This window comes from Triturus cristatus, chromosome 7, assembly GCF_964204655.1.
Source record: "Triturus cristatus chromosome 7, aTriCri1.1, whole genome shotgun sequence".
In the NCBI taxonomy this organism is placed as follows: Eukaryota; Metazoa; Chordata; class Amphibia; order Caudata; family Salamandridae; genus Triturus; species Triturus cristatus.
In genome coordinates, this window is record NC_140590.1 from 1,162,502,018 (window position 1) to 1,162,646,196 (window position 144,179).

Consider the following 144,179-nt stretch of genomic DNA (forward strand, 5'->3'; position numbering starts at 1 on the left):
TGTTTCTGAGGACGGGAGTAACAGAAGTACCTTCTCCCCTGGTTTAAATTCTCTCACCCGGCTATTCCTATCATAATACCGTTTTTGAGAGGCCTGGGCCCTTTCTAGATTGTCATGTACAAGTCCCCAAATCTTAGTGATGGTTCCTTTTAAATCGGGTGCATATTTGATTATAGGCTGTCTCTCTTCCTCCTCACTTTCCCATTGCTCTGCTGCCATGTCTAATAGGGTCCGTGGTTTTCTCCCAAACAATATCTCAAACGGGGAAAATCCTGTGGATTTCTGCTCATGTGTTCTTATAGCAAAGAGGATCAAAGGCAGTTTCTGATCCCAGTCCCTCCCGGTTTCGGAGATGACCTTGCAAACCATGTGCTTTATGGTTTTGTTATAACGCTCCACAAGGCCATCCATTTGGGGATGATAGACGGAAGTACGGAGTTGTCGAATGCCCAAGATCTTACAGACCTGGACCATGGTACGGGACATAAAAGGGATTCCTTGGTCAGTAAGGATTTCTGATGGGAAACCTACTCGTGAGAAGAAGGACACCATGGCTCGGGCAATAACCGGGGTGGTCATTGTAGACAAGGGAAATGCCTCCGGGTATCTACTTGCATAGTCCACGAAGACTAATATATACTTATGTCCTCTGGTCGAGGGAGGAAGGGGACCTACTAAGTTCATGCCGACCCTTTTGAAGGGAACGTCTATTATGGGCTAGGCTTATAGGGGGGCTTTTTTAATTCCCTCGGGGTTCGTATATTAACACCTTACACAAGCGGCACAATGCCGTGCCACATCCCGGTATACTCCTGGCCAATAAAATCTATTCAAAAGGTACTGTAGGGTGTTTTCCTTTCCGTAAAGCCCACCCCCTGTTTGGTTATGGGCTAAGTGTGAGACATGTTTGCGGAAGGAAAAGGGTACTAGAAGCTGTGTTTTGGAGTGTGTCCCCCCTTTTTCCGACCTATATAGCAATCCCCTTTTTACAAAGAAGTAGGGTCCTACCTGATCTGGTTCTGACTCTTGCGCTTGTTCCCAGGCACGCTTATGGGTGTTGTCATCTCTCTGGGCTGACCTGAAGCTAACTGGGGCTGGTTCAACGGGACCTGTGTTGGAAAGAGAAAGCATGGCAGGACTTCGATAGATGTTGTTTGTTTTCTCTTCTCCTTTCATTGCTACTCTTTCTATCCTTTCCTACTTCCCCGTTCGGTTCACTGTCGGAAAAAGGGGCCTCCCTTAACCAACACGTATCCTTTTGTTTTATCTCCTCTAGATACTGCCCGAACCTGGGATGGTCAGTGCCTATAATCACGGCTTCAGGTAGGGAGGGTATAACTCCCACTCTTTGTATTTGTGGGTCGTTTGATATGTCCATAAGGACTTCTGCTATCGGATACATTTTAGTGTCCCCATGTACGCAAGTTACACGAACATGTTCGTTCTCCTTGACCTGGGATCGTGGTATCAGAGTTTGGTCTACTACCGTCACATGACATCCTGTATCCAAGAGAGCTGTCTGTTTCTTTCCGTTTAAAAGGATGTCCTTTTTATATTGCAGGGAGCCTTTTCCTGTTACCATTATCCGCCCTCTAGAATAACCCACGTCCATGGGTTCAGCTGGTGAGGCCCTATGGGGACACTGTCGGGCAATATGGCCCCATTCGCCGCAGTGATAGCATTGGGGTCCCTGTCCGCTGGGACCAGGAGTAGGTTGGAAGGATTTGGAAGCGATACGGGGAGTTATCTGACTCTTTGTCTCCACTCGGGGTGTGCTTTTGGGGGGAAGAAAGGGGCTCCGTGTTGTATCAGCCTTAAACCCAGGCGATCTATGGAAAGCACAGGCAAGTTCCACTGCCGTGCTAGATGTCAAATTAGGGTGTTGTTTCACCCATGAGCGCGTGGTCGCGGGTAAGGCATCCAGGTACTGTTCCAACACTACCTGTTCTGTGACTTCTTCCATTGTCGAAAGTTGAGGAGTTAACCAACGGAGTCCTAGGTCTTTAACTCTATAGTACAGGGCACGCGGGTTATCGCCAGTGGCCCATTTTTCTCTACGGAATTTGCTCCTATAATATTCCTGGTCGCTTCCTAACCTCTCCAATATAGTTGTTTTCACCTCATACGGGGTTGTGCCCGCAGGGTTGGCTGCCTGATAGGCCGTTTGGAGTTCTCCCGATAGAAGGGGAGCAATAAATTGACTCCATCTCTTTTGTGGCCATGCAGCTGTAGTGGCGACCCTTTCGAAATTTGTGAAAAAATAATCAGGGTCCTCTCCTTCCTGAAACTTCTGCAGAACAGACCCAGGAACGCTGGGGTGAACTCTAGTGTTCACTATCGCATCCGTGAGTCGCAATATGGCTGTATCTTGCACTTGCTGATTTGAGGTAAGTAGGGCAGCTTGCTCCTTTAAGGCATCTTGTAATGCTTCCCTGTCCTGTTTGGCTGTTTGTACCTGCTGTTCAAATACCAGTTGCGGTTGTCGTTGCCCTTCAGCGAGTTGGGTAATGATGCTTTCGAGGGGCACGGGTTGTGTCATGATGCAACACTTGTGCTAAGATCCCACTTCTGAAACCACTTATGTGGTCGTTTTGGGTGACTGCGGGGTTGTGAGGGAACACAGAAAAGAAGGGAGTGAGGTAAACGTCTTTATTATACACGTAGAGCAGTAGTCTCAGTAGTTTTCAGATGGAAGGCGGCATACGAGAGTTCGGCCGAGTCATTGAAGAGGTAACAGGAAGGGTGAAATGTCCTCTCCTTGGGTCTAAAGATGTGCTACTGGGGTCTTCTGGTTCTCTTCTCTGCTTCTGCTTTGACTACCGTTGGGTAGGGAAGGGAGAGAGAGAAAAAAAAATAAAGAAAAGAAAATGGGGTCAGTGTCTTGGCCTTCTCTTCTTATAAGGGCTCGTGCTACCGTCACCAAAGGAAGGGTCATGAGGCGGGGGTAAGGTTGGTGCTGGTATTGTGCACGCACAAGACACCTGTGTGCTCTACCCCTCCAAACCACCCCACCGCCCCCACCAGAACAACCCCTGCAGAGGTACTCGCCTCATGCCACGACCCTTTCCCAGGGCCGTGGCTTCAGGACCCGGGGCGTCTTCTCCCTTCTCTGGCCCACCGGGTGTGCGCTCTGTACACAATATCCGTGCGGCGTCCAGCTGGGATGGTCTCTTCGTGCTTCCTTCGTCTCTCTCCTCGGTCTGCTTTGTATGCGTATTCCGCTCCTCTCCTCTGCCGCTATTCTCTGCCGTCTCTCTCCGCTCCTCTCCTCCGCTGATATTCTCCGCCTCGTTTTGCTCCGTCTCCTCCTCTTGTTCCTCCTTGCTCCCGCTGTTGTCGCGCGCCGTTCCTCCTCTTCCCGTAACCTTTAGGCCTTTCACTTCCGGATACGTCACTGGCTCCTCCTCTCCGCCTCGCTCCGCCACTAGACCGCCGCTCAGTTCCGGTGCGGTTGGTGTTTGTCAGTCCTGTTCCCACTTCCGGCCCGTCGCGTTCAGGCCCTCGCTACACTCCCTAAATGGATAATTTTGTGTTGCAACGGCTTCAGAGCGCACTCAGGGCCCAGATCTAATCTTACTCATTGGCCCCTGATGAATTTACATCATTGACATTGATGATCGCTGACATGGACGAGGATAGGCTAATCTCCAAAATATATCACACCTGTTTAGATCTTTTACCAGCCCGCGACTCTACACTTAGAGCTACACGAGAGACCGATATGGGACAATTCTTGACTTGGTCTCCCTGTCTCGGTTTGAGGAGTTTTGTTGTGACCATGAGTTGGTGGTCAATGTGGACAAGACAAAGTTTATGGTTCTCCATAAGTGCAAAGCTATTAAGGGTAAAGTGAACATGAATAATGATCCTTTAGAACAGACAGAAGTCTTCACTTACCTGGGGATAACCCTCAATAGAAAACTAAACTGGAAGCCACAGATTGACATGCTAGCCCTAAAACATGCCCAGTCGGCCGGGGCTCTTATAAAAGAGCATAGGCTTTCCTTCACCAAGCCAATCGTCCCCGCCCTCAAGATATATAACTCTAAAGTTGCTAGTGCAATCCTTTATGGGGCTGAACTTTGGGGTCATGAGGATATTACCCCTCTGGCCATTGGCCAAAACAAATTTATAAGGGCACTAACGGGTTTGCCGCAATCCACTCCACTGCTGCCCTTATTTTTGGACCTGGGTTGTTTTTGCATCAAGGATTTGGCTCGTTTCAGGCCTATAGCTTTTTGGAGAAGGCTTTGGGTTACCCCTGGGCTCTCCCTGTATGCTAAAGCACTCTTGGACTTCAGGGGGATTGGGTGCCTAGGTAAGATCAAATGGCTTGAGTATATAAAAAAACACTCTGACTGAAATGGGGATGAGTATTTTATGGGAGAACCCAGAAGTCAACCCATTTCCATCAAAAAAAGAATTTAAGGCAGTTTACCTGGAGATGGTGAAGATGAAGAATTTTGCCTCTTTAACAAGGTCCACATTGTCCAGGAATTTCCTGATGTTGAAACATGAGCTTAGGTTCGAACCATATTGGGACTCTATCTCAAAACCGCTTGACAGAAAGTTATACCATCAGTTTAGAGTAGGTTCCCTCCCGATTAAAGCTTTTACCTGCAGATGGTATCCACCCACGTCAGAATTGCGCCCTTTGTGTTTAGCACAGACTGAATCAATTGCCCAAATTGTATTTGTTTGTTCGGCTTATAGATCGCCTAGGATGAAATGGCTCAAACCCACTTGCACCAACCTGGGTACAAGATCTGCTTTGGAGGCCTTAAGGATCCTGAAGACATGTACTCAGGAATCTATTGTTGCTGCTATGGCAATATTCCTGAGTTGGGCATGGGCCATTCGGGCTAACAAACTAAGGGAACCCTAATTTGTTTCAACCCTACTCTTACACAAACTTAAGGAATGTGCAGAAGGTTGACCGGGGCATCTAGCTGTGGCTTGATGTAGGGTCTACTGATTTCATCACAAACAGGGGTAGTTGGTTGTCTTAACTACTGCCACAGGTGTTTTGGCATCATGATATTGCTCTGTCCACAAACTATTGTTGGGGCGATACATTTTATACTATATTTTACTCTATTTTTAATTAAGGATTTTATAGTCTATTAGAGCATGTTATTTCATGTTTTAATATACAAACTCATGCAGATCCTATTGTGGTTCTTCTACACTGTCAGTTTCGATCTGATTTGAGTTCCCTTTATCTTTGTAGTTTTTAATTTGCTATAACTTTTAATTGATTGTAATGTATTTTATGATTTTTATAATCGAAATAAAGACTAATGAAATGAAATGACTAATAGGGTTTGGTCGGCTTGTTGTGCCCAGATGCGCCTTGTTTAATTTAATCATCGCCATAAGTTGATACACTATAAATTCCTGGGTAGGACCTACGTCACACCCACCAAATTAGCAAGGCTTAGACCCTACCCGATCAACCGATTGCCCAAAATGCAAAAAATTACAGATGCCCATATGAAGTGGACATGTTGTAGAATTGCACTATACTTCAACGATGTAGTGAATCCCCTACTGGATCGCTCCTTAACTCGAAAAGACACCCCGGATATCACACTGGGCCTGTCTGACCTGTGGCGACGCCACCACCCGCTCCGGCGGACATACTCTTATTTTTCCGGAGCCCATAGGGTGTTCTCCCGCTTGGACTACCTTCTCGCTCCGGCGGGGGAGATGCAACGGGTGGCCAGCACTGAATACCTAGCTAGGGGGATTTCGGACCACTCCCCCTTGCTCATGAAAATGGGTGGTGGACGAGGGTTTCCACAATGGAGGCTTAATGCATGGGAACTACGAGACGAGACGGTAGCTGAAGAGCTCCGTGTTGACTCCCAGCTATATTTCACTGAAAACGAAGGTTCTGTCCCCTCTGCTATTACTCTGTGGGAGGCCGATAAGGCAGTACTACGCGACAGGGCTCAAAATATACTGGCACACAAGAAGAAACGTGCGATTCAAGAGCTTGAGGAGCTAGAACATGCCCTCCTGGACTTGGAGGAGAAAAGTCAGACCGCAATGACTGAGGAGGATTTGTGCCGGCTTGAAATAACCAGCCGCGAATACTTAACGCTTGCGACTAATGAGGTTAAAACGTGCCAACTAGCAACCCAACATCGCCTGTATGAAACGGGAGATCGGGCGGGGAAACTACTGGCATGGCTGGGGCAGAAAGAAATTGAGTCACGGTGGGTAGGGTCGATAAGGGATCAGGAGACTATTTATACTGCTCCAGAAGATATCGCGGGGGCTTTTGAGCACTATTACAGGGCTCTTTTTAGAAGGCCGCATTCATGCGGAGGATTCCCAGATACGCCATTACCTTCAGAATATTGACATGCCCGCCCTTACACCCGACGAACGAGATAGCCTGGAAGGTGACCTGACACTGGCGGAGGTTACTGAGGCCATAGGTCAGCAGAAAGCAGGCAAGACTCTGGGTCATAAAGGCCTGCCAAGTGAATTCTTTAAGTTGAACGCCATACTGCTGGCACCCCATCTCTTAAAGCTGTTCGTGGAATCAAAAGAACAAGGGTATCTCCCACAAGACCTTCGTCTAGCCACAGTGGTGGTCATCCATAAAGCTGGGAAGCTACCAGAGGACTGCAGGTTCTACCGCCCCATATCACTCCTTAATATTGAAACAAAAATCTTGGCCACGATTCTCGCACATCGCCTGCTCAGCGTGATTCTTTCATTGGTGCATCAAGACCAATCTGACTTTATGCCCAAACGTGCCACCCGTCTCAATTTGCGCCGTCTAGCTAATTGGATGGATTCAGTACGGGGTCGTGCAACTCCCCATTTGCTTCTCTCGCTTGATGCGGAGAAAGCGTTTGACACGATCCATTGGCCCTTTATGTGGCGTACTCTGGAGGCAATGGGCTTCGGCCCGAGTTTTCTAGGGTGGCTGGCGTTATTATATAATGCACCTGAGGCGCGAGTACGGGTCAATGGCACTCTCTCTGCCAGTTGGCCGATACAACGTGGCACCAGACAAGGCTGCCCCCTCTCTCCTTTATTATTTGCCCTCATACTGGAACCCCTAGCATGTGTAGTTTGTTCTCGACCTGACCTAGGGGGCTTCCTTGGTGCTCCCGGTTCGCTGGAGGAAGAACGCATATCGTTATATGCAGACGATATTCTGCTCTATGTCACGCGGCCTGCTGACACCCTGCCCCGTCTTCTCCACATCTTTGAAGAATATGGCAGCTACGCTGGCTACAAGATTAACTGGACTAAGTCCACCCTCTATCCAGTAAGCGGAGGTCCCGCATCTTACACTTATCCCAGCTGCCTAAGGCTGTCCGAGGAGGGCTTTCTTTATTTGGGTCTATATCTTACCACGGATACCGTCCTTCGCGTGGAACGCAATATACGACGGGTGTTGCTGACTTTCCAGGCAGATGGGAAACGATGGAGGAAATTACCTCTCACTATTATGGGCAGAGCCGCCATGTATAAAATGGTGACTCTCCCTCAGCTCCTTTATGTTCTTCAGAACACTTATCACAAACTACCTGACACGATTTTTGCTTCTATTGACAGTGAGTTGCGCCTCCTCCTCCGGGATGGAGCTCATCCACGAATAGCTTTGCGGACTCTGCAACGGAATCCTTATAACGGGGGGTTGGCCGTGCCAGATATCAGAGCCTATGACAGGGCGGCCCACCTTATCGTTATTAATGAGTGGATTCATGCACCAGGAGACCATCCGGCATATCGACTGGACCGGCTTCATTTCAATTCAATTCAACTCCCACCTACACTATCTATATGGGGGTGCGGACACGGCGTGCCTCCTTCCCGCTACCCAACGGGTGATAGATGCCTGGAAACTTGCTGGGAAGTTGATGAGATGGAAGGGGAAACCTACACGGGAGACCCCATTATGGGAGGGAGCTCATCTGCGTGAGATCAGAAAGCTGAAGAGTTTCAAGCAATGGGACCTCATTGGCATTTCCAGTATAGGAGACCTCCTGGAGCGAGGCTCCCTGGCCTCCTTCTCGTTCCTTCAATCCAAATACCAAATGCATAATTCCCAAGCGTATGCGTACCTTAGGCTTCGTCATGCATGGCGAGCGGAGGGGCTGGACAACGGGGCGCTTCCGGAATATGCTCCCCTTGAGACTCCTTCAGGAGGAGATCCAGACGCAGGCGATTTCGCTGACGTACAAAACACAGCTCAACAACATGCCAAATAATCTCGGCCCACTTTGTGCGAAGTGGGAATTCGCCACAGGACCCCTTGAGGATATAGACTGGGAAGCGGCCCTCATGCATCCACGTGAGGTGGCGATCAGATTAAGGTTGCGGCTCATCCAATATAAGATCCTTCATAGGGTCTATTATGATAGGGAATGATTGCACAGGATGGGGAGGGTGGAAGACCCTGCATGCCTCAGATGCCACAAGGAACATGGTACATACATTCACACCCTTTGGGAATGCGCCCACATCCAGCCCTACTGGCATAAAATAGTGGGCGAACTAAATAAAATACTTGGGGCAACAATTGAGATGGATGTGAAATTCCTACTATTGGGCATTCCCACTGATGTCGATCTACCACGATATAGGCTTTTACTTGTTAATCTGGGGTTGGTGGTAGCGAAACGGGACATAGCCAGGTACTGGGGTGCACAACACCTTCCTACACTTACAGAATGGAAACCCAATATGGATTTATACATGGCTGCGGAAAAGGTAGTTTATAAGGCGAGGGGCTGCCCACGTAAATTCAGGAAAATTTGGTCCCCGTGGCTAAAGTATTACAAGATCGATTTAGATGTGAAGCAGGGAGCCCTTGAACCATCTCATGCGACGGCTGGCTCTGGCTCATAAGAACTGCCTTCCCACCTTGTGTTAGCAAACAGACCTTTTGGCCGAATGGTCCTATGTATTAGTCGGGCTGTCACTGCTGATATTCATGAACGATTTCTCTTGAGTAACCCTGCTGCGGGATTCGCTAATCAATGTAATACCTCCATGCTTAAGGTTGACCATGCACCTTGTACTGATAACTTCTTATCCCATCTGTCAGTAGTATTGTTATTAAATTGTATAAAACTAAAAATAAAATTATTTAAAAAAAAGAAAAATGCACTTTTTAGCATTTTTCAAAGTGCCATTTGACTCACATACATGCCCTTAGGGCATGTATGTGTGCCACATGTGCACACATGCACATTTCAGGGGTGCAACAGGGTGTCCTTTTGACACCCTGGCACCCTTGAAATTGCATTCTCAATTTGTGATTCTCTATCTATCACGGCGCTAGCTGCCGTTAGAGCTTCAAACCGGGCTCAGGCTTCTCTGCACTCGGCGGCCATCTTGAGTGGGGGCTAGAGTGGTGGGAGCGCTCTAGTGTACCACATATAAGGAGCCCTGAAGCAGCGCTCGCGAGATCTATCCCTTATACCAGTCAGAATCGTTTTTGGTGAAGCACAGAGCATGTGCATTGTATTCAGTGCTCCCTGAGCAAAAAGGATCGTTTTTTGTGATTTTTAATTAATTTTAAAACTGTGTGATTTTCATGTTGTAAATGCACTCAGCATACCTCTGATACACTTGCACGCATTTTCGCCCATCTATCACGGCGCTAGCTGCCGTTAGAGCTTCAAACCGGGCTCAGGCTTCTCTGCACTCGGCGGCCATCTTGAGTGGGGGCTAGAGTGGTGGGAGCGCTCTAGTGTACCACATATTAGGAAACAGTGTTCCACCGCGCTAGCGGTCGCGTTTGCGGGGGCGCCGTCGCTGCGCCGGAGTCTCGCCTGAGTCAGCCCGTCTGCGCCCGTCAGCGTCCCGGAAGCGCTCGGGAACGTTTTCTGGTGGGTTCCTTTTAGCTCTTGGCTCGATGTACACTAGAGATGATCTTCTGTCTTACAATGTACACACTGCTCCATGTCAGCGAGCTATCCCCTACTCTGCTGGGGATATTACTAAGTGCCCCACGTGTGGGTGGATGCCGGACCCCACAATTCCCTGTCCTGGCAAGCTCCCTCTTTTAGGTACTAACTGCGCCTTGTTAAATACTAGGTCTCTTCCTCAGCACGCTCTCGACATATATAATCTCTTAACACAAGATGACATAGATTGTCTCTTTCTCACAGAAACATGGCTCGGTGAGGGCTCGGAACCTGATCTGGCTATTGCCATCCCTCCCTCATATGCTATTTTCCGTCGAGACAGATGCAAGGGAAGGGGAGGCGGAGTGGCACTTATCATTAAAAGGCACATTCCTTGTACCATCTTGTCGACGGATGATTTACCTGACTGTGAAATCCTTGCCTTCTCCCTGGCCCTATCCCCCCATCAATCCTGCCTGGGGCTTTTGCTTTATAGACCACCTGGCCCTCTTGGCTCTTTTACTGAGGATTTGCTATCGATCATTTCCACACTGAGTCTTAGAACAAAACACTGCCTAATACTCGGGGACTTTAACATCCACATGGATAAGGGCGAGGATCCTGAAGTGCAAAAATTTCTGGATTTGACATCGTCGGTGGGACTGCATATGTATTTACAGTCCCCTACACATGAGAAGGGGCATATTTTAGATCAAATTTTTTCGACCGTTCCGGTGGTCCTTTCCTCCCTTGCCCCAGTTCTTTGGTCGGACCATTTCCTAGCGGATTTCACGCTAGGACATCAGCCTGTGGCCGCCCGCATTTCGCAGCGGCTCGCTGCTCGTAGTTCTAGAGCCTTCCACAAAGTCATCCCGGCCATGATCACCCAGGCTTTAGATACCCATCCTTGTGTTTTTACGGGCAGTCTGGAGGATGATGTGGTGTGTTTTCAGAATTGGCTCACTGCACGTTTGGAAGCCTTGGCACCATCTCGCCAGGTTAGATCTGAACTGGCACGAGCATCAGCCCCGTGGTTCTCTGCTGCCTTGGCGGCCAAGAGAAGGCACTGCAAGAGGCTGGAGAGAATTTGGAGGAGGCACTATGATACATCGGCTAAGCAGTCTTACAGAGCAGCAGTGAAAGAATATCACAGGGAGCTCGTTGCAGAGAAAAAATCCTATTTGGCCAGAAGGATCGAGGAAGCAGATAGCTCCTGCAAAGAGATCTTTAAGATTGTTAAAGAATTCATCTCTCCCTCCTGCTGCACTTCTGCATCTGCTTTCTCGGAACCTTGGATCATGGAGCTTGCAGTATTTTTTACTAATAAAATACGTACTATCCAGTCAGCGTTGCAAGGAACCCAGATCATCTTGAGCAAAGATTCAGAGGTCGATGGCCTTTCCAACCCCTGGTTATGCCCATCAGCTATGCATATGGATTCTGTGGGCCCTACCCTGCACTGTTTTCCCTCTTTAGAGCCTCAGGCCTCGCTTGACCTTTTGTCTAGCCTGAAATCTGGCTCTCCTCTGGACCCTTGCCCCGCCAAGTGTCTTGCGACCCTGGCACCTGCCCTTAATCCGATCATCAACCCTCTCATTAATGCATCTTTGAAGTCGGGCAAAGTCCCCTCCTCCTGGAAACAGGCCTTAGTTCTTCCCCTCATTAAAAAACCAAATGCAGATGCTAAACTGCATTCTAATTATAGGCCAATCTCGCTGCTTCCTGCCCTGGCCAAGATCACTGAAAAGTGTGTTCATACTACCCTTACCAACTTTGTAGAGGGCAACTCCCTTTTACATCAGTCACAGTCTGGATTTAGATCTAACCTGAGCACCGAGACCGCTCTTCTTGAGGTTACTGAAATTGTGAAGGAGACCCTCGATAGGGGTGGAAAGGCCCTGCTTATCATGCTTGATTTGTCGGCGGCCTTCGACACCGTCCCCCATGACCTCCTCCTAATTAGACTCTGGGAGATTGGGCTGCGGGGTACGGTGTTCGCATGGTTTCAGTCTTTTTTGGCCGATCGGACACAAACGATCTGGGCTCCCCCTTTCTCCGCCCGGATGCCGCAGCTTAAGGTAGGGGTCCCGCAGGGCTCCATACTGAGTCCTTCCCTCTTTAATATCTTCCTTACACCTCTTGCGGCACGGGTGGAGGAGCTAGGGGCCCAGATCATATCCTATGCGGATGACACACAGCTCCTGTTCACTTGTGACAGGGGCTGTGACTTCGATGGAGCAGCCATTCGGAAGTGTTTGGAGTTTGTGTTTGACTGGTTTGGGAAAAATGGCCTCAAATGCAACTCCGACAAATCCGAGATATTGTTCTTTGGCTGTCCTGCAGACCCACGTTGGAAGCTATGGTGGCCTTCGGCCATGTCTCCCCCTGCCAGCGATTCGGTTACAGCGAAGAACCTGGGTATGATGGTCGATAACACTCTTTCCTTTAAAACCCAGGTTGCTGGCTTGACTGGGAAGTGCTTTGCCATCTTAAGGATGTTGCGCAAGTTTCTGCCCTATTTATCTTTGGAGCATAAGAAAATTACGGTGCAAGCATTAATTGGCTCGCGCCTAGACTACGCCAACATCCTTTACTTAGGTCTTCCTGAGTATCTGCTGACTCGTCTGCAGATAGTTCAAAATTCTGCAGCCAGGGCAATCTTCGGTTTAACTAGAAGATCTAGGGCCAGCAATCTCCTTGTCTCTCTGCATTGGTTGCCGATTCGTAAGCGTATCTTCTTCAAGACCCTAACTACAGCTTTTAGGGCGCTTCATAATTTCGGCGCTGAATATCTGCAGAGAAGGGTCAATTTCTATCTTCCATCTAGACCTCTGAGATCTGCTGCCCAGGCCAAGGCTATTGTTCCAACAGTGAAGCGTGCTCGCTGTGGAGGTCGCTCCTTTAGTTACCTTGCACCCCGCCTCTGGAACACATTGCCCTTGACGTTGCGGGTGTGCACCAATCTCTCGGTTTTTAGGAAAGGACTTAAAACCTATCTGTTTGCTTTGTAATGCTGTTATGGTTAATTCTGGTTATGTTTTCTGTTATGGCTGTTTGTTTGCTGCTGGTATTTGGTGTGATGATCTTTAGCGCCGGGACGCTCTTTGGAGCAGCTGAGCGCTCTACAAAACAAACAGTAACATAACATAACATAACATAATTGCGAATCGCAATTTGAGAATGTCTTCCTATTCATTCCTATGGGCCTCTAGGCCCATAGGAATGAATGGGGAGGTATTCCTTAATTGCGAATCGCAATTTGCGATTCCCAATTAAGGAATATGTAGGATTCGCAAAATGTTTTGCAAATCCTACAAACATAGCCTTTTGCGATTCTCAAACAGCGATTCGCAAAAAATCGCTATTTGAGAATCGCAAATGGACATATTCATATATATTGGTTAAATTCCATGATTCAGACATCGTAGAAGCATCATTGTTGATTAGGTAAACTGGCTGGCAAGAACTAGACTCTAGAAGGATTTTTATTTTCTTCAGAAAATAAAACGATGTTGGTCAGATTCCATGATTCAGGTGGGCTGTATAGCCTGTATCCAATGCCCTTATGTTGCCAGCAAGCTTTCACAAGGGCTGTAATTCATTATATGCCTGCTCTATTGAAGATGAGGGTTTGGGTAGGGAACTGGTATATGTTGTCATGTTGGGGACACATATTGTATCAGAGTGAGTCCAGGGTGACAGTCAGAAAGACTATATTTACCGTCCTCCAGCTATTAGTTAGACATAGGAGGTAGGGCCCAGTACTATCAATCCTCACCCTGTGGTTGTGTCAGATCCAGCTCAGGGGTTCTCAGGGCACACAGAAGCTACTCGGTTTCAACAGTGGTCATTGGGGTTGTACAAGAAGCTTGAATGTGTGTGAATAATGGCAGCATCATTGGTAAAATTACTGATTTAAAGGTTTCGTAAGATTCAGGATGTATGCTATCTTCCGAAGAACCTGAGTGTCCCGGAGCCCGTCCTACTATGGATTCCAAGGAACTGGGCCAAGTACCCCTTCAGCACTCGACTCATAAATAACAAGGTTGAGCAGACCAAGGCTCCCTTGCGGAGGGAGTGTGGATACGTGGGAACGAAGACAGGCTCACAACTGAAAATGAGTGCAGCAGCAGCTATAAATCATTGTTCAGCCAAATAATCACTTTCATGAAAACTTATTTTATTTCTACTGTTACTAACACAAAGGGAAAATACAACACTCATAAACAAATACACAATCCCCAAGGTCAGGGCTGTAATGTTTCTTTGGTGGTTCCCTTTCCCTCTTCCTCCTCACTTTCTGGATAGTGGTTATTCCCCATTCTCTATTGTCAACATCCAGGGCAGGCTCCACTAGTATTCCCAGTCTCAAGAGGGCCCTATGACTCTACTTTTAAAGTTAACAGTGTTCCAGGATCATAGTGCTAATTAGCAGCAAGTTCACATGGGACCGACTGGCCCGAAACCAGTCTTCCCCGCACCTTGCAGGAGGGGAGTCACTAGGGTTTCTGAACGCAGTTCTTCCATGGGCCCTAGAGCAGCAGCAGGTGATTCAGGTGAGTTTGATGCACGTGGCCTAAGCGAGTTGTACACAGAGGTCAGAGAGTCTTCACATGAGGTTGCGCCTTCGCAGTGACCAGAGTTTCTCAACAGCCTCTCTTTGCAAGGTAAGTCTCTGGTTTCTCCCTAAATTGGGGGGGGGGGGGAGGCGAGGGGTTGATAAGTAGCTGCTGGTGCACTCTATCAATAAAACCAGGAAAATAGCAATGGTCAAGTAAAATGCTAGATTACTGAAAACTTGGTTTTAGTATGACGTTATCAGCATGTTTATGGCCATACTTGTGAGGCCCATATGGGTCCAGGGCATTCATCAAGATGTTGCCCCTATTTACATTGTATTCATCACAATGACTCCTGAAGGAATGATTTCAGAGGAAGAAGCTTGTAAAAGTAGAGATCGGTCCATTATGACCCAATAAACTTGAACATATCATCTTACGTAATTCGTTTACAAGGATAATTCATTAGAGGCATGAATGAGAAAAAGCGACTAAATATTCTGTGCTCTGATATAAATGTTTTTTAATTACATAAATATGAATGTATACATATATATTTACAATATGTATACCCCACCAAGAATAAACATAGAAATAACCCTACAAATAGTCATACGAGTAAACATTGGGTCACATATATACAATACACCCCATATAAGACATGCAAATAACAGAAATAATGAGTTTTTCAGGAGGCCTCATGCAGCGTACAGCGTCATTCAGCCTTACAACAGTGGTCTCAGAAATAAGAATACAATAAGTAAGAATACATCTAATTTTATGATGGGCTGCTGTGAGTAGGTTGTCGACTTCTCAGTCTCTATATGGTAAACATTCATGAGGCCATCTTCAGTACAATGATTATAAGCATGAACCATTTAAAACAAGCATTTGCAATGCAATAGGTCTCGCATTACTGAAAGTTTGAGCTATTGGCATTGCATTATTATTTGCAACGCCACTAGGTCAAACTTTCAGTAATATGAGACCTAATGCAATGCAAATGCTTGTTTAATCTTGATCTTACCTGCGGGATACCATGATCCTTTTCAGCAGGCCAGTGACCTGTAGAAAAGGGCCTAACTGATCCCCCTCCAGATAACGACATGGATGAGGGAGCAAGCCTTCCCTGCAGTGCAGACAAGGGGTGAACCCCCCTCTACTACGCACAAGCCCTTACATACAGGATGTGTGAGCAAGTGCACACTAGGAGCGAGTCTTTCCTGCAGTGCACTTGGGGGTGAAGGCCCCCCACTACCCAGAAGCCCTTACATACAGGATGTGTCACAAAATGCACACAGGCACCAAGCCTTCACTGCAGTGCACACATGGGTGAACGCCCTCCTACCAAACCCAACCCCTTACCTACAGGATGTGTGAGCAAGTGCACACAGAGCGACCCTTCCATGCAGTGCACATACGGGTGAACGCCCCCCCTTCCCCCCACTACACGCAAGCCCTTACATACAGGATGTGTGAGCAAGTGCACGTACAAACAGGGAGCAAGCATTCTCTGCAGTGGACAGGGGTAAGGATGTGTGCACACAAGGAGCGAACCTTAGAGGTTAGGACATGTGCGTATGCGGGGGAAGAGCCTTTGTTGCAGTGCACTTGGTTACGGACACATGAACAGTGAGAAGTCTTACACTTGAGTAGTGAGAGGTGAGCAGTGAGAGGTGTTACACGAAGTAAGTGAGAGGTGAGTAGTGATAAATGTTACATGTCAGAGGTGTTACATGAGCAGTAGTAGGTGAACAGTGAGAGGTGGGTAGTGAGAGGTGCTACACATGAGCAGTGGGAGGTTTTATACATGAGCAGTGAGAGGTGTTACATGTGAGTAGTGAGAGGTGTTACACGAGCAGTTAGAGGTGAGTAGTGATAAATGTTACACGTCAAAGGTGTTACACGAGCAGTGAGAGGTGTACGTATGAGCAGTGAGAGGTGTTACTCATGAGCAGTGAGAAGTGTTACTCGTGAGCAGTGAGGTGTTACTCGTGAGCAGTGAGAGGTGAGCAGTGAGAGGTGAGCAGTAGGAGGTGTTACTCGTGAGTAGTGAGAGGTGTTACATGAGATTAGTGAGAGGTGTTACACGAGCAGTTAGAGGTGAGTAGTGATAAATGTTAGATGTCAAAGGTGTTACACGAGCAGTGAGAGGTGAACAGTGAGAGGTGTACGTATGAGCAGTGAGAGGTGTTACTCATGAGCAGTGAGAAGTGTTACTCGTGAGCAGTGAGAGGTGTTACTCGTGAGCAGTGAGAGGTGTTACTCATGAGCAGTGAGAGGTGAGTAGTGAGAGGTGAGCAGTGAGAGGTGTTACTCGTGAGCAGTGAGAGGTGAACAGTGAGAGGTGTTACACGAAATAAGTGAGAGGTGTTACTCGAGCAGTGAGAGGTGAGTAGTGATAAATGTTACATGTCAGAGGTGTTACATGAGCAGTGGTAGGTGAACAGTGAGAGGTGGGTAGTGAGAGGTGCTACACATGAGCAGTGGGAGGTATTATACATGAGCAGTGAGAGGTGCTACATGTGAGCAGTGAGTTGTTACATGTGAGCAGTGAGAGGTGAGCAGTGAGAGGTGTTACATGTGAGTAGTGAGAGGTATTACACGAGCAGTTAGAGGTGAGTAGTGATAAATGTTACACGTCAAAGGTGTTACACGAGCAGTGAAAGGTGAACAGTGAGAGGTGTACGTATGAGCAGTGAGAGGTGTTACTCATGAGCAGTGAGAAGTGTTACTCGTGAGCAGTGAGAGGTGAGCAGTGAGAGGTGAGCAGTGAGAGGTGTTACTCGTGAGCAGTGAGAGGTGAGCAGTGAGAGGTGAGCAGTGAGAGGTGTTACATGTGAGTAGTGAGAGGTGTTACACGAGATTAGTGAGAGGTGTTACACGAGCAGTTAGAGGTGAGTAGTGATAAATGTTACATGTCAAAGGTGTTACACGAGCAGTGAGAGGTGAACAGTGAGAGGTGTACGTATGAGCAGTGAGGTGTTACACGTGAGTAGTGAGAGGTGAGCAGTGAGAGGTGTTACACGAGCAGTGAGAGGTGAACAGTGAGAGGTGTACGTATGAGCAGTGATAGGTGTTACTCATGAGCAGTGAGAAGTGTTACTCGTGAGCAGTGAGAGGTGTTACACGTGAGTAGTGAGAGGTGAGCAGTGAGAGGTGTTACTCGTGAGCAGTGAGAGGTGTTACACGTGAGCAGTGAGAGGTGAGCAGTGAGAGGTGAGCAGTGAGAGGTGTTACTCGTGAGCAGTGAGAGATGTTACACGTGAGCAGTCAGAAGTGAGCAGTGAGAGGTGTTACACGTAAGCAGTAAGGTGAGCAGAGGTGTTACACCTGAGCAGTGAGGTGAGCAGTGAGAGTTGTTACACATGAGCAGTGAGAGCTGTTACACGTGAGAGGTGAGCAGTGAGAGGTGTTACATGTGAGCAGTGAGAGGTGAGCAGTGAGAGGTGAGTGAGAGGTGAGTGAGAGGTGAGCAGTGAGAGGTGTTACTCGTGAGCAGTGATAGATGTTACACGTGAGCAGTCAGAGGTGAGCAGTGAGAGGTGTTACACACAAAAAGCCAGGAGTCCCCTTCCCGGGGAACCAGCAGGGTCAGAAGCAGAATGAATGATTTTTGTATTTATTCATTTTATGCGTTTTTATATAGCGCGGACTTTACCCGAAGGTGTCAGAGCAGTAATGATACATGAGGAGAAAATTACAAGTGAGCATGTTACAAAAGCAAACGTTACAATGCAGCAGGCACCTCTGTCCACACCCGGGCAGTACCTGTGCTGTGGGAGGGGAGGGGAGGGGAGTGCGCTACTCTAGAGCCCTGCACTGTGGCGTGACGTGCTCAAGCTCTCAGAACCCTTGATGCGCGTGTGCCCTGTCCTAGTGTGTCAGCCCTTCTGGGACAGGGCAGGGGACGCAGCACATGTCAGTCCTGGAACCAGTACCATGTTTTGTCTCCACATCTTCTCCCCTCCAGGGCCGTGCAAGCCCAAGTATCTTAACCCCCTCCAGGGGCGTAACAAACACCCCCGCAGCCCCCGCGGTGGGGGGGCCCCCCAGTCTTCGGTTAGGTGAAGGGGGCCCCCTCAGCTCTTCGGTAAAGAGCTGGGAGAGAAATGCTTGCTCTAGAAAGCAGGTGCAGTCTGCAGCCTACTCAGAGCTCCTCGTGCTGACCCAGGGCAGGACTGAACTGAAGAGAAACAAAGTAACAAGTTACATTGTTTCTCTTCAGTCAGAGCCCGGCCGGAAAAGGGATGGGGGTGGGGGCCCCAGAGAGAGCATTCCCCACAAGGCACAGCCTCTGAGAAGGGAGGAGGCAGCACAGAGCTGACAGGGGCAGGAGAAGGACTGCAGCTCCAGGAACAGGACTCTGCTGGGAGCATTGGAAGGTAAGCAAGCACTGGAAATGCAATTGGCTTCGCAGTCTCCCTGGATGGCACAGAGTGTTTCCTCTGTGGCCTGCAGTGTCCCCGATGCTGATAGTGAACATGGAAACGTTCCCAGATGTCCACAGAAGAGAGAGAAAAAAAATGGCTCAAGAATGTTTGAAAATGGATATACGTGTAGAAAATGACAGAGAATACTTTTTTAAATAGTTCAATATAGCGTAAGCTCGCCCCCAAGGTATTGGAGCGCTTTACACGAGCACCAGTTACATTACATGGATATTTCTTTTTCTATGCAGCGCAGGAGAAAATAAGACAATACAAAATGCCCAGATAACGCTGGTGCTAAATGATCCTGCTGGAGAGAAATCATTTGTCTGTTAGTAGTTTTTAAATGCAGATGAGCTGTATTTTATGTGGAAGCTCAGTGGGTTACTGCCTTTGTCACAGAGATCCTTGTGCTACTTGCAGTTCAGTAGTTACAATCCTAACATAGGACAGTGACCAATGACCTGTCATCAAACAGCTGCAGACAAGCATGAATGGTATAGTTAGAACTTCGCTTTCTTTTTTTGTGATATAGTTAGAACTTATCCAGTCTTTCATTATTCTAATGTTGCTAAAATGAGTAAGTGTGGGCAGATATACATTTTTATCAGTAAAGCTGACCCCCATGGAATACTCTGTAAATCCTGAGCTTGTGTTTCCCCAGACCAAACCCTCTTAAAATATACTGCCCACCAGTATGGATGACATGTGATTCCTACACCTTGTAATCCTCATTGGCTTATGTGACATTCCCTGTAGACTGATTTACATACTTGTATGATTCACTGTCTCTGTATAATGTGTGCATGGTGTAAAGTACTGACACACACTACACTGATATGAGTAGCGCTACACAACAAATGAAATGCATATGAGAGAGGTGCTACGTAAAGATGAGGAGCACTGTTGGAGGGTTACACAAGGCCACACTTATTTTTTAAGCACGGGGTTATTAAGTGATTTGCCCAGAATCACAGGATGTTGAACCAACGCTGAGACTCGAGCATGATCCCCCAGTTCCAAAGCCAGCATCTCTGGCTGTTATGCCACATTCCATTTGTATCAGTGGTCTTCCCAGCTGCAAAGGAAGGGAGAACATGTCTGTGGTTGTTGCAAATTTTTGAGCAACATTTGAGACCAAGTGCAAAACTATCTGGAGCCTTCAGCAAAATTCTATTTTTATGTTTTTTGCTCCCTCCTTAGAATTAATTGGTAATATTTGATGCTTTTGGTGTCAATTTGGCACTGTCTGGTGCTGGCACCCTAGGCACCTGCCTAGTATTATTAACTCGCTTTATCATCAGCCCTTTATTTACTTTTAGACTCTGGCCATGGGCGTACATACCAATGGTTCAGCATGTGCAGTGGCATCGGGTCCTAGGAATGGGAGGGGCACACTGACTATAGCTTTCTTTCACTACCCAACCAGGAGCCAGGGAGCAATTTTCACCTCCTTAAATGAGGGCGCGTGAGGCTCGTGCTACGCCACTGACTCCAGCTTAACTGAAAAACTCACATTTTAGGGGCCTCCAGAGTACTATAGAGTTGGGGAAAGTCATTCCCAGGTTCCACAGCAGAGAACCTTCATTTTCTTTTTTTAAAATACATTTTAGGTATCCAGTTTCTGCCCATGCTGTGCACTTTTTATTTTATGTTTGTTTTGCTATGAATTCTATTTCTTGTTCTTCACATTGGTAATATTTTTTATTGAAGAATCCAATAAAGAGCAGGTTATGAATTGGTACTTAAAGTCTAATGATGCATAGAATGAGCACAGAAAAGCAACGAAATGCTAAAAATAATAGAGATATATTCAGGGAAATGAATGGGACTGGAGTGTAGCAAACTATCACCAGAGTCATATGGGAGAGAGTAGGACACACATAAGAATGGAAGGACATTGTGGGTCGGAAGGGGAGAAGCCATGTAAGATGTCATATCTAATAAGCGTTGGCAAAGCCAATAGGTCTGACGTTGGTTGGAGGACTATTGGCTGTACCATTGTATGTTTCTTTTGCTGTAGTTTATTATGAATTTATTGTTCCAAGATGGCTAATGGATGCTGAGAGAAGAAAGACATGAAGGAATCATTGAAATACGAAAGGGTGTAAATACAGCGGGTGGACAGCGGTGTATGAGAGACAATGAAATACTTCAGGGTGTAAATACAGTGGGTGGACATCGGTGTATGAGAGACAATGAAATACAGGGTGTAAATACTGCAGGTGGACAGTGGTGTATAAGAGACAATGAAATACTAAAGGGTGTAAATGCAGTGGGTGGACAGTGGTGTATGAGAGACAATGAAATACTACAGGGTGTAAATACAGTGGGTGGACAGTGGTGTATGAGAGACAGTGAAATATGAAAGGGTGTAAATACAGCAGGTGGACAGTTGTGTATAACAGACAATGAAATACTACAGGGTGTAAATACAGTGGGTGGATAGAAATGTATGAGCGACAATGAAATACAGGGTGTAAATACTGTAGGTGGACAGTGGTGAATAAGAGACAATGAAATACTACAGGGCAAAAATACAGTAGGTGGACAGTGGTGTATGAGAGACAATGAAATGCGAAAGGGTGTAAATACTGTAAGTGGACAGTGGTGTATGAGATACAATGAAATATTACAGGGTGTAAATACAGTGGGTGGACAGCGGTGTATGAGAGACAATGAAATACAGGGTGTAAATACAGTGGGTGCGACAGCAGTGTATGAGAGACAATGAATTACAGGGTGTAAATACAGTAGGTGGACAGTGGTGTATGAGAGATAATGAATTACAGGGTGTAAATACAGTAGGTGGACAGTGGTGAATGAGAGACAATGAACTATACAGGGTGTAAATACAGTAGGTGGACAGTGGTGAATAAGAGACAATGAAATACTGGTTGTAAATACAGAAGGTGGACAAGGGTGAATGAGAGACAATGAAATACTACAGGGTGTAAATACAGTAGGTGGACAGTGGTGAATAAGAGACAATGAAATACTAAAGGGTGTAAATACAGTAGGTGGACAGTGGTGAATAAGAGACAATGAAATACTGGGTGTAAATACAGTAGGTGGACAGTGGTGAATGAGAGACAATGAAATACTACAGGGTGTAAATACAGTGGGTGGACAGTGGTGTATGAGAGACAATGAAATACAGGGTGTAAATACAGTAGGTGGACAGTGGTGCATAAGACAATGAAATACTGGGTGTAAATACAGAAGGTGGACAGTGGTGAATAAGAGACAATGAAATACTACAGGGTGTAAATACAGTGGGTGGACAGCGGTGTATGAGAGACAATGAATTACAGGGTGTAAATACAGTAGGTGGACAGTGGTGTATGAGAGACAATGAAATACTAAAGGGTGTAAATACAGTAGGTGGACAGTGGTGAATAAGAGACAATGAAATACTGGGTGTAAATACAGAAGGTGGACAGTGGTGAATGAGAGACAATGAAATACTACAGGGTGTAAATACAGTGGGTGGACAGTGGTGTATGAGAGACAATGAAATACAGGGTGTAAATACAGTAGGTGGACAGTGGTGCACAAGACGATGAAATACTGGGTGTAAATACAGAAGGTGGACAGTGGTGAATGAGAACCAATGAAATACAACAGGGTGTAAATACAGTGGGTGGACAGCGGTGTATGAGAGACAATGAATTACAGGGTGTAAATACAGTAGGTGGACAGTGGTGTATGAGAGACAATGAAATACTAAAGGGTGTAAATACAGTAGGTGGACAGTGGTGAATAAGAGACAATGAAATACTGGGTGTAAATACAGAAGGTGGACAGTGGTGAATGAGAGACAATGAAATACTACAGGGTGTAAATACAGTGGGTGGACAGTGGTGTATGAGAGACAATGAAATAAAGGGTGTAAATACAGTAGGTGGACAGTGGTGCATAAGACAATGAAATACTGGGTGTAAATACAGAAGGTGGACAGTGGTGAATAAGAGACAATGAAATACTACAGGGTGTAAATACAGTGGGTGGACAGTGGTGTATGAGAGACAATGAAATACAGGGTGTAAATACAGTAGGTGGACAGTGGTGCATAAGACAATGAAATACAGGGTGTAAATACAGTAGGTGGACAGTGGTGTATGAGAGACAATGAAATACTAAAGGGTGTAAATACAGTAGGTGGACAATGGTGAATAAGAGACAATGAAATACTGGGTGTAAATACAGAAGGTGGACAGTGGTGAATGAGAGACAATGAAATACTACAGGGTGTAAATACAGTGGGTGGACAGTGGTGTATGAGAGACAATGAAATACAGGGTGTAAATACAGTAGGTGGACAGTGGTGCATAAGACAATGAAATACTGGGTGTAAATACAGAAGGTGGACAGTGGTGAATAAGAGACAATGAAATACTGGGTGTAAATACAGTAGGTGGACAGCGGTGAATAAGAGACAATGAAATACTGGGTGTAAATACAGTAGGTGGACAGTGGTGCATAAGACAATGAAATACTGGGTGTAAATACAGAAGGTGGACAAGGGTGAATGAGAGATAATGAAATACTACAGGGTGTAAATACAGTAGGTTGACAGTGGTGTATGAGAGACAATGAAATACAGGGTGTAAATACAGTAGGTGGACAGTGGTGAATGAGAGACAATGAAATACTACAGGGTGTAAATACAGTGGGTGGACAGTGGTGTATGAGAGACAATGAAATAAAGGGTGTAAATACAGTAGGTGGACAGTGGTGCATAAGACAATGAAATACAGGGTGTAAATACAGTGGGTGGACAGTGGTGAATGAGAACCAATGAAATACTACAGGGTGTAAATACAGTGGGTGGACAGCGGTGTATGAGAGACAATGAATTACAGGGTGTAAATACAGTAGGTGGACAGTGGTGTATGAGAGACAATGAAATACTAAAGGGTGTAAATACAGTAGGTGGACAGTGGTGAATAAGAGACAATGAAATACTACAGGGTGTAAATACAGTGGGTGGACAGTGGTGAATGAGAACCAATGAAATACTACAGGGTGTAAATACAGTGGGTGGACAGCGGTGTATGAGAGACAATGAATTACAGTGTGTAAATACAGTAAGTGGACAGTGATGTATGAGAGACAATGAAATACTAAAGGGTGTAAATACAGTAGGTGGACAGTGGTGAATAAGAGACCATGAAATACTGGGTGTAAATACAGTAGGTGGACAGCGGTGAATAAGAGACAATGAGATACTAAAGGGTGTAAATACAGTGGGTGGACAGTGGTGTATGAGAGACAATGAAATACAGGGTGTAAATACAGTAGGTGGACAGCGGTGAATAAGAGACTATGAAATACTGGGTGTAAATGCAGTAGGTGGACTGTGGTGAATAAGACAATGAAATACTGGGTGTAAGTACAGTAGGTGGACAGTGGTGTATGAGAGACAAATAAATACTACTGGGTGTAAATACAGTAGGTGGACAGTGGTGTATGAGAGACAATGAAATACTACAGGGTGTAAATACAGTAGGTGGACAGTGGTGAATGAGAGACAATGAAATACTACAGGGCGTAAATAAGGTTGCACAACATAGACTTGAATTAACACAGGGCAGGGAGTAAACACAGTGGGCTCTGAAGTCGTGACCCTCAGCTGTCCTGCAGAGAACTGTACTCAAGTGCCCCATAGTCAATTTCATATCCCGCATCACGCATAAAGGTCAAGCTATTTTTATTCTCTAAAATTTCTCCCCATACTTCCCTAAATAAGTAACCATTCCAGGATGGTTGATATGCATTTGACATGTAGAAGGGTACAGGGGACATATGGGTGTCCTTGTGTACTGTGGGAAGGGCTGTGACGAGAGGGGGTGGACTGTTAGAGACAAACAAGGAAGCCGTTCATATCTTTCTCTCTCTTTTCCATTGTGCCTGCGACATGCCTTTGTGTAGAAAAAACTATCACTAGGTAAAGAGGGGAGCTTGTCACAGCCACTAGTGAGATTCTACAGAGCTACCCCATTTCAACACCAGCAATGTTCCATGATTGTGTACTTAATAAATAAAATAACATGACATAATGTTGGCCCTGCCATAATGGTGGCACATATCGGCCCAATGTGCTCACCCATGGTATAATGGAGCCCAAACCAGGTAAAATGCGGGCGCTGGCATAATAGTGGTAATTCCTGTCTGATTGCATGGTGCACAGTCCTCATACTTGCTTCGGCATAATGGCGGTAATTCTTGGCATAAGATTGGCGCATATGACATGCAACTATGACACATAGATATTCAAGGTGGAATCCAAAACTGTCTGTACGCACCGCGGTGCCCGAGCAACTTTGGGTGATGCCCGGAGGAGCTGTCCTATGCAGCTATAGAGGAGTTTGGCTCTGGTTCACCCCTTGGCCGCCACCTACCCAGCCGGACATCGGACATTGTTTTCCTCGTCTCCACGTTGTGTTTCTTTTCCCTCCCCCACCTCCTCCCTCCGTGATTCTTTGTCTGCCTTCCCTTTTCCAGCCTGACTCTCCTGTGTCACCTGAAGTACTTTCCCCCTTACCGTTTTTTTTTCTAATGTTATGCTATGCTTTTGTAATTCATGTAACTTTTGTAACTCCAACAACTGATGTAACAATGTTCTGAAACAATGTCCTACTTCATGTAAAGCGCTCTGATACCTCCGGGTCTAGCCAGCGCTATATAAAACTTTTCAAACAAACAAACAAACAAGGCGGAATCTATCATGTGTTTTAGTGGTTCATGAAAATAATTGAACTTTTTCACAAAAAAGATAACTTCTTGATTTATGTAAATTTAAATTATTTTTCAAGAAGGCAAAGCTGGTATTTAATACCAAAACGTGTCTGCTTTCATAAACTGACAAGCTGATATTTTGGAGACAAATGACTGAATTTATTTAAAGCTGAAATGTGAGTGGTTAAAGGGCCCACTTGGGAAAGCCAACCCCGAACACACCTCTTTCACTTTGGTGTGCTTGCTGTACTCACTTCCTTCTTCAACTTGGTTCTCAGCTTTTCGTTCCACCACTTTTAGAATTCACCAGCCGCCACTGGTGCATGCGCAGCAGGCCCCCGACCTGAGAACTCCTGACTGAATCCGGAGCGTGGGGGGCCCCCTCCATATTCTTTGCAGGGGGGCCCCCTCAAGTTTCGTTACGCCACTGACCCCCTCCTGAACCCTTCCGCTGGATTTCTGAGTTCTAGACCCAGCACGTGCTGGCCCAGTAAACACAGTCGTCAGTGCAATGGAGTCCAGAATGTCCCAGTTCTAGAGGAGGCTCGGTTCCAGCGCTGTTTCACTGTAGCGCCTTGAGGCGCCACACACAGAGTGAGCCCCTCTGTTCATTAATTGATAACTCCCACGGAGAAGCGTCGCCCCTTTGTACCTCATACCAGATGCGGTACTGCTAGCTGGTGATCGTATTATCGACACAGGAAGGACGAACGGCTGTGTGACTCTAAGGTTCGGACCTGTGATGTGCACATGGGCGTCCGCAGAAATTTTTCCAGGGGGGTGCAAAATGTTAACGTCATCACCATTCTCCGACATGATGTGTGCCAGGTGGGGCACAGAACCACTGGGGCGCAGGAGGAGCCATGGGGGACAGGAAGCAGGCTGCATATGATCTCATACACCATAAGGTTGTTGTGCCACAGCCATCTCTTTCTTTAATAATGTAAGACTTCTCTGGTGGTTAATGCAAAGATCTGTGTTTTGTCTACACCCGGTTAAGAATCATGAAGTTTAACATGCAAATTTAAAATTTGTATTTTATGTCTCAAGGTAAGCGGGTTACTGCTTTTGTCATCCTCTTGTTACTTGCTGTTCATAACTTGCAATAATTCCAATCAGAGGCGCAACTACAGCCAAATTTCGGGGGGGGCTGAGCAAAAATTTCGGGGGGGGGCTGAACTTTAAGCCATAGGCAGAGTGGAGCTGCAGGGGCTCTTAGAAGGGGTGAAACAACAGCGAGGCCTCATTAACATGCAAATGGTCTTTTAAAGACCTGTGAAGTGCTCGGGTGCGGCTGCTTTTTTGCCCGGGAAGGTGTCTCATCCCGGGCTGCCACACACGACGGGGGGGGCTGAAGCCCTTTGAGTCCAATGGGTGTTGCGCGCCTGATTCCAATATATCACAGCGAGCTATGGATTGGCATCAAGGAGCTACATGCAAGTGTCAAGGCATGGGTTTAGAACCTTATTGTTATTTTCAAAATCTGTCTGTTAGCAAGATTGCTAAAAGAGGTCATTCAGAAGTTAGAAAGTCTAACGGGGTTTTAAATCATGACTTTGTGTTTCTCCCGACCAGGCACTCTTGACAATTTGTAATCCTCATTGTTTTATGTAACATACTGTAGATTGATTTGAACACTTATGATTTATTGTCTTTGTTTAACGTGTGCTTGTGATGTAACATACTTTGACACCCTACACTGGGATGAGAAATGCAATGAAACAATTAAATTAAAAAACATTATTAAAATCATAATTTGTGTAATTATCCAGACCCGACATATGTACGGTGTGTGTTCATCTCTTATACACAGAGGTTGAACAACTTCAAAAACCTGCCCCCAAATCTTACTTTCCTTGTACAGATCACAAGCTGTGGGTCTTAGTTTCCCTCGATTGCATTAGCATTTAGGTGTTAGGCTCCAGGTAGTACCCACCATGATGATACTCGAACAAAAGGAGGGCTGATGGCCATTTAAATTAGTTCATTGTTTTGGGTCCACCTGGAAGTGAAAATAAAAAAGCCCCTTCACCGCCTGCAGGTTGATGCTCAGAATAAAGAATAAAGAGCTGTCAGTGGCGGGTACTGCTGAATGTGTCATGGTGTTGGCAAATTAAGCCAGGCCAAAATCAGCATTACCTCATGAAGGGCACCCTGGATCCTGGACCATGCTTAAAAGAAGCCCCGGGATCTGGCAGGGGCACCCTCATGTTCTGCACTGTACTGAGCACATGTCAGTATTACCCCATATGAGGTCATTCTCAATATACGGTAAAGGTCTGTGGTAAATCACCCGTTTTAAAGTTCACCAATCTCTGAAGGGCGTGGGTTTACCTCTAATAAATAATAACGCTCACAAGCAAGTGGTAAATGCTTTCGACCCTCTATTAACAATGTGTGCCAAGACAGGTTGCCCAACAAATACGCAATTACACAAACAGTTACATTAGTTTGGTCTGGTTCTTACGCCGAGGGTTGGAGAGGAAACAGCACCTTACAGGCCTAATTCTGAGGTAGATGGAGAGAACAAAGGCAAATGGTTATATTGTTTGTTCTTACTCCTGTTATGAGCTGATCATACATGCCGTTTGCTTTTGTGTTTGCTCATGCAATTGTCAAAGGGTCCTACCTGGAGGATATTTGATGTACAAATCTATACGCTAGGAGTAATAACATTCAAAACTTGCCACAGGAAACGTTTATTCATGTTATTCCTTATTTCAGGGCACATGTAATTGGGTGCAAATACATACCCCATTGCCGGCACCCAAATAATAATACTGTATCAGGTGCAAATGGGAGTTTGTGCCTGAATTGTTATCGCCAGCAAAGCTGCCATCGGAGACTAAACTATCAACAAACAAATTTGCAGATTTTAGCACAAAGAGTGTTTAACCCCTTCGCCGCGGCACGAATTCCGCCGCGGCGCTGGGGGGGTTTGGGGGCAGTGCGGCGCCGCCATGCTCGTGACGGAACCACTCCGTCATGAGTCAAGGGCGAGCTGTGCTCATGACGGAGTGGTTCCGTCACGACTCCGCCCACTCGCGCTATTCGCCCGCACAGGCGGGGAATTAGCGCCGCGTGGGCGGAGCGGTCGCCAACGGCCGCAGCATGACGGAACCACTCCGTCATGAGCACACAGCGCCCGTGGCTCATGACGGAGTGGTTCCGTCATGAGCAGGGAAGGAGTTAAAGTCAGGCGTGCAACGCCCATTGCGCTCAAAGAGCTTCATCAGAACCCCGCCTCCACCCCCCCCCTGTGTGGCAGCCGGGCTGAGTCAGCTTCCCGGGCACACACACAGCTGCACCCGAGTACTTCACAGGTCTTTAAAAGACCATTTACTTGCTAACGAGGCTTTGCTGTGTTTTCACCCCTTCTTAGTGCCCCTGCATCTCCACTCTGCATATGGCTGGATGAATTAGCCCCCCCTCCCCCGAAATTTGACTCTAGTTGCGCCTCTGTTTAAAGTAGAGGTAGGAGGGAGATGAGTTGACGCAAGGTTTTTAAAAGGGGTGAACGAGGAATTGAAGACGCCGCGTGGTGATGGTCATGGGCGTCCGCGGGGGGGGAGGCAAGGAGGGGCGCTCCAGAGGGGGTGCAAGCGCCCCTCCTTCCCCCCCTACGGATGCCCATGGATCATGTGCAGGGTGCATCCCCGCAGTGGATACATGAACCTCCTGAGCTATCCCACTCGCCTGAGGTAGGCAGAGAAGCCACCTGAGAAGTGTGTATTATGCGGTGAATGCAGACCCTCCAGAGCATGGAACCGGCTCCTGAACTGAAATATTAGGAGTCAAGGCGCTGCGGGTCTAGCCTGAGGCGCATGGTCCGTTCCAACCATGTGCAACCATGCGTCTAGAAGCGGTCAATGCATGCTCCTACGGGCCAGGGGCCGCAGCACCGGGGTTCGTGGACCCCCGGACCCTTTTAGAAATTCCAGACTCTGCTTCTGAACATGGACCCAGGGGAGCAGCCCCGGCCATCCTGGCCTAGAGCAGGCTGGCCTCGCCTACAGCGCAGACCCCACTCTGCAACGAGCAGCAGTAGGCATGCCTACCGCGGCACACAGACTTACATTTAATACAGCTATTTTGTATATAGTGAGGAAGCGCTACGAAGAGTGGCGAGACACTTTACAGAGGCCACCTTTATTGTAGCAGGCGAATTTCAAACTTTAGACCTTACATTAGGACTGTACTTTGTGCACATCAGTGTGTGTAATGCCTGCACATCTGTATTTGTCAGTGAGTGTGAATGAGGGCGTGGGAATGTGTATTCGATCACAGCTACACAGCACACTGTGCTTGCACTGTTTACATGTTCCATGTTATATATTCCACGTTATATATATATATATATACCGTGAGCAAGACCAGAGTGGTCGAAACGCGTTGGTTAATTAAGGGAATTCAATGGTGCTTGGGCTGTTTTGAAAAAATTGAAATAAAAGAAGCTTTTTATTTATCTCCTGGAGTGCGAGTATTTCTTCTTTTGGTGAAAAAAAAAAAAATATATATATATATATATATATATACATATATAGAGAGAGAGAGAGAGATATCCAGAATCATACGACTGTTATATTACGATATATCCCATAATACCACATTTAGAACAGAAACTTAAAATTAACTGACTTGGAAACCACGAAATTCTCCTACTGATCAATTCCACTAGAGAATAGACGAAGCAACTGTTGAGTTTACACATCTGAATAAGGCGTATACGCGGCTTCTGAGCACTCTCAGATTGAGCAGATACCGGACGTAAATAAACAGGGTCACACCGGTTGGTAGCGGTGAGCGGGTGAGCCGGGAGGTGGGCCCAGTTTCAACACTGAGCAGGGCCGGCTTTAGGGCGGTGCGACCGTGGCTTCCTGGGGGCGCTGTGTTTGCAAGTTTATTATGTTTTTGAAGCACCTGCTGCAGCGTTTCTTTCCTCCGGCAATTGCCAGGCCTCACAAAAATGTCAAGATAACTCGTGTGATTAATTATCTTTCTGGAGAGACATCAGTGTTTTTTATAGTTGAGGTTTTGACCTCTGTGAAGTTAGTGCAGAGGGTTAATATGCCTGCTGCAAAGAACGTGTACCAAGTTGATTTCAGAGTGCGTATGATGTGAACACATCAGCAGGTTACTGCTTTTAAAAGAGACATCCTTTTGTTACTTGCAATTTATAACTTAAATTCCTAATATTCAACACTGAGATATTAACTTTCATCACAGAACTGCATACACACTGCAAAGCATACATTAGAACATTGATTAATGTTGCGTAAAGGGTTAATTTGACTAGAAATCGATTCTTTTATTAAAGAAAACTCCCAACTATGCTGTTTCTTTTTCGAGTGTGTGCTTCTCCACACCAAGCACTCTTAAACTATACTGCCTACCAGTATGGATGACATGTGACTCCTACACTTTTAGTCCTTTGGCTAATGTAAACATTTCCTATACTCTGATTTAAAACATGTATGATTGATTGTCTCTGTGTAATGTGTGTGTGATGCAAAGTGCTTTGACACCATACATTGGTATGAGTGGCGCTATATAACTAATTCAATGTAACTGAGAGAGTGTGGTTATGGAGACTGTTAAAGGGTGCTAGTAAGAGAATCCGTGGTGGACATTGGGGGGGGCACCAACAAACATTGTCGCACAGGGCGCCACCAGCGCTAAAGCCGGCCCTGACACTGAGAACACAACAGCGCAGCACAAATTAACAAAACACTGCGAGAAGCCTGGCCCACGAGAACAGACAACATGAGGGGCTTAGGTGCATGAACAGTGGGAGGAGCTTGGAGAAACCTCGTGGAGAGCAAGAGAGGCGCTAGGAACACAAGTGAAATATTTGGGCTGCGTGGACAGCGAGCCGTGCCTGAGAGCACACGGGCAGAGTGTGAACGGCCTGGGCACAGACTGGGTGCGAACCATAGCGCACATGCACAAACAGAGACCTTAGGGGACCTTGGACAGTGGGAAGAGTTTGCACATTCACGCAGGGCGCTGACCGCTGCCACCCTTATTTCATCATATTCCATCGACATTAGAGCGAAAGTGGCTTAAGGCGCCGGAGTTCAAGCTGCGCGCTATATGACAAGCATACTCTTACTTGTGGCCTCTGCGTCGTCTCAAGCTGTGCAGCTAGTGGGGGACATGCTTGATAATGGCGCTACAGAAGAGGTTAAAGCGCCCACTGCCCATGCCTGTATCCCCCCTCCTTGAGGACACCCCGTGCCACCGTGATGTGCTCGAGGTCCCAGAGAACAGGACTCTGTGTGGACTCCACCGAGGGGCCAAGGCAGCAACAAGACGTGCTTTGAGTCAACATTTCTCAGACAGACCCCGCCATCCAGTACGGATGCCGAGGAGGGACGGCCTGCACACGGCCGGGACACTGCCCGAAAAAACATGCATGCTATCCTTCAGCAAACAACTCTATTTATGTTTCATTCAATTAATATTGCACATAACTGTAAACAGTCCCTCGCTTCCCAATACGAGTGGTGTGCGCGAGCAGCCCACCTCTTTCCTTCTTTCATTTAGTTGCTTCCCTGTGAAATGGATCCAAAAACAGAAGAAGCCCGCGAGTGCTGCGCACGCCACAGGGAGACATGTGGTTTCAATTATCGCGCCTTTGTCTGGCACGATAATTGAAAATATATGGGTTTTGGTGCATGTAACAGACACCAATAGGCCATGAGCGGAGCAATGCGCACGCCTTTGGCCTATTGCATGCTGTGTTAAAAAAAAACACGCAGGCAAAGCCCAATAGCGGAACCCAAAAGGAAAAGCACACTCTCGAGCGTGTGCGATTCCAGGGTCCGTTTCTACAAAATGGCTCGCCTGCGCGAGCAGTGCTTCGCACTGCATCGCGTGGGCCGAGCCCTAAAAAGGTTAAGAAGAGCCTTATTTAATGTATGCACAGGAATACTATGTCTCAATTGGTGAGATGTAGTAACTCAACTGTGCAGCCAAACCAGAAGACGAGGCTCCATAAGGCACACTAACTTCCATCAAACTATTGATCATGACACTGCGCCCCCACAGTCACAAGGTCCCTCTGCGGCGTCTCGTTGAGCGGTCTCCCTAGGGGCCGTGGACATCCTGCCTTCCTGAGACCCCCCTCACTACACGCGAATACCCCACAGCTGGCACACGCCCAGAGACATATTAAGGACTTTGGGGGCCCTGGGCCAAACCTATTTTGGGGGGCCCCTGTTTGGACAATTTTTAATTTATGATCAAATTTCAACTCTTTCATGCCCTCTTTGGCCGAGTCACTGACCGTGCACAGACACACTCCTCCAAATTCTAAATGTGTTTACATCTAAGATTCAGGGATAGTGATGTGTGTTTTCAATATTCTGACACAGCAGCAGCTCCATAATATTACTGGAAAGGATCACTGCGACACCCTCCCATTTCTCATATATAAGGTCCTGTTTTGATCTAAAAAACATTTTTTTATGGTTGCTGCATGAAACAAACACATTTCTCTGCAAAATGTCTGTAATTATTTGTCATACATCACTCACATTAAAAGTAAATTAGAGGAAAACAGCTTTTAAAACAATCTGTATAAGAATTTTTCAAGGTCATCAGGGCAAGACTTTCTGTAGAACAGAGCTGAAGGACTCTATCTGGGGCCCCCCCAAAATGGCTGAAGTTCTGGGCCAGAGCCCACTTTGTCCATGCCTTAAAAAGTCTCTGCACACGCCCACTACTCGTGAGGTGCACTCCCCTGCCTAGGCCTGTAGCACTGGCCAGTCTTTCTACGTGCTCGGCGGGCTGAGATAGCTCCCTGAGCACATAGAAAGTGAAACTGAGACGAGCCTAAAGACTCATTTCAGTTTCGGTTTCTATGAAATGACAACAGCGCGACGTGCGCGTTAATCGTCATTTCAGAGAAACCAGAGGGAGTGCATCGGGAGCTGGGGAAGCTCTTTCCCAGCTCCCGAGGCTTTTGGTAAGAAAAGGAACTGATGCGCACGACGGCTCCCGGCCGTTGTGTTCATCAAAGGGGTTAAACAGTTCAATCTGTCCTAAGGCTCTTGAGGTAGATTGGACATAACTTAGCCAAGGGATAGCGTTACCCTTCTTGCAGTTCAAGGAGTCTGTAATAACTTCCTGATTAAAAGTGGTATGCTTATTTAACCAGAGACTAGAGCAATAATGGTGCAACCTTAATTAAGTCTGATACATAAGTAAGACACACTCTGTGCTCTAAAATATAAGCAATATCTGACCTGGCAACATGCTAAAGGCGACAAAGCGAGCAGGACACTGGTGTGGATACTAAAAAGTAACTCCTCACAACCTACCATTATGGCCATATGTGCCTCAGATGGCCAATTGGTAAATACGCAGGAAAAGATTAACAATTCCTTCTATAAGTACTATGCCTCCCCTTATAAAGTGCCCGACCCTTGCAATCCACAAGAAATTCAGCAATTCCTGGAACACGCAGACCAGCCACAGATAACGCAGACCCAATAAGCAACGCCCGAGGCTCCCATTTCTGAAGGCGAGATTTCTGAGACTATTAAACAGCTAGAGGCAAAGCTCCAGGGGCAGATGGATGGCCGACGGAGTTCTACGTGACCTACACTGAGCAGCTGACTCCCCGCTTATGCTCCATCTATAGGGAGGCATTAGATCGTGGTGCACTTCCACCCTCTCTGCGAGAGGCGATACTGGTGGTACTACCGAAGCCAGGCAGGGACCCACTTGAAATGAGCTCGTACCGCCCGGTGTCTTTATTGAATTTGGACTACAAAATCTTGAGCAAGATATTGGCCAATAGGTTAATGGAAGCTGTACAAATACTGGTCCATACCGACCAGAACAGGTTAATTCCAGGGAGAACACTAGCCTAAATCTACGACAGCTCTTCAAGTTCTTGGAATGGGCACGTACAGAAGTAAATTTGCGATGGATAGCTCCTCTAGATATTGAAAAGGCATTCAATACCCTGGGATGGGAATACTTACTGGCAGTATCGGCGAGATTTGGTATGGGCCCTAAGTTTCTACGATGGGTGAAGATATTGTACACTAAACTGCAAGCTAGTGTAAAGACTGGCTGCGCCTCTCCCCCACCTTCGAAATAGAACAAGGAACGAGACAGGAATGGCCTTTATCGCCCTTCATATTCTCACTGGCCATGGAGCCCCTGGCGTGCGTGCTCCATAGCTGTATCCAATATTGGGGCACACAAGCGTACACACAATGGCACATCATTTCACTGTCAACCTTCGTGGCCAGAATACAGTACTAGAGGACCTAAAGAAGTTACTGGATGTGCATGCCCGAATTTCTGGCCTGAGGGTGAACTGGTCCATGTCTGTAGTATTCCCAATAAAACCCCTGTCCATAGAACATAGACAAACTCTACCCAGTACTCCACTCTCCTGGGTTTTCAACTCCTTTAAATACTTGGGACTTCAAATGTATCACTCTCAGGCAGATCTGATAGAAGGCTACCTGGGCAAAGTAATTACTAAAGCCTAAGCCGCTCTTCCCTTCTATACCGGGCTACCATTATCTCCTATGGGTCAGGTTGCCATTTTTAAGATGATTTTGCTTCCCAGACTCGTATATTTTTTTGCAGCTCTCCCCTACAGGCTCCCGCACAAGATATTCAGGGACTTAGAGTCGCTTCAGGTGTCCCTGATCTAATGTAGGGCGGCTCCAGGGCCAGAGTGTTACTCCAGAAACAATACCTCCGCCTCTCAGAAGGGGGTTTGGGGACACCTAAATTCGAGCATTATTATGCAACAGCGCAACTCCAATGGCCTATGAGATGGTTGGCGAGCATTCATCTCACCGAATTAGTTCCCAGGGCGATGCCACTGCACCAGCCAGCCATGCTGGAATGGATGTCCAGTTCCAAAACACCACTGCAAAAGAAGTGGGGCAACCTTCTGATGTCGGGGGCCTGTAGTAGTTGGTTGAGATATGTGCTGTCAAGCTGCCAATCCTGCCCCACATCACCCCCTCCCTGGCTCTTAGACTTGCCTTAAGTGATCAGAACTGGAAGCACGGCAGAACACAGGACTCGACACATGGGGGAATCTATTCGTGGACTCGAACTTATGCGATTTTACAGTCTTGATTGATGATTACTGAGTGCCACCAGGAACATTCTTGCTCTATGCAACAGTGACACATCAACTCCTCCAGGTATGGGGGAGCACGCAAACTGAACCTACCACATCCGTTGCACTACCAACACATGGACAGGACAGGGCAGGAAAGCAATCACAGTCATCTTCAACTCCCTCAGATCCGACTGACCCCCCTGCTGGCACAGCTGCGTGAATACTGGGATTCAGCAGTGACACCAGCGTCACGGACAAGCAGTGGACACGATGAATTGGATATCCCTAGACAATATCCACAAACGCTAGACTGAAATACAAGCAATTCAATTACCTCCATGACACATATTTAACACTGCATAGACTCCCATGCATGTATCCTACTTCCACCAACATCTGCCCCAAGTGCCAAGCCGCAGATGCCACATTCCCTCTTATGGTCCGGGGATGCCCCCAACTTCGGACATATTGGAATAGCATAGCTGAGATAATGACGGCAGCAGCGGGAACCCCATTAGTAGCCCAGGACCTACATTTCATACTCAGAATCACAAAACGCAATGCACAACGCAAGAACCTTAGCAAATTTCTTGATCTGGCAGTGGGTGTGGCTAAACGCAAATTAGTTATGACCTGGATGTTATCTGCGGGCCCCAGCACGCACGTGTGGCTTTTAGACCTCTGAGGGCATTAGTGGCAGAGCACGCGACCTAATCGACTAATGCTACATGACTGCCCCCATCGGCAAACCCCATGCAATGGCAAGATTATTTAACCACCATAGAATCAAAGCTGAACATTACAAACCCAATCCCATCGAAAGACACATCACCATACTAGGCCTACACAATGACACATCAGGAGTGCGATCGACATAACACGTATGTATACAGGCCACACTTAAGCATCCAGGTTTAGTACAGGTGGAGCCATATCTAATGGCACAAAATGCAGAACTCCCTACTCAACATTGCCTATTAGGCACACCTATACACCTGATTATGTTTGGTTGGGCGCACAACATAGACACATGATAGACACAAGCAGGAAGCAACGGACAGATGCCACTGTTAATGTTACTAATGTTAGAGACTATATATTTGCGACATAGAATGACAGTACTGTTGCATGATTAATGTTATCATTATTGCTTGGATCCCCACCAAGGCTGTATTTGTAACTGTATGTGAAATAATGTGTATATCATTACTAGTCTAACATATTAGTACAAACTGTTGAAAATCAATAAAAATCATTAGAAAAAAGTCTGATACTTACCAGTTCCTCAGGTAGGAAGAAGTGAGGAGTTGATGGGGGAAGACCAAGCAAACGCTGGTAGAAGCGATTCTACTCAACCCGGCACTTGGTAATGTTGCGTTAGTCTCAAACTCCAGCACAGTACATTAAAACAGATAAACATGTTTGCATACAGGCTTCCAGAAGAGGCTGGATCGGTTTGTTGCCTGCTCTTTTTGCAAAGTCAAACAGAGCCCCAACAGAGTGGTTTAAACATATAAACCTAATAGATAGACAGGGCATCAACGAGCATTTAGAATCTAACATAAATCCTAGATATGGAAAATTAACAACCCGTTCGATACACCTACCCTTGATACAAAAGGGGCCCGTTTTACTTGCTCTTGAGCCACATATCATATATTTACTTTTAGAAATTCTGTATTCTAAATATAAATTGTTCATAAAGTCGACAAAACAATAAATTAAAACCCTCAAACCAATAGGGGTGCGAGACATCAAAACAGCATAGTTTGCAATAAAGCAGGGCCGGTACTGAAGCAGACGTAGGGCTTGATTATGAGTTTGCTGGTGTGGGGGCTGGCTGCCACGCCACCACCCTACTCCTACACCACCAATCCCCACCGCCGTCTGCCTGCCAGATTGTGAGTTACCTCTTGGTCTGGCAGGCGGTCTTTTGGCATTCCCACGGCGGCGGTGCCTAGTTCGCTAAAAGCACTTGATGAAATAACTACTGAGCGTGCCAACGTGCCCATAAGGGGGAGACAAAGATACAATCTATGATCGGTAAAGGTTGGAGTTTCAGTGTCAATATCTCCCTACAATTCCATTGAGTTATACAACTTAAAATTTGATAGGTACTTATATAAGTTTTTACTTCTACAGTCAGTATTATCAGTCATATGATCCTTCTGGTGTACTTTGAGCAGCTGAAGCACTGGGTGATTGGTGCCTACTTTGGCATTAAAATCCCTCCGATCAAAATATTAAAATGATTAAACATTAAAAAAGACCTTCTACATCAACATTGCGCAGTAATGTATTAGAAAATTAGATTGAGAGGGTCATTATTTGACATTGCTGCATTCTGGGACGGGACATTTGCAAATCATGCTTGTCGATGCAGAACCGACTTTCTATCCGATAGACTGGTGATGCCTCTGGCAGATAAAGTGAAAGATGAGTTTTGGTCCAAAATGTATTGGTAATCTACATGTGCTTTAATGGAAACCCACAGCAAAGGTGCTAATAATGGGAAAAACATCAACCCAAGTACAGATTCCCAGAGGTCCTCACACACTAGTGATTTTCCTGTTCTCCTCCTCTATTTTCACTGCATTGAGAACCAAAGTCATTTACTGTTTTACAGGGATATCATTCCTTATGAAACTATAAGTCACAAAACCAAGGTCCTGAAATATGTAGATGTTGTTGACATCATGACAGTAGTCAAGTCGAGGAAAGCTTTATTCGGCTGCATCTTTTTACAATCATAAAAGAGTGAGCCATTCATAAAAATACAAACAATAACAATTATTACATTTGTACAGATGCCTTAGTATAAAAGTTAATAAGAAGTTACAAAACATAAATTATAAAAATTGTTCTAAAAAGAAAGAACGGCGGGTGCCCAATCAATTGTAGTTTATCACAGTATAAAAATCATCACATAACATACTTTTTCTAAAGTGCAGTGCTTTCTTCAGGAACCTTGCTATGCGCCAAGCTACATGTTCATTCTCCAGAAACTGGAGTTTCACCAGAGCCGAACGACATTGCCTTTGCCCCTGTTGCTTTAAGAGTGGTAATATCCACACTTTCCTTAACACTATATAATATTTACAAAATAGGACTAAATGTATTGTGGACTGTTCAGCCTGCATGTCACATGGGCAGGGTTGCAGTGTCTGTGACCAATCGTTCATTTTTGGAAAAGTTACTAATCTGTGAACGATATCCAGCCTGAACCAAGTTAAAAGCCGCCTGTCAAAGCTGCCTGGTACAAATGTTAAATACGAATCCATGTCAAAGGAAGATAAAATTAGCTGGTGTTGTTTCACAGTAGACTTTAAACACTCTACCGACATTCTGATCATACCCAGGTGCTGGAGACCCTCCTTTCTCAGTTTCTTTCTGGGGATTTCTTGCATAGTATTAGGGTCGGTAAAATATTCTGTGTGCCCTAGATTGCTCATAAAATTTCGCACAAACCTGACTCAGGGGTTTTTAAAACCCCCTCTAATTAAGGACAATCTTGGAGTATCTCTCTATTTAACTTGGTTTGCTCTACTGTCCATATTCTATGCCATAACAGGATGGGTTCAAGTTTTATGAGGTCCGAGATATACGGATGACCCAATTCGTCATGGCAGACAAAGGAAGAGGTACTAGCTGGGACAGATAAGAGATATCTTAAAAATGAATTTTCCACTACTTGGATTGGCTGAGCATCAACAAAACCCCACACTCCCGCCCGTACCTTGCCGTTGAGGTACATTTGGCCTTGTAGATTTGGATAAGCTCTACTGGGGGTTTCCTGCCTAGCTTTTTGAAAAAGGAGGAGAGGGCAGCTGTTATCTTTGCAAAGGTCATCTTTTTGTTAGTATTGCTTGTGCCCATGAATCGCTTTGATTGAACATAATACCAAGGTAGGAGAAGTTCTTGGTTGTAGCTAGCTTCTGCCCGCCCACGTGCAAGCCCCTTGGCCTATTTCTTCTCCCACCACAATTCATCATATATGTCTTTGACTTGTTAATTGAGAGACCTAAGTTCTCCATAAATTCTGTAAAACTATCTATGGCCCTCTGCAGGCCGATTTGAGTTCTGGACATCAGTACTGTGTCATCCGCATAGAGAAGTGCAGGTACTGATCGGCCACCTGCTAAGGGGAAATCCTGGTTATTGTCAAGGAGTGCTTGTTCCAACCCATTAATATACAAATTGAAAAGAAAGGAAAGAAAGGGGGTCAGTACACAGCCTTGCCTTACACCCCTTTTGATGGAGAAGGGGGCTGTGCGCTCACCCCCTGTGCCAAAGCGCACAGTAGCTGATGTGCCACTGTACAAATACTGTAAAAAGCGGATAATGTGGGAATCCACTCCTAAGGCCTCAAGTATCCCCTATAATCTATTGTTTCTCACCAAGTCAAAGGCCGCCGTGAGATCCACGAATACCAGAAACAGGGCGCCCTTCTTTACTCGGACGTATTTCCCCACCAGTAGGGCAAGGTTTAAGCTCTGCTCAACTGTTCCCAATCCCTCACGAAAGCCATACTGTATATCTGATAGGACCTGTCTATCTTCTGTCCACGACTGTAGGTGCTCTAGAAGTACTCTGCGCGCAACTTTTACCAAGGTGTCCAGCAGCGATATTGGCCGGTAGCATCCGGGGTCGTTATGATCCCCTTTTTTAAATATAGGGACTATTATAGATTCACCCAGGGTCTTTGGAATTGCTTCCATACAGCTGGCATTAAAAACCTGGGTCAATATAGGCCCCCAGAGATCGATGTTTGATTTAAATAGGTCCACAGGAACTCCATCGGAGCCCGGAGCTATACCTTCCTTACTCGCTGCAATAGCTCTCCCCACCTCCTCCAGTGTGAACTTCAGGTTTGCTTTTTCCCGCTTCTCGCTTGGGATAACCATGAGAGTTTCATTAATGAGCTCCTGCTCAGCCTAAATCTTTGAGTAATGACTAACCCAGGATTCTTCAGGTATGGCAGATTCTATACAGGGGCCCCCCACTGGTTGTAAGCATGGAGTTTTCACTGCTCGCCAAAATGCTGCAATATCCTTCTGTGATGCCGCGTCATGGGGTGATTCCCAGGCTTCCTTTCTCAGGGCACATTTTCTCTCGTTGAGTGCCTTCCTATACTCCTGTCTAGCCTTCTTAATGTTATCGGTGATTCCGGGCTGCCTGTGTACCTTGTTTTTAAGGGTCTTGTAAGCACGTGTGCAGCGCTTATCAAACCAGCCCTGGGTCTTGGGTTTATTCCGGGTTTGTACGAGTAGTGACTCCCTTATACCAGCTGTTAGTGTCTGAAACGCGGTTAATATGCTATCGGGTAACGCTTACTCACTCAAGCATGTGTCAATGGGGTTTTTATACTTGGTTACTAGTTGTTTCATAACTGCTTTGGGGTCTACCTTGGACCATCGTAATGAGTAACCATTCATTTTTTCCAATTTTACCATTCCTATATCTTCTGTGGGGATGACTGTCCTTTTTGGCCTATGTGCTGGAAGACCAATCATTAGACAAAGGGGAAAATGATCACTCATGGGATTATCCCTACATTGAAGGCGTATTTCCTCGATGCATGGTTACATGATGCAAGGATAAAATCATTAGTCGATGATAAGCCTCTCCCATTAAATGTAGGAGGCATGGCACTTGGGTTGGGCAATAGGTCATTTACAAAGCCCAACTCATTACTGACCATGAGGTTATTAAGCAGTTCCCCTGACCTTGTGTGGCAAAAATGAGTGTTACATAAACCTTCTTCGTCACTAAAACCACAGATTCTGTAGTCCTGATAGGAACATGGTGAGCAGTTAAAATCCCTAGTCATGATTATCATGCTATCTTTAACACCATCAGAGCTGGCCCTTATGAGGTCACTAGCAATACTTTCTACAACGTTTTCCAACGCAGCTGATGGAATGTTGTTATAGAAATTAATCAAACAATGCAATGGGTCAGACTTATGTCTAGTTTGATCAATTGATAATATCTGTCCCCCCTCCCAGATTCTGTTTTGACTAATGGTAATTTATTCGATAGATATATACACAGACCGCCCATTGCTCTACCCGAGGCCCCTTTACTGCAGACATGGGTAATGTTTTAAATCCATTAATATGTATTGGATCCATCAACTACGTTTCCTGCAAACAAAGTATATCAAAGTCTAAAATCAAATCACACCACATTTGATTATTCACCTTGTTGCACAACCCTGCGATGTTCCAAGATATAATCTTGCACAAAGTGCGGTCATAGTTTAACACGGGTCCCCTCCATTTTAGCATTGTAGGGGTAGATCTTAAATCTCCCATGGGGGGGCGTTATGTTTGTTTGGGGATCACACAAACCAGTTATGGGGGGTGGTCTACTTGTTCTGTATACTCCCTGCGGCTGTTCCAGCTCTAATATAATGGGTGAAGGATTAGGCAGTAATTCCTCTACGTCTATGATGCTACCTTTGAGGGGAATTACAACGCCACCCGATCTAGAAGGGCCTTTGACCTGAGCCGGGTCACAGCTTTGTGGGGCCAGTCAGTCGATGTCCTCTAGAGTATTAAAGACATCGTAACGATTGGTGGCTAGAATGGTATACCTAGCTTGACTCAACCCAAGTGATCTGTCCTCCTCATACAGAAACTGTGGGAATCTATCCGGTTGGTAAAAGAAGCCCAGGGGTAAAATGCTTATCCTCGATGTATTCACAGACCCGTCACATGATGACAGTATCAGCAGACTCACTATTGATGGAAGAGAACAAGTAGCAGCACAATTTGGGGAATTGTCTGGGTACTTGGTAAATAGAAATAAAACAGATTGTCTTCAGGGCCAGCAACCACATATCAACAGGTAGTTCCATCTGCTAAATATCTTGGGTACACTTAAATATCTTGGGTACACTATTATCTTTCTTGTGGAAAAACTAATTGAAATGAACTATGAGTTCGTACTAAGGAAGGTTAAAGCTAATCTTCAGAATTAGCACTGTATATCAAATGTCAGTTCTCCCTAAGTTAATATATCTCTTTTGCCCTATTCTTTTGTTGAAAAAGGCCTCTTTTTAAATTAGTCCATCTTTAGTTTCTACCAATTTCATAAGGACCCTCGCTCTGCAGTTTCTGCTTTCACAAGTCAAAGTTATCGGTGCCATGTCGGGAGGGAGGGAAGAGAAGCAGACTAAGACTAGGAGCTCTGGAATCAGAGTAATGAAGTTTACTGGTAAGTAATAGGTTCATTACCTCCTTGTAGCTCCTCATCCCAGTCTTCACTAATGAGGCGATATATAACTCTCCAGTGCACTTATAACCTTTCATATGCTCTTTATTTAAATAGTTTACTCCTCTTATGAATATGCTTGTATTAATACAGCTTTAAACACTCCTGTAGCAAAATTCTTATTTAAATCCAACCAATAGTGTGTTACGAAAGTATTAGGAGTGGAGCAAGTGGTCGCCCAACATATCTCTTGCAGGGAAACCCCACCTGACTCTGCACAAGAGATAGATACTGCCCTGGTAAAGCAACCTTGCAAACAATCTGGAACGACACAGCCTATTGAAATAGAAGCTTGCTTGATGGCCTGCTTTACCCACCTACCCAGGGTCACTGTTGTCACTTCCTTCCTTTAGTTCGTATCTCCATAAGCCACCAACAAAGAGTTGAAAAACAAAACTCCTTAGTTCTTCTTAAATAAACCAACAACGCCCTCTTAATGTCCAGTGATTCAGGAATATCCAAATCTCCTTCAATCACTGACAAAATATTCTCTAGAAAGTCTCTTGAGAACAATGAAAATGCTTCTGGATTTGGACCTACACTTAGAATCAGGTATCATAACCATATTGTCCAGCAGGAACTTCAGTAGGGGTAAAAATTCACCAAATGCCCCTATCTCTCCCAACCTCTTAGGCAAGATTATAGCCAACCAAAAAGATACTTTTGCCAATACCCTCAAAATGTCATAAGTTTCTGAAGGTTCAAATGGTCTCTCCTGCAAACCCTTAATATGCACTGAAAAGTCCCAAGATGGTACCAGAGTATGAACTTCTGGCCTCCACAATCTGAAACCATTGAAACATTTAAAAGCTTGTGGGATTATTTTACAGATATCCCCGGTTGTTTCCCTGAAACATTTAATTGCTGCCCATTGCTCCAACACTGTTGAGGGGTATAATCCTAAAAAATGTAACTCCTAGCAAAACCTGCAGTAAGGAACCAGGGGCCAGATGTATGACTGTTTTTTGCAGTCCCAAATGGGAAATACGCCCAGTTGTTATTGCAAAAAAAAGGGTCCTGGCATGTACAAACGTTATTTTGTGAGTTGGTGACTTGCCAAATAGTGTTTGGGACTCTTGCTATGAGGAAGGGGCGTTCCTTTCTAATAGCAAGTCACAATGGAATGTACGATTGTTTGGCAACCACATTTGTGGCCGCAAAACACTTGCAGTTTGCCACCTACTTCAAGTAGGTGGTAAGAAACTCGCAAACGGGAAGGGGTCCCCAGGGGACCCGTTTCCATTCGTGAGTGTGTGTGAAAATATTTTTTAAGAGCAGGCAGTGGTCACAGGGACCACTGCCTGCCCTTAAAAAATTAAACAGAGACATGTCATTTTTCTTTTTTAAATGCATCACGTTTTCCGTTAAGGAAAATGGGCAGCATTTAAATGAAAAACTGCTTTATCAAAAAAGCAGTCACAGACTTGGTGGTCTGCTGACCCCAGCAGGCCACCATCCCTGCGAGAGCTTGCCATTCCTAATGGGGTCGCAAATAGTACTTGCTTCATGAATATTAATGAAGCAGGCAATTTGCGACCCCATTAGGAATCGCTGACAGTGTCTGAGACACTGTTGTAATTTGCATTTTGTGAGTCGCAAATTGCGAGTCGCATAGCGATGCAATTTGCGAATCGTAAAATATAAGGGTCGTACATCTGGCCCTAGCTGTGTTATATGAGCTCTATCACAAACCTGCTCTAATATGTTGAATGAAGAGATGAAAAAAAAGAAACTGATGACAGGACTTTCCTTCTACCCCTTTATCTTGACACCACAACTCAAAATCTTTCCTGTGTCTTGAGTAGACTTTCAACATTGAAGGATTCCTACAGGCCTAAATGTCCACAGCCACCTCAGTTGAACATCCCAAACGTTGAAGGACTAGCCACAAAATGTCCATACTATGAGACATAATGTTCCCAGCTGTCTTTGCGTCAGGGCAAAATGGAGCTGACAAAATTACATGCACCTGCTTATTCAGAAGCTTTTGTAAAATCTCTAGAAGGAGAGATATTGGGGGAATGCAAACAGAATACCTCTCGACCACGGGATTGACATCACATTTGCAGACCACACATCCTTACTCTGAACAGAAATGCAACAGGACAGCATTCTCTGGGGATGCAAATAGGTCCAGCAATGGACTCACCAGTGTATCAAGTATCAATTAAAAACTCTGCTTCCTTTTTTTATTTTCTGATTTTATGATGTTCTCCTGAGGAAGGAGTAGTAATAAAAAAAGTTGCTGTTTCATTTTACATAAAATGGAAAAACAAATAACTATGACAATATTAAGTCTAAGAACATCACAGCTCATCTTGTAAGGGTACAGGAATGAGACGCATAGGCAATGTATTTGGCGGTCTCAGGGGGTGGAGCAAGAAGTGCTCATGAGTGTGGCTGCTCATGGCGGTTGGGTGGTCTCTGAGGAGTCTAAAGTCAGGAGATAGTCTCTCAGTGGTTGCCAGATATCCTTTGGTCTGGAGGTAGGTGGTTGTAGGGATGCGTATAGCTTGCTATTAGTGTCACAGCGCATTAGGCTTATAATCCATGCCGCTGTTGCAGGTGGGTGTTTTCTCCCCCAGTGAATGGCTATGTCCCGTTTGGCGAGAAATAATGCAATGGCTACAAGGTGGCACAGGGATTTGGGTATGTCCTGCACGTAGCCCAATAGAGGAGCAAAGGGGTTGGTTTGATGGTGGTGTGTGTCATTATAGTAAGCTTATTGAAGACTTCCCTTTAGTATGGTGCAATTCTACAACATGTAAATGTCATATGGGCATCATCTGCTGTCATTTTTTAGCATTTTAGGTAATCGGCTGATCGGGTAGGGACGAAGCCTGGCTAGTTTAGTGGGTGTGACGTAGGTCCTATGCAAGAATTTATAGTGTATTATCTTATAGGCGATGATGAAAGAAAACAAGGCGCATCTGCGAGCAACAAGCAGACCAAACCCTATCAGTCAAGGATTGTTCCAGATAGGTCTCCCGCGTAGCTCTAAGTCTAGAGTCGCGGGCTGGTAAAAGATCTAAACAGGTGTGATATATTTTGGAGATTAGCCTATCCATGTCCATGTCAGCGATCATCAATGTCAATGGTGTAAATTCATCAGGGGCCAATGCGTAAGATTGTATCTGAGCCCTGAGTGCCCTCTGAAGCCGTTACAACAATAATGATCCATTTAGGGCGCATCTTGAAATCGTACGTCCTCTGTATGGTAGAACACATGGCCGTCTGGAAAGAGATCTCCAAAGGTATGTAGTGTATATTTCGTCAATGTATGTTGGACCACCCATTCTTGTGTGATATGCAGCCAGGGGTTGTCAGCTAGGGCGATCACGGGAGAGTTAGGAGCTGTCTACCCAGCATCAGAATCAGCCTCTTCCAGATACAGCTGGTTGTAGACAGCGTCTGTATGTCATTTGCGTCTTGTAGGAGATCCGCTGGCAACAATGCCTTTAAGGGTGTTGGGGCTGCAAGATCCACTTCGGGTTGGTGTAGGGCATCTGTGTGATACCAGTGTCGGGGGAAGCTTCACTGCGCGACTAGATAATATAAATGCATATGGGGAACTGCAAAGCCTCCGTGTTTGTACCGAAATACTAAGGTATTCCACCCAACCTGAGGCTGTTTACCAACCCAAATGACCTGTGTTAATATACTCTGGAATGTCTCAAAGAACTAATTGGTTAAAGGGATAGGGATGTTTTGAAAGAGATATAGAAATTGGGGAAGAACAATCATTTTTGAAATAGCAATGCGGCCTGCCATTGAAATCGGGAGGCAGATCCAGCGCTCTACTTGTGTGGTCAACTTATCCACATGTTCCTTCTTGCAAGAAGGAACATGAATTTTTAATTAAAAGGAAAAATCAGTAATTCCAGCTCTATAGGGCATCCCTAAAACACACAAAAACGTGACAGATCCTCCTTTAAGACCAATAGTTTCTTCTATCAACGCTCTGATGGAACCACTATCTAAATTTGTAGATACATACCTCTGCCCAGTTTCCATCTTACATCAGGACTACAGGTAACCTTATTGGTAAAATAGAGAACATCCCTTTTAACAACAACGGAGACATTCTAGTAACTCTTGACCTAGAGGCACTTTATACCAGTGTGCCCTAAAAATGGTCAAGTTGTAATAAGAAAGAACATCAAATCTTACCCTCAAGAACACTCTTGTAAATAATGTTTACAGTCCATATAGATATATTCAAAAATCATAATCCGTGTTTCCAAGTTGTTTTTTAATTGCTCAGCCTGTTGATCAATTTGTTTCTAGCTATAAAGCCAACCTGTGTTTCGTCGTTATCGGGAATTAACCCACGACTTCCTCAGGCCTAAAAAATATAGAGAAAATTATCTTGGTTGCAATGTTACAACTCTCTATATTACCAATTGCAGCCTTAATTTAGTGACATTGGTGTCAATGTATATATCGCCTAACGTCCCTGTCCGTGACATGTGTTGAAACCTATGCCCAATAGATTATATATACAGTGGATAAATAGCTACACTGATACAACATCTGCATCAACATAAATTGTCTCCTAGACTTATTGTGTATAAAAGAGGGTTCTAATCGACACCTTGAAGATAGTGTACCACCATCTACGTTATCTTCCACAATGTTCCTATCTAAGGCATGTATCCTAGGTTATCACATTTTAGTGCTTAACAATAGCACATATTATCAACACAAGTACAACACATTTCAATGGCAAATAAAAAATACCTGTCGGTTTCAAAAGAATATTCGTATCTCAAAGAAGGGAAGCAAAACCCATGGAATAAACACTTCATGTTGCAATAATTCTAAAAAACAAATCCCTTATTATTGTCCAGACTATATGCATACCTTGTTGCCAGTTTTACTTCCGTCCCGCATAAAAACAATTTGTGCCCCCTTCAATCTTCCATGTGAATATGCAACGTAGCAATCAGACACAATAGATAAAACACCCAAATGTAGGCAAAGTCAGTATCAAAACCATAATGCACTCACCCCTTAATGTCATCAAGCGTCCTTATTCAAACGATTAGGTGTAGTTACTTTAATTAGTCCTGAAGGGTCTCAGATATTCAGAGATCCCCATCCTTAAAAAAACCATTTAGCAAGCAACAGTAATGTTAATTACATGTCCTGGACCTAGGCTTAAAATATCAGTGTTCCCCATCTTAATGAATCAAAACAAGCCCCCTGTCTGCTTACCATTTGTTCACTTTTCGGTCCATGAAATGACGAGCGTGTATGCTTGAGAATCTGCATTCAACTCGTGCGCCATCAAACACATCATTATGTGTTGTGATGATGAAGACGGACTAGCCAGAAAAGCCAGTGCGGATGCTTATGGTGAAAGGCCGCCATCTTGGAGTAGGCAAAAATAGAGTCCTGTGAATAATATAAACCTATTTCGACATAGGAAATCTGCTCAATGGCCCTGATTTGTTTTCTATTTATGGTGAGGTAGAATTAATATATCCACCTCTGTATATGAAAATCTTAAAAGCATCCATATAGTTCCTCTATTTATTATAACAACAGGTTACAATGACTAGTCCTGAAAAACATTTGTTATCTTTGAATATCTGTTACCTAACGGACAGTTAATTAACTGCTATTCCAACTATACATCACATTTCTACTCCCATAATTTAATGTTTCCAGCTTCTATATTCCTCCATAAGTCATACCTAAAACTACCGTAATGTCAATAAAGGCCAACGGAGTGTGTGGCTTGTAAAGACTATACCCAATATGATGTAGATTTTCACATTTAAAAGAAGGATTCCATGTCATCGATTAAAATTTCAAAAAGACTATTAGTACCATCCATATTATATCTGATACGAATGTTAATCATGGCCTGCCTCTTTCATTAATAATTGCTTATTCATATCACCCTATGGCGCTATCACATGTACCTTATGGCTCCCTTGTTTATGATTGCTGCAAACCTTATACATAGAGTTTATCATCACATTGTAACATATTCATAATAGAATTTTTCACAAGCAGTTTGTCATCGCAATGTCACACAATTTTGTCCTAGCATTTTTTTAACTTGAAAATACAATTATTCTATAATGAACACCGACTCATATTCTCGTCCAGTACAATGCCATATTGGACGTACTCTATACTATATAGTCATTATCCCATCATTTCTTGGCAATATTCAGCAACATATAATGTATATGTAACCTATAAATATAGGATCTAACTAATCCAATTTGAAATATTGTGTGCAAACGTGTGTCCTCATATAAATAATAGGAACTCAGGCATTCTAATAGAGATGACGGTAATGTTCATAGTCAAGATGGAACACAATTAGTGTAATCTAAAGGGCATCAACAATTTCTGCCTTCTTGAGTCTCATATTTAAGATCGCACGTTTACCCATAGTCATTGGCTTATTCTCCCAAAAAATATTGTTATTCATGATCCGTGTTGAGGCCTAATTCAACTGTCCTCAAACTCATGATCCACATCGCCTCCTAATACATAGTGGAATTATATTGATGCTTTTAATATATTCATATGTGGAGGCTGATATAATATTTCTACCTCACCACACATTTCATTTGTTAAAATAGTTTTATGATATTTATGAGGCTTCTTTTGCCTTTTCCAAGATGGCGGCCTTTCGTGGTAAGCATTCGCACAGGCTTTTCTGACTAGTCCATCTTCATCATCACAACACATAAGGATGTGTTTGATGACGCCTGAGTTGAACGCAGATTCTCGAGTGTACACACATTGTTACTCAGACCGAAAAGTTCACAAATTGTAAGCCGACAGGAGCTTACTATTACTGTTGTTTGCTACATTTTTTTTTTTTTTTAAGGATAGGGATCTCTGAATTTCTGATACTGTCCAGCACAAATTTAAGTGACTCCAGCTAAGCGTTTGAATATGGACACTTGATGACATTAAGGGGTGAGTGCGTTATGGTTTTGATTCTGATTTTGCGTACATTTGGGAGTTTTATCTGTAGTAGCTGATGGCTACTTTGCATAGTCACAGGGAAAATTGAAGAGTGCATTATATTGAGTTTTTATCCGGTAAATAGGTAAAACCGTCAACAATGTATTCATATAGTCTGGACAATAATAAGGGATTTGTTTTTTTAGTTATTGCAACATGAAGTGATTATTCCATGTGTTTTGGTTCCTTTCGTTTAGATATGGATATTCTTTTGAAACAGACAGGTACTTTTTATTTCTCATCGAAAGGTGTTGTACTAGTAGTGATAATGTGTGCTATTGCTAAGCACAGATATGATGACCTAGGATACATGCTTTCGGATAGGCACATTGTGGAAGATAACATAGATGGCGGTACACAATCTTCGAGGTGTCAATTAGAACTCCTATTTTATACAATATAAGTCTATGGGACAATTTATGTTGATGATGTATCATTGTAGCTATATATCCGCTGTATATATAATATATTGTGCATGGGTTTCCACACATATGTCATGGAGAGAGACATTGCGCGATATATACATTGACACCGATGTCACTGGATTAAGGGTGCAATTGGTAATGTAGAGAGTTGGAACATATAACAAGTAAATTTTTTCTATATGTTTTAGCCCTGAGGAAGTCTTGGGTTGATCCCCAATAATGACGAAACATGTGTTGGCTTTATGGCTAAAAACAAAGTAATCAACAGGCTGAACAATTAAAAAACAACTTGAAAGTACGGATTGTGATTTTTAAATATATCAAGATGGACTGTAAACATTATATACAAGCATGTGCTTGAGGCTAAGATTTCATATTCCCAATGATCTCTTGATCACATGATTGGGAAGTGGGGTGAATCTCCCTACCTTTGTGAGCACTGCATCAGCACTGACATTGTGCAAAATATTGTGGGTAATAACTTCTTGAGTGCCAGATCATTTTCTGATCACCCATACGAGACCACATTTGCTTTAATAGAGGGCAGCTCGCGACACATGTAAATTATATAGATATGGATAATACAATGGACTGAGATAGAGAAACAGAGGAACTATTCAGCAACCTATGTAGCACCGTTGGGGAGGCAGCAAGGAGTGGCAACCCACAGCACAGAGAAGGTTATAGGGATACATATATACGACTTGAGAGACTGAAGAAAAAGGATATGTCCAAATTGAAGGGACGGTGCGACACTAAAGTAATATGTAAAACTTAATAGGATCCCAAGGGGTTTGAGATCACAAATCATACCAACCTATGATGATTTGGATAAAGACCTGCTATTTGCCTGATAGAAGGAGCTAACATCTAATTCTATGAATCTAACGGGTATCCTCATTGAAAACGCAGACAGGAAGGTATCTGAATTACAGACAGAATTTGTCAAACGTCAATCTGAGATTAAAAATCTCAGGGGCATATTCACAAGGAGTTATTGCCGCTAATGCGGCAATATTTTTATCGCAGTATTACCAAGCTGTCGCTAACAGCTGTGAGCGACAGTTTTTAGACAAAAACGTCTGTTGTAAAGATCACCACTTATGTTAGCGATAATTATATGCGGGAGAGGCGCTCCCTTGCAAAAACGGCCGCAAACCCCAATCCTCCATATTCATAGGGGATCCTTGAAGTTCTGAAGACCAGAAAAACTGTCTCTAACTGCAGTTAGAGCCAGTTACTTAAGACCAGAAAATAGTTGGTGTTAAAAATGAGGATAACACTTGGGGCCTCATCTCAGCAGGTTTTGGTGCTGGACAGCGCTGCAAGCAATGTTGCAGCGTTGGCCTGCGACAAAACTGCAGTGCAGGAATGCGCACCATCAATAAGATAGTGCACATTCCTGGGCCCCAGTCATGAAAAGTGTTGCAGCGCTGAGACAAGACAGCGTTGCAACACTTCTCACTACGCCCTACTCGCGACAGCATGGACGCGCTGTGTTCACTGGACAGCGCTCCATGACGCAAGTAATGACAGATACGTCAGAAATCCTGAAGTATCTGTCTGCGCTAAAGTCACGCATTTCTGCAGTCATGTCACAACCATGACGCAACTCCAGCAATGCATGGGGACATCCTATCCCTGTGGCACTGCATCACCCTAGGCACTGACGCAGTGCCGTTCATGAGGGGTGCCCGAATGTCGGCGCTGTTGGAAATCCATTGGTGGTGGTTGCGCGCTACAGTGTCATCGTTTGGAATAATTGGTGGAGTGTTGGTGCAGAGGGAGTTGACGAGACATTCTTCGGTGGCCTTGATCCAGCTGCGAGGGGGTGTGATGATGGTGGTGGCATCCGGTGGGCAAGGTGAAGACGTGATGATACCAATGATGGTAGGTCCAGCATAGTCCGGTGTTGTGGCTGTAGTTGAAGTTCCCGCTGGCGGAGGTGACATGCTCGTCCGTGTGTCGTGATATGTGGCTTGTTGAGGTGACTTGCTGCTTGCATCTGATGTAGGGTAGCTTCCCCAGGAGGGGGTGGTTTTCTGGTCACTGGGGTTGTCCAGGTGGAACTTGAGTTCACCGGAGTGTGCTTCTGTAGGTTATGGCAATGCCTCCTCCTTGACGGTCGGGTGCTCCTTGCAGGTGATACTGCAGCCGTCAGTGATGGCGATGGCGATGTCTGGTGCAGAGTAGAGGTAGGTCCTGGCAGGCGAGGTGGCATCCAGGGTTGATGGCAAGGAGGGTGCTGGTGTGGTAGCGGTGGAGTGTCCAAGAGGAAGGCTCCTTGGTGCTGAGCACAGTCCAGGGTACAGACAGACGCAAATGGAGTAGGCTATGGGTTGTCTTTGGCACAGGAGACAACCATTACAATGCAGTGAAGTACTGGGTATTTTAAGCCCACCGGTGCAGGGGAACACACCCTATGACTTCGGGGTTCTTCCTGTTTCAGACCTACAGAAACACAGAGTCTTCTGGGTGAAGTCAAAGATCAGTTTATTGGCTGCAGACCAATTACAGGTATCCTAGAAGTACAACAGCGTGTATGTTCTCAGGAGACTGCTAAAAATCACAGAAACGGGCTTCTCCTCAAATACAAAATATCCTGCTTCAGGCACACATTCCTTGGTTTACGATATGGCCATTACATGTATACATTACAAACGAAAAGGCAGAGTCATGATGACCATCCCACATTCCAGTTAAGCCAGCCCATAATTATTTACCCAGCAAGGCTCAGATCCCACATCAGATATCGATAGGCCCCAATAAACATGAGCATCTCCTGTTTGGAAAACAAGCCATAAAACAGGAACAGTCAGGTGCGAAAGAGATTAGCTGGAGGCTTGTGTTTAGTGTAAAGGCTTTATGGTGTGTCAAGCCCTGATGCTAATCACAGGTGGCCAGAGGACGGGGAACTCGTGAGACCGGACTGACCTGGGGCAGCGGAGCCAAGCTGCCCAGGTCACAGAGAAGTCAAAGGAAAGCACATGTGCTCTAAAAGGCTCGTATTTGCTCCATGCTATGTAGCCTATGTGAGGGCAACCATAAGATGGCCACCGCTCTAAGATGGAACCCACGTAGTGATGTATAATAACGAATACACAGTGCATTCATAGCTAAAACGTTACACAAAGCACTTGTACATACCGCATTAACCATTCGCGGTTCACTAATACCGGGATAGACAGGGGTAGGGCCCTGCCTCCTACGCGGTCCCAAATTCTAAAGTACGACAGCAGGCAGTACATCGTTAACAACACAACTCCGACCACGCAGGTGCCTTTACATCGCCTTTGATTACAACGCATTGTGAGGTCAGTAATGGGGTAATTAAAAGTTTTTCGGGTGGGTATGGGTTTCGGATGTCTGATCAGGAAATTGGGGTGTGTTTTGGTGTAGAATATGAATATTGGGGTGTGTTTTGGGGTAAAATATGAATATTGGGGTGTGTTTTGGGGTAAAATATGGAAATCGGGGTGTGTTTTGGGGGCTCAAAAAGGAATTTTAGCGTTCACGCTTTGGTTTGGGATACAAAGGTTAGTTTTTGGGTGCACTCACTGAAGTGGGAATAGTAATTTTTATGTCTCCGCTATGCAACACCTTTCCTACTGTTGCAATATGCCTAGTATTAGTATGCATTGGAAAGGAATGCTGTGTAATGGCATGCTTCGTAACTACGTATGTACCTTTGGCACACAAGTAAACTTTGAATTCTGACATGATTTCACTTCTGCAGAAAGGAATGGGCTTTTTCCCAAGTAGCTCTGGGGATATTTACAGCATGAAAATAGATCTGTTTACATTTATCAGACGCCTGAAGATTAAAAATTCTTCAAACTTAATCCTCAAGAAAATAAATTCTACAATACATTGCAAACTAATTTTGTGTCCAGTGCTCTATCTATACAGGATATATATGACACCAAAATCCTGTTGTCTATTTCTGATTCTGAAGGGGATTCCACCACTACAAGGAAGATATTAGATAACCTGAATGTACAGATGGATTTGAATACCACAAGTGGGCTTAGGAATAAGTCCAAGTGGACACCTACTCTGCCAGGAGGGAATAACACAGACATCTTTCACAAATTGATTTTGGGTGATTTGGACAAGTATAGTTAAAGACGGGGACTACACCAAATGAGGGGAGACAATCTTAGCAAAGGCGAGCATGAAGCTCGGAGATTACTTAAGACAGATACTGATATCACTATTCGTGAAGCCAACAAAGGGAGGATTATCGTGGCGATGATCAATATGGACTATGAACATGATATACTAGCACAATTGAATGACCCTCTGTGCTATGGAAACATGGCTGGTAATCCAATCTGGGACATGACAACTAAGATCAATAGATCACTGAAACAGTGGCATGACAAGTGACGACGAATACACATACTAGAGGGTGGAACGCCCAAGATATTGATGCCTTCACACCCTTTCTAAGATACACATGGATCTCCCGTTTCCACCAGGAAGACCCAAAGTCTCAAGTATAGGTGGCCTGACTGAAAACCTCCAGGAATATGTGGACATTTTTCTGCAACCTTTTGTGTCTAACCGTCCATCCTATATAAAGGACACAAAACATATTTTGAGTTTATTAACTGACATCACATGAGAACCAGATATGACATTGGTAACACTGGACATTATGGCTTTATATACCAGCATAAAGCATGAAATAGGGACTATTGCATTGCAACACATACTGAGGAACAGATCAGCATGTTTATGGGAACACACGGAAACACTTTTAGATAAGATTAAGTGTAGGAAACTGGGTTTCTTTTGCAGTAACCCCCCCCACACTTATTGCAAGACTACTGATGCACTTTGACTTGATGTGCCCTGGGTCTCTGCCAATCAGGTTCCCAGGGCCTGTGTTCTTTCCCCAAAACTGTACCTTGTACCCCCAATTGGCACCTCTCTGGCCACATGTCAGTCCCTTGTAAAAGGTACCTTGGGTACCAAGGGCACTGTGGCCTGGGAAGGCCTCTAAGGGCTGCAGCACTTATTGTGCCACCCTTAGAGGCCCTGTACCTTTACACACACACACACACACTGCCATTTCAGGCTGCGTGTTTTGGTGCAGAACAAAGTGAAGAGTCTACATGGCACACATCCCTGTGTGCCATGCCTTCAACCCACCGCCCTGGCATAGATTGGTCACCCCTCTAGCTGAGTGCAGAATACCAGTGATGAGGGTACAGGTGCATGAGCCCTGTACCCCTACAGTGTCTAAGCCAATTCTTAGACATTGTAAGTGTAGTAAATGCCATTAAGAATATATGGTGCTGGGAGTTTGTCATTAAATACTCCAAAGCACCCTGGGAGGGCAAACTCACGCAAGCCACGCCACTATGGCACAGTGAACAACCCTGTCCAAGAGCTTTGACAAATGGGACCTAATAGGCATTTCCAGGGTTGGTGACCTCTGGAAGTCTGGAGATGTGGTGCCCTTTTCCCGACTGCAACAGGAATATGATATGGCCAAATCTGAATACTTTCGGTATCTTCAGATTAGAAATGCCCTGCTCGCGGCTCTCCCTAGAGGTAGCGTTCTCCTTGAATCCTCCCCGCTTGAGGATAGAATACTTGATGGCGATCTACCAGAGAAGGCCATCTTCCTTGTCTATAAAAAACTCATTAACAATATGGCGGACCCTTTGATCAGCTTGCGGGCTAGATGGGATCACGATGTCGCAGGTTTGGAAGATGAGGAGTGGCGGGCGGCGGTAGCTTCCCCTCGTGAAGTGGCCATTTCCTCCCGGATCAGACTGGTCCAACTTAAGCTGCTTCACAGATCCTACTTGTCGGGATCTTTGCTGGTTCGCATGGGCTACATCCTAGAGGGCAGCTGTACAAGACAGTGTGGGCAGGAAGGCAAATTTATTCATATTATTTGGGAGTGTGCGGTAATCCAGGGGTATTGGGAACGGGTGGTGGGCCGGATGGAGGAGGCGTTGGGGCAAAAGGTTCATTGTACCATAAAGTTAGCGCTGTTAGACATTTGGGACCCTACTGACTTGAATTCCAGAGAGCAACTGTGGGTGACACTTGGGTTCATGATCGCTAAACAAAATATGGCACAGCTTTGGAGGGCCCCAAACCCGCCGAAACTAGTGGACTGGTCTAGAGATATGAATTGGTGCATGGTGCCTGAGAAATCCATCTATGAGTCACAGGGTTGCCCGAACAAATGGACACAAGTCTGGGGTCAGTGGAACTCAAACAGAGGGGAAATCTGCGCACCGCCATAGACTAGAGGAAACGTCACTGGGGGTCTTGACGTTGTATGACAAGACCACCATCTAATTATTGTATTGGGTGTTCCGAGAGAGGGTAGAGACTGTCCATTGTATGAACCGCCCTGATTGCAAATGTGTTGTTTTTGTAACATGCCTTTTTTTCTTAATAAAGATTTGAAGGGAAAAAAAATACTCCAAAGCACCAGAATGGCCTTACTGAAAACTGGGAAGTTTGGTATCAAACTACTCAGCACATTAAACCCACACTGATGCTAGTTTGGGATTTAATGAAAAATGCACTCAGAGGGCATCTTAGAGATGCCACCAGAAAAACAACCAGCCTCTGGTGGGTTCCCTGACTGGTACACACCAGCCTGTCACCACGAGACATGTTTCTGGACCCCTGGGGTGGGAGCCTTCCCTCCCTGAGCCCAGAAACAAAGCCTTTCCTGGGAGGAGGTGGTCACACCTCCCCAGGCCAGGAAGAGCCATCTGTGCAGGGGAGCTTCAAAGGCCTTGCAGCCTCTGTAATGTGACCCCCAGCCTCTCCTGCTATCTGGAGCAGGCCCCCTTCCTGTCTCCCCTTCGTTTCGGTGGCAAGATAGGCGGGACAAATTAGCCAGCCCAGAAGTTGTGCGAACCTCTGCCAACCCCACCCCTCAGATGGGGGAGGCAAGGTGGAGCCCACTCTTCAGTGCACACCATCTTGCAGATGGCAGGCTCTTCCCAATCAGGATTAGGGATGGTGCTCACTCTCCCCTGTGGGGTGAGCACACCAAGGGTGTAGTCACCCTAAGGTCAGCAGCCCATTGGCTACTGACCTCAAGACCCCTAAAACGCCCCCTGAATACAGTATTTAGGGGGCAGCCCTGAACTAAGAAGTCAGCAAAGAAACCAGAAGAAGAAAAGAAGAAGAAGGACCGAACAGCCATGCCAAAGCTAACAAGAGGAGGACGACCACTGACTTGGCCCTAGCCCTATGGGCCTGTCCCCACCTTGAACCAGCTCCAGCGAAACCCCAGTGTGTCCTGCAGCCAGCAACCTCGAGAAACCCAGAGGACCTGCCTGCCTTCAATCCCAAAGACTCTGTCCCGTGAACACCAGATTTGTTCAACAACAGACTCTAGCTCCGCAAGGATCAGCGAGTCTGCACCACTCTGCAACGGACGCCCACGGCCCGAGTTCGAGTGGTCCAACACCAAGAGGAAGTCTCCCTGTGCTCCTGACCCAAGATCCGGTGATCCCTGACCTGCCTCAAGCCTCCAGCCGACGCCTGCAGCCTCAAACCGGAAGGTCCTCCCAACCGCGACCAGGAGCCAGTAGGTAGATCCGACCCTAAAAGGCACCCCTACACTTGATGCCCCACGGCCTTGGGTGGTCCAACCGACGGTGCCTAACCAACCCCCAGCATTCCAACTTACCTCTCCAAGTGGTGGTCGCACCCAGAAGACCTTCATCCCCTATCCTGCAGTGTGTTTGTAAACCGGAGACTTCTTATTGAAACCTACAGGGCGCCCGACGCCAAAACAGCATTCTGCATACGGCCGCCCCAGTGCCGCTGAGGGTGCACCTTTTGTGCTGGCCTAAACCCCCATTTGAACACCCAACAAAAAGAATACCTGCCAAAATTGATTCAAAAAAGGTCCTAACAAGGGTCCTAATAATTATAACCAACCATCGTGGTAGATTGACACAAGAATTGAGAGAAAGACAAAAATCCAACCAAGGTAAGATTTAATCAAACAAATCGATTGAATTTATTTTTCTATATTTTTAAACACCACTCTGTTATATATACAAATATGTCTTGCAATACATCATTCCACAATTCGAAAAGGTATCAAGTTTCTGTCCCACACATCTCATTCAAAAACAATAATCATACTGTCATACACTCCACAACAACATCATCTAATATATCAAAACACACAAATATATTCATAAGATAAAAAGGGCATCAATATAATAAGTCAGCCACAAATTGATTATGATAACACAAAGGCAGTTGGCATCCAAAATATATGGGTAGTGAGGTTTCAGCTACCCAGTAGCCTTAAACAACGCCAGCGCGCGTTTCGGTGTGAGGTCCCAGCCGCGGCTACACCTTCATCAGGGCGAGGATGGGCCAATAGTGTGAAACAGACAAACCTATAATCATAAACAAAGTATGAGCAATTTCAAGATATATAAAGTTATTACGTACAAGATCAGCAATTCAATATCCAACAAATTAGTTTCTCAATTCAGATCTGCCACGAGGGACAAGGCCAATAGAAATGATAAACATGATGTACAAAAACTTGGAATAGAATGCGCTGTAAATATGCAATACAAGAAACAGAAACAAAGAAAGATATGGAGATAATTAAACATTCGAGATGATATAATTAAGGATTGATAGACCGTGCATAGTCCTCAATACCATACAGTTCAACAGAATAATGTAAAACATCTGAGGCGGAAAGAATTACTAAAAAATAAATAGTGCGAAAAAGATCAAAGAAATAAAGGAGATGACACCCAATCCACGTGATGAAAACATGGAAAAAATACATGAAACACATAGTGACCCATCACCAAAAAGTAGGCGTTCTCACATATGGTGCCATAGGATACCTGGCAGTAAGATTCTTTCGGGTAACCAAAGGATGATAGTTACCCCTCAGGGCTGTAACAGGAACTTCCGGAAGGGAAGATACCCTTAGATAAAAATTAAAAAAGTAAATCAAGGGAGCTGGATATTCACGGGGGGGAAAACTTTTTTTAATAATAACACTTATAAACCCATTTGAATAGGGAGCACAAGTGAGAGTGATGAGGGCACAAACACACCTACCTATCAATATCCACTGTGTGTGTGCCCTCAAAAGGGTCTAGTTGGTAGACGGTAGAAACTGGATGTCGGTATTCAGTTCAGAGCACACTAGGGTATCTAAGTAACAACAAAAAAAATACAATATAGAAATTAGGATGACAATAAATCAATAAGGAAAATAATAATAAAAAAAGAATTATTCAATAATGCAACAGACTCCTTTGTAATCACAGGGGACACTCGTGGAATATTTATTATACATCAAAAAGTATGATGCGGCTTACTATTCAAGGAAAATATTCTAATAGGTCTGAACGGTCAGACATATGTCATAACCCGGCCGTCTACTCTTGTCAAAATAAATGGAGAAAGAGAGGTTGAAACGGAGTAACAGATAATAATCCCGAGGGTACCGCGGCCACGTAAATACACAAAAAGCGGCCAGACAAATCGTACCATAGGGGGGTATCTAGGATAACAAAAGATCATGGCCGCATCAGGGAATACTGACACCGGAGCTAGCATGTGAAGAAATTAAACCTAGCAGGTCAGAGTACAGCTTACCTTGATGAGTGGGTAGGCTCCAAACGTATCAATCAGTTAACTCAGCGACTCAGTGCGGAAGCGCCATCCTCAAATAACGAGCGGTTGGTTAGAGGATGCGCTTACATTATTAGCCATTTCCGGGTGCCGGCGGGCCAATCAGATGCTATCAATCGATAGAAACTAGACATGGAAAGCAGACTGCGCGGACCTAGGACTGTTCCTGAACAAAAAAGGGGCCATCTTAGAATCCTGTCAGCTGTTTAGCTAGATATGAAATAGCCACGGTGCTAACAACTTACGCATAGGCATAAACGTTGAAATAAAAAGAAAAATAAGGATAAACATGAAAATAAATATAGGAAATAGGAGAGGGGAAGCGCGCAAAAGAACTGCATCTTTTCAGGATAGGGAAAAAAAAAACTTTTTTAAAATCAATAATGTATAACCAGCACTATACATTCAGATGGAATCTCAAAAAATGTACCTTCATATAAAGTGGTCTAATAAAGATCCCAGAGAAACAGCCAAGGAGATTGTATCTAGATCAAGATATAAAAAGCAAATGGGTGGAGACAGTAACTTCTCCGCAGAGTAGCGTAGGAGAGGATCTTTAAGAACGTGACAGGTCCCAAAATGCCGACCCAACAAAGAGATAGCAAAAAAGGGGGTAAGCAACAGGTTATATAATTGCATTCTCCCAGGGACAATGTTCATTTAAGCCTTTGGTGACCGCATTAAGGAAATTGATCCAGAGCACTTCTCTTTTTTTGCGGATCAACGTAGTATCGTTTTCCGGTGTAGCAACAACTTTTTCTAAGATCGATCACTTAAGTTCATTTTCAGAATGATTGTTGTAAAGCTAATGCCCTACTAACGGGGCAGACAGTTTCTTGGTCCGAATATTGGATTTGTGTTCCCCAATTCTGACTCTACAATCACGTCCAGTTTCTCCAACATATAAAAGATGTCACGGACATGTAATGACATATATGATGTTGGAGGTGCGACAGTTCGTCATCTTTTGGAGTTTGACCAACCGCTCAGGGGTATAGAAGGTATCACCCACAAGAGCATTAGGGCAAGCCTGGCAGCTGCCACAACGATGGTTACCTAAGATGGGTCCTCTGCCAAGAATAGCTTTTTGATGTGGGGCAGGGGGTTCTTGTAGCTTTACTCTCACAAGGTAGTTTTTCCGATTTTTGTTTCTCTTAAAGGCAAAAATGGGTTTGGGAAGTATATCCTCTCCGTCACCCATATTGAGAAGATATCAGCACGAGTTGATGGTTTGTCTCAATTTGTGGTTAATGCTGGAATGTTTGGTCACACATACCAGTTTATCCATTGATTTGTTCTCCTTCGGAAAAAACATGGATTCCCGGTTGAAATATCTAGCCCTTTTAAATGAATCTTTAATCAATTTATCGGGGTAGCCTCGGTGAGTACGTTTGGTTTTAAGGATGTCCGCTTGCTTTAAAAAATCTTTGATGTCTGAGCAGTTTCTATGAATACGAAGAAACTGACTAAAGGGGATGCTATCCCTTTGGCTGCGAGGATGGAAGCTACCATACTGCAATAGCGTGTTTCTGGCAGTAGGTTTGGTGAATAATGACACATAAAGTTCATTTTGGTTATGCTCAATCCAGACATAAAGAAACTCCAATTTATGATTGCTGGAGTGAGCAGTGAACCTGAGATTGTTGTCAGCAGCATTAATCCATAGGATGAAATCATCCAATGAGGACTGGTCCCCCTTCCATATAAAAAAGATGTCATCAATGAATCGAGACCAAGCTCGAACATTCTCATGGAAGGGGGCCATCTCATTGTATATGTTGACTTGTTCAAAGTGTGCCATGTATAGGCAAGCTATACTGGGGGCACAAGAAGCCCCCATATTGACACCTTGAATTTGTTGAAAATAACAATGGTTGAATTCAAAATAATTCTCACCGAGGACTACCTTGAGGCATTGAATAATGAAAGGGGCATTATTTATCCCAGGTTCCATGGACAAGATCTCTTGCAACACCATAAGTACTCCTTCCTGGGGGATATTGGTGTATAAGGACTCAAGGTCCAAAGTCACCAAGAGTTCCATATCAGGATGGTAGGGAGTTCCCTCAGTCTTGGCAATGAAATGACCTGTGTCCTTCACAAAGGATTCCAGTTTGTTGACCATGGGTTTTAAAAAACGGTCAATGTATTTGAAAAGGGGTTCAGTGGCGGAACCAACCGTAGATACGATGGGCCTGAGTGGAGGGTCATGGACGTTCTTATGAGTCTTGGGGACCCCATATATGATGGGCATGCGGGTATGACTGGGAGTCAAAAATTCCGCTTCCTTGGGGCATATATATCCCATCTCAACTGCGTTCTCTACCAGAGACAAAATACGTTGTTTCAAAGCCGGCTCCGGGTTCTTGCCAATTCGTCTATAATGTTCGGTGGAAGCCAGTAATGTATTCATTTATTCAATGTATGATGGGGTGTCGAAGAGCACAATCCCTCCACCTTTGTCACAAGGCTTGATAGTAATGAGTTGATTTTCTTTAAGAGATGTGAGTGTGTCGTTCTCAACTTTAGAAAGGTTATAGGGAGGTTTAGGCACATATTTAATGATCTTCTGGATCTTATTGGTAACAGCTTTTTCAAAGATACCAACTTCTGGTCCGACTACATCCAAGGTGGGGGTGAAGCTGGACGGGGGTCCCAATCCCGACATATTCTCAATGGTCTCAAGAGGGGGTCTTGTCAGGAAATATTTTTTTAACCTAATTTTGCAGAAAAATAGATGTAGATCTTTCAAGAATTCAAATTTGTTGAAACCCGTCACGGGGACAAAAGAGAGTCCCTTGGAAAGAAGTCTCAGGGCTTCAAAATCAATATTGGTGGTGGATAAATTAAAAAACAGAATGTTTTTTACATTTTCCAATATTGCTGATGACGTGTCTGAATATACATTTGCAGTTGATCCCGACCCTGATGGAAGTTCCTCTGGTGTTGATTCCGTGTTCTGGGGTGGAAATTCCCCCTGCGGTTGCCTAAAAAACAATTCGGCATTGTAGATCTCTCAAAAGGCTCCTGCCTAGACTGGTTGTTGGAATCATAATTGATGGGGCCCTCGCCTTCAGAGTCGGTAGTGTCTGAAAAAGTGGTGACCCGTCTACCCCATCTAGGAGTGCCACTCTGGGGAACATAATCTTCTGGAGTGTTATAAAAATTAGTCACCAGATATGGGTATGCGTGTTCTTGCGTGAATAGACGGATATCCTTTCTAAGTTTATCCGTTTTTCTCTTGAGAAGATACTCTGAGAATGAATCCAGTTCTAAACCAATTTCTACTAGTTTTTTCTTTCCCATCTCAACTGGGTTGTCTTTTTTCAATTTCTCCTCTAGTTCTTCTATTTCTCTGTTAAGGATGGCTATAACCTCTCTAGCGGTCTCAATGATCAACATCATCCAATCCCTGGAACACCTATTCGAAATTAAGGCCCATTTTTCCAGGAATTGTTTGATCTCTATAAAGAGACCAGGGGTGTTTCTAACCCTTAATCCTATGGGGATTGTTCCAGCCTTTAAGTATTCCAGCATGAAGTTAGCATGGAATTCGGTATGCTTCGATTTCTTCCTGAGATTAAGGAGTTTAGTCCACTCACCCTCCAAACCTTTGGAGAGAGAGAACTGTTTGTCACTACCAGCCGATAGACCAATCATTCTGGCAAAGTCTTCATCTGAAAATCCAAAGGTTTTGATACCTTCCATAACGTAAATAATACAAAGAATCCAACCAAAATAAGAATCAGGGGAAGGAAACAAAATAGAAAGAACCCAAAATAGTCAAAGAGGGGTGATGAAAAGAGCCACAGAAAAAAGAGAATTAAACAAGATCGCACGACTATTCCAAGTAGAGGGTAACAAACCCCACAGCACTAAGGCTGTGACAGAACAACTACTAAGAAGGGGGGCCCCTGGTAAATGATGCAGGCAAGTACATCAGGGGAAATAATGAACAACCAACAAAAAGAATACCTGCCAAAATTGATTCAAAAAAGGCCCTAACAAGGGTCCTAATAATAATAACCAACCATTGTGGTAGATTGACACAAGAATTGAGAGAAAGACAAAAATCCAACCAAGGTAAGATTTAATCAAACAAATCGATTGAATTTATTTTTCTATATTTTTAAACACCATTCTGTTATATATACAAATATGTCTTGCAATACATGATTCCACAATTCGAAAAGGTATCAAGTTTCTGTCCCACACATCTCATTCAAAATCAACAATCATACTGTCATACACTCCACAACAACATCATCTAATATATCAAAACACACAAATATATTCATAAGATAAAAAGGGCATCAATATAATAAGTCAGCCACATATTGATTATGATAACACAAAGGCAGTTGGCATCCAAAATATATGGGTAGTGAGGTTTCAGCTACCCAGTAGCCTTAAACAACGCCAGCGCGCGTTTCGGTGTGAGGCCCCAGCCGGGGCTACACCTTCATCAGGGCGAGGATGGGCCAATAGTGTGGAACAGACAAACCTATAATCATAAACAAAGTATGAGCAATTTCAAGATATATAAAGTTATTACGTACAAGATCAGCAATTCAATATCCAACAAATTAGTTTCTCAATTCAGATCTGCCACGAGGGACAAGGCCAATGGAAATGATAAACATGATGTACAAAAACTTGGAATAGAATGCGCTGTAAATATGCAATACAGGAAACCCCCATTTGCCCTGAGATTAAGTCCAGGAGCTTTGCTCCCACAACCCACAGCTCGTCAGCAGCCACCAACCGGAGGCCCTCTATCCCCCATTGGATAACACTGGGCCTCAGCACTCTGCACCCGGCTGCCTTAGTGCCGCTGAGGGTGTAACAAGAGAGCATCCTTGACCCTGGGGTACCCCCGAGTCTAATCCCAGAATACCAACTCCCACAACAAAGTACATACCTGCTAACTGATAACACTATATTCCTCTGTAGGATAAAATGGACTGTTTTTCTATGAAAAGTTTCTACATGTGGAGTTGGAAAACCTAAGAAATCCTTTCAAAATTGTACTTAATAACAAAAACGCTTTTACTCACCTGTTTACAGAAAATGTTCCAGTGCAGTATTTAGGTATACTGTAATGTATTAGAAAAGTAATCTGCAAAGTAATCTACTGGTCATTTTACTAAAAAGCCTATACAAAGTATATGTACTGTATTTCCAAAGCACTGCATTTTCAGTAACAATACTGTAATCAAAACAAAGTGCATATACAATTGCAATCTAAACTGTGTTACAACTGCATTACTACTGTGAAGAATTTATTGCTTATCTGTGCTAGGCTTGCTTGGTTCTAGAAAATAAAAAAACTAAAAGAATATTTTTATACAAAAATAATTGGTCAGAGTTCAGTCGTTGAATGTGTGAATTCATTTGCTGACTGAGTGTGTACAACAAATGCTTAACACTGTCCTCTGATAAAGCCTTACTGCTCGACCACACTACCACAAATAGAGAGTGAGATGCTATCTACTTTACCCCTGAGTACCTTTTGAGTTCCACTACACTCTGGGCACACTATACCTCACTTTGGTATAGTATATACAGAGCCTGCTTCCTATACCTTTACTACATAAAAGTGTGGGGGGGGCCTGGTGTATATTATGGTTGCAGAAGTGTCGCCAGTATATTTCCCGGCCTCTCCTCCTCCCCAAAAAGGTAATGGGCCTGCCTTTCCACAGTCTCTCTAAATTCTGTCTGCAATATGGTGTGTCTGTGCGAGTGGGCTGTAGTGGCCTGTTGGGCATGTGTCTTGTCCAACTACGCTGGTTCTACTTCAATATGGGCGGTGTTCTGCACAGATCTAGTAATACTCTGGCATGGTTAGAGATACATATGCCCTTGGTATATGCTTTAAAGGCCTCCCACAAGGTTGTTTGGGATGTAACAAGCCCTTGTTAAGTTAAAAATATTCGATAATGGCTGAGCAGAGTTCAGCACAAAAAAGTTCGTCCTGAAGTGCCATGCTGGGGAATCGCCATTGGTGCTCGGCACTCCCTGCACTAGGAACACGCAGTGTCATTGCCACAGGTGAATGGTTTACAAGCCTGCAAGGTATATGTGTAATGGAGCTGAGCCAATGTGCGAATGTGGTAGAAAGGAGCCAATAATCTATTTGCCTCCAGATATCGTGTGGTGCCAAATTAAATGTTTAGGCGGGGTGGCAGGATGTCGCAGGCGGCAGGGGTCTATATGTACATACGTGTCACATATGTCTCACAGCTTGCGCAATGTGTGGGGTTTTCCAACCGGGGTCTGCGCTGTGATGTCCCGCAGGGGGTCTGGAAGCATATTAAAATCTCCCCCCTTAATAATGTAATATGCGTCTATGTAGTCTTTTAGTGCCTGGATTGTTTAAAAAAAGATTCTGTGCTGTCAGTGTTTGGGGCATATACATTAACCAACAGTACTCGATATCCCACTAGGTGACCTGCCACTAAGATATGTCTGCTCCTTTTGTCTGAATGGGTAGCGTAGGGTTGAAAAGGCAGTCGCTTATGAATCAATGTGGAGACGCTTTATGGAATGGGTACTGTCGCTGGAAGAAAAAAAACATGTGGCCCCATGAGTTTGCATAGGTGGGTGGGTGACTGGGCGATAAGTGAGCCCTGTAAAAAAGAAATATCCGTGATGTGCTGCTGCAGATATTGCAGCCCTTGCTTGCCTTTACATGGTTTATTGAGACCACAAATATTCCAAGGCATAAAGGCGGGGTACGTAAATGGACAGATTTTAGCATGTAAAGACATCTATCAGAAACAAAAAAACAGTGGTGTATCTGGTATGGTACATAGGTACGGTAACAAACGAATACATTCAAACGAACCTAAACATCCCAATAACAGGAACCCTCTTTCCCCCTCCCACGCCTGGTGAAAATTTGCCAAGTGAACCCCATTAGTGCAACAAAATTGCAAAACATTTCCTCCCTCTGTGTTGTGGTATAAAACCATTGGGGAGTAGTAACATCTCGATGGGCGGCTCAATGTGTGGAAATGTTCAGCACAATATTGGGGTCATGGATGGGTCCAAGCAGTCAGCTGAGTTGGAGTATCAGCGGTGTGCCCCACAGTAGGAGAAATAATAAAAGGCCAGGGCAGTGCCAGTAGACCACATATCATGCAGCCAGAAAGCAGCTCGAAGGAGATTCTCAACCGGGGCGGGTAGAGTTCCATGCTGTTAGGGATCTGTGAGTCAGGTGCAGTGTGGTCGGGCATTGAGCGCGTCAGGGACCCGGGGTGGCTGGTTCATTGTTTACAGAATGCCATCATATCTGCTGGGGCGTCAAAGTAACAGGTTTTTACATTGACATCAACCTGAAGTCGGGTAGGGTAAAGCATTCGGTATTTGAGACCCAGTTTGCGCAACACAGCTTTGGCTTAGGTGAATCTGCGACGGGCCTCCTGGACCACTACAATGAAGTCCGTTAAAAGCGAAATAGTGTCTCCCTGGTGCTGGAGTGGGCCCAGGTATTTCGCCCTTTGAAGCGTGACATTGCAGTCTCTGTAATTGAGAAGTCAGGCAACTATTATTTTTATTTTATTTTTTATTTTATTTTAAAAGTTTTATATAGCGCTAGCTTGACCCGTAGGTATCAGAGCGCTTTACATACATACTGTAAAGAAAAAGAGTAAGGAAGCAAAACCAGGGGAAAAAAGAAAATAAATACAGCATGGAAGATAAGGTGGTTAACACAGTCCGGTCACCAACTATCCTTGAATGTCAAGAGAGAGGAGTAAACTCAGATATTGAAGTCAAGGTTAGTTGACGTTGGTCAAGAAAGTATTTGTTAAGGAGATGGATTTTCAGGTCTCTTTTGAAACAGGAGGAGGAGGAGTTGCATCTGAGGACTCTAGGGAGAGCGTTCCACATCCTGGGAGCGTTGCCAGAGAACGATCAGTATTGTGTGGTTTTCTTTTTCAGTTTCGGAGGAATAAGAAGGAGTGAGTTGGAGCTTCTGATTGTTCTGGATTGACCTGCTCTTACCAGTTTGTTGTTCAGGTAGTTGGGGGCCGGAGAGTGAAGGGTTTTGTGTGTGATGCAGGTGAGTTTGTAAACTATTAGTCGCAGCAGAGCACCCGGCACCAGATGGGGGCCCAGAGACCTGTGCGCACATTCCACAACAACTGTAGGCGTAATGGTCTGCCTCCCCAGTAGGCCGGAGAGTAATGGCTCAACCAATAGGTCCAATCGCCCTGTGTTTAATGTTTCTGCGACTCCCAAAATGCAGATGTTATTTTGGCAACCCCTCGCCTCCAGGTCTTAATTTTTAATGGCCATTGCTATCAGGCATGCCTACAACTTTTCTAGTCTCTTCACAAGTGCAGTGGAGGTGTCCTGTAGTCCAAATATCTGTTCCTCTGCACCCACAATTCGCGTATCTTGTCTGTCCAGGCATTCGCCCATGCATTCTAAGCAGCTGCAGATAGTATCAAAGCGTGCATCTATGGCTTGAAAACCTGTCTTGAGTTTGGCCACATCGCACCACCCTCCATGCCTGAAGCCTTCTCTGCTCTGCCAGTAGCTTTAAATTTCTCAAAAGGCAGCTTACGTTGTTTTGGGTCGCCCAGTACCATTGTATTAGTGGGTGCTGTCACATCGCAGTCCTCCCCACTGACGGTGGGAGCCACTGGTAGGGTCTAGGGCCAATGTTTATGGGTGGACCCTCAGAATATCACCAAGTGGGAAGCAGGTGCACAGATAGCAGTCGGAGCGCAGGTCCCAGAGTGCCGATGCCAGGAGAGTAAGAAGCAGCAAAGTAGGGAATGAGCCGTGGCAAATACAGCACAGGTGGCGAGGGAACGGCACAGAAATCATTGTGTCTTCCTGAGGGCGTATCACAGAGCAGGGTGCATGTTGTTGGGAGGAGCCGGAGGGGGTTTTCAGGGCGGTTCAGTCAACAAGGTAGTCAGTCTCAGGGGCACATTCCCATCAGGTGTATGGTGCAGTCAGTAGGGGCCAGAATGTGACCTTCCGCCTAGGCAGCGTAGTCCCACAAGATTTTCCCCCAGTGGCTACTGCGGCATCAGTGCTATCGGGGTCGCCGATACTCGGTGGTGCTGGTCTCAGCATATCACGGTCTCCCGCACCAGTCCCAGTAGTCAAAGCCACAGTTGCGACGCAGGCAAGTCAGGGTGGGATTACCATGGCATCCTGCTGCCTTCGATGCAGCAGGGATAGTCTGGATCACGCACAAGTCACTGGCTGCCGCATGCCTCAGGCTAACCCATGAACCCTATCACCACATCGCCTACGAGGCGCGTAGCAGCTGCTGAGCGCGGATTCCTCCACCAAAGCACTGCGGCCACATGGAGTAGCCGGGTTCGGTCACAGCATCCACCAAGCAGTACAGGACAAGCCCCAACGCCTCAGGGCTAGTTTTAGGTGCACAAAGGTCCCATCCGACAAAGGATTGGAGCCCTGTTTGGCAGAGCTCCAGCGCCGTGCGGCCATCTTGGTCACCGGCATGCCCATGCCCCAGAAAAGCTTGATTCCTTTGATGATAAGACACTGATGTTGTTAGATTGTTGCTCAGTCTGTCTGCCCACCTGCACTTCGACCCTAGAATGTTATTATTATTATTGTTATTATTAGGATTTATACAATGCAACTGCGACTTCAAAGATATCCTGGCACTAGCCTCCTAGAATGGGAGAAACCTGAAGGACATGCTGAGTATTTATACAAGGTAAAAACAAGTTTTAAGTGCTTTCCTAAACTGAAGCAGGTCTTGGCAAGCTCTTAGAGAAGAAGGAAGATTGTTCCAGAGTTGTGCAGCCCTGACTGAGAACTCTTGGCCACCCGGTCAACCCTTCTGAAATTTAGGAATGCATAGAAGGTTTGAGGTTGAGGAGCGAAGATCTATCGGAGGTACATAACTTTTACATTTCCTTTGCAGAAAAACAGGGCAATTTAGTGAATTGCTCTAAAACAATACATAATGATTTGAGCGCAATCATGTCTTTCACTGGAAGTCAATGGAGCACTGCCAGAGCTCGAGAAGACGAACAGTGCCCGGGTACATTCAGAGGGAGCTCAGTGGCCTCCGCTTGTTCTCGATAGTCTTTTGACTAGGAATTCTGGGGCGCCTAACAAAAGAGCATTACAATAGTCCAGTCTGCTCAGGATTGTACACGGTACTACCAATGCCCTTGCAGATGGTGGTAAAACAGGTAAGCTTTGACTAAGAGTGCGGAGCAGGACAAAAAAAGTCACAGCAGCCTTGTTAATAAGGTGGTCCAAGGATAAATTGTTGTCAAAGTAGAGCCCTAAATTATGGACCGTGGATGACACTACCAGGCTGACACTGTTCGACCAAGGATGGAAATTAGAAAGACATCTGGCTTATCAGCCGAGCAGCAGGGAATCTCAGTTTTGTCTACATTAAACTTTAAGGAGCTGCTGCTCATCCGATTCGCAAAATCTCTGACTGCGAGTTATCCAAAGAGAGGATCAGCTGGCTGTAATCCCCGTAGTTGACAAAGTTGATGCACCAAGATCTAATAAGAGCCGCAAGTGGGTACAGATATATATTGAAAAGAACTGGGTTTAGGGCTGAGACCCGGGGCACTTCATGTTCTACTGATTTAAACATGGGGCGAAAAGGGGTGGGCGATGTAGCTTACGTTCTATCTGTTAGATAAGATTGGATCCAGTCAAGTACTCACCCACCTACCCGATCTCCCATGATCCGAAAATTAGGATCTTGTGGTTAACTGTGTCAAAGGCGGCTGAGAGATCAAGTAGCACCAATGCTGCCATTCGACCCTGATCCACTACTCATCCAGCCAGAACTAAAGCGGATTTGGTGCCATGAGCAGGCCTGAAGGCAGAGTGTACCTCCTCTAAGAGGGTGAGGGCTTCCAGATATGCCGATCAGTTCTTGCTGACATATCGTTCAAGAATTTTAACTGGGAAAGGCAGCTGAGATATAGGTCTGTAGTTGCTAAGATCAGACAGGTCCGCTGAGATTTTTCTAACAGGAGTTATTAGTGCTCTTTTCAGGGCGCATCGAACTTGGCCCATTTCCAAAGGTGATTGCAAATGTTTATGAGTGAGGGAGACACATGATCTGCTAACAGTTTCCAGGCTTTTGGCGGTAATGGGTCTAGTAAAGAGCCCTAAGAGATGGACATCGCTGCTGCCCTAAACTTCCTCGGTCAACATTTCGAAGGATTCAAGTTTATTAGTACAGGTTGCAATGATTTTGCCCAAAGCGGCATCCTCCACCTGTGAAAAGCACAGACGGGATCTGGGAGGATTTATATGTAAAATAATGTTCTTGATCTTATTGTCGAGAAAAATCGATAAAGTGTCACATAAAGTCTGAGAAGGCCTAATGGCCTGCTTAGTGCATTCTGGGTCAGATAACTCACGGGCAATATCAAATATCTTTTTCATGCTATTTGATGCTCCTAGAATGGCTTTGGCACAGTGATCCTCCTTAGCCTTGCACACATATTTTCACAGCTGTTTAAGGCAGACTTTAATTGTTGTTTATACTCAACTAAATTAGACATGTGCCATTTCCTCTCCAACTTTTTGCAAGCTAATTTAGCCTGTTTTAAGTCTAGTTATGTCAAGGCGCAGAAGGTCTTAAGCAGGCTTTGACCCCTCTAAGAGATGTTGCTTTATCTAGAGCCTCTGCAATCCTCCATTGTGAAGCATTGTAGGTGTCTTTAACCTCACACTTTACTATGAAAGCATGGTCCCAGGTCAGAGGTATTCGTTTCCACTATGTGGGCCCGTTTGGCCCATGCTCTACGAGGAACTGGCTTTATAGACCCCAGCCTGGAGTTAAGTACTTTGGACACTTAATATAGAAGGCCTCCCTTCCGGTCTGACTACCTCAGAGGAGTAACACCCCCCACGGAGATAAGGTCTCCCTATGCAAAACTAAGGTCCAGTGTATGCCCCTCCTGATGGGTGGGCCCAGGCACAAGGTGCTGTACTCCCGGCATTTCACAGGAACCCTGTCGGTCCTTCGAGTATTGCACTGTCTCATCCGCCCAAATATTAAAATCACCAAGAATAAAAAAGTTGGGAGTGTGAGAGGACCAACTTTGAGATATTAACAGAGAAGGTTTGCACAAAAGATCCTACAGAGCCCGGAGGACAGGAGGGCAGTATTCCAGAAAGAGAGCTGCCCTTCCGCTCCCTCAAGGAGAAACCTAGGACCTCAGCTCCCTCAAAGTTATCCAGATGCATGGTAAGGAAGTCCCAGCAGTCCTTTAAGATTATGGCTACTCCCTTCCCCCCTCTCCCCCTCTCCTGCCCTCTCGAAAGACGATGTAAGACCTCGCAGCTCATAGGGGGGGATATGCCAAAATGAGCATTCGAGATACCCCGGAGTGACACCCCTATGTAAGTGTCTGCGCAAGTGTTCGTATGGATGTGTGTGTGCGCAAGCAAGATGTGACAATCTCTGCCTCAGGTCACCGCCTTCCTAGAAGCACCAGCAGGTCAGGCCCTCCAATGTGATGTCACGAGGTCCGCACCAGAAGCAGAATGCTGTGAATGGAACCCCCATGACGTGCAAAGCCCTCCAATGTGATGTCACGAAGTCAGCGCTGGCACCAGCTGCAGAATCCTGTGAATGGAACCCCCATGACGTGCAAAGCCCTTCAATGTGATGTCACGAAGTCCGCGCTGGCACCAGCTGCAGAATCCTGTGAATGGAACCCCCATGACGTGTAAAGCCCTCCAATGTGATGTCACGAGGTCCGCGCTAAGTGCAGAGGGGAGGCCTCCGCCGCAGCAGAGACAAGCAGAGGCCACTGATGGGGAAGAATGTCGTGTAGGATGGGATCGTCTTTGAGGTTCATCGCAGGATCATTTTTGTGACTGAATACCTTTTTGGGTTTTTTCAGGAAATGTAATTAAAACAGTGTTTCGCCTGTTCCCTCCCCCTTCCACTGCAAGACACGATCGCCCACAAACCAGTGATGTATGATGACACGATGAAGAGTCTCTATTGTGACGTGTCCTTGGTGTAAAAGGCTGGTAACCAGGCAGCCGCAGCATTGCACTCATGAGCACCGGACAGAGAGGACCACGGCTGGCGGCTGGAGCTGAGGCCCGCGAGAGGCGGAAGCTGCAGGGGCCTATCAGGCTCCAAAAAAGAAGTGGGTGGGGATGGGTCTAAAGGGACACGGTGAGTATATAAACCAAACGAAAACAGAACTGAAAACCGAACTTGAAACCAAACTGGAACCAAACTGAAACCAAACTTGAAACCAAACTGAAACCAAACTTGAAACTGACTTGAAACTGGCTTGATACTCAATTTTCCTTCCCTTTTCTTCCTTCCCCTCCGTTCCCTTCGCTTCCATCCCTCTTCCCTTCCCTCCCCGATCTTCTCCTCTGCATTTCCCTTCTCACTTCTCCCTCCTCCTCTTCCATCCCATCTCCCATCCCTGCTATCCCTACCCTCCCTGTATTTCCCCTCTCCCTTCTTCCCGTCACCCTTCCTCCCTTCTCTTCCCCTCTCCCTTCTTCCCCACACCCATCCCTTATCCCCACCTTTCCCTCTCTTCCCCTTCCCTCTCTACCCACACCATGTACACTCACCCCCCTCGTTCCCCTCTCTCTTCACCCTCCATCTTCCCATCTCCCTCCCCCTTCCCCTCCCTCATTCTCACTCTTTCCCTCTTACTCTCCCTCCCCTTCACCCTCAACCTCTCCTTTCCCCTCTCCCTTTATCTATCCCTTTCCCTCACCCTTCCCTGCTCCTTCACCCTCTCCTGTTCCCTCACCCTCTCCCTTCCCTTCTCCCTCAACTTCTAACCCTCCCTCTACCTTTCCCTTTTCCTAACCCTCTCACTTTCCCCTCTACCCTCACCCTCCACCATCTCTTCTACCTCGAACCTCCCCTCCACCTTCCCCTCTTCCTTTCCCTCTCCCTTCCCTCTTCCACCCCCCTCACCCTCTCCGTTCCCCTCACCGTCTCCGTTCCCCTCACTCTCACCCTTCCCCCCTCCCTTCCCCTCCCCTTCCTCTCTTCCTTTTTCCCTCTCCCGTTCCCTCCCCTCTCCCTTCCCCTCTCTTCACCCTCTCCCTCTCCGTTCCCCTCACCCTCTCCTCTCCCCTCACCCTCTCCCCTCACCCTTTTCTTTTCCTTTATCTCTCCCATTCCCCTCTCCCTTTCCCCTCTTCCTTTCTCCTCACCCTTTCCCTATACCCACCCTTTCCCTATACCCCCCTTCCTCTCACCCTATCCCTTCCTCTCTGCCTTTCCCTTTCCCTCTCCCTATCCTGCACCCTCTGCCTTTCCCTCACCCTCTTCCTCTCCCTTCCCCTCTCTCCCCATCCCCTTCCCCTCCCTCCCTCTCCCTCCCTTTGCTTCTCCCTCTCCCTCAACCACTCCCTTTTCCTCACCCTCACCCTTTCACCTCTCCCTCCACCTCTCCCTCCCTACGCCCCTTCTCCTCTTACCCTCTCCCCCCAACTTGTTCACTTTCCCTCTCCCTTCCCCTCTCCCTCCTTCTCTTCCTTCTCCTCTTCCTCTCTCCCTTCCCCTCTACATTGACCTTTCCCTCTCCCTCACCCTCTCCCTTCCCCTCACCCTCACCCTCACCCTCACCCCTCCCCCGCCCTCTCCCTTCCTCTTTCCCTCTACCATTGCCTCCCGTTCTCTTCACCCTCACCCTTCCCCTAACCACACCCTTTCCCTCCCCTCACCCACTCCCCTCCCTCCCCACACCCTCTTCCCCCCTTTTCTTTCCCTTTCCCTCTCTCTTTCCCCTCTCCCTTCCCCTCTCCTGTTCTCCTCACCCTTCCCCTTTTCCTCTCCCTCTCCCTTCCCCTCACCCTTCCACTCTTCCTTTCTCTTCCACTCACCCTTGCTCTCGCCCTTTACCTCACCCTCTGCCTTCCCCTCCCTCTACCTCTCCCTCTCCCTTTCCCCTTCCCTCTCCCTCACTTTCCCTCAACCTCACCCCTCTCCTCCACCTCTCAATCCCCAATCCCCCTCTCCTCTTACCCACTCCCTCCCCCTCTCCCTTTTTTCTCTTTCCCTCTCCCTTTGCCCTCTCCCCTGTCCTCTCCCTCTCCCTTCCTCTCTCCTTTCCCCTCTCTTCGCCTATCCCCTCTCCCTTTCCCTCTCCCGTCCCCTCTGCCGTCCCTTCCGCCTCTCCCTTCCACTCTCCCTCACTCTCTCCCTCTTCCTTTCCCTTAACCTCACCACACTCTCTCCCTTTCCCTTTCCCTCACCCTCTCCCTTACCCTCCCCCCTCCCCATCCCTCCCCCTCTTCCCCTCTCCCTCCTACTTTCCTCTCCCTTTCCCCAACCCCTGTGCCTCTCCCTCACCCCACCCTCTCACTTTCCACTTCCCCTCTCCCTTCCCCTCTCCCCCTCCCTTTCCCTCACCCTCTCACTTTCCCTCACCTGCACCCTTTCCCGTCTACACCTCTCCCACCCCTCCCCCTCTTCCTTCCCCCTTCCCCCTGTGCCTTCCCCTTTCCCCTCTCCCTTTCCCCTCACTCCACCTCTCCCTCCCCATCTCCCCCCTCCCCTTCGCCTCTCCCTTTCCCCTTTCCCTCTCCCTTCCCCTCTCCAATCCCCTCTACCTCTCCCTTCCCTTCCCCTCACCCTCTCCTTTCCTCTCTCGCTTCCCCTCTCTTTACCCTTCTCCTATTGCCCTCCTTTCTCCCTTCCCCGCTCCCTCGCCCTTTCCCTCTTCTTCTCCCTCCTTCTCCCGTTCCCTCACCATCTCCCTTCCCCTCACTCTTTCCCTTTTTTCGCACCCTCACTCTCTCCCTTTCCCCCACCCTCTTCCCTTTTCCCTCGCCCTCTTCCTTTTCCTTTCTCTCCCCCTCTCCCTTCCCCTCTCCGTGCCCACTCCCTTTTCTTTCCCTTTCTCTTTTCCTTTCCCTCTCCCATTCCCATTCCCCTCTCCCTTTCCCCTCTTCCTTTCTCCTCACCCTTCCCCTATATCTCCCCCTTCCTCTCACCCTATCCCTTCCTCTCTGCCTTTCCCTTTCCCTATCCTGCACTCTCTGCCTTTCCCTCACCCTCTTCCTCTCCCTTCCCCTCTCTCCCCATCCCCTTCCCCTCCCTTTCATCCTCTCTCTCCCTCAACCACTCCCTTTTCCTCACCCTTTCACCTCTCCTTCCACCTCTCCCTCCCTACTCCCCTTCTCCTCTTACCCTCTCCCCCCAACTTTTTCACTTTCCCTCTTCCTTCCCCTCTCCCTTCTTCTCTTCATCTACCTTCTCCTCTTCCTCTCTCCCTTCCCCTCTACATTGACCTTTCCCTGACCCTCTCCCTCACCCCTCCCCCTTCCCCGCCCTCTCCCTTCCTCTTTCCCTCTACCATTGCCTCCCCTTCTCTTCACCCTCACCCTTACCCTAACCCACACCCCTTCCCCTCCCCCTCACCCACTCCCCTCCCCACACCCTCTCCCCTCACCCTTTTCTTTCCCTCTCCCTTTCCCCTCTCCCTTTCCCCTCTCCCTTTCCCCTCTCCCCTCTCCCTTTCCCCTCTCCTGTTCTCCTCACCCTTCCCATTTTCCTCTCCCTTCCCCTCACCCTCTCCCTTCCATTCTTCCTTTCTCTTCCACTCATCCTTGCTCTCACCCTTTCCCCTCATCCTCTGCCTTCCCCTCCTCCTCCCCTTCCCCTCCCTCTACCTCTCCCTTTCCCCTTCCCTCTCCCTCACTTTCCCTCACCCTCACCCCTCTCCTCCACCTCTCCCTCCCCAGTCCCCCTCTCCTCTTACCCACTCCCTCGACCTCTCCCTTTTTCTCTTTCCCTCTCCCCTGTCCTCTCCCTCCCTCTGTCCTTTCCCCTCTCTTCGCCTATCCCCTCTCCCTTTCCCTCTCCCGTCCCCTCTGCCTCTCCCTTCTCCTCCCCCTTCCACTCTCCCTCACTCTCTCCCTCTCCCTTTCCCTTAACCTCACCCGCACTCTCTCCCTTTCCCTCACCCTCTCCCTTACCCTCCCTCTCTCCCCATCCCTCCCCCTCTTCACCTCTCCCTCCCCCTCTTCCCCTCTCCCTCGTACTTTCCTCTCCCTTTCCCCAACCCCTGTGCCTCTCCCTCACCCCACCCTCTCCCTTTCCACTTCCCCTCTCCCTTCCCCTCTCCCCCTCCCTTTCCCTCTCCCTTTCCCTCACCCTCTCACTTTCCCTCATCCGCACCCTTTCCCCTCTACACCTCTCCCACCCCTCCCCCTCTTCCTTCCCCTATCCCCTCTCCCTTTCCCTTCCCCCTCACTCCACCTCTCCCTCCCCATCTCCCCCTCTCCCCCTCTCCCCTTTGCCTCTCCCTTTGCCCTTTCCCTCTCCCTTACCCTCTCCAATCCCCTCTACCTCTCCCTTCCCCTCACCATCTCCTTTCCTCTCTCGCTTCTCTCTTTACCCTTCTCCTATTGCCCTTCCCTCCCTTCCCCTCTGCCTTCCTTTCTCCCTTCCCCACTCCCTCACCCTTTCCCTCTTCTTCTCCCTCCTTCTACCGTTCCCTCACCATCTCCCTTCCCCTCACTCTTCCCCTTTTTTCTCACCCTCACTCTCTCCCTTTCCCTCCCTCTCCCTCACCCCACCCTCTCCCATTCCACTTCCCCTCTCCCTTCCCCTCTCCCCCTCCCTTTCCCTCTCCCTTTCCCTCACCCTCTCACTTTCCCTCACCCGCACCCTTTCCCCTCTACACCTCTCCCACCCCTCCCCCTCTTCCTTCCCCCATCCCCCTGTGCCTTCCCCTTTCCCCTCTCCCTTTCCCCTCACTCCACCTCTCCCTCTCCCTCCCCTTCCCCATCTCCCCCTCTCCCCTTCGCCTCTCCCTTTCCCCTTTCCCTCTCCCTTCCCCTCCCCTCTCCCTTCCCCTCCCCTCTCCAACCCCCTCTACCTCTCCCTTCCCCTCACCCTCTCCTTTCCTCTCTCGCTTCTCTCTTTACCCTTCTCCTATTGCCCCTCCCTCCCTTCCCCTCTGCCTTCCTTTCTCCCTTCCCCGCTCCCTCGCCCTTTCCCTCTTCTTCTCCCTCCTTCTCCCGTTCCCTCACCATCTCCCTTCCCCTCACTCTTTCCCTTTTTTCGCACCCTCACTCTCTCCCTTTCCCTCCTTCTCTCTTTCCCCCACCCTCTTCCCTTTTCCCTCGCCCTCTTCCTCTCCCTTTCTCTCCCCCTCTCCCTTCCCCTCTCCTTGCCCACTCCCTTTTCTTTCCCTTTCCCTCTCCCATTCCCCTCTCCCTTTCCCCTCTTCCTTTCTCCTCACCCTTCCCCTATACCTCCCTCTTCCTCTCACCCTATCCCTTCCTCTCTGCCTTTCCCTTTCCCTCTCCCTATCCTGCACCCTCTGCCTTTCCCTCACCCTCTTCCTCTCCCTTCCCCTCTCTCCCCATCCCCTTCCCCTCCCTCCCTCTCCCTCCCTTTCATCCTCCCTCTCCCTCAACCACTCCCTTTTCCTCACCCTCACCCTTTCACCTCTCCCTCCACCTCTCCCTCCCTACTCCCCTTCTCCTCTTACCCTCTCCCCCCAACTTTTTCACTTTCCCTCTTCCTTCCCCTCTCCCTTCTTCTCTTCATCTACCTTCTCCTCTTCCTCTCTCCCTTCCCCTCTACATTGACCTTTCCCTGACCCTCTCCCTCTCCCTCACCCCTCCCCCTTCCCCCACCCTCTCCCTTCCTCTTTCCCTCTACCATTGCCTCCCCTTCTCTTCACCCTCACCCTTCCCCTAACCCACACCCTTTCCCTCCCCTCACCCACTCCCCTCCCCACACCCTCTCCCCTCACCCTTTTCTTTCCCTCTCTCTTTCCCCTCTCCCTTTCCCCTCTCCCTTTCCCCTCTCCCTTTCCCCTCTCCTGTTCTCCTCACCCTTCCCATTTTCCTCTCCCTTCCCCCCACCCTCTCCCTTCCACTCTTCCTTTCTCTTCCACTCACCCTTGCTCTCACCCTTTCCCCTCATCCTCTGCCTTCCCCTCCACCTCCCCCTTCCCCTCCCTCTGCCTTCCCCTCTCCCTTCTTCTCTTCCTCTACCTTCTCCTCTTCCTCTCTCCCTTCCCCTCTACATTGACCTTTCCCTTTCCCTTTCCCTCACCCTCTCCCTTCTCCTCACCCCTCCCCCTTCCCCCGCCCTCTCCCTTCCTCTTTCCCTCTATCATTGCCTCCCCTTCTCTTCACCCTCACCCTTCCCCTAATCCACACCCTTTCCCTCCCCCTCCCCCACTCCCCTCCCCACACCCTCTCCCCTCACCCTTTTCTTTCCCTCTCACTTTCCCCTCTCCCTTTCCCTCTCTCTTTCCCCTCTCCCTTTCCCCTCTCCTGTTCTCCTCACCCTTCCCATTTTCCTCTCCCTCTCCCTTCCCCTCACCCTCTCCCTTCCCCTTGCTCTCACCCTTTCCCTCACCCTCTGCCTTCCCCTCCACCTCCCCCTCCCTCTACCTCTCCCTTTCCCCTTCCCTCTCCCTCTCCCTCACTTTCCCTCACCCTCACCCCTCTCCTCCACCTCTCCCTCCCCAGTCCCCCTCTCCTCTTACCCACTCCCTCGACCTCACCCTCACCCCTCTCCTCCACCTCTCCCTCCCCAGTCCCCCTCTCCTCTTACCCACTCCCTCGACCTCTCCCTTTTTTCTCTTTCCCTCTCCCTTTGCCCTCTCCCCTGTCCTCTCCCTCCCTCTCTCCTTTCCCCTCTCTTCACCTATCCCCTCTCCCTTTCCCTCTCCCGTCCCCTCTGCCTCTCCCTTCCTCTCCCTTCCACTCTCCCTCCCACTCTCCCTCACTCTCTCCCTCTCCCTTTCCCTCACCCTCTCCCTTACCCTCCCCCTCTCCCCATCCCTCCCCCTCTTCCCCTCTCCCTCCCCCTCTTCCCATCTCCCTCCTACTTTCCTCTCCCTTTCCCCAACCCCTGTGCCTCCCTCACCACACCCTCTCCCTTTCCACTTCCCCTCTCCCTTCCCCTCTCCCCCTCTCCTCTTACCCACTCCCTCGACCTCTCCCTTTTTTCTCTTTCCCTCTCCCTATGCCCTCTCCCCTGTCCTCTCCCTCCCTCTCTCCTTTCCCCTCTCTTCGCCTATCCCCTCTCCCTTTCCCTCTCCCGTCCCCTCTGCCTCTCCCTTCCTCTCCCTTCCACTCTCCCTCCCACTCTCCCTCACTCTCTCCCTCTCCCTCTCCCTTTCCCTCACCCTCTCCCTTACCCTCCCCCTCTTCCCCTCTCCCTCTTCCCCTCTCCCTCCCCCTCTTCCCCTCTCCCTCCTACTTTCCTCTCCCTTTCCCCAACCCCTGTGCCTCCCTCACCCCACCTTCTCCCTTTCCACTTCCCCTCTCCCTTCCCCTCTCCCCCTCCCTCTCCCTTTCCCTCACCCTCTCACTTTCCCTCACCCGCACCCTTTCCCCTCTACACCTCTCCCACCCCTCCCCCTCCCCCTCTTCCTTCCCCCTTCCCCCTGTGCCTTCCCCTTTCCCCTCTCCCTTTCCCCTCACTCCACCTCTCCGAATCCCTCCCCCTTTCACCTCTCCCTTTCCCCTCTACCTTCCCCTCTCCCTTCCCCTCTCCAATCCCCTCTACCTCTCCCTTCCCCTCACCCTCTCCTTTCCTCTCTCGCTTCCCCTCTCTTTACCCTTCTCCTATTGCCGTCCTTTCTCCCTTCCCCGCTCCCTCGCCCTTTCCCTCTTCTTCTCCCTCCCCCTCCTCCCCCCTCTTCCCTTTTCCCTCGCCCTACTCTCCCTTTCTCTCCCCCTCTCCCTTCCCCTCTCCTTGCCCACTCCCTTTTCTTTCCCTTTCTCTTTTCCTTTCCCTCTCCCATTCCCATTCCCTCTCCCTTTCCCCTCTTCCTTTCTCCTCACCCTTCCCCTATACCTCCCCCTTCCTCTCACCCTATCCTTTCCTCTCTGCCTTTCCCTTTCCCTCTCCCTATCCTGCACCCTCTGCCTTTCCCTCACCCTCACCCTCTTCCTCTCCCTTCCCCTCTCTCCCCATCCCCTCCCCCTCCCTCCCTCTCCCTCCCTTTCCTCCTCCCTCTCCCTCAACCACTCCCTTTTCCTCACCCTCACACTTTCACCCTCTCCCCCAACTTTTTCACTTTCCCTCTCCCTTCCCTTCCCCCCTCCTCTTCCTCTCCCTTCTCCTCTTCCTCTCTCCCTTCCCCTCTACATTGACCTTTCCCTCTCACTCACCCTCTCCCTCTTCTTCTCCCTTCCCCTCACCCCTCCCCCTTCCCCCACCCTCTCCCTTCCTTTTTCCCTCTACCATTGCCTCCCCTTCTCTTCACCCTCACCCTCACCCTCACCCTTCCCCTAACCCACACCCTTTCCCTCCCCCTCACCCACTCCCCTCCCTCCCCACACCCTCTCCCCTCACCCTTTTCTTTCCCTTTCCCCTCTCCCTTTCCCTCTCCTGTTCTCCTCACCCGTCCCTTCCCCTTTTCCTCTCCCTCTCCCTTCCCCTCACCCTCTCCCTTCCACTCTTCCTTTCTCTTCCACTAACCCTTGCTCTCTCCCTTTCCCTCACCCTCTGCCTTCCCCTCCACCTCCCCCTTCCCCTCCCTCTACCTCTCCCTCTCCCTCTCCCTCTCCATTCCCTCTCCCTCACTTTCCCTCACCCCTCTCCTCCACCTCTCCCTCCCCAATCACCCTCTCCTCTTACCCACTCCCTCCCCCTCTCCCTTTTTTCTTTTTCCCTCTCCCTTTGCCCTCTCCCCTGTCCTCTCCCTCTCCCTTCCTCTCTCCTTTCCCCTCTCTTCGCCTATCCCCTCTCCCTTTCCCTCTCCCGTCCCCTCTGCCTCTCCCTTCCACTCTCCCTCACTCTCTCCCTCTTCCTTTCCCTTAACCTCACCCGCACTCTCTCCCTTTCCCTTTCCCTCACCCTCTCCCTTAACCTCCCCCTCTCCCCATCCCTCCCCCTCTTCCCCTCTCCCTCCCCTCTTCCCCTCTCCCTCCTACTTTCCTCTCCCTTTCCCCAACCCCTGTGCCTCTCCCTCACCCCACCCTCTCCCTTTCCACTTCCCCTCTCCCCCTCCCTTTCCCTCACCCTCTCACTTTCCCTCACCCGCACCCTTTCCCCTCTACACCTCTCCCACCCCTCCCCCTTTCCCCTCTCCCTTTCCCCTCACTCCACCTCTCCCTCCCCATCCCCATCTCCCCCTCTCCCCTTCGCCTCTCCCTTTGCCCTTTCCCTCTCCCTTTCCCTCTCCCTTACCCTCTCCAATCCCCTCTACCTCTCCCTTCCCCTCACCCTCTCCCTTCCCCTCTCCTTGTCCCTCCCCCTCACCCTTTTCTTTCCCTTTTGCGCTCCCTTTTCCCCTTTCCCTTACCTCTCTCTCACTTCCCCTCTCTTCACCCTTCCCCCTTTCCCTTCCCCTCTCCCTTCTCCACTCCCTTCCTCTCTCCCACGCACCCTTCCCCTCACCCTCTCTCCCTTTTCCCTCATTCTCTCCCTTCCCCCTCCCCTTCCCTCCCCCTCTTCTCATCTCCCTCATCCTCTTCCTCACTCTTCCCCTCTCGCTCTCCCTTACCCCACCCTCTCCCTTCCACTTCCCCTCTCCCTTCCTCTCTCCTTTCCCCTCTCTTTGCCTATCCCCTCTCCCTTTCCCTCTCCCGTCCCCTCTACCTCTCCCTTCTCCTCTCCCTTCCACTCTCCCTCACTCTCTCCCTCTTCCTTTCCCTTAACCTCACCCGCACTCTCTCCCTTTCCCTTTCCCTCACCCTCTCCCTTAACCTCCCCCTCTCCCCATCCCTCCCCCTCTTCCCCTCTCCCTCTTCCCCTCTCCCTCCCCCTCTTCCCCTCTCCCTCCTACTTTCCTCTCCCCTTTCCCCATACCCTGTGCCTCTCCCCCTCCCTTTCCCTTTCCATCACCCGCACCCTTTCCCCTCTACACCTCTCCCACCCCTCCCCCTCTTCCTTCCCCCTGTGCCTTCCCCTTTCCCCTCTCCCTTTCCCTTCCCCCTCACTCCACCTCTACCTCTCCCTCCCCCTCCCCATCTCCCCCTCTCGCCTTCGCCTCTCCCTTTGCCCTTTCCCTCTCCCTTACCCTCTCCAATCCCCACTACCTCTCCCTTCCCCTCACCCTCTCCTTTCCTCTCTCGCTTCTCCTCTCTTTACCCTTCTCCTATTGACCCTCCCTCCCTTACCCTCTGCCTTCCTTTCTCACTTCCCCGCCCCCTCACCCTTTCCCTCTTCTTCTCCCTCCTTCTCCCGTTCCCTCACCATCTCCCTTCCCCTCACTCTTTCCCTTTTTTCTCACCCTCACTCTCTCCCTTTCCCTCCCTCTCCCTTTCCCCACCTTCTTTCCTTTTCCCTCGCCCTCTTCCTCTCCCTTTCTCTCCCCCTCTCCCTTCCCCTCTCCTTGTCCCTCTCCCTCACCCTTTTCTTTCCCTTTTGCTCTCCCTTTTCCCTTTTCCCTTACCTCTCTCTCACTTCCCCTCTCTTCACCCTTCCCCCTTTCCCTTCCCCTCTCCCTTCTCCACTCCCTTCCTCTCTCCCTCGCACCTTCCCCTCACCCTCTCCCCCTTTTCCCTCATTCTCTCCCTTCCCCCCTCCCCTTCCCTCCCCCTCTTCTCCTCTCCCTCATCCTCTTCCTCCCCCTTCCTCTTCCCCTCTCGCTCTCCCTCACCCCACCCTCTCCCTTCCACTTCCCCTCTTCCTTCCCCTCTCCCCTCCCTCTCCCTTTTCCTCACCCTTTACTCTCTCTACCTCTACCACCCCCTTTCTTACCCCCTTCCCCCTCTCCCATTCCCCTCTTCCTTTCCCTCTCCCTTGCCTCTCACTCTACCTCTCCCTCCCCTGTCTTAAATCCCTCCCACTCTCTGTTTCCCATTCCCCTTTCCCATTCCTCTTTCCCTATCACTCCACCTCCCCATCTCCCACCCCCTCTCTGTTTCCCCTCCCCTCTCTGTTTCCCCTTCCTCTCTCCAATTCTCCTTTCCCTCGCCCTTCCCCTCTCACTTCCCGTCTCCCTTCCCCTCTCCAATCCCTCTACCTCTTCCTTTCTCCTCTCCTCAGCCTCTCCCTTCCTCTCTTGCTTCCACTCTATTCACCCCTCTCCTATCCCCCTCTCTTCCCTTTCTCCCTTCCCTGCCCAGCTCCCTCACCCTTTCCCTCTTCCTCTCCCTCCTTCTCCCTTCCCCTCATTCTCTCCCTCTCCCTTTCCGTCACACTCTCCCACTCCCCTTCTCCCTCTTCCCTTCTACCTTGCCTTCTTCCCCCCTCCCTTCCCTTCTCCCTCCTCTTTCCCTTCCCTCATTATCCTCCCTTCCCCTCTCCTTAGCCCTCTCTTCACCCTCATCCTTCCCCTCACCCTCTCTCAACCCTCACCATTTCTCTCCCTTTCCCCTCTCCCTCTCCCTCTCTCCCTTCCCTCTCTCCCGTCCTCTCTCCCTCTCCCTTCCATTCTCCCTTCCCCTCTTTTCACCCTTGCCCTCTCCCTCTTCCTCTCCCTTACCCTCCTTTTCCCTGCCCCTCACCCTCACTGTCTCCCTTTCCCCCACCCTCTCCCTTCCGCTCTCCCTCTTCCCCTCCCTTCCACTTCCCCTCTCCCTTTCTCTCACCCTCTCCACTCTCTACCCTCACCCTTTGTCATATCTCCCTCTCCATTCCTTCCCCTTCCCCTCTCCATTTCCCTTTCCTTATCCCTCTCCCTTATTCTCTCACTTTCCCTCACCCTCAACCTTTACCCACTCCCTACACCTCTCCCTTTCCCTCCCTCCTCTCCCTTTCCCTTTCCTCTTGCCCTCTCCCCTTACCCTTACTGTCACCATCTCCTTCCCCTCTACCTTCCGCTCCCTCATCCTCTTCCTTCCCATCTCCCTCTCCCCTCCCACTCCCTTTCCCTCACCCTCTCTGTCCCTAACCATCACTCCTTCCCTCACCATCCCCCTTTCCCCCTCTCTCTCCCTACCTTTCCCTAACCCTTTCCCTTCTCCCTCCACCTCGCCCCTTACCCTTTCCCTCACCCTTCCCCCCTCCCTTTTCGCCCTCCCCTTTCCCTTTCCCTTTCCCCTCTCCCTCCACCTCTCCCCTTTCCCTGCCCCTCCCCCTTCACCCTCTCCCTTTCCCTCTCTTCACCTTGCCCCTCCCCCTCTTTCTCTCCCTTCCCTTCTCCCTTCCCCTCTCACTCCACCTCTCCGTCCCCCTCTCTGTTCCCCTCTTCCCTTTCCCTTCCCCTCACCTTCTCCCTTCCTCTCTTGCTTCCCCCTTCACCATTCCCCTATCCCCACCCCTCTCCCTCTCCTCTTACCATCTCCTTCCCCTCTCCCTTCTGCTCCCTTCCCCTCTTCCTCTCTCTTCCCCTCTCCCCCTCCCACTCCCTTTCCCTCCCCCTCCCTTTCCCACACCATTCCCTTTACCCTCACCCTCACCATTCCCCTCTCAATTTCCCTTTTCATATCCCTTCCCTTTCCATTCCCCTCTCTTCACCATCATCCTTCTCCTCACCCTCTCTCGTCCCCTCAACCTCACACATTTGTTTCCATTTCCCCCTCCCTTTTCTCTCTCCCTTCTTTCATCACCCTTCCCCTCTCCCTTCCCCTCTCCCTCTCACTTTCCCTCACTGTTCCCCTCTCCACCTCTCCCACCCCCTCTTCCTTCCCCTGCTCTTCCCCCTCTCTTTCCCCTTCTCCCTTTCCCTCTCCCTTCCTTTGTCCCTTCCCCTCACCTTTCCCCTCCCCTCTCCCTTCCCCTCAATCTATCCCTTCACCCTGACCATCTTCCCTTCTTCCTACCCCTCTCCCTCGCCCTCTCATCTCCTCCTCCCTTCCTATTTCCCTTTCCCTCTCCCTTTCTCTTTACCTCTCTTTTCGCTTCTCCTTTCCCCTCTCCCTGCACACTCACCCTCTCCCTCTCTCTTCCCCTCTCTTTTCCCCTCTCCCTTCCCCTTCAACCTCTCCCTTCCCCTTCCCCTCTCCCATACCCTCTTCTCCCTTCCCCTCTCCCTCTCACTTTCCCTCACCCTTCCCCTCCCCCTCTCTCTCCCCTCTCTCTTTTCCTCTCCCTTCCTCTCTCCCTTCTCTCTCCCTCCACCTTCCCCTCCATTCCCCTCACCCTCACCCTTCCCTCACCCTCTTCCTTCCCCTCACCCTCACTCTCTCCCTTTCCCTGACCCTCTGCCCTTCCCTTCCCTCCCCCTCCACCTCTTCACCTCTCCCTTACCCTCTCTTTTACCCTCTCCCACTTCTTCTCTCTTCCCCTCTCCCCGCCACTTCCCCTCTCTTCCTCCCTCTCCTTATTCATTGTCCTCACCCTCTCACTTTCCCTCACTATTTACCCTCTTCCTCTCTTCCACCCCCTCCTTCTCCTCCCCATCCCCCTCTTCCTTTCACCTTCCCCTCTCCCTTCCCGTCTCCCTTTCCCCTCTCACACCACTGCACCCTCCCCCTCCACCTCAGTTTCCCCTCCACCTCTCCCATTTCCCTACCCCTCTCCCTTTCCCTCTCCCTTCCTCTCTCCCTTCCCATATCCCTTTCCCCTCTCCAGTCCCCTTTACCTCTCCCTTCCCCTTCCGCTCTCCCTTCCACTTTCCATTCTCCCTTCTCCTCTCCCTCACCCTTTCCCTCTTCCTCTCCCTTCCCCTCTCACTCCTTCTCCCTTCCCCTCACCCTCTCTTTTCCCCTCACCTTCACTCTCACTTTTTCCTCTCCCTTTCCCTCTCCTGCTTCCCTTCTCCCTCACCTTCCCCTTCTCCCTTTCCCTCTCCCTTCCCTTCCCCTCTCTTTATCCTCATCCTTCCCGTCCCCCTTCTTCCTCTCCCTTCCCCTCTCCCTCCTCCCTTCCCATCATCCTCTTCCTTCCCCTCAACCTCACTCTCTCCCTTTCCCTCACCCTCTGCCTTTCCCTCACCCTCTCCCTCACCCTCTCCACCTTCTCCCTTTCCCTTCCCCTCTCCCTTCCCCTTCCACACCCGCTTCCTCTCTCTTCCCTCTCCCGTCTCTTCTCTCTCGCCCCCCTCCCACTCTCTTTCCCTTACCTTCTCTTCCCCTCACCCCTTCCCTCTCTCCCCCCTTTCCCTTTCCCATCCCCTTCCATTCCCCGTCCTTCACCCACACCCTCTCCCTTACCCCTCCCCCCTTTTTTCTCCCCCTCCCCTTCTCCATTGCCCTTCCTCTTTCCCCTTACCCTCTCCCTTTCCCTTACCCTGTCACTTTTCCTCACCATACCCCTTTCCCTCACCCTCTCACATTTCCTCACCATAACGCTTTCCTCTCTCCCTCCACCCCTCCTTCTCCCCTCCCCTTTCCTTTCACCCTCACCCTCTCCCTCACCCTTTTCCACCCCCTCTCCATATCCCTTTCCCTCTCCCTTCCCCTCTCAATTCCCCTCTCTTCACCCCCATCCTTCTCCTCATCCTCTCTTCCCCTCGCCCTTTTTTCCTTTTCCCTCTCCCTTTCTCCTCTCCCTTCCCTCTCCCCCTTCTCTCCCTTCCCCTTCCCCACTCAATTCCTCTCTCCCTTCTCCTTTCTTCACCTGTCCCCTCTCCCTTCTCCTTTCCTTGCTCCCTTCCCTTCTTCTTCTTCTGCTCCCTTACCTTCCCCTCACCCTCAGTCTCTCCCGTTCCCTCCCCCTCTCCGCTTTCCTTCCCCTCTCTCCTCTCTACCCCTCTCCCTCCCCCTCTCCCTCTTTCCCTCCCCACCCTCTCCCTCCACCTCGCCCCTTACCCTTTCCCTCACCCTAACCCTTCACCCTCTCCCTTCTCCCCTTTTCCCTTTCCCCTCTCCCTCCACCTCCACCTCTTGACCTCGCCCCTTTCCCTTCACCCAGCCCCTCTCCCTTCCCCTTCACCCTCTCTTCACCTTGCCCCTCTCCCTTCCCCTCTTCCTCTCCCTTCCCTTCTCCCTTCCCTTCCCCTCTCACTCTACCTCTCCCTCCCCCTCTCTGTTCCCCTCTTTCTTTCCCCTTCCCCTCCCCTTCCTCTCTTGCTTCCCCCTTCACCATTCCCCACCCCTAGCCCTCTCCCCTTACCATCTCCTTCCCCTCTCCCTTCTGCTCCCTTCCCATCCCTTCCCCTCTTCCTCTTGCTTCCCATCTCCCCTCCCACTCCCTTTCCCTCACCCTCTTTCCCTCACCATTCCCTTTACCCTCACCCTCACCATTCCCATCTCCATTTCCCTTTTCATATCCCTTCCCTTTCCATTCCCCTCTCTTCACCATCATCCTTCTTCTCACCCTCTCTCTTACCCTCACCCTCACACATTTGTTTCCATTTCCCCCTCCCTTTTCCCTCTCCCTTCTCTCATCACCCTTCCCCTCTCCCTTCCCCTCACCCTTTCCCTCACCGTTCCCCTCTACACCTCTCCCACCCCCTCCCCCTGCTCTTTCCCGCCTCTATTTCCCCTTCTCCCTTTCCCTCTCCCTCCCTTTCTCCCTTCCCCTCTCCCTCACCCTTCCCCTCACCCACTCTCCATCTCCTCCTCCCTTCCTATTTCCCTTTCCCTCTCCCTTTACCTCTCTTTTCCCCTCTCCTTTCCCCTCTCCCTCCACACTCACCCTCTCCCTCTCTCTTCCCTCCTTCCCCTTCAACCTCTCCCTTCTCTCATCACCCATACCCTCTTCTCCCTTCCCCTCTCCCTCTCACTTTCCCTCACCCTTTCCCTCCCTCTCTCTCTCTCTCCCCCTCCCTTTTCCTCTCCCTTCCTCTCCCTTCTCTCTCCCTCCACCTTCCCCTCTCCTTTCCTCTCCATTCCCCTCACCCACACCCTTCCCTCACCCTCTAACTTCCCCTCACCCTCACTCTCTCCCTTTCCCTGATGATCTCCCCTTCCCTCCCCCTCTTCACCTCTCCCTTACCCTCTCTTTCACCCTCTCCCACTTCCTCTCTCTTGCCCTCTCCCTTCCTCTTCCCCTCTCTTCCTCCCTCTCCCTATTCATTTTCCTTACCCTCTCACTTTCCCTCACTCTTGCCCCTCTTCCTCTCTTCCACCCCCTCCTTCCCCTCCCCATCCCCCCTCTTCCTTTCACCTTCCCCTCTCCCTTCCCGTCTCCCTTTCCCCTCTCACTCCACCGCTCCCCATCTCCCTCCACCTCTCTGTTTACCCTCCCCCTCTCCCATTTCCCATTTCCCTACCCCTCTCCCTTTCCCTCTCCCTTCCTCTCTCCCTTCCCATCTCCCTTTCCCCTCTCCAGTCCCCTTTACCTCTCCCTTCCCCCTTCCCCTATCGGTCTCCCTTCCACTTTCCCATTCTCCCTTCTCCTCTCCCTCACCCTTTCCCTCTTCCTCTCCCTTCCGCTCTCACTCCTTCTCCCTTCCCCTCACCCTCTCCTTTCCCCTCTCCTTCACTCTCACTTTTTCCTCACCCTCTCCCTTTCCCTTCTCCCTCACCCTCCCCTTCTCCCTTCCCCTCTCCCTTCCCTTTCCCTCTCTTCATCCTCATCCTTCCCGTCACCCTCTCTCTTCGCCTCACCCTTTTCTTTCCCTTTCCCTCTCCCTTATCTCTCCCCCTTTTCTCTCTCCCTTCACCTCTCCCCCTTTCCCTTCCCCTCTCCATTTCTTCCTTTTCCACTCTTCACCCTTCCCCTCTCCCTTCCCTTCTCCTTCTCCTTCTTCCTCTCCCTTCCCCTCTCCCTCCTCCCTTCCCAGCATCCTCTCCCTTCCCTTCCACTCTCCCTCACCCTCTTCCTTCCACTTCCCCTTTCCCTCTTCCTCACCCTCTCACTCCCTCACCCTTTCTCCTCTCCCTCCACCTTCTCCTTTTCCCATCCCCTCTCCCTTCCTCATTCCCTTCCCCTTCCACACCCTCTTCCTCTCTCTTCCCTCTCGCCCCCTCCCACTCTTTCCCTTACCTTCTCTTCCCCTCACCCCTTCCCTCTCTCCCCCTTTTCCTTTCCCATCCCCCCTCCTTCACCCACACCCTCTCCCTTACCCCCTCACTCCCCCCTTTCTTCTCCCCCTCCCCTTCTCCCTTGCCCTTCCTCTGTCCCCTTACCCTCTCCCTTTCCCTCTCCATGTCACTTTTCCTCACCATAACCCTTTCCCTCACCCTCTCACATTTCCTCATCATAACCCTTTCCCCTCTCCTTCCACCCCTCCTTCTCCCCTCCCCTTTCCTTTCACCCTCTCCCTTCCCCTCACCCTCTTCCTTCCCCTCTCCATATCCCTTTCCCTCTCCCTTCCCCTCTCAATTCCCCTCTCTTCACCTCCACCCTTCTCCTCATCCTCTCTTCCTTTTCCCTCTCCCTTTTCCCTCTCCCTTTACCCTCTCCCTTCCCTCTCCCTTCCCCACTCAATTCCTCTCTCCCTTCCCCTTTCTTCACCAGTCCCCTCTCCCTTCTCCTCTTCCTCTCCCTTCTCCTTTCCTCGCTCCCTTCCCTTCCCCTCTTCTTCTTCTGCTCCCTTACCTTCCCCTCTCCCTCACTCTCTCCCGTTCCCTCCCCCTCTCCCCTTTCCTTCCCCTCTCTCCTTCTCTCTACCCCTCTCCCTCCCCACCCTCTCCACCTCTCCCTCCCTTCCCCTTCCCTTCCCCTCACCCTCTCCATTCACCTCACCCCCAGTATCCCCCTTTTTTCTCACCCTATATATATATATATATATATATATATATATATATATATATATATATATATATTTTTTTTTTTTTTTTCAAATAGCCCTAAAACCCAAATATTACACTGAGCACCCCAGAAGCCAAACCCACACAGAACCCGAAAAGTACCCTCAGCACCCCAAAACCCAAACCTACCATGAACCCTAAATTTACCCTGGGCACCCCAATATCCAATCCTACCCAAAACCCTAAAGTTACCCCAAAACCCAAACCCACCCTGAACCCTAAAATTACCCTGGTCACCCTAAAACCGAGACTCACACTGAACCCTAAAATTAAATTACCCTTAGCACCCCAAAACCCAAACCCACCCTGAACCCTAACATTTCCCAAGTCACGCCCAAACCCACCCTGAACGCTAAAATTACTCAGCACCCAAAACCCATACCCACTCGGAACCCTAAAATGACCCTTAGCTCCCCAAAACCCAATCCACACCTCAAGCCTAGAATTACCCTGTGTACCCCAAAACCCATACTCACCCCGAACCCTAAAATTACTCTTTTGCACCCCAAAACCCATAGCCACCCAAAACCCTAAAATAACCCTGTGCACCTGAAAAACTATACCCACCCTGAACCCTAAAATTACTCTTTGCACCCCAAAACACAATCCTACCCTGAACCCTAAAATTCATCTGTGCAGCCGAAAAACCCAAACCCACCCTGTACGCGAAAATTAGCCTTAGCACCCAAAACCCATACCCACTTTGAACCCTAAAATTACTCTGCACCCCAAAATCCATATCCACCCTGAACCCTATATTACTCTTAGCACTCCAAAAACCAAACCCACGCTGAACCCTAAAATCACCCTTGGTACCCCAAAACACATACCCACACTAAAACTTAAAATGACTCCTGGCACCCCCAAATCCAAATCTTTCCTTAACCCCAAAATTACCCTTCGCACCCCAAACCCACCTATGAACCCTAAAATTGCTCTTACTGCCCCAAAACCCATACCCATCCTAAAATTTATAATTACCCCTGGCATCCCAAAACCAAAATCCACCCTGAATCCTAAAATTAACCTTGGCGCCCCAAAACCTATACCCTTACTCCCCAAAACCCAACCCACTCCAAACCCTATACTTTCCTTATACTTACATGTAAAACACATATGCGTTTACCATTCATGCCATTACAACGAAATTCGTTGGAAAGGCATGCGTGGTAAAGGCATATGCGTTGTAATGCCATGCCTTGTAATGGCATTGTGATGTAATGATAGGTGCATTGTGTTGGCATGCATTGCAATGACATGCATTGTAAATAATTTGTTGTAATGGCTGTTTCCCTTATGCCAACACAACACACCTTTACCACGCAAGCCTTTACAACAAATTGAGTTTTGGAGTGCAAGGGTGGATTTTGGTTTTGGGGTGCCAAGGGTAATTTTAAGTTTTAGGATGGGTATGGGTTTTGGGTTAGTAAGGGTTATTTTAGAGTACAGAGTGGTTGTGGGTTTTTGGGTGGCAAGGGTAATTTAAGGGTTCAGGGTGGGTATGGGTGTTGGGTGCAAAGAGTAATTTTAGGGTTCAGGGTGGGGTTCGGTTTTGGGGTACCCAGGGTAATTTTAAGATTCAGGGTGGGTTTGGGTTTTGGGGTGCTAAAGGTAGTTTTAGGGGTCAGGGTGGGTCTGGGTTTTGGGGTGCGCAGGGTAATTTTAGGGTTCAGGCTGGGTTTGGGTTTTGGGGTGTAGGGGTAATTTTGGGGTTCAGCTGGGTTTGGGTTTTGGGGTGCCCTGGGTAAATTTAGGGTTCAGGGTAGGTTTTGAGATGCCAAGGGTAATTTTAGTGTTCTGGGTGGGTTAGCGTTTTGGGTTGCCCAGGGTATTTCTGGGGTTCAGGGAGGGTTTGGGTTTTGGGGTGCTAAGGGTAATTTAAAGGTTTAGGGTGCGTTTCGGTTTTGGGGTTCTAAGTTTAATTTTGGGGTTCAGGGTGGGTTTGGGTTTTGGGGGGCCAATAGTAATTACATTTGTTAGGGTGGGTATGTTTTTTGGGTTGGCAAGTGTATTTTTAGGGTTCAGCATGGGTTTGAGGTGCCCCAGGTAATTTTAGGGATGAGCGTGGTTTTGGGTTTTGGGGTGCTATGGGTAATTTTAGGGTTCAGGATGGATTTGGGATTAGGGGTGCCAAGGATAATTTCAGGTTTTAGTGTGGGCAAGTGTTTTGGGGTAGCAGGGGTATTTTTTGGATTAAGGGTGGGTTTGGATTTTGGGGTGTAGAGGTCATTTTAGGGTTATTTTGGAAAGACAGCGAGTGCTATGATAGCTAACAAAAGCTTATAAACTCTAGAGACACAAAGATGAGTGAATACAAGTATTTAGAGAAAATATATATGTTTTTATTAATATTCTTTTTGTTTTTTTAATATAAAAAATATTTTGATTTTATATATATAACAATTAATGTTCATTCAGAATTAATTCTTCTACAAAAAACACATACACATGATAGTTATATCCCATTCAAATTGGAACCATCTGTTGATGAAAATAACAATGTAACCTGAGGAAAATATGTCACAAATACTAAAAAGAAGATGCAAATGTGTCTATGATATTCTCAATTTCATAATCATGTACAATATCCTTATGGAGTGAAGCATGTGATCAAAACCATGTAGGACACTAATAATATTCATAAATTGTAGGTTGAACACTAGACATATTCACGAAATATCGACGCATTTCGGCAGAGCCTTCTTCAGGATTTCCATATCAATGGTTACTAAAAATGAAAAATATGAACATGATTGTGATCTAGAGTTTAAATGCCTTTTCCACAAATTATAAAAATATATACAAGACCCAAACAAACAAAAATTATTTTATATTTGAAAATAACATACACTGAAAAAGTCTGAGATAAATGGACTTAGGCTCTGTCGTGAAAACCCAAATCTAAACATGTTGTTCTAAAATAGAAATCAACCAGATCACTTAATTGATTTAAATAAAAGAATTTTTGTTCCCTATTTATATTCTTAGTAAATGGCAAGCATGTGAAGAGCATGATACGACACATACCTTTAGTGTTGTAGATGTCTATTCCAGTCTGCAAATAATTCCTTAGCCATAGATCAAGAAGTACTTAAATATCCTTAAAAGGAGAAGAGAGATATGAAAATATCACAATTTTGGCCCAATAACTGTTTATGGTTAGGTAATGTACTTATATATTGCGACGACTCGTACCATAACTATTTTGTTCTATCTAACGACTGCGTGATGGATCCATGTGATGTTTACTTTGAATTTTATTTGAAATCTTGATGGACATAAAATTCTGTGGATATAATATATGTATAATTTATATCGTGATATCTGATCAATCCTATAAATCCAATTTTTCAAATATCACTGTTTTTAAAATACAAACAAACTTGTAGAATATCAGGCAGATAATAACCCTGAATGATTAACAGGTGAGAAATGTAATTCTGGGGTCGCAGATGCGCAGTTAACTACAATTTTAAATAGTTTGTTAAGTCGACAGTTAGAGTTAATTTTGTTAGTGATGGGCGACTTACCTAACATGCGTACTATAGTTCTCTGCGGCCTATATTTCTCAATACTTGTTTATAATGTATAGAATGATAGTTGTAAATCTAGTACAGTTCAAAGCGTCATGGCTACAATTGTACTGGTGTAACAAGGGGACCTAATACCCACCCAAATGTTTAAATACTGTCAAAAGAATTACGTGGCTATGAAAGAACTACTCCATAGTGGAAAACATCAATGCATGATGACGAAAATGCCTATTCCTAAATTGAGGCAAAAGATGTAAAGGTGGCTGATTGTACATACCCGTACATACCCGAAATGATCATCGGAACCGGATACAACCTGAGATCTATGCTGAGATCGAGTGTACGCCCGCCATCATGTCCGATTTATGTTGTGTGACACGTACGACGTCTCCTATGCTGTGACATGAAATAAAAAACATGTACTAAGCCTAAAGTCTAAATGTTGTCAAGAGAATTTACGTAGCTTGGCTAAAGCTACTCAGTTGTAAAAGACATGACTACATGATAACCTAAATAAGTAATTTTAGGGTTCAGAGTGGGTTTGGGGGTGCTAAGGGTAATTTTGGGGTTCAGGGTGAGTTTGGGTTTTGGGCTAAGGGTAGTTTTAGGCTTCGGGGTGTTTTTGAATTTTAGGGTGCTAAGGATTTTCTTAGGGTTCAGGGTGGGTTTGGGTTTTGGGGTGTCCAGGGTAATTATAAGGTTCAGGGTGGGTTTGGGTTTTGGGGTGCCCAGGTAATGTTAGGGTTCAGGCTGGGTTTGGGGTGTACGGGTAATTTTGGGGTTCACGGTGGGTTTGGGTTTTGGGCTAAGGGTAGTTTTAGGCTTCGTGGTGTTTTTGAATTTTAGGGTGCTAAGGATTTTCTTAGGGTTCAGGGTGGGTTTGGGTTTTGGGGCGCTAAGGGTAATTTTAGGGTTCAGGGAAGCTTTGGGTATTGGGGTGTTAAGGGTAATTTTAAGGTTCAGGGTGTGTTTGGGATTTGGGGTTCTAAGTTTAATTTTGGGGTTCAGGGTGGTTTTGGGGTGCCAATAGTAATTATAATTTTTAAGGTGGGTATGTCTTTTGGGTTGGCAAGTGTATTTTTAGGGATCAGTGTGGGTTTGGGGTGCCCCAGGTAATTTTAAGGTTGAGGGTGGGTTTGGCTTTTGGGGTGCTAAGGGTAATTTTAGGGTCCGGGATGGATTTGGGTTTTGGGGTGCCAAGGGTTATTTTAAGTTTTAGGGTGGGTATGTGTTGTGGGGTAGCAAGGATATTTTTAAGGTTCAGGGTGGGTTTGGGTTTTGGGATGCCCAGGGTAATTTTAGGGTTCAGGCTCGGTTTGGGTTTTGGGGTGTAGTGGTAATTTTAGGATTCAGGGTGGGTTTGAGTTTTGGGGTGTGAATGGTAATTTCAGGGTTCAGGGTGATTTTGGGCTGTCAAGGGTAGTTTTAGGCTTCAGGGTGTGTTTGAATTTTGGGGTGCTAAGGATTATCTTAGGGTTCAGGGTGGGTATGGGTTTTGGGGTGCCCAGGGTAATTTTAAGGTTCAGGGTGGGTTTGGGTTGCTAAGGGTAATTTTGGGGTTCAGGGTGGGTTTGGGTTTTGGGGTGTTGAGGGTAATTTTAGGGTTCAGGCTGGGTTTGGGTTTTGGAGGGTAGGGGTAATTTTGGGGTTCAGGGTGGGGTTGGGTTTTGGAGTGTCCTGGGTAAATTTAGGGTTCAGGGTAGGTTTTGGTTCTGGGGTGCTAAGGGTCATTTTAGGGTTCAGTGTGGGTTTTGGGGTGCCCAGGGTAATATTAGGGTTCAGGCTGTGTTTGGGTGTTGGGGTGCAGGGGTAATTTTAGAGTGCAGGGTGGGTTTGGGTTTTGGGGTGTCCTGGGTAAATTCAGAGTTCAGGGTAGGTTTTGGATTTGGGGTGCTAAGGGTAATTTTAGGGTTCTGGGTGGATTTAGGTCTTGTGGTGCCCAGGGTAATTTTAGGGTAGGGGTAATTTTAGGGTTCAGGGTGGATTTGGGTTTTGTGGTGCTAAGGGTAATTTGTAATTTTCAGGGTGGGTTTGGGTTTTCGGGTGCCAATAGTAATTTTAAGTTTTAGGGTGGGTATGTATTTTGGGTCGGCAAGTGTTTTGTAGGGTTCAGCATGGCTTTGGGGTGCCCTGGGTAATTTTAGGGTTCAGAGTGGGAATGGGTTTGGGGTTTGCAGGGTAATTTTAGGGTTCAGTGTTGGTTTGGGTTTTGGGGTGCCAATGGTAATTTTAGGGTTAGACTGGGTGTGGGTATTGGGGTGCCAAGAGTAATTTTAGGGTTCACGGTGGTTGGGTTTTTGGGGTGCCAAGGGAAATTTTAGGGTTCAGGGTGGGTTTGGGTTTTGGGGTGCTAAGGATAATTTTAGGGTTCAGGGTGGGTTTGGGTTAGGGGTTTGGGTTAGGGGAGAGGGGGAGGGGAATGGAAAAGGGGCATGAGGAAAGGGAGATTGGGAGAGAAAGGGAGAGGTGGAGGGAGAGGGGAAAGGGAAAGGGTAAGGGTGAGGGAAAGTGAGAGAGTGAGGAGGACAGGGGGAGGGAGAGGGGAAAGGGTGGGGGAAGGGAGAGGAAAGGGAAAGTGGAAGGGAGAGGAAGAGGGAGAGGAGGGAGAGGGGGACGGGGAAGACGGAGAGGGAAGGGAAGAGGATGACGGAAAGCGAGAATGTGAGGGAAAGGGAGAGTGAGGGTCAGAGGAAGGGAGGAGGGAGAGGGGAAGGAGAGGAAGAGGGAGAGGGGAAGGAGAGGGAGAGGGGAGAGGAAAAGCAAGCAAGGAAGGGAGAGGAGAAGGGAGAGAGTTGGGGCAGGGGAAGTGAGAGAGGATGAGGAGGGAGAGGGAGAGGCAGAGGGGAAGGATGAGGGTGAAGAGAGGAGAAGGGAGAGGGAGAGGGAAAGGGAAGAGATGAGGAGAGGGGAAGGAAGAGGGAGAGGAGAAGAGGGAGAGGGGAAGAGGAAGAGGGAGAGGGAAAGGGAGAGTGTGAGGAAAAAGGAAGAGTGAGAGGGAGGGGGAGGGGGAGGGGAATGGAGAAGGAGGATGGAGGAAGAGGGGAAGTGAGAGGAACAGGGGTAGGGAGAGAGGAAGGGAGAGGGAAAGGGAAAGGGAGAGGTGAAGGGGAATGGGGAGGGGAAAGAAGAGGGTGGGGAGTTGGGAAAGGTGGAGAGGGGGAACTGTGAGGGGGAAGGAAAATGAGAGGGTGAGGGAAACCGAAAGGGAGGGGGAGAGGTGAAGAGGAAGGGAGAGGGTGGGTTGAGGAAGATGGTTAGGGAAGTGATGGAGAGGGGTAGGGAGAAGAAAAGAGGGGCAGGGGAGAGAAGAGGAAAGGGATAAAGAGAGGAGAAGGGAGAGGAAGAGGGGAAGGGTGAAGAGAGGGGAAGGGAGAGGGAAAGAAATAGGTGAGGGTGAGGGAAGAGAGATGGTGAGGGGAAGAATGAGTGTGAAGAGGTGAATGGAGAGGGGAAGAGAAAGAAATGGAGAGGGAAAAGGAGATCGTGAGGGGGAGGTGAAGGGGAAGGGAGAGGGTGAAGGGTGAGAGAAAGAGAGGGAAGTGGAAGGAAGAGAAAGAGGGAGAGGGTGATGGAGGGGGAAGGGAATGGGAAAGGAAATTGAGAGAGGAGGGGAGATGGTGAGGGGAAATGTAGAGGGGAGGGGGAGGGGAAAGGATGAAGGCGATGGGGAGGGAGAGGTGGTGGGAGAGGAGAAAGGGTTAGGGTGAGTAAAAGTGAGAGGGTGAGGGAAAGGGCGAGGGTAATGGGAGGGGGGAGGGCAAGAGAGAAGGTGAGGGGGAGAAGAAAAGGAGTGGGAAAGGGAGTGATAGGAAGGGGGAATGGAGAGGGGGAAGGAGGAAGAGGGGAATGGGAGGGGAGTGGGAAAGGGGGAGGAAAAAGAGGGTGAGAGAAAAGGAGTGGGAGACGGAGAGGGAAAGGGACAGGGAGGGGAAGAGGGAAGGGAAATGGGGAGGGGAAGGGAAAGGGAGAGTTGGAGAGAGAGGAGAAAGGGTGAGGGAGTGAGAGGGTGAGGGAAATGGAGAGGGAAGGGGAAGTGGAAGGAAGAGGGTGAGGGAGAGGGGAACAGAGAGAGGGTGAGGGAAACGGAGAGGCTGAGGGGAACGGAGAAGGAGGGAGAGGGAGAGAGAAAGGGGTGGGGAAGGGAGAAGGGAGAGGGAAAGGGAGGGGAGAAAGGGAAAGAAATGTGTGGGGGTGAGAGATGGTGAGGGGAAGGATGAGGGTGAAGAGAGGTGAATGGAGAGGGGAATGGAGAAGTTGACGTATGAGGGGAAAGGAGAGGGGAGGGAGAGAGAGAGGTGAAGGGAGAAGGTGAGGGGAAAGGAGAGGGGGAGGGGCAATAGAGAGGGGAGAGGGGGAGGGAGAGGTCGAGGGAGAGGGGAAAGGGTTTAGGGTGAGGAAAAGCGAGGCAGGGGTAATGGGAGAGGGGGGGGGCAGGGAAGAAAGGGAGAGGGAGGGAAAGGGAGGGGGAGGGAAAGGGAGGGAGATGGGGAGGGAGGGAGAGGGGAATGGGAAGGAGAGGGGGTGGGAAAGGGAAAGAGGGAGGGGGAGGCTAGGGGTGAGGAAAAGAGACGGTGAGGGAAAGGGAGTGGGAGAGGGAGAGAGGGAGGGAAGAGGGGAAAGGAAGAGGGGAAGGTAGAGGAAGGGGAGGGAGGGAAAGGGAAAGGGAGAATTGGAAGGAGAGGAGAAAGGGAAGGGGAAGTGGGAGGAGGGAAAGGGAGTGGGAAAGGGAGAGGGTGAGAAAAAGAGAGAGGGTGAGGGGAAGGGGAAGGGAGAAGCAGGGAGATGGGAAGGGAGAGGGGAAGTGAGAGAGTAAGCGAGAGGAAGAGGGGAATGGAGAGGGGAAGGGTAAAGAGCAGGAAAGGGAGACAGGAAGGGAGAGCGGGAGGGGAAGGGAGAGAGAAAGGGGGAGAGGAAAGGGAGCGGAAAAGGGAGAGGGGAAGGAAAAGAAAAGGGTGAGGGGAGAAGAGAGGGTGAGGGGAAAGAGAGGGGAAGGGAGAGGGGAAGGGAGAGGGAAAGGGAAGGGAGAGTGAGAAGGGGAGGGCAAGGGAGAAGGGACGAGGGAAAGGGGGAGGAAAAGAGGGGGAGGGAAGGGAGGAGGGAGAGAAGGGAGAGGGTGAAGAGAGGGGATGGAGAGGGAAAGTGAAGGGAGACGGGAACGGAGAGTGAAAGGGAAATGGAGAGGGAATGGTGAAGGGAGAGGTGAGGGGAAGGGGAAGGGTATGGGGAAGGGGAAGGGTGTGGGGAAGGGAAAGGGTGAGGGAATGAGAAGGTGAGAGAAAGGGAGCGGAAGGCAGAGGGGAAGGAGATGGTAAGGGAAGAGGGGGAGGGATAGGGGATGGGTGAAGGAGGAACCAAGAAAGGAAGGGAGAGTGAGGGGAAGGGAGAGGTAGAGGGTATTGGAGAGGGGAAATGGAGATGGGAAGGGAGAGGGGAAGGGAGGGAAATGGGGAAGGGTGAGGGGAAGGTAGAGGGGAGGGGAACAGAGAGGGAAAGGGAGAGATGGAGTGAGAGGGGAAGGGAGTGGGAAAGGGAGAGGAAGAGGGGTGGGGGAGTTGAAGGGTGAAGAGAGGGGAAGGGAGAGGGTGAAGGGAAAATGGAGAGGTGGTGGTGGAGGGGGGGAGAAGGGTAAGGGTGAGGATGAGGGAAATGGAGAGGGTAAGAGGGGAGGGCAAGGGAGAAGAAAGGGAGGGGAGGGAAAGGTTGGGACAGGGAGGGGGAAAGAGGGAGGGAGAGGGGGAGGGATGGGGAGTGGGGGAGAGAGGTGAATGGGTGTGGAGGGGGATGGGAAAGGGGGAGAGGGGAGGGGTGAGGGGTAGGGAAATGTTATGTTAAATGTTATGTTAAAATTATTTGTAACGCGCACTATCACCATCGGTTTCTTGGCGCTCAAGGAGAGGGTAAGGAAAAGGAAGATGGTGAGGGAAAGGGAGAGAGCGAGGGTGAGGGGAAGGGTGAGGGGAAGGGATCGAGAAAAGGAGACAGAGGGAGAGGGGAAGGAAGAGGAAGAGGGAGAGAGGGGAAGGGATCGAGGAAGGGTGAGGTAAAGGGGACTGAAGAGGGGAAAGGGAGGGGGGAGGGGGAGGGAGCGGGTGAGCGAAAGAGAGACAGGAAGGGAAAGAAAAGGTGAGGGGAATAGAGAGAGTGAGGGGAAGGATGAGGGTAAAGAGAGGGGAAGGGCAAGGGGAAGGTAAGGGAGAGTGAGAAGGGGAGGGAGAAAGGATGAGGGAGAAAGAAAGGGAGAGGGTGGGGGAAGGGAAGGGAAGGGAGGAGGGAGAGGTGAAGGGAAGGGAGAGGAAAAAGGAATATGGGAAGGGAGAGGGTAATGGAGAGGGGAAGGAAGAAGGGGAGGGAGATGGAGAGGGGGAGGGCACGGTGGAGTGAGAGGGGAAAGGGAGAGGGGAAGGGAGAAGGTAGATGGGAAGGGGAAATGTGGAGGGGAAACAGGGAATGGAAGGAAGCGTGGGAGGGGTGGGTGAGGTGGAGCATGGAAAGGGTGATAGAAAGTGAGAGGGTGAGGGAAAAGAAGAGGGAAAGGGAGGGGAGAGGGGAAATGGAAGGGAGAGGGAGAGGAAGGGAGAGGAAGAGTTAGAGGTAGAGGGGAAGGGAAGGGAGAGTGGAAGAGGGGGAGGGGAAGTAAGGGGATAGGGTGAGGGAAAGGGAGAGTGTGGGGGTGAGGGGAAGGGAGAGGTAGCGGGTGAGGGAGAGGGGGAGGGGAAGGGTGGGGGAAGGTAGAGGGGAAGGGAGATAAGAAGGGAGTTGTGAAGGGAGAGGGAAAGGAAAGGGAGAAGGGAGGGGAAGGGAGATGGGAGAGAGGGGAGGGAGAGGCAGAGTTAGAGGGGAAGGGAGAGGGAGAGGGGAAGGGAGGAGAAGGTGAGGGAGAGGAGAAAGGGATAGAGATGTTCAGGGGGAAGGGTAGTGGAAGAGGGAGGGGAAAGGGGAGGAGAAAAGGGAGAGGGGGAGTTAGAGGGGGAGGGAGTGACTGAGGGGAAGGGTGAGGAGAAGGGAGAGAGGGGGAAAGGAAGAGAGGAAGGGGTGGTAGAGGTGGAGAGGGGAAAGGGGAGGGAAAGGGAGGGGAAGGGTGAGGGAGAAGGAATGGGAGAAAGGAAGGGAGAGGGAAAGGGAGAGAGGAAAGGGAAAGAGAGAAGGGGAAAGGGAGGGAAAGGAAGAGGGGGAGGGGTGGGAGAGGTGGAGAGGAGAATGGGGGAGGGACAGTGAGAGGGTGATGGAAAGGGAAGGGAGAAGGGACGGTGAAGGGAGAGGGTGGGGTGTGGGAGAGGGGAAGGGTGAAGGGTGAAGGGTGAAGAAAGGGGAAGGGAGAAAGGAAGGGAGAGGGAAAGAGAGAGGGGAAGGGAGCGAGGAAGGGAGAGGAGGAAGAAGAGAGGAATGGAGAGGGGAAGGGTGAAGAGAGGGAGAGGGGCAGGGAGAGGGAAAAGGAAAGAAAATGGTGTGGTGAGGGGAAGAGAGATGGTGAGGGAAAGGATGAGGGTGAAGAGAGGGGAATGGAGAGGGAAAGGGAAGGGAGATGGAAAGGGAGAGAGAAAGCTAAGGGGAAATGGAGAGGGGAAGAGAGAGGGGAAGAGAGAGGGGAAGAGAGAGGGAGAGGGGAAGGTGAGGGGTAGGGTAAGGGTGAGGGAAAGATAGTGGGAGGGGGAGAGGGGAAGGTAGAGAGGAGAAGGGAGAGGGGAAGGGAGATGAAAAGGTGAAGGGAGTGGAGGGGAAAGGGGAAGGAGACAGTAAGGGGAGAAGGAAAGGGGAAAGGGAGTGTGGAAGGGGAGAGGGGGAGAGGAGGAAAGGAAGCAGAGAGGGTGAGGGAGAGGTGGGGTGAGAGGGGAAGGGTGAGGGAAAGGGAGAGGAAGTGGGAAGGGAGAAGGGAGAGCAGAGAGGGAGAGGGGAAGGGAGAGGGGGAAGGGAAGGGAGCAGGTGAAGGGGAGAGGGGGTGAGTACTGTAGGGGGAGGTAGCGGTGGAGGGAGAGTGGAAAGGGAGAGGGGGAGTGTGAGGGGGAGGGAGAGAGCCATGGGTTAGGGTGAGGGAAAGTGAGATGGTGAAGGAAAGGGGAAAGGGAAAGGGAGAGGTGGAGGGAGAGGGGAAATGTTTAGGGGGAGGGGAAAGTGAGAGGGTGAGGGAAAGGGAGGGAAAGAGGGGGAAAGGGAGAGGGTAAGGGGAAAGGGAGGGGGAGTGGAGTGGAGTGGGGAGGAAGAGGTGGCGGGAGAGGGGAAGGGAGAGGGGAAGTGGAAAGGGGGGCCAGAGAGGGGAGGGTGAGGGAGTGTGGAAGGGAGAGGGGAAGAAGGAGACAGTGAGGATTAGGGGAGAGGGGAGTCGGAAAGGGAAAGTGATGTTTGGAGGGAAAGGGAAAGTTAGAAGGACTGGGGAAAGGGTGAGGTTGAGGGAAAGTGAAAGAATGAGAGAGAGCGAAAGGGAGAGTGACAAGGGAAGGGAGAGGTAGAGCAGAAGGGAGAAGGGGAAGGAGAGGAGAAAGGGTGAGGGAATGAAAGGGTGAGGGAAAGGGAGAGGAAGGGGGTGAGGGGAAGGGAGAAGGAGGGAGAGGGGAAGGGAGCGAGGAAGGGAGAGGGGAAGGGAGCGAGGAAGGGAGAGGGAGAGAAGAAGGGAGAGGGGAAGGGAGAGAGGGAAGGGAGAGGAGAAGGGAGAGGGGAAGGGAGAGAGGAAAGGAAAATAAAATGGTGAGGGGAAGTGAGTGGGTTAGGGGGAGGATAAGGGTGAAAAGAAAGAAGTTGGGAAGGGAAAGAGAGGGGAAGGGAGGAGCGGGAGAGAGGAAGGGAGAGGGGGAGAGAGGGAAAGGGAGAAGGAGAAGGTGAGGGAGAGGGAGAAGGAAAGAGAGAGGGGGAAGGGAAGGAAGGGATAGGAAAAGGGGAAAGAGTAAGAGGAAGAGAGAGGGGGAGGTGAAAGAGGGACAGGAAGAGGGACAGGGTGAGGGAGCACGGAAGGGAGAAAGGAAGGGAGAGGGGGAAGGGAGGGGATAGGCAAAGGGTGAAGAGAGGGGAAGCGAGACAAGAAGGGAGAGGGTGAGGGAAGGGGAGATGTGGGGGGATTGGAGAGAGGGAGGGGAAGTGGAAGGAAGAGGAAGAGGGTGAGGGTGAGGGAGAGGGGAAAAGAGGGAGGGTGAGAGATGGGGAGAGGGTGAGGTAAGGGGAGAGGGTGAGGGAAAGGGAGATGGTGAGGAAAAAGGGAAAGAGTGAGGGGAAGGGAGAGGGTGAGTGGAAGGGAGAAGGAGGGAGAGGAAGAGGAAATGGGTAAGGAAGCAAAGAAGGGAGAAAGGAAGGGAAAGGGGAAGGCTGGGGGATAGGAGAAGGTTGAAGAGAGGGAAAGTGAGATAGGAAGGGAGAGGGTGAGGGGAAGGGAGAGGGGGAGGGGAAGGGCGGGAGATGGGAAGGGAGAGGGAGAGGAAAAAGGGAAAGAGGAAGAGAGAGGGGAGGCAAAGGAGGGAGAGGAAGAGGAACAGGGTGAGTGAGCACAGAAGGGAGAAAGGAAGGGAGAGGGAGAAGGGAGGGGAGAGGCAAAGGGTGAAGAGAGGGGAAGGGAAACGAGACAAGAAGGGAGAGGGTGAGGGAAGGGGAGATGTGGGGGGATTGGATAGGGGGAGGGGAAGTGGAAGGAAGAGGAAGATGGTGAGGGTGAGGGGAAAAGAGGGAGGGTGAGAGATGGGGAGAGGGTGAGGTAAGGGGACAGGGTGAGGGAAAGGGAGATGGTGAGGAAAAGGGGAAAGAGTGAGGGGAAGGGAGAGGGTGAGTGGAAGGGAGAAGGAGGGAGAGGAAGAGGGAATGGGTGAGGGAGCAAAGAAGGGAGAAGGGAAGGGAAAGGGGAAGGCCGGGGGATAGGAGAAGATTGAAGAGAGGGAAAGTGAAATAGGAAGGGAGAGGGTGAGGGGAAGGGAGAGTGGGAGGGGAAGGGAGGGAGATGGGAAGGGAGAGGGAGAGGGAGAGGAAAAGGGGAATGGGAGAGGGGAAGGGGAACTGCAGCAGAGGAGGGGAACAGAGAGGGCGAGGGGGAGGGAGAAGTGGAGTGAGAGGGAAGGGAGAGGGAAATGGAGTGAGGGAAGGGGAAAGGCACAGAGGAAGGAGAGGTGAAGGAAGAGGGGGTGGAGAGGTGAAGGGGAAGGGAGAGGGGACGTGGAAGGGAGAGGGTGGGGTGAGGGAGAAGCAGAGGGGAAAGGGATAGGAAGAGGGAGAGGGTGAGGGAAAGGGAGAAGGTAAGGGAAAGGTAGAGAGTGAGGGAAAAGAGGAGGGTGAGGGAGAGGGAGAGGGGAAAGGCAAGATAGAGGGGAAGGGAGAGGAGAAGAGAGAAGAAGGGAGAGGAAGAGGGGAGGGGGAGGGGAAGCATGAAGAGACTGGAAGGGAGAAGAAGGGCTAGGGAGAGGTCAAGGGAGAGGGGATAGGAGAGGGGAAAGGGTAAAGGGAGAGGGAAAGGGAAAGATTAGGGGGAGGGAGAGGGTAAGAGGAGAGGGGGAGTGGGGAGGGAAAGGTGGAAGGAGATGGGAAAGGGTAAGGATGAGGGAAAGTGAGAGGGTGAGGGAAAGGGAGATGGGGGAAGGGGAGGGGCGGGGTAGGGAGAGTGGAAGGATGAGGGTGAGGGAGGGGGAAGAGAGGAAGAGGGAGAGGGAGAAGAGAAGAGAAGAGGGTGAGGGTGAGGGAAGACATAGGTTCAGGGAAAGAAAGAGAGGAAGGGTGCGAGGAAGGAAAAGGGAGATAGGAAGTGAGACGATGAGGGTGAGGGTAAGGGAGAGGTAGTGAGGAAGGGTGAGGAGAAAGGGAGAGAGGAAAGGGAGAGGAAAAGAAAATGGTGAAGTGGAGGGGAGAGGGTGAGTGGAAGGGAGAGGTTGTGGGTATGGGGAAGGGTGAGAGTGAAGAGAGGGGAAGGGAGAGGGGAACGGGAGGGAAAGGGAAAGAGGAAGGGAGAGGGTGAGGGGAATGGTGAGGGGAAGGGTGAGGGCGAGGGAAACGGAGAGAGTCAGGGTGAGGGGAAGGGAAGGGAGAGGGAGAGGGTGAGAGAGAGGGGAAGGGGAAGGGCAAGGAAGAGGGGAAGGGAGCGAGGGAGCGAGGGAGAGAGGAAGGGAGAGGAGAAGGGATGGGAAGGGAGAGGGAGAGGGGAAAATGAAAGGGAAAGGGAAAGAAAATGGTTAGGGAGAAGGTAAGAAGAGAGGGGAGTGGGGAGGGAGAGGTGGAGGGAGAGTGGAAAGGGTGAGGTTGAGGGAAAGGGAGAAGGTGAGGAAAAGGGAGAGGAAGTGAGGAAAGGGAGAAGGGGAAAGGGAAAGCAGAAAGGGGAAGGAGGAAGGAGGAAGGACGAGGGAGAGGGGATGGGGATGGGGAGAGGTGGAGGGAGAGTGAAAAGGGAGAGGTTGTGGAAAAGGGAGAGGGAAAGGGTGAGGGAGGGTTAGAGGGTGAGGGAGAGGGGAAGGGAGAGGGTGAGAGAATAGGAGAGGGTGAGGGAGAGGCAGAGGGGAAGGGAAGGGAGAGGGGAAAGGGAGAGGGTCAGGGAAAGAAATGGGTGAGGGTCAGGGGAAGAGAGATGGTGAGGGAAAGTATGAGGGTGTAGAGGGGAATGGAGAGGGAAAGGGAAGGGAGACGGGAAGAGAGAGAGAAAGCTAAAGGGAAATGGGGAGGGAGAGGGGAAGGGAGAGGGAGAGGGGATGGGTGAGGGGTAGGGAAAGGGTGAGGGAAAGAGTGGGAGGGTGAGAGGGGAAGGGAGAGAGGGGAAGGGAGATGAAATGGGGAAGGGAGCGGAGCGGAGAGGGAAAGGAGACAGTAAGGGGAGAGGGAGAGGGGAAGGGGGAAGCAAGAGAGGAAGGGAGAGGGTGAGAGGAATGAGAATGAAGAGGTAGAGGGTATTGGGGAGGGAGATGGGGAGGGAGAGGGAAAGGGGAAAGGGAGTGGGGAAGGGGAAGGGGAGAGGGGGAGGGGAATGGGGTGGGGAAGGGAAAGGGTGAGGGAAAGAGAAGGTGAGGGAAAGGGAGTGGGAGGGAGAGAGGGAAAGGGAGAGAGAGGAGATGGGAAAGGAAAGAGCAGAGAGGAAGGGAGCGGAAGGGAGAGGGGAAGGAGATGGTAAGGGAAGAGGGGGAGGGGGTGGGGATGGGTGAAGGAAGAACCAAGAAAGGAAGGGAGAGTGTGGTGAAGGGGAAGGGAGAGGTAGAGGGTATTGGAGAGGGGAAATGGAGATGGGAAGGGAAGGGAGAGGGGAAGGCAAGGGAAGGGTGAGGGGAAGGTAGAGGGGAGGGGAACATAGAGGGAAAGGGAGAGATGGAGTGAGAGGGGAAGGGAGAGGGAAAGGGAGAGGAAGAGGGGTGGGGGGAGTTGAAGGGTTAAGAGAGGGGAAGGGAGAGGGTGAAGGGAAAGGGGAGAGGTGGTGGTGGAGGGGGGAGAAGGGTTAGGGTGAGGATGAGGGAAATGGAGAGGGTAAGAGGAGATGGGGAGGGCAAGGGAGAAGAAAGGGAGGGGGAGGGAAAGGTTGGGGCAGGGAGGGGAAAAGAGGGAGGGAGAGGGGGAGGGATGGGGAGTGGGGGAGAGAGGGGAATGGGAGCGCATGGGGATGGGAAAGGGGAAGAGGGGAGGGGTGAGGGGGAGGGAAAGAGAGGGTGAGGAAAAGGGAGAGGGAAGGGACAGGGAGTGGAAGAGGGAAGGGAGAGGAAGAGGGTGAGGGTGGGGAAGTGAGAGGGGAAGTGAGAGGAGGAGGGGAGGGAAAGAGGAGGTGAAGGGAGAGAAAAGGTGAGGGAGTGCGCAGGTGAGGGAAAAGGAGAGGGAAAGGGCAAGTGGAAGGAAGAGGAAGAGGGAGAGGGAAACGAGAAGGGAGAGGGGAAGATGGAGAGGGTAAGGAAAAGGAAGAGGAAGAGGGTGAGGGAAAGGAAGAGAGCGAGGGTGAGGGGAAGGGGAGGAGAAAAGGAGAGTGAGGGAGAGGGGAAGGAAGAAGAAGAGGGAGAGAGGGGAAGGGATCGAGGAAGGGAGAGGAAGAGGGGAAGGGAGAGGTAAAGGGGACTGAAGAAGGGAAAGGGAGATGGGAAGGGAGAGCGTAAGGGAGAGGGAAAGGGAGGAGGGAGGGGGAGGGAGCGGTTGAGTGAGAGGGGAAAGGAGAGCGAAAGGGAGACGGGAAGGGAAAGAAAAGGTGAGGGGAATAGAGAGAGTGATGGGAAGGATGAGGGTAAAGAGAGGGGAGGGGCAAGGGGAAGGTAAGGGAGAGTGAGAAGGGGAGGGAGAAGGGAAGAGGGAGAAGGAAAGGGAGAGGGTGGGGGAAGGGAAGGGAGGAGGGAGAGGTGAAGGGAAGGGAGAGGAAAAAGGAATATGGGAAGGGAGAGGGTAATGGAGAGGGGAAGGAAGAAGGGGAGGGAGATGGAGAGGGGGAGGGTGCGGTGGAGTGAGAGGGGAAAGGGAGAGGGGAAGGGAGAAGGTAGATGGGAAGGGGAAATGTGGAGGGGAAACAGGGAATGGAAGGAAGCGTGGGAGGGGTGGGCGAGGTGAAGCATGGAAAGGGTGAGAAAAAGTGAGAGGGTGAGGGAAAAGAGGGAAAGGGAGGGGGAGAGAGGAAGTGGAAGGGAGAGGGTGAGGGAGAGGAAGGGAGAGGAAGAGTTAGAGGTAGAGGGGAAGGGAGAGTGGAAGAGGGGGAGGGGATGTAAGGGGAAAGGGAGAGGGAAAGGGAGAGTGTGGGGGTGAGGGGAAGGGAGAGGTAGCAGGTGAGGGAGAGGGCGAGGGGAAGGGTGGGGGAGGTAGAGGGGAAGGGAGATAAGAAGGGAGTTGTGAAGGGAGAGGGAAAGGAAAGGGAGAGGGGGAGGGGAAGGGAGATGGGAGAGAGGGGGAGGGAGAGGCAGAGTTAGAGGGGAAGGGAAGGAAAAGGGAGAGGGAGATGGGAAGGGAGGAGAGGGTGAGGGAGAGGAGAAAGGGAGAGGGGAAGGGAGATGTTCAGGGGGAAGGGTAGTGGAAGAGGGAGGGGAAAGGGGGAGGAGAAAAGGGAGAGGGGGAGTTAGAGAGGAAGGGAGTGGGTGAGGGGAAGGGTGAGGAGAAGGGAGAGAGGGGGAAAGGAGGGTAAAGGAAGAGAGGAAGGGGTGGGAGAGGTGGAGAGGGGAAAGGGGGAGGGAAAGCGAGGGGAAGGGTGAGGGAGAAGGGATGGGAGAAAGGAAGGGAGAGGGAAAGGGAGAGAGGAAAGGGAAAGAGAGAAGGGGAAAGGGAGGGAAAGGAAGAGGGGGAGGGGTGGGAGAGGTGGAGAGGAGAACGGGGGAGGGACAGTGAGAGGGCGAGGGAAAGGGAGACGGGAAGGGAGAAGGGACGGTGAAGGGAGAGGGTGGGGTGTGGGAGTGGGGAATGGTGACGAAAGGGGAAGGGAGGAAGGGAGAGGGAAAGAGAGAGGGGAAGGGAGCGAGGAAGGGAGAGGAGGAAGAAGAGGGGAATGGAGAGGGGAAGGGTGAACAGAGGGGGAGGGAGAGGGAGAGGGAGAGGGAAAGAAAATGGTGTGGTGAGGGGAAGAGAGATGGTGAGGGAAAGGATGAGGGTGAAGAGAGGGGAATGGAGAGGGGAAGGGAAGGGAGACGGAAAGGGAGAGAGAAAGCTAAAGGGAAATGGAGAGGGGAAGAGAGAGGGAGAGGGGAAGGTGACGGGTGAGGGGTAGGGTAAGGATGAGGGGGAGGGAAAGAGAGTGGGAGGGGGAGAGGGGAAGGTAGAGAGGAGAAGGGAGAGTGGAAGGGAGATGAAAAGGTGAAGGGAGTGAAGGGGAAAGGGGAAGGAGACGGTAAGGGGAGAGGGAAAGGGGAAAGGGAGTGGGGAGAGGGGGAGAGGAGGAAGGGAAGCAGAGAGGGTGAGGGAGAGGTAGGGTGAGAGGGGAAGGGTGAGGGAAAGGGAGAGGAAGTGGGAAGGGAGAAGGGAGAGCAGAGGGAGAGGGGAAGGGAGAGGGTGAAGGAAAGGGAAGGGAGCGGGTGAAGGGGAGAGGGGGAGGGAGTACTGTAGGGGGAGGTAGCAGTGGAGGGAGAGTGGAAAGGGAGAGGGGGAGGGAGAGGGCCATTGGTTAGGGTGAGGGAAAGTGAGATGGTGAAGGAAAGGGGAAAGGGAGAGGTGGAGGAAGAGGGGAAATGTTTAGGGGAGGGGAAAGTGAGAGGGTGAGGGAAAGTGAGGGAAAGAGATGGGGAAAGGGAGAGGGTAAGGGGAATGGGAAGGGGAGTGGAGTGGGGAGGAAGAGGTGGCGGGAGAGGGGAAGTGGAAAGGAGGGACAGAGAAGGGAGGGAGTGTGGAAGGGAGAGGCGAAGAAGGAGACAGTGAGGATAAGGGGAGAGGGGAGTCAGAAAGGGAAAGTGAAGGTGGGAGGGAAAGGGAATGTTGGAAGGACTGGGGAAAGGGGGAGGTTGAGGGAAAGTGAAAGAATTAGAGAGAGCAAAAGGGAAAAGGGGAAGAAGAGGAGAAAGGGTGAGGGAATGAAAGGGTGAGGGAAAGGGAGAGGAAGGGGGTGAGGGGAAGGGAGAGAGTGAGGGAAAGGGAGAGGGTGAGGGAAAGGGAGAAGGAGGGAGAGGGGAAGGGAGTGAGGAAGGGAGAGGGAGAGAAGATGGGAGAGGGGAAGGGAGAGAGGGAAGGGAGAGGGGAAGGGAGAGAGGAAAGAAAAATAAAATGGTGAGGGGAAGAGTGTGGGTTGGGGGAGGATAAGGGTGAAAAGAAGGAAGTTGGGAAGGGAAAGAGAGAGGGGAAGGGAGGAGCAGGAGAGAGGAAGGGAGAGGGGGGGAGAGGGAAAGGGAGAAGGAGAGGGTGAGGGAGAAGGGAGGAGAGAGGGGGAAAGGAAGGAAGGGAGAGGAAAAAGGGAAAGGGTGAGAGGAAGGGAGAGGGGGAGGGGAAGGAGGGAGAGGAAGAGGGACAGGGTGAGGGGGCACGGAAGGGAGAAAGGAAGGGAAAGGGGGAAGGGAGGGGGTAGGCAAAGAGTGAAGAGAGGGGAAGCGAGACAGGAAGGGAGAGGGTGAGGGAAGGGGAGATGTGGGGGGATTGGTGAGGGGAAGTGGAAGGAAGAGGAAGAGGTTGAGGGTGAGGGAGAGGGGACAAGAGGGAGGGTGAGAGATGGGGAGGAAAAAGGGAAAGAGTGAGGGGAAGGAGAGGGTGAGTGGAAGGGAGAAGGAGGGAGAGGAAGAGGGAATGGGCGAGGGAGCAAAGAAGGGAGAAATGAAGGGAAAGGGGAAGGGAGGGGGATAGGAGAAGATTGAAGAGAGGGAAAGTGAGATAGGAAGGGAGAGGGTAAGGGGAAGGGAGAGGGGGAGGGGAAGAGAGGGAGATGGGAAGGGAAGGGAGAGGAAAATGGGAATGGGAGAGGGGAAGGGGAACGGCAGCAGAGGAGGGGAACAGAGAGGGCGAGGGAGATGGGGAGGGGGAGGGAGAAGTGGAGTGAGAGGGAAGGGAGAGGGAAATGGAGTGAGGGAGGGGAAAGGCACAGAGGAAGGAGAGGTGAAAGAAGAGGGGTGGGAGAGGTGGAGGGGAAAGGGTGACGGTGAGGGAAAGGGAGAGGGAAAGAGGAGAGAGGGGAAGGGAGAGGGGACGTGGAAGGGAGAGGGTGGGGTGAGGGAGAAGGGGAGGGGAAAGGGATAGGAAGAGGGAGAGGGTGAGGGAAAGGGAGAAGGTAAGGGAAAGGTAGAGAGGGAGGGAGAATAAGGGGTGAGGGAGAGGGAGAGGGGAAAGGCAAGATAGAAGAGAAAGGAGAGGGGAAGAGAGAAGAAGGGAGAGGAAGAGGGGAGGGGGAGGGGAAGCATGAAGAGACTGGAAGGGAGAGGAAGGTCTAGGGAGAGGTCAAGGGAGAGAGGAAAGGGTAAAGGGAGAGGGAAAGGGAAAGATTAGGGGGAGGGAGAGGGTGAGAGGAGAGGGGGAGAGGGGAGGGAAAGGTGGAAGGAGAGGGGAAAGGGTAAGGATGAGGGAAAGTGAGAGGGTGAGGGAAAAGGAGAGGGAAAGGGAGATGGAGGGGAAGGGGAGGGCAGGGGGCGGGGTAGGGAGAGTGGAAGGATGAGGGTGAGGGGGGGGGAAGAGAGGAAGAGGGAGAGGGAGAAGAGAAGAGGGTGAGGGAAAGACAAAGGTTGAGGGAAAGAAAGAGAGGAAGGGTGCGAGGAAGGAAAAGGGAGAGAGGAAGTGAGAGGATGAGGGTGAGGGTAAGGGAGAGGTAGAAATGAAGGGTGAGGAGAAAGGGGGAGAGAAAAGGGAGAGGAAAAGAAAATGGTGAAGTGGGGGGGAGAGGGTGAGTGGAAGGGAGAGGTTGTGGGTATGGGAAGCGTGAGGGTGAAGAGAGAGGAAGGGAGAGGGGAACGGGAGGGAATGGGAAAGAGGAAGGGTGAGGGAGAGGGAAACGGAGAGAGTGAGGGTGAGGGGAAGGGAGAGGAAGAGGGAGAGGGTGAGAGAGAGGGGAAGGGCAAGGTAGAGGGGAAGGGAGCGAGGGAGAGAGGAAGGGAGAGGAGAAGGGAAGGGAGAGGGAGAGGGGAAGAAAAGGGTTAGGGAGCGGGAGAAGGTAAGAAGAGAGGGGAGGGTGGAGGGAGAGTGAAAAGGGTGAGGTTGAGGGAAAGGGAGAAGGTGGGGTAAAGGGAGAGGGAGCGGGGAGAGGGGAAAGGGAGAAGGGGAGAGGGAGTGGGAAAGCGGAAAGGGAGAGGGGAAGGGGGAAGGGGGAAGGACAAGGGAGAGGGGATGGGGAGGGGGAGAGGTGGAGGGAGAGGGGAAAGGGAGAGTGTGAGGAAAAGGGAGAGGGAGGGTTAGAGGGTGAGGGAGAGGGGAAGGGAGAGGGTGAGGGTGAGAGAATAGGAGAGGGTGAGGGAGAGGCAGAGGGGAAGGGAGAGGGGAAGGGTGAGAGAAAGGGAAGGGATAGGGAGAAGGAGAGGAGAATGGAGAGGGTGAAGGGGAGGATAGTAAGAGGGAAAGGGTGACAATGAGGGAGGGGAAGGTGGAGGGAGCTGGGAAGATGGAAGGTGGAGGGAGATGAGAACGAGGAGGGTGAGAGTACATGGTGGGGGTAGAGAGGGAAGGGGAAGGGTTGGGAAAAGTGAAGGGTGTGGGGAAGAAGGGAGAGGGTAAGAGAAGGGAGGAAGGTGTGAGGGGAAGAAGGGAGAGGGAAGAGAAGATGACGGTTGGGAAAGCATAGATGGGAGAAGGGATGGAAGATGAGGAGAGAGAATTGAGAAGGGACGGGTAGGAGAGAAAATCGGGGAGGGAAGGGACGAGGGATGGAAGCGAAGGGAACGGAACGGAAGAGATGAAAGAAAAGGGAAGGAACATTGAGTTTCAAGCCAGTTTCAAGTCAGTTTCAAGTTTGGTTTCAAGTTTGGTTTCAGTTTGGTTTCAAGTTCGGTTTTCAGTTCAGTTTTCGTTTGGTTTATATACTCACCGTGTCCCTTTAGACCCATCCCCACCCACTTCTTTTCTGGAGCCTGATAGGCCCCTGCTGCTTCCGCCTCACGCGGGCCTCAGCTCCAGCCGCCAGCAGTGGTCCTCTCTGCCCGGTGCTCATGAGTGCAATGCTGCGGCTGCCTGGTTACCAGCCTGTTACACCAAGGACACGTCACAATAGAGACTTTTCATCGTGTCATCATACATCACTGGTTTGTGGGCGATTGAGTGTTGCAGTGTAAGGGGGAGGGAGCAGGCGATACACGGTTTTAATTCAATGTCCTGAAAAAAGAAAAAATCTATTCAGTCACAAAAATGATCCTGCGATGAGCCTCAAAGACGATCCCAACCTACGCGACATTCTTCTCCATCAGTGACCTCTGCTTGTCTCTGCTGCGGCGGAGGCCTCCCCTCTGCACTTAGCGCGGACCTCGTGACATCACAGTGGAGGGCCCGGCATGTCACAGGCGTTCCGTTCCATTCACAGGATTCTGCAGCTGGTGCTAGCACAGACCTCGTGACATCACATTGGAGGGCTTTGCACGTCATGGGGGTTCCATTCACAGGATTCTGCAGCTGGTGCCAGCGCGGACTTCGTGACATCTCATTGGAGGGCTTTGCACATAATGGGGGTTCCATTCACAGGATTCTGCTTCTGGTGCTAGCGCGGACCTCGTGACATCACATTGGAGGACCTGGCCTGTCAGTCACAGGGGTTCCATTCACAGGATTCTGCTGCTGGTGCTTCTAAGACGGCGGTGACCTAAGGCAGAGATTGTCACATCTTGCTTGTGCACTCACACATCCATACTAAGACTTGCGCAGACACTTACACAGGGGTGTCACTCCGGGGTATCTCGAATGCTCATTTTGGCATATCCCCCCCTATGAGCTGCGAGGTCTTACATCGTCTTTCGAGAGGGGGAGAGGGGGAGAGGGGGGAAGGGTGTAGCCATAATCTTAAAGGACTGCTGGGACTTCCTTACCCTGCATCTGGATAACTTTGAGGGAGCTGAGGTCCTAGGTTTCTCCTTGAGGGAGCGGAAGGGCAGCTCTCTTTCTGGAATACTGCGCTCCTGTCCTCCAGGCTCTGCGGTTTCTTTTGTGCAATCCTTCTCTCTTTGTATCTCAAATTTGGTCCTCTCACACTCCCAACTTTTTTATTCTTGGTTATTTTAATATTTGGGCGGATGAGACTGTGCAATACTCGAAGGACCGACAGGGTTCCTGTGAAATGCCGGGAGTACAGCACCTTGTGCCTGGGCCCACCCATCAGAGAGGCATACACTGGACCTTAGTTTTACATAGGGAGACCTTATCTCCGTGGGGGGTGTTACTCCTCTGAGGTAGTCAGACCGGAAGGGTGGCCTTCTATATTAAGTGTCCAAAGTACTTAACTCCAGGCTGGGGTCTACAAAGCCAGTTCCTCGTAGAGCATGGGCCAAACGGGCCCACATAGTGGAAACGAATACCTCTGGCCTGGGACCATGCTTTCATAGTAAAGTGTGAGGTCGGAGACACCTACAATGCTTCACAATGGAGGATGGCAGAGGCTCTAGATAAAGCAACATCTCTTAAAGGGGTCAAAGCCTACTTAAGACCTTCTGCGCCTTGACATACCTACACTTAAAACAGGCTAAATTAGCTTGCAAAAAGTTGGAGAGGAAATGGCACATGTCTAATTTAGTTGAGTATAAACAACAATTAAAGTCTGCCTTAAACAGCTATGAAAATATGTGTGCAAGGCTAAAGAGGAATACTGTGCCAAAGCCATTCTAGGAGCTTCAAAGTGCACGAAAAGGATATTTGATATTGCCCGTGAGTTATCTGACCCAGAATGCACTAAGCAGGCCATTAGGCCTTCTCAGACTTTATGTGACGCTTCATCGATTTTACTCGACAATAAGATCAAGAACATTATTTTACATATAAATCCTCCCAGATCCCCTCTGTGCTTTTCACAGGTGGAGGATGCCACTTTGGGCAAAATCATTGCAACCTGTACTAATAAACTTGAATCCTTCGAAATGTTGACCGAGGAAGTTTAGGACAGCAGCGATGTCCATCTCTTAGGGCTCTTTACTAGACCCATTACCGCCAAAAGCCTGGAAACTGTTAGCAGATCATGTGTCTCCCTCACTCCTAAACATTTGCAATCACCTCTGGAAATGGGCCAAGTTCCATGCGCCTTGAAAAGAGCACTAATAACTCCTGTTAGAAAAACCTACGCGGACCTGTCTGATCTTAGCAACTACAGACCTACATCTCATCTGCCTTTCCCGGTTAAAATTATTGAACGATATGTCAGCAAGAACTTATCAGCATATCTGGAAGCCCTCACCCTCTTATAGGAGGTACACTCTGTTTTCAGGCCTGCACATGGCACCAAATCCGCTTTAATTCTGGCTTTGGATGAGTAGTGGATCAGGGTCAAATGCAGGGGCTTTTAAGCAGGGAGAAGCATGAAATGACAACTTAGAGTTATTGTCATTTTCTGTTTTGTGTCCTGCTGCTTTGCGGCGGACGGGTGGGCGGGGCTTCTCTGCTCTCTAAGCAGGGCAGAGGGGGAGTGGTTTGCCCACTCTTTAGTGCACAATAACTGTTTGGTCGGTCCTCTCGGGCCATCCATACCGGTCATGCGCACTTCTCTGTTCTCCATGCAGGCTGCATTGCATCCTTCTTGGAGAACATGCCCACCCCTCCAGCCCCTGGGTGAGTGTGTCTCACGGCTCTCAGACCAATCACAACGCTGGGGACCATGCCCGACCCAAGGTAAGTTTTACATTTTTTTTTGTTTCCAAAGCTCCCCTCCACACGCATCACCCCCCACACACATACCCTACCCCACCCGTCCCACCACCCGCGAGCCAAGCCAGCCATGACTGGTCAAATGGCAGCACTGGTGCTACTTGATCTCTCAGCCGCCTTTGACACAGTTAACCACAAGATCCTAATTTCTGGATCATGGGAGATCGGGTAGGTGGACGAGTACTTGACTGGATCCAATCATATCTAACAGATAGAACGCAAGATACATCGCTCACCCCTTTTCGCTCAATGTTTAAATCAGTAGAACATGAAGTACCTTGGGTCTCGGTACTAAGCCCAGTTCCTGTCAATATATATCTGCGCCCTCTTCTGGCTCTTATTAGATCTTAGTGTATCAACTTTGTCAACTACGCTGATTACAAACAGCTGATAATCTCTTTAGATAACTCTCAGTCAGAGCTACTGGACGTGTTTCACAACTGCCTAAGAGATTTTGCAAATCGGCTGAGCAGCAATTCCTTAAAGTTTATTGTAGACAAAACTGAAATTCTCTGCTGCTCAACTGATAATCCAGACTTCTTTCTAATTTCCGTCCTTGGTCGAACAGTGTCAGCCTGGTAGTGTCCTCCACGGTCCATAATTTAGGGGTCTACTTTGACAACAATTTATCCTTGGTCTCTGGGAAGATTAGTTTACATCTAACCCCCCTTTTAAACAAAGTTGTAGAATCAGGGATTTATCCTTGTGCCTGGAAAAAAGCGTGTATCAGGCCGATCCTGTAAAAGCCTGACCTGGATCCTACCGAGGTAAAAAATTATCGACCTATTTCATGCCTGACAGTAGCAGCCAAATTTCCTTGAAAAATCAGTAAACAGGGAGCTAACTCAATATCTAGACTCCAATAATCTGCTTGACTCAAGTCAGCATGGTTTTCGGTCATGTAATTCTACAAACACTGCTTTGATTATGGCGACTGAGGAGTTTCGCAGACAGGTGGATGGGGGAGCAGAACTGTTCCTATCCTCTTAGACCTATCAGCCGCATTTGACACCGTGAATCGTACAGTGTTAGTGCGGTGGCTGAAGGCTGTGGGGATTGGGGATACGGCTCTGGCCCTTCTCTCCTTCTTTCTAGCCTCAAGGGAGCAGAATATACACAGGGAAAAATCTACAATCCGACACATTTCATCTTCCTTGCTGAGTGCCGCAGGGATCAGCCTTGTCACCGACTCTATTTAATATCTATGTCACTCCACTGGCCAGACTCGTCAGAGAGCATAGCTTTACTATGGTCTCGTATGCGAACAATTCTCAGCTTGTCATATCCGTATCTAAACAGCCAGAGACCACTGCCATTAGCTTTCGTGCCTGCCTGACGGAAATCATGATATGGATTAGTCAACATTTTCTTAAGATGAACACCGATAAAATGGAGGTAGTGGAGTTTGGCAAGGGCCAATCCCTGTGGAGTCAAACTTGGTGGCCAATGGAGGCTGGTGAATGTCACCGTCCAACAGCTAAGGCCGACAATCTAGGAGTGATCTTTGATGATCAGCTAATTTCGCAGCTCAGATCAACCGTCTAACTTCTTCCTGCTTCTTTTTACTTAAGACCTTACAGAAGATTTTCCCCTTCATTCCTCAGGAACTCAGGAAAACGGTGGTAGTAGCTCTTATTCTCTCGAAAATAGACTACTGCAATGTGCTTTTTATGGGCATCGACAAGGCGCAGAGGACAAAATTACAATTGTTACAAAATGCTACTGCACAATTGTAATTAAACATTCCTAAAGGCCATCCAACCTCGGCTGGCATAAGGTCACTACATTGGCTCCCTATCCAGCAACAAGTAGAATTTAAGGCCCTCTGTTTGGTGCAAAGGCATATGGAGGTGGTTCGGTTAATATCCAGAAATTGTTTTCATGGTACACTCCCACGAGAAATCTTAGATCCACAAATGTGGGTCTCATTCACATCTCCAAAATTCACAGAGCAAGATGGGGAGGTAGGAGTCTATCACACTGTGCAGCCAAACTGTGGAATCAGATGCCTATTGCTATGAGACTACAATCCAACAGGCAGCTTTTTAGGAAATTGCTAAAATCCTGGTTGTTCCCCCCGAACTAAGTCGCGGGTTTCAACGGTGCAGTCCCTCTTCACACTTTCAACACCAAGACGCCGCGGCATTCGAGCACTTTTTAAATGCATCTTATCTTATCCTTAGCGCCCCCTGTTAATAAGACTGCTGCAACTTTTTTTGCCCTGCTCCGCACTCTTAGTAAAAGCTTACCTGTGTTACCACCATCTACAAGGGCATTGGTAGTATTGTGTGCGATCCTGAGCAGACTTGACTACTGTAATGCTCTTTTGTTAGGCGCCCCAGAATTCCTAGTCAAAAGACTCTATTGAGTACAAGAGAAGGCCACTGAGCTCCCTCTGAATGTACCCAGGCACTGTTCGTCTTCTCGAGCTCTGGTGGAGCTCCATTGGCTACCAGTGAAAGAAAAGATTGCGCTCAAATCATTACATATTTTTTTTAGAGCAGTTCACTAAATTGCCCTGTTTTTCTGCAAAGGAAATGTTAAAGTTACATACCTCCAATAGATCTTAACTTCTCACCTCAAACCTTCTAAGCATTCCTAAATTTCAGGAGGGTAGACAAGGTGGCCAAGAGTTCTCAGTCAGGGCCGCACAACTCTGGAACAGTCTCCCTTCTTCTCTAAGAGCTTGCCAAGACCTACTTCAGTTTAGGAAAGCACTTAAAACGTGTTTTTTTCCTTGTATAAATACTCAGCATGTCCTTCAGGTTTCTCCCTTCCTAGGAGGCTAGCGCCAGGATATCTTTGAGGTCACAGTTGCACTTTATAAATCCTCGTAATAACAATAATAATAATAACAACAACAACATTCTGGGGTCGGAGTGCAGGTGGCCAGACAGATTGAGTGACAACTAACAACATCAGTGTCTTATTTAAGGAAGTAGGCTTTTTGGGAGCATGGCCACTCCAATGACCAAGATGGTTTCACAGCGCTGAAGCTCTGCTGGACATGGCTCCAGTTCTGGGTCAGATGGGACTGTTGTGCCCCCCAAACTAGCCCCGAGGAGTTGGGGCTTGTTTTGTACTGCTTGGCGGAAGTTGTAACCGAACCCGGCTACTACCTGTGGCCACAGTGCTTTGGTGGAGGAAGCCGCGCTCAATAACCACTACGCGCCTCTTAGGCCACGTGGTGATAGGGTCCATGAGTGAGCCGGAGGCAGAGGGCAGCCCATGCCTTGAGCATGATCCGGACTATCCCTGCTGCACCGGAGCAGACAGGATGCCATGGTAATCCCACCCTGACTCGCCAGCACTGCAACTGTGGCCTTGACTACTGGGACTGGTGCGGGAGGCCGTGGCGTGCTGAGTCAAGCATGGCCTACAATCGGCGACCCAGACAGCACTGATGCCGCAGTAGGCAGCTGGGAGGAAAATCTTGTGGGGCTACGCTACCGAGGCAGAGGGTCACGTTCTGGCCCCTACTGACTGCACCATACACCTGATGGGACCGTGCCCCCGATACTGGCTGCCTTACTGACTGAACGGCCCTGAAAACCCCCGTTGGCACCTTCCAACAGCATGCACCCTGCTCTTTCATACGCCCCCAGGGAGAAACAATGATTGCTGTGCTGCTCCCTCGCCCCCTCTGCTGTATTTTCCCTCATACCTTCCCTAATTTACCACTTCTTACTCTCCTGGCCTGGGTACTTGGGGACCAGTGCACCGACTGCTATCTGGGCCCATGCTGGTGATATTCGAGTGCACACCCATACACATCAGCCCTAGACCCTACCAGCGGCTACCACCGCCAGCGGGGTGGACTGCGATGGGGCAGCTCCCACTAATGCAATAGTACTGGGCGAACCAAAACAGCGTAACCTACCTTGCGAGAAATTAAAAGCTACTTTCGGAGCAGAGAAGGCTTCAGACATGGAGGGTGGTGCGAGGGGGGCCCTACGGTTGAACAACCAACTGAATTAGATACCATCATGGCCAAACTCCAGACCGGTTTTTGAGCCACGGACGCACGCTTTAATACTATCTGCAGCTGCCTATCCGGCATGGGCGAACGCCTAGACAGACAAGATACGCAAATTGTGGGGGCAGAGGAACAGATATTCAGACTAGAGGACACCTCAGCTGCAGTTTTGAAGATACTAGAAAAGCTGGAGGTGTGCTTGATAGCAATGGCCATAAAAATGAAGACCTGGAGGCCAGGGGGCGCCAAAATAAAATCTGCATTTTGGGAATCGCAGAAACATTGAACATGTGGTGATTGGACCTATTCGTCGAACAACTACTCGCTGAACTACTGGGGAGGCAGAACTTTATGCCTACATTTGTTGAGGAAAGTGCGCACAGGTCTCTGGGCCCCGTCCGGTGCTGGGTGCCCTGCCGCGATTAATAGTTGCCTGATCCTTAAGTACAGGGACCGCAATGTCCCACTTCAAAGAGCGAGAAAACTGGACCCACTCCAGTACCAGGGAGACACTATTTAGCTTTTTCCAGACTTTACCGTGGTGGTCCAGGAGGCCCACGGCAGATTCAGCTAAGCCAAAGCTGTGTTGCGCAAACGGGGTTTCAGATACGGAATGCTATACCCTGCCCGAATTCAGGTTAATGTCGATGGAAAGACCTGTTATTTTGATGCCCCAGCAGACATGATGGCATTCTGTAAACAACGAATGAGCAAACGTGGGTTCCCGAGGCACTCGACGCCTGAAAACACTGTACCTGACTCACAGATCCCCTCCAGCATGGAACTCTTCCCACCCGGTTGAGAATGTCCATCAAGCTGCTTTCTGGCTGCACGATATGCAGTCTACTGGCACTGCTCTGGGCCTCTATTATTGCTCCTGCTGTGGGGCACACCAGTGATACTTTGACTTGGCTGACTGCTTGGACCCATCCATGACCCCAATATTGTGCTGAACATATTCACACATTGAGCCGCCCGTCGAGATGTTGCTACTCCCCAATAGTTTCATACCACAACACAATAGCGGGGACATGTATTGCAATTCTTTGGCATTATTGGGGTTCCCTTGGCAATTTTTAACCAAGTGTGGGAGGGGGTTTGTTGTTATTGAGATGTTAGGTTCGTTTGAATGTATTTGTTTATTACCGTACCTATTTGCCATACCAGATACACCACTTTTTTTGTTCCTTCTGATAGATGTCTCTACATGCTAACATCCGTCCATTTACAGACACCACCTTTATGTCTTGGAACATTCGTAGTCTCAATAACCCATGTAAAGGCAAGCAAGGGCTGCAATATCTGCAGCGGCACAATGTGGATATTTCCTTTTTACAGGAGACTCACCTATCCCCCAGTCACCCACCCACCCACCTATGCAACCTCATGGGGCCACATCCTTTTTTTTTCCAGCGACAGTACCCGTTCCATAAGGAGTCTCCACATTGATTCATAAGCGACTGCCTTTTCACCCCTACGCTACCCATTCAGCCAAAAGGAGCAGATGTATCTTAGTGGCAGGTCACCTAGTGGGATATCGAGTACTGTTGGTTAATGTATATGCCCCAAACACTGACAATCCAGGCACTAATAGACTGCATAGACGCAGATTACATTATTATGGGGGGGGAGATTTTAATATGCTTCTAGATCCTGTACTAGACATCACAGCGCAGACCCCCTGGAAAAACCCCGCTCATTGCACAAGTTGCGAGACATATGCAACACGTACGTACTTACAGACCCCTGGCACCTGCTACATCCTGCCACCCCCACCTATACATTTAATTCAGCACCTCACAATATCTGGACGGGAATAGATTATTGGCTCCTTTCGACCACATTCGCACCATGGCTCAGCTCCAGTACACATATTCCTTGCAGGCTTTCAGACCATTCACCTGTGGCGATGACACTGCGTGTTCCTACAGCAGAGAGTACCGAGCACCAATGGCGATGCCCCAGGACGCCACTTCACGATGAACTTTTTTGTACTGAACTCCACTCAGCCAATATCGAATATTTTGAACTTAACAAGGGCTCTGTTACATCTCAAGCCAACCTGTGGGAGGCCTTTAAGGCATATACCAGGGGCATATGTATCTCCAAACATGCCGGAGTATTGCAAGATCTGTGCAGAACACTGCCCGTATTGAAGTAGAACCGGCATAATTAGACAAGACACATGCCCAGCAGCCCACTACAGCGCACTCGCATAGACGCGCCATATTGCTGACAGAATTTAGAGAGACTGTGGAAAGGGAGGCCCATTACCTCGGGAAATATGCTGCTGTCCCCCATTATAGGAAGGGGTAACAGCCATGATATATGCTGACTAGACTTCTGCAACCATAATATACACCAGGGCCTCCCCTCACTTTTATATAGAAAAGGCATAGGGCCAAAGACACAAAGAATTATAAAAGGGGTCCTTCCTGCCTAAATCTCTTTCACAAAGGAGCCAATCTAACAGTTCGAGACCACACTTTGTTTATTTGTTTACAACATATTACTTTGCCATATTTGATTTCTTTTTTTGTTCTTTGTATCATCCTTTACAAAAATCCATTATTGGTTATTTATTGCAATCAAACATATATACATTTTGTCATTTCAAACACTGAATTGCAAATTTTTCAATTATAGCATTGTACAAATTCATTTTACAGATTTAAAATACTTATCCTGCAAAAAAAAAAATCTTCACTTGACCTATTTCACACTCACTACTAACATCCCACTCACACTACAAACCATACAATAAGCATACAACAATCTGGAAAACAGCAAACGTCCTAAATACACCAGAGGAGTCTCTATAGTTCCCTCTTACTGGTCTAGTGGCACCGGACTGGAAACACTGACCGTCAATGCACATTTCAGTGGTATTTAATAATATGATACCAACTGCTTCAGAACCGAACTGTAATTAAGCATGTGTGAACCACATCAGGAGGGAAAAAAGAGAAATCTAAAAAAGCAGCAGAAAACTGTAGCAATGTTGTGCTTTCCATAATTCAATTACATGTATAGTCTGGAACTGTTCAGCAATTTTCTGTAATTTGAGCAAAGCTTCCACATTATTTAGAGGGAACAGCATGACTGGACTATCCCAACACCACCCACTAGGTCTCACACAATAACATGCAAATAGCAGGCGTGGCCTGTCCAGGTAAGAGGGGTAGGGCGATGGGGGAGGGGGGAGTCCGCAGACGACTGAATAGGGAAAATAAAATGTCAAAAAAGAAAAACACTTACCTTGCGCTCGCTGCATTGCCGACTCGGCGATGAGACGAGCACAAGGTAAGTGGTTTTATTTATTTTATTTTATTTTCCCTGTTCCGTCGTCTGTCAACTCCCCCATTTCCCCTGCCCCGCCTCACTGCCTTTACCTGGACCGCCCGCCCCCTACAAATAGATTTATATTGCTTTATGTAGTTCTGTAGATAGCCATCAATGCTGATATCCATTCAATTCCTTATCTACAGACACCCGGTAGCCAAATAATTGCTAGTCACTGCAATAGTCTTTGTAAAAAAAAAGTTTGAAAAAAACTACAGAGTGTGAACACTTAAAAGCATGCATGTAGCGATTGTCATTCAGGCAGAACTTGAGTAAAGCGCCCCTATATATACCTTTAAGAACCCGAAAAGTGCCATTAAATTATAAGAAGAAAGGAAAGACTCCCATATAACCTTTAAATTAATTTTCAGGAAAAAATGCTTACTCTCTCCTATATTTCATCAGTCTTATAATATCCCTTATATTTCAGAATAAAGAACAGTTTTAGTCACTCCAGAGTCCCACCGAAAACGAGACCAAAAACACAGTCAGGAATAAGGGGGCCACAAGGCCCTCACAATTAGAAGCCTTCTACAATCTACATATGCACTTAGAAGGAGCACTCTCCATACTGGATGGAGCAGGTCCACAAACCTTCCCTTAGGTGACAGGAAAATCATTCACTAAAGGTCCCACTATATCATGGGTACTCACAAACTTTCTCTCGGGGGCCAAGTTTACAGTGTGGTTTGTGGCCGAGGGCTGCACTGGTGGGGCGGGGCCAGCGGGGGCGGAAGCAGTAGGGGTGGGGCTAGAGTTGAAAAACAGTGTGACCTTGAGGTCGAACACAGGTCCCTGAGCCACCAGACCCGGCATACACACATACGTATATATTTTCTCTAAAGAATCTAAGGAGATCGCGGGCATAATAAAAAAGAACTGGAAGATCCTACAGTTGGATGGAAGAATAGGTGAAAGAATGGGATCACACCCAATAATAACATACCGTAGAACCAAAAATGTAAAGGACAGGCTGGTGCATAGCCACTTTAAAGCAAAACAACATAAGGAAACATGGCTCAAAACAAAGGGTTTCATCAAATGCCATAACTGTAAAGTATGCCAAATTGCAAAACCAGTCACAGAAATACCAATGGCCAACAACAAAATCTGGCAGATCAGAGAACTCATAACTCGTAAAAGTCAATATACAGTGTATGTGATTGAATGCCCTTGTTCGTTAAAATATGTGGGGAGCACCATATGTGAGTTAAAGAAAAGAATATCGGAGCATGTTCGCGCCACGAAATCAAAGACAAGAATAACACAGTGGCCAAACATATGGAGCTATATCACAATGGAAGTTGGAAAACCCTGACATTTTATGGGATAGAAACCATTCCAGCCAATGTACGAGGTGGCAACAGAGAAAAAACACTATGACAAAAAGACTCACACCATATCTTAAACCTCAGAAGTATGACACCGTATGGCTTAAATCAGTCGGAAGAAATGTATATACATATTTAATTAACCAGTCAGCCTCCCTCAGTGTGCAGTTGGACACAAACTACACCAATAAGTTATCACCAAACAATATGAACGGACATCCACATGGGAATGTTTTACCCACTGGAGGGTATAATGAATGGCAGCATAAAAGAAGTTGAATAAAAACATCTAGTTCCCATCATGGCATACATATCCCCACTGGAGGGGTAAAAACGTAACCAACAAAATGTAACTTGAGCAGTTTCAAAGGGTTGCCGCCAACTGAAATGAAAATAATCCCACTAATGGGCTTAAAACAAGTTTAATTTTGTTGGACTGTAAAGAATCCCCACTCGTGGGTAACAACGATGCCAAGATCTGGGGACATTGTATTGTGTTTCGAGCATGCAAAAACAATAGCTGGACATTTATTCATTCTCAGGCCATGTATACATGAATAATAACTGTGTAGGGATGACGTTTTTTGGCGATATAATTATTAACTGTTTTTAACTCACGTAATTTGTAAAGAATTTCACCACTGTCACTTTTGCACATTTCATACTCATAAAATAATAGGGGACTACATCTCCCAGTAACCTGAGTAGTAAACCTTGTGTCAAGCAGGAAATGAGGTACCAGTATTTCCTGTGGATGATTTAGAAACAAGGCAGATTGCACTAAAAAACAGCTGTGAGAAAGGTATTCTGTAATACCGAAACGCATTGGTTTGGTCTGTGTTTGCTGACGAGAAAATGATTCAAAAATAAATCAATTCCCGGATTACAACTGCTGGAGTGCGATCCTTTTTTCTTCCCCGTGAAGGATTTGTTGTATATATCTATCTATATATATATATATATATATATATATATGTGCATTTTTTAGTTTATTTAGCACACCATCACAGCGCCATAACGCGTTTCGGCAGATCCCTGCCTTGATCACATGACAAAACCTATTTTGGGGGCCTCTGTTCAGAACACGTTTGAATTTATGATTTAATTTCAGCTCTTTCATGCCCTCTTAGGCCCGGGCACTGACAGTATAATAATAATGGATTAATTATTGTATGGGCAGCTCTCAGTTGTTATGGCTGTGGCACAGGCATGGCAGTTGCCACGGCAGTGATTGCCTCTCACCGGGGCAGCACCTCTTATAGTGCTCTGATGTGTTCTCAAAATTATTTCATCCAGGAATTGACTAATTTGTCCCTCAGATTCACATTCCTCCGGTACGCAAACATAGGCTTCTCCAGTGCCTGATCTTCTTAATTTGTATTAAGTATGTTCCAATTCTTGTTGAAGATATTTTCTATTTTGAAACTAAGATTAGAGTGGTTGATGACACACTCCAAATTCACTCATCATCTCTTTTTTTCCTGTTTCCCAAAAAGAGCTTCACGGTTGTAACACTTGGCTCTCTTGAAGGCTTGCCTGACAAGTCTCTTTGAGTAACCGCGTTGTATTGATCTCTTTTTCAATTTTACTCCATTCTGAACATAGTCCTCCATTTTGGTAGAATTCCTGTGAATCCTTAGAAATTGTCCATAGGGTCAGAGTCTTTCTAACACTTAGGATGGAAACTTCCACGTTCTAAGACAGTATTTTTGGCCGTGGGCTTCCTATAGAGTGCCAGCTCTATATGGTCTTGTGCTCCCACAATCCATGTATCTAGGAATTCCACATGTTATTTGCTGCATTTCTCAGTGAACTTGAGATTCTTGTTACTGGCGTTAATTAAAGATGTATTTTTCCTCATACATACCCATGTAAATATTCGCTATACTGAGAGCACAAGAAGCCCCCGTGCTGGTCTCTTCAACTTGATGGTAAATGTCATCATTAAATTTAAAATCGTTATTAAGAAGGACCACTTCCAAGCATTCCAAAATGAAACTATGGGGTCTGGTGCCCGGAGTTCTTTCTAGTAACTGTGGTCTTGTAGAGGAGATCAAAAAAGGGATCTGGTGCTCAACAAGTTATTAAACACAATATTTTACACAATGTCAGTGCGGATGCGGTGCTCAAAAGGTAGGGAGATTCACCCCACTCCCCAACCATGTGATCAAGAGATCATTGAAAGTGTCAAACCTTAGCCTCAAGCACCCGCTTGTATATAATGTTTACAGTCCATATAGATATATTCAAAAATCACAATCTGTATTTCCAAGTTGTTTTGTATTTGTTCAGCCTGTTGATCACTTCTTTGTTTCTAGCCATAAAGCCAACACATGTTTCATCATTATTGGGGATTAACCCACAACTTCCTCAGGGCTAAAACATACAGAGAAAATGTGCTTGGTTATAACATTACAACACTATGCATTACCAATTGCACCCATAATTTAGTGATATTGGTGTCAATATCGCCTAATGTCCCTGTCCATAACATATGTGTGGAAACCCGTGCACAATATATTATATCTACAGCAGATATATAGCTACAATGATACATCATCCGCATCAACATAAATTGTCTCATTGATTTATTGAGTATAAAAGAGGAGTTCTAATTGACACCTCGAAGATTGTGTACCGCCATCTATGTTATCTTCCACAATATCACATCTCATGGCTTAAGAATAGAACACATTATCACCACCAGCACAACACCTTTCCATTAAAGATAAACAGTACCTGTTTGTTTCAAAAGAATATCTGTATCTAAGAGAAGGGAACTAAAACCCATGCAATAATCTTTTTTTGTTGCAATAACTCTAATAAATCGATTCCTTTATTATTGCCTAGTCTATATGCATACCTTGTTGACAGTTTTCTGTCCCAGAAAAAAAAATATATTGTGCACCCTTCAAATTTCCTTGTGAATATGCAAAGTAGCCATCAGACACTATATATAAAACACCCAAATGTACGCAAAATCAGAATCAAAACCATGATGCACTCACCCCCTAACGTCATCAAGCATCCTTATTAAAACGCTTAGCTGTGGTCACTTTAAATATTGCTGGAGGGTGTCGGATATTCAGAGATCCCCTTACTTGAAAATAAAACGTACAGCAAACAGTAATATTAATTGCATGTCTCGCACCTATGCTTAAAATATCAGTGCTCTCCATCTTAATTAATCAAAACAAGCCCCCTGTCTGCTAACCATTTGTGCACTTTTCAGTCCAAGTAACGATGAGGGTGTACGCTTGAGAATCTGCGTTGAACTTGGGCGCCATCAAACGCATCCTTATGTGTTGCTCATTTGGGTTGGTAGACAGCCTCAGGTTGAGATGAACAACTTAGTATTTCTGTACAAACACGGAGATTTTGCCGTTTCCCATATGCATTTATATTATCTAGTCGTGCAGTGTAGCTTCCTCCAACATTGGTTTCACACAGATGCTCCCATACCGTACACCAAACCAGAAGTAAATCTTGCAGCCCCAACATCCTTAAAGGCATTGTTGCCAGCTGGTCTCCTGCAAGACACAAAAGGCATACAAAAGCTGTCTACAACCAGCTGGGCCTGGAAGCGGCTGATTCGGATGCTGGGTGGACAGCTCTTATACTCTCCCGCGAACCCCCTAGCTGACGACCCCTGGCTGCCTATCACACAGGAACGGTTGGTCCAACAAACATTGACAAAATATACACTACATAGCTTTGGAAATCTCTTTCCAGAAGGGCATGTGTTCTACCGTACGGAGGATATAAGATTTCAAGATGCTCCCTGTGGTCGTTTTGGGTGACTGCGGGGTTGTGAGGGAACACAGAAACGAAGGGAGTGAGGTAAACGCCTTTATTATACACGTAGAGCAGTAGTCTCAGTAGTTTTCAGATGGAAGGTGGCATACGAGAGTTCGGCCGAGTCACTGAAGAGGTAACAGGAAGGGTGAAATGTCCTCTCCTTGGGTCTAAAGACGTGCTACTGGGGTCTTCTGTTTCTCTTCTCTGCTTCTGCTTTGACTACCGTCGGGTAGGGAAGGGAGAGAGAGAAAAAAAAAATAAAGAAAAGAAAATGGGGTCAGTGTCTTGGCCTTCTCTTCTTATACGGCTCGTGCTACCGTCACCAAAGGTAGGGTCATGAGGCGGGGGTAAGGTTGGTGCTGGGATTGTGCACGCACAAGACACCTGTGTGCTCTACCCCGCCAAACCACCCCACCGCCCCCACCAGAACAACCCCTGCAGAGGTACTCGCCTCAGGCCACGACCCTTTCCCAGGGCTGTGGCTTCATTACCCGGGGCGTCTTCTCCCTTCTCTGGCCCACCGGGTGTGCGCTCTGTACACAATATCCGTGCGGCGTCCAGCTGGGCTGGTCTCTTCGTGCTTCCTCCATCTCTCTGCTCGGTCTGCTTTGGATGCGTATCCCGCTCCTCTCCTCTGCCGCTATTCTCCGCCGTCTCTCTCCACTCCTCTCCTCCGCCGCTATTCTCCACCGCCTTTCTCCGCTCCTCTCCTCCGCTGATATTCTCCGCCTCGTTTCGCTCCGTCTCCTCCTCTTGTTCCTCCCTGCTCCCGCTGTTGCCACGCGCCGTTCCTCCTCTTCCCGTAACCTTTAGGCCTTTCACTTCCGGATACGTCACTGGCTCCTCCTCTCCACCTCGCTCCGCCACTAGACCGCCGCTCAGTTCCGGTGCGGTTGGTGTTTGTCCGTCCTGTCCCCACTTCCGGCCCGTCGCATTCAGGCCCTCGCTACACATCTCCCACCTCTGGAATGGACAGTGGGGCCATTCAGTGGAGGGATTTCTGGACAGATAGTCGGCACTGACTTGCCGGGGCCCCGGGACATGCAGGGTCTGAAACGAAAAAGGTTGCAGTGCTAAAAACCATCGTAGTATACGCGGGTTGGAGTCTTTGTTTTTCACAAGCCAGGTGAGTGGGGAATGGTCAGTGAGTACTGTAAAAGGCCCTCCTAGCAAGTAATATTGCAGGGCTTCGATGGCCCATTTAATGGCTAGGCACTCTTTTTCTATTGTTGCGTATGACCTTTCCCGGGGAAAAAGCTTCCTGCTAAGATAAAAGAGGGGTTTGAGATCACCATGTGAGTCAGACTGATACAACATGGCACCCAGACCCAGCCCCGAAGCGTCGGATTGCAAAACAAACGGTTTATGGTAATCAGGACAGTGTAGTACCGGTGCTGTACAAATGGCATCCTTTAGAGTCTGAAAGCTTTTTTCTTGTGTGGTGCCCCAGGTTGTTATGCAGGAGGAGTGGGTTTCGGTCAGGAGGTCTGTTAGGGAGCAGGCTAGTGATGAAAAGTTAGGGATAAACCGCCTATAGTAACCAACGAACCCCAGAAAGGATCGTATATCCCGTTTTGTCTTGGGAGCAGGGAGTGTTTTGATGGCTTCGACCTTACTCATTTGGGGTTTTATGAGTCCTCTCTGGATTGTATATCCGAGATATTGAATGGAATCAGTGGCCAAGAGAGATTTTTTGGGATTTATTTTGAGACCGGCAGTTTGAATGGCTGAAAACACCGCATATAGGTGTTTGAGGTGTTCTGTCCAGCTTGGACTAAAAACGACTATGTCGTCCAGATAAGCAGCAGCGTATTCTATATGGGGCTTCAATAGGCGGTCCATCAACCTTTGGAAGGTTGCTGGTGCCCCATGGAGACCAAAAGGAAGTACCTTAAATTGGTAAAGGCCGGAAGGAGTGGCAAAAGCGGTTTTCTCTCTAGCCTGCGGTGTTAGGGGTATTTGCCAATAGCCCTTGGTGAGGTCCAGGGTCGACATATATTTGGCCTTCCCCAATCGCTCTATCAACTCATCAATCCGTGGCATCGGGTAAGAATCGAATTTAGTGATGCTGTTAAGCTGACGGAAGTCTATGCAAAAACGAAGACTCCCGTCCGGTTTTGGTACGATCACGATTGGGGAACACCAATTGCTTGTAGACGGTTCTATAATTTGTGAGTGTAGCATAGCCGTTACTTCTTTTTCCACGGCTTCTCTACAGGCTGCAGGAATCTGGTAAGGTTTTTGTTTTACTATAGTTGGGGTCAAGGATATGATATCATGTTGGATCATCGAGGTCAACCCTGGCATGTAGGAAATAAGGCCTGGAAACTGGTTCAATGTGGCTTGTAGTTGTGTCCGTTGTTCTGGGGATAACATGTCCCCTGTAGGGGGTTTCTCAGTTGGAGTGTCATTATTGGTCACAGTAGGGATCTCTAAGGGTTTTTCAATACTTACTGATAGTATGGAGCCTTCTGTTTCTTCCGGCTCCTTAAACTCTTACCATTTTTTAAATATGTTTATATGGTAAATCTGTTTACCCCCAGGCCTCTGGGGTAGCAGCACGCTATAGGTAACCGGAGACACTCGTTTTTCAATGGTGTAGGGGCCTTGCCATTTTGCCAACAATTCTGTTTCTGAGGACGGGAGTAACAGAAGTACCTTCTCCCCTGGTTTAAATTCTCTCACCCGGCTATTCCTATCATAATACCGTTTTTGAGAGGCCTGGGCCCTTTCTAGATTGTCATGTACAAGTCCCCAAATCTTAGTGATGGTTCCTTTTAAATCGGGTGCATATTTGATTATAAGCTGTCTCTCTTCCTCCTCACTTTCCCATTGCTCTGCTGCCATGTTTAATAGGGTCCGTGGTTTTCTCCCAAACAATATCTCAAACGGGGAAAATCCTGTGGATTTCTGCTCATGTGTTCTTATAGCAAAGAGGATCAAAGGCAGTTTCTGATCCCAGTCCCTCCCAGTTTCGGAGATGACCATGCAAACCATGTGCTTTATGGTTTTGTAATAACGCTCCACAAGGCCATCCATTTGGGGATGATAGACGGAAGTACGGAGTTGTCGAATGCCCAAGATCTTACAGACCTGGACCATGGTACGGGACATAAAAGGGGTTCCTTGGTCAGTAAGGATTTCTGATGGGAAACCTACTCGTGAGAAGAAGGACACCCTGGCTCGGGCAATAACCGGGGTGGTCATTGTAAACAAGGGAAATGCCTCCGGGTATCTACTCGCATAGTCCACGAAGACTAATATATACTTATGTCCTCTGGTCGAGGGAGGAAGGGGACCTACTAAGTCCATGCCGACCCTTTTGAAGGGAACTTCTATTATGGGCTAGGCTTATAGGGGGGCTTTTTTAATTCCCTCGGGGTTCGTATATTAACACCTTACACAAGCGGCACAATGCCGTGCCACATCCCGGTATACTCCTGGCCAATAAAATCTATTCAAAAGGTACTGTAGGGTGTTTTCCTTTCCGTAAAGCCCACCCCCTGTTTGGTTATGGGCTAAGTGTAAGACATGTTTGCGGAAGGAAAAGGGTACTAGAAGCTGTGTTTTGGAGTGTGTCCCCCCTTTTTCCGACCTATATAGCAATCCCCTTTTTACAAAGAAGTAGGGTCCTACCTGATCTGGTTCTGACTCTTGCGCTTGTTCCCAGGCACGCTTATGGGTGTTGTCATCTCTCTGGGCTGACCTGAAGCTAACTGGGGCTGCTTCAACGGGACCTGTGTTGGAAAGAGAAAGCATGGCAGGACTTCGATAGATGTTGTTTGTTTTCTCTTCTCCTTTCATTGCTACTCTTTCTATCCTTTCCTACTTCCCCGTCCGGTTCACTGTCGGAAAAAGGGGCCTCCCTTAACCAACACGTATCCTTTTGTTTTATCTCCTCTAGAAACTGCCCAAACCTGGGATGGTCAGTGCCTATAATCACGGCTTCAGGTAGGGAGGGTATAACTCCCACTCTTTGTATTTGTGGGTCGTTTGATATGTCCATAAGGACTTCTGCTATCGGATACATTTTAGTGTCCCCATGTACGCAAGTTACACGAACATGTTCGTTCTCCTTGACCTGGGATCGTGGTATCAGAGTTTGGTCTACTACTGTCACATGACATCCTGTATCCAAGAGAGCTGTCTGTTTCTTTCCGTTTAAAAGGATGTCCTTTTTATATTGCAGGGAGCCTTTCCCTGTTACCATTATCTGCCCTCTAGAATAACCCACGTCCATGGGTTCAGCTGGTGAGGCCCTATGGGGACACTGTCGGGCAATATGGCCCCATTCGCCGCAGTGATAGCATTGGGGTCCCTGTCCGCTGGGACCAGGAGTAGGTTGGAAGGATTTGGAAGCGATACGGGGAGTTATCTGACTCTTTGTCTCCACTCGGGTGTGCTTTTGGGGGGAAGAAAGGGGCTCCGTTTTGTATCTGCCTTAAACCCAGGCGATCTATGGAAAGCACAGGCAAGTTCCACTGCCGTGCTAGATGTCAAATTAGGGTGTTGTTTCACCCATGAGCGCGTGGTCGCGGGTAAGGCATCCAGGTACTGTTCCAACACTACCTTTTCTGTGACTTCTTCCATTGTCGAAAGTTGAGGAGTTAACCAACGGAGTCCTAGGTCTTTAACTCTATAGTACAGGGCATGCGGGTTATCGCCAGTGGCCCATTTTTCTCTACGGAATTTGCTCCTATAATATTCCTGGTCGCTTCCTAACCTCTCCAATATAGTTGTTTTCACCTCCTCATAGGGGGTTGTTCCCACAGGTTTGGCTGCCTGATAGGCCGTTTGGAGTTCTCCCGATAGAAGGGGAGCAATAAATTGACTCCATCTCTCTTGTGGCCATGCAGCTGTAGTGGCGACCCTTTCGAAATTTGTGAAAAAATAATAAGGGTCCTCTCCTTCCTGAAACTTCTGCAGAACAGACCCAGGAACGTTGGGGTGAACTCTAGTGTTCACTATCGCATCCGTGAGTCGCAATATGGCTGTATCTTGCACTTGCTGATTTGAGGTAAGTAGGGCAGCTTGCTCCCTTAAGGCATCTTGTAATGCTTCACTGTCCTGTTTGGCTGTTTGTACCTGCTGTTCAAATACCAGTTGCAGGTGTCGTTGCCCTTCAGCGAGTTGGGTAATGATGCTTTCGAGGGGCACGGGTTGTGTCATGATGCAACACTTGTGCTAAGATCCCACTTCTGAAACCACTTATGTGGTCATTTTGGGTGACTGCGGGGTTGTGAGGGAACACAGAAACGAAGGGAGTGAGGTAAACGTCTTTATTATACACGTAGAGCAGGAGTCTCAGTAGTTTTCAGATGGAAGGCAGCATACGAGAGTTCGGCCGAGTCATTGAAGAGGTAACAGGAAGGGTGAAATGTCCTCTCCTTGGGTCTAAAGATGTGCTACTGGGGTCTTCTGGTTGTCTTCTCTGCTTCTGCTTTGACTACCGTTGGGTAGGGAAGGGAGAGAGAGAAAAAAAAATAAAGAAAAGAAAATGGGTCTTGGCCTTCTCTTCTTATAAGGGCTCGTGGTACCGTCACCAAAGGAAGGGTCATGAGGCGGGGGTAAGGTTGGTGCTGGTATTGTGCACGCACAAGACACCTGTGTGCTCTACCCCTCCAAACCACCCCACCGCCCCCACCAGAACAACCCCTGCAGAGGTACTCGCCTCATGCCACGACCCTTTCCCAGGGCCGTGGCTTCAGGACCCGGGGCGTCTTCTCCCTTCTCTGGCCCACCGGGTGTGCGCTCTGTACACAATATCCGTGCGGCGTCCAGCTGGGATGGTCTCTTCGTGCTTCCTTCGTCTCTCTCATCGGTCTGCTTTGTATGCGTATTCCGCTCCTCTCCTCTGCCGCTATTCTCCGCCGTCTCTCTCCGCTCCTCTCTTCCGCCGCTATTCTCCGCCGCCTCTCTCCGCTCCTCTCCTCCGCTGATATTCTCCACCTCGTTTTGCTTCGTCTCCTAAGCTTGTTCCTCCTTGCTCCCGCTGTTGTCGCGCGCCGTTCCTCCTCTTCCCGTAACCTTTAGGCCTTTCACTTCCGGATACGTCACTGGCTCCTCCTCTCCGCCTCGCTCCGCCACTAGATCGCCGCTCAGTTCCGGTGCGGTTGGTGTTTATCCGTCCAGTCCCCACTTCCGGCCCGTCGCGTTCAGGCCCTCGCTACACTCCCTAAATGGATAATTTTGTGTTGCAACGGCTTCAGAGCGCACTCAGGGCCCAGATCCAATCTTACTCATTGGCCCCTGATGAATTTACATCATTGACATTGATGATCGCTGACATGGACGAGGATAGGCTAATCTCCAAAATATATCACACCTGTTTAGATCTTTTACCAGCCCGCGACTCTAGACTTAGAGCTACACGAGAGACCGATATGGGACAATTCTTGACTTGGTCTCCCTGTCTCGGTTTGAGGAGTTTTGTTGTGACCATGAGTTGGTGGTCAATGTGGACAAGACAAAGTTTATGTTTCTCCATAAGTGCAAAGCTATTAAGGGTAAAGTGAACATGAATAAGGATCCTTTAGAACAGACAGAAGTTTTCACTTACCTGGGGATAACCCTTAATAGAAAACTAAACTGGAAGCCACAGATTGACATGCTAGCCCTAAAACATGCCCAGTCGGCCGGGGCTCTTATAAAAGAGCATAGGCTTTCCTTCACCAAGCCAATCGTCCCCGCCCTCAAGATATATAACTCTAAAGTTGCGAGTGCAATCCTTTATGGGGCTGAACTTTGGGGTCATGAGGATATTACCCCTCTGGCCATTGGCCAAAACAAATTTATAAGGGCACTAACGGGTTTGCCGCAATCCACTCCACTGCTGCCCTTATTTTTGGACCTGGGTTGTTTTTGCATCAAGGATTTGGCTCGTTTCAGGCCTATAGCTTTTTGGAGAAGGCTTTGGGTTACCCCTGAGCTCTCCCCGTATGCTAAAGTACTGTTGGACTTCAGGGGGGTTGGGTGCCTAGGTAAGATCAAATGGCTTCAGTATATAAAAAAAAACTCTGACTGAAATGGCGATGAGTATTTTATGGGAGAACCCAGAAGTCAACCCATTTTCATCAAAAAAAAGATTTAAGTCAGTTTACCTGGACATGGTGAAGATGAAGTATTTTGCCTCTTTAACAAGGTCCACATTGTCCAGGAATTTCCTGATGTTGAAACATGAGCTTAGGTTCGAACCATATTGGGACTCTATCTTAAAACCGCTTGAGAGAAAGTTATACCATCAGTTTAGAGTAGGTTCCCTCCTGATTAAAGCTTTTACCAGCAGATGGTATCCGCCCACATCAGAATTGTGCCCATCGTGTTTAGCACAGACTGAATCAATTGCCCAAATTGTATTTGTTTGTTCGGCTTATAGATCGCCTAGGATAAAATGGCTCAAACCCACTTGCACCAACCTGGGTACAAGATCTGCTTTGGAGGCCTTAAGGATCCTGAAGACATGTACTCAGGAATCTATTGTTGCTGCTATGGCAATATTCCTGAGTTGGGCATGGGCCATACGGACTAACAAACTAAGGGAACCCTAATTTGTTTCAACCCTACTCTTACACAAACTTAAGGAATGTGCGGAAGGTTGCCTGGGGCATCTAGCTGTGGCTTGATGTAGGGTCTAGTGATTTCATCACAAACAGGGGTAGTTGGTTGTCTTAACTACTGCCACAGGTGTTTTGGCATCGTAATATTGCTCTGTCCACAAACTATTGTTGGGGCGATACATTTTATACTATATTTTTAATTAAGGATTTTATAGTCTATTAGAGCATGTTATTTGATGGTTTAATATACAAACTCATGCAGATCCTATTGTGGATGTCAGGTTTGATCTGATTTGAGTTCCCATTATCTTTGTATTTTTAATTTGCTATAACTTTTAATTGATTGTAATGTCTTTTATGATTTTTGGAGGCCCAAATCCAGAAGCATTTTCATTGTTCTCAAGAGACTTTCAAGAGAATATTTTGTCAGTGATTGAGGGAGATTTGGATATTCCTGAAAAACTAGACATTAAGAGGGCGTTGTTGATTTATTTAAGAGTAACTAAGGAGTTTTGTTCTTCAAAGTTTTGTTGGTGGCTTATGGAGATACGAACTAGAGAAAGGAAGTGACAACAGTGACCCTGGGTAGGTGGGTAAAGCAGGCCATCAAGCTAGCTTCTATTTCAATAGGCTGTGTTGTTCCAGATTGTTTGCAAGGTTGCTTTACCAGGGCAGTATCTATCTCTTGTGCAGAGTCGGGTGGGGTTTCCCTGCAAGAGATATGTTATGCGACCACTTGCTCTACTCATAACACTTTCGTAACACACTATTGGTTGGATTGAAATAAGAATTTTGCTGCGGGAGTGTTTAAAGCTGCAATAATGTAATTGTAAGCATATTCAAGAGAGGAGAGAACTATTTAAATAGAGAGCATATGAAAGGGTATAAGTGCACTGGAGGGTTATATATAGCCTCATTAGTAAAGACTGAGATGAGGAGCTACAATGAGGAGGTACTGAACCTATTACTTACCAGTAATCTTCATTACTCTGATTCAGGAGCTCCTAGTCTCAGTCTGCTTCCCTTCCCTCCCTCTCGACATGGCACCAATAGCTTTGAATTGTGAAAGCAGAAACTGCAGAGAGAGGGAAGGATCCTTATGAAATGGGTGGAAACTAAAGATGGGACTAGTTTTTTTTTTTAAAAAGGCCTTTTTCAACAAAAGAATAGTACAAAAGAGATATATTAACTTTAGGGGAACTGACATTTGGTATTCAGTGCTAATTCTTAAGATTAGCTTTAACCTTCTTTAGTATGAACTCATAGTTCATTTCAATTAATTTTTTCACATGAAAGGTAATAGTGTAGCTGATGGAACTACCTGTTGATACGTGGTTTTCAGCCCTGAAGACAATCTGTTTTATTTGTATTCACCAAGTAGCCAGACAATTCCCCAAATTGTGCTGCTACTTGTTTTATTCCATCAATAGCGAGTCTGCTGATACTGTCATGATTAGGGGTGTGAGGAATTTGCGTAGTTGCCCTACGTAAATTATCGCGAAATTGCTCTAAATCTCCGTGAGCACGCAGAACTTTCGTGAAGATGCGGAGATTGCTTTTCTCGCCCGTTCACGATGAATTTTTGCGTGCTTGCGTGGAAATGTATCTCTAACTTGCCCATGCAGTCGCTAATGGGCGCGGCCATCTTGCTCGCAATGCTTATTTCCTGTTACGGGTCGAATGACGTGTTCACGATCGCAAACTCTCGATGGATAGCGCGACCGTCTATCAACAATCCAACATCTCGTGGCGCACGCGAACGGATAGGAATACTTGTCGACGGACACAGGGATCCGGAAAGTCGCTACAGCGCGCGCGAGAATGGATTTTTAAAGCGCGAACAAGAAAATACTTCCGCTTTCGCAGCCGATCGCAGAAGTTACGACATCTCCGCAGAACTGTCAAAACTTGGCAACTTCTGCAAGCGGAACGGATATTTTCGCCCAGGCCTAGTCATGGTGTCAACAACATCTACAGTAAATGACTTAGGTTCTCAATGCAGTGAAAATAGAGGAGGAGAACCGAAAAATCACTAGTGTATGAGTACCTCTGGTAATCTGTACTTGGGTTGAAGTTTTTCCCATTATTACCACATTTACAATGGGTTTCCATTAATGCACATGTAGATTACCAATATATTTTGGACCAAAACTTATCTTTCACTTTATCTGCCAGAAGCATCACCAGTCTATCCAATAGAAAGCCTGTTCTGCATTGACAAGCATTATTGCTAATGTGTCATCCCAAAATGCAGCAATCTCAAATAATGCAACTGCAAAGCAAACACAAGGAGATGATGGACGGAGTGCTGAAACTTTTCAGACACTCTCCCCCAGTCACAGATCTTGTTTGAATCCATCATCATTCTTTAGCTCACTTCGCCACCCCAGTTTGGACCCAGGCATATGCAAATCGATCTTGACCCTGTGCCTCATGGGAACAGTGTAACCTAAACTGCCAGGCCAGGTCCTCCCTGGACCAGAAACAAGCATCCTGGGACAGGTTTCGGGGTAAATACCCTCATCAGCCAGGCTAGCTTGAATCCAGTGGCAAAGTGAGCAAGAGAGCCACGTCTGGGCATACCCTGCCAACTTCGGGCAAACAAAGCAAACACAAGTAGATGATGGACGAAGTGATGAAACTTTTCAGACACTCACCCCCAGTCACAGATCTGGGTTGAATCCATCATAATTCTTTAGCTCACTTTGCCACCCCAGTTTGGACCCAGCCATATGCAAATCAGTCGTGACCCTGTGCCTCATGGGAACAGTCCAGCCCGAACTGCCAGGCCAGGTCCTCCCTGGACTGGAAACAAGCATCCTGGGACCAGTTTCGGGTTAACACCCCTCATCAGCCAGGCTACCTTGAATCCAGTGGCAAACTGAGCAAAGGACCCACGTCTGGGCATACCCTACCAACTTAGGGCGAGAAAAGCAAACACAGGGATAGGATGGACGGAGTGCTGAAACTTTTCAGACACTCACCCCCAGTCACAGATCTCGGTTGAATCCATCATCATTCTTTAGCTCACTTCGCCACCCCAGTTTGGACCCAGCGATATGCAAATCAGTCTTGACCCTGTGCCTCATGGGAATAGTCCAGCCCGAACTGCCAGGCCAGGTCCGCCCTGGACCGGAAATAAGTATTCAGCATAATGCAACTGCTCCATTAATATGATGAGTTGTGGCTTGACCATGGACAAATCCATGCTGCCAGGGATATACCACATCAGTAATGACACTCTCAATATAATTGACATCATTTTAGAATATATTACTGTGCAATAGTTACTAAGAATTTCTTTTTTTACTGTTTAATCATTTTAATATTTTAATTGGAGGTATTTTAATGCCAAAGTAGGCACCAATCCCCCAGTGCTTTAGCTGTTCAAAGCACACCAGAAGGATCATATGACTGGCACTTCTGACCAAAGTAGTGAAAACATTTATAAGTACCTATCAGAATTTAAGTTGTATAACTCAATGGAACCATAGGGAGATATTGACACTGAAACTCCAACCTTTACCGATCATAGATTATTTCTTTGTCTCCCCCTTATGGGCACGTTAGCACGCTCAGTAGTTATTTCATCAAGTGCTTCTAGCGAACCAGTCCAGATGGGGTTCTGGTCGATCTCTGCAAGGAGAACATCGAGTTCTGGGCACCTGTTTTTACCAATGTGGTTAACAGTGCCATTACTAGTGGCCTCCCCAGTTCATAGCATAATGCCATGATCATCCCCGTATATAAGAAAGGCTGTAGACAAGACCCCTGCTGCTACAGGCCAATCTCTCTCCTGGGAACTATAAGTCCCAGCTTTGCTTTCACCCCTAGGCCAATATTACAAAGAATCTGTTTTTAATCTGCCCCAGGGATGAGACCTCTGTGCAAACTTTATAACATTTTGTTTTTTTCTGTAAATGTTATCAACTTCAAACCAAGAAAACTAGTTCTTAAGTATTATGGTTTCCATCAAAGAAAATCAGCTCTGTATGTCATGTGCATTCTCCCGGTTTGTTGGTTTGTTTTTACGTAGAAAATTATTTGAAGTCAGTATTATTTAAACAAACTTTAATGATTGTCTGTTTTCTCTCATCATTTAATACATTAACTGTATTCAAGATCACATTTTAACTGATATTTATGTATGTACTGCTTTTATGATTGTTTTTAAGTAATCAAATAAAGGCTTATGATAATAATAATAATAATACAGCCATTTGTAGAGCGCGAACAGCTACCTCCAATAGAGGTGTCCCAGAGCTATGATGATGCTGAATATATATTGGGATCACTGTGAATAAGGGAAATTGGCCAGTAAGTCCTAGATTCCACAGGGGATTTATTTGTCTCCAAATATAAAACTATGGGCCATATGTATGAAGGCAATTTTGCAATCGCAAATTCTCAAATCAGCAGTGTCCAATGTAGGACACAAAACACCCCTCGCAAAATAAGGAATCGCAAATTTTGCGATTCCCTATTTTGCGATTGCATTTAAGGAATCGCAAATTGCGATTCCTTAAATGCAATGTAAAAAGCACAATAAAAGTGCGATTTGGCCGTAAGGAGTCGCAATTTACCATCAACTTCAAGTTGGTGGTAATTTGCAATTCCTTTGAAAAATGCACTTTTTTAGGGGGGCGTGGTCAGCAGCATGGTGAAGTAGACGTGTTCCACCAGAGCTCCGCTGGCCCAGCTCGTGATTCTGTTTGTATCCTGGGTCTCTTCACTGTTGAGACGGCTGTCTAAGCGGCTGAGTATCGGCGCAGGATAGCGGTGCCGCCGCCGCGATCTCCGACCTCACCCTGCCTGAGATTTGGGTGGTTTCTGGCACCCGGGACTGGGAAGTGGCTGCTTCCAAGATGGCGGCGCCCAGGTATTGAGGAAAACCCGGCCCCGAGGAGGCGCTGAGCGGTTGTGGTGCCGCTGGGGGCTGATCCGCGAGCTTGCGGTGTCGACCCCCCCAGGAGTGAAGCCTTCCCCGAGGCGGACGACGCGACGAAACGACCCCCCAGGACGTTGCTACAGTAGTGAGGCTGGTGAGTGAGGAAACGCCATACACCGCGGGGGTGCTTTCGGCGCCAAAGTGACGGGCGGCATCGGACCCCATCCTACAGCCCTGACTGGTGTGGAGGCGACCGGTCACTCATCACTCCCCCTGGGGTGGCCTGCCTTGTATAAATGAAGTTGAATAACACCAAAGGGTCTGGCTCAAATCAGCAAGGCTGAGCCTTCAATCAATAAACAACAACAAGAGTGCCAGTACTGATATTTCTATTAGTGCCTCTGAAGGGAAACAGACACCACCAACATCAAAGGTGGTTAGCTTTCGAAATCAATTCGAATACATATATGAAATATTTTCAAACATTTTTTATTTTATTTTAACAAATTCTCATATAATTTGACAAATTTATATGTTAAACCAAAAACCAAAAAACACACACATTTTAACTTGAAGAGCCTAAAGAGACTCACACCGAAAATAAAATAACAATTTTTTGAAAATATTTCATATATGTATTCGAATTGATTTCGAATTGATTTCTAAAGATAATCACCTTTGAAGTTGGTGGTGTCTGTTTCCCTTCAGAGGCACTAATAGAAATATCAGTACTGGCACTCTTGTTGTTGTTTATTGTATAAATGAAGAGCTTTAATGCCTCCCCTGACCCACGCAGCGATTGTCCGGCGTACATCCTGATTAGGAGGTGACTCTTGACTTAGCGCTAAGGTTGCCGCTGACCGCGGGCCACTCGGCGGTCGGCGCCTTAGTGGCCCCGGGGCCCCGGTCACCCCTCCCCACTCCCTCCTTCGGGGGGGGGCGGGGGCAGGGATCCTGACTGTGCCCCCCTCCGTGTCAGGGGCCGGAGGTGACGCGCAATGCGCGTCACTTCCGGGCCCAGGTGTGAGGGGGAGGCTATTTAGCCTTCCCCCACCCTCACTGGCGACCTCTTTGTCGCCCACCTCGCCTTGAACTCACCGCATCGGTCCGTCGTCCGCGCCGTCTTCGTGCGCCTCCGGCCCCCGCGGCACTGTTGTTTGTCGTCGCTCCCACGCTTCTTTCTGGTGAGTCTTGCAGCACCCACTCCGCCCCGGCCCTGTCCCTGGGCAGTACCAGGTCGACGGGGCCCTGTGGCAAGGATCGCCACGGGCGGAGGGGGCGCAAGATGGGTGCATGGGGGTTTGGAGAGGCGGGGTTGGGCTAATGAGCATGCGCTGTTGGGAATTCGCTCGGACCGTTGCGGAAGTTGGGGAGTGCGGGCCACGCATGGCTGATGCCATTGAGCGGCGGCCCCGTCCCCTTGTGTCGATGGTCGTGCCCTGCAGCCTGCCTGCTCCCGGGCGTTGAAGAGCCTGGGGCGGGCCTCGGGCCGCGTCCTTTCGTTGCATCGGGGGAAAAGGGGCGAGTAGTGCAGGGCTGCCCTCGCGAGGGCGGCGCCGCCCACCGGTGGGGGTGGCGTCCAATGAGCTGCTGAGGCTAGCGATACTGACGAATGTATTGCCGGAAACGAAGGGGAAAGGGTTGTGGTCCGTCGGCTGCGCGCCGCCTCTGGTGCAGTAATACAGAGGGGGCGAGACGCGAGGTCGCGTCCACATTCTGTGAGTCACTTAATCACTAACTCACTCAATTTCCCGTGCCTAATTATATGTACGTAAACATGAATTTAATTATGGTTCTATGTAGAGCGTTCGCTACGATGAGTTGGCCTAACGGCCAGGGCGCTCGACCTCGGACCTCGGGAACTAGGTTCGAGTCTCGGTAATGCCGCTGAACTTCCTGTGATTCGGGGCAAAACACTTAATCTCCCCGTGCCTTACAAAACGTGAATGTGGGTCCTCATGTAACGTAACGGGGGCTATGTAAGGCGCCACGCATGGCTGATGCCATTGAGCGGCGGCCCCGTCCCCTTGTGTCGATGGTCGTGCCCTGCAGCCTGCCTGCTCCCGGGCGTTGAAGAGCCTGGGGCGGGCCTCGGGCCGCGTCCTTTCGTTGCATCGGGGGAAAAGGGGCGAGTAGTGCAGGGCTGCCCTCGCGAGGGCGGCGCCGCCCACCGGTGGGGGTGGCGTCCAATGAGCTGCTGAGGCTAGCGATACTGACGAATGTATTGCCGGAAACGAAGGGGAAAGGGTTGTGGTCCGTCGGCTGCGCGCCGCCTCTGGTGCAGTAATACAGAGGGGGCGAGACGCGAGGTCGCGTCCACATTCTGTGAGTCACTTAATCACTAACTCACTCAATTTCCCGTGCCTAATTATATGTACGTAAACATGAATTTAATTATGGTTCTATGTAGAGCGTTCGCTACGATGAGTTGGCCTAACGGCCAGGGCGCTCGACCTCGGGAACTAGGTTCGAGTCTCGGTAATGCCGCTGAACTTCCTGTGATTCGGGGCAAAACACTTAATCTCCCCGTGCCTTACAAAACGTGAATGTGGGTCCTCATGTAACGTAACGGGGGCTATGTAAGGCGCTGTAATACTTAATTGTTTTCGGCTCAAGTTCGCGCTATATAAAACTCGGCAAATATTTTCAATGCCTTCGGGTCGAGCTCGCGCTATCTACAATATGCGTAAAGGCGTAACCTATACATGAACCGAGGCTCATGTCCTCAAGGTCCGCTAGGAGCGGTGCCAGTTCACTGAGGCTCGGAGAATGGACGGGAGCGGTGGGAGCATCCCAGTCCCATGGTGTGTCCTCCTGTGCGGGACCCTAATCTCTAAAACGGTGTCTTTTTCACCAATAGCGTGAGAAAAGAGGTTGTGGCGTAACGGCCAGAGCTGCCGACATTGTAAATAGGAACCAGGTTCGAGCCTCGGCGTCGGCAAAACATCCCATGATTCGGGGCAATTCACTTAATCTCCCCGTGCCCAACAAGAAACAAGCAACCTCGGAGCGGGGGACCAGGGTGCGAGAGTCGGTATTGTCTTTTATATTGAATGCGGAGACGATTCATATAATATGCATAAAAGCATAATCTAGACATGAACCACGCCTCATGGCTTCAAGGTCCGAATCTGGTTCGGCAGACACCTTCATCCCCAGCGAACGGATATGGCCCAAGGGAGAGTGGGGAGCGGTGCCGGTTTCTGAGGCCGGGCGTATGGACGGGAGCGGTGGGAGCATCCCTGTCCCATGGTGTGTCCTCCTGTGCGGGGCCTTGCCCGCATGTCGTGGCATCTCCTCACCCCCGCCGCACTGACTCAGGGGTGCGAGGTCTTAGAGCTTCGGAGCCGCGTCCGCATCGCGAGTCGATAGGCCACCCTGATTCCACTCGTAGGGAGCAAATGCGTCGGTCGGCTTTTACATCGGTGCTCGGGTACAGCGCTTTCAGACCTTCGCGATGTACAACTATAGTTGGGTTGTGATTTGAATAGCGAATGGCCCTTGGCCCTGACAACGATACAGGGTACTTAACCAGGGGCGAGCCGCGAGGTCGCGTCCACATTCTGTGATTCGGGGCAAATCACTTAATCACTCCGTGCCTCAATGTGTATGTAAATACGGTGCTACGGGATATATGCATAAAGAGCGAAACGTATACAAGGACCGAGGCTCAGGTCCTCAATCTCAATCTGGTTGGTGTTTCGAGCCACGGGGCCGCATTCTGTGATTCGGGGCACATCACTTAATCTTAATCCCCCCGTGCCTAAATATGTATGTAGATGCGGTGCTACACGCTCCAATACCTTCGGGTCGAGTCGCGCTAGATAAAGAAGATATGCAGAGATTTCCAACTTAGGTGCAGGGAACCAAGGTTCGAGCCTCGGGGTCGACGCCACATCCTGTGATTCCGGGCGAATCACTTAATCTCCCCGTGCCTGAATGTAAGCGGTGCTCATGTAAAGCGCTCTAATACCTTCGCGCTATTTAAATCTACATTAAATAAATAACACTTGAATGGTGCTTGGCCCTGACAATGATACAAGTGACCCCAAGATG